The following is a 134,094-nucleotide window of genomic DNA, read 5'->3' as shown; positions in this document are numbered from 1 at the left end:
TGGGGGGGGGGGGGGCCGAGCGCCGAGGCTGGCTGGGCCGGGCGCGCCGAGCGCCGGGGACCAGCGGGGCCGAGCGCCGGGGACACCGAGCGCCGGCGAGGCCGGGGGCGCCGGGGGGGGTGATCAGCCGGGGGGTGCTGAGCGGGCCGGGGGGCCGGCGGGGCTGCGGGGTGCTGAGCAGGCTGGGGGGTGCTCTGCCGGGGATCCGGGGGGTGCTGAGCAGGCCAGGGGTGTTCGTCCGGGGGCCGGGGGGTGCTCGGCCGGGAGCCGGGCCGGGGACCAGCAGTGCTGGGCGGGCCAGGGGCCGGCACCCCGGGGCCTGAGCCAACCCAGGCTGGAAACGCCGGGGGGGCCAGCCTGGGCCGCGCCTCCTCCCCCCACACCCTCCCTTACCTGCTTCAGGCTTCCCGCGAATCAAATGTTCGCGGGAAGCAGGGGAGGGGGCGGAGTTGGGGCGGGGACTTTGTGGAAGGGGCGGAGTTGGGGCGGGGGCGGGGCCGGTGCCGGGGCCCGGTGGAGTGTCCTCCTTTTGGAGGCTCAAAATATGGCAACCCTATTTAATGTGTTAAAAAACAAACAAACCTGACAGTGGTTTTATCAGTCCAGTGCTGACTATATTTTAAATAGCCACACCTGAAGTGGAAATCAATAAGAGTGATTAAACACTCAGTATATCCTATATGGTGCCTGCAGTGCTGTCTCCACACAAGATCATCTGTGAACAATTATTAACAGACTTCCATGCCAGTCTTTCCCAGTAGGTATCATGATGCTCCTTAGAAACATTGGTGCAAATCAGTTCCTTGTAGGTTATCCAGTTAAGTAGCCTTGAGCAATCTGATTCCTGCTGTGCTCAGGGAAAAGTTACTCAGAGGTGAAAGTAAGCCGGTACGCCCCAGTATGGCATACAGACAAGAGCTGGTGCGCCATACCGGGGTGGCCAGGCTTCCTAAGGCAGCAATTTAAAGGGCCTGGGGCTCCCAGCAGCAGCTGGAGCACCAGGCCCTTTAAATTGCCACCAGAGCCCCACTGCTGGAGCCCTGGGGTAGTGCCCTGGAGCCCCGCTACCTCTACTGCCCTGGGCCCTTTAAATAGCTACCGGAGCCCCGTCGCCACTACCCCAGAGTTCTGGGAGCTATTTAAAGGGCCGGGACGGTAGAAGCAGGGGGGTCTGCCTTGGTCCCAGTGCCCTCCAATAATCAGAAAAGTAACTTATTTATAAGCAGTCTACATGCATTAAGGCCCACTGCGCCTGGACTTATCCTAGTGAAACAGGCTTCCTGTTCCCAAGAGTATCAACAAATATATTATATAAATAAAAGTAGTCATCCTAGAACCCAGAGTCGTTGTATGTCACAGGCCAACAGCCTTCATCCAGGCTTCTGTGCATGGCAGGTGACCATTTTGGATTTTGTTTCAAATGCAACTTTAAATAATCCAGATAAAATGTCTGCCCAACTACTAAGAACATACACAATATTAAGGCCAAATGGATAGACCTTAGCACATGGAGCGCAGACAGAGGCATGGAAGAAAATGTACTATCCACTCTCCATCCTGGACAGTGAAATGTTGAATTACTGTACGGAACATTAGACCATCAGGCCTTCTTAAAGAAGGATGTCAGGAGAAAGTCCACCTCTAATTGTGTTTTTCCTATTGGGCAATCGTGCCCAAACTTTTCCTGTCGCGTCCCCCCTTACTAGTAATGGAATCTGTCCAGGCCTCCACTCCATTAATGCACAGTTGGCTCAGGAAGGGGCTGGGGCTAGAGGGGGAGCTGGCCTGTAGGCAGAGAGGGAATGAGAGCAGAACTGGGCTGGAGGTGGAGCTGGGGCCAGAGCTGGGCTGTGTGGCGCCCCCTCCCCATTCCTCCGAATCCTCCCAGGGGAGTGCACACCACAGTTTGGGGGATTCACTGTGCTAGATTTTACATTTACATGGGAAGACATGGCTCTCGTACCATGCTTACAGCCTAAATTAAGACACATTTGTCACATTCACTTGTTACAATAGTAGAGAAAGAGGAGGAAGGCAGAGGCCAACAATGTGCACAGCTCCATGGTTCCAAAGCATGTAAGAGTTTGGTTTTGTTCAGAGAGGGGCAAATCTGTGTGTCTGTCTCAGTGGGGAGATCACCTTTAGCCTACCTATCCTTAGTATATATATATTTTTTTAAGGGGCAACAGCAATGTGGGACCCGATTCTTAAAGGACAACTCCCTTATAAGAAGTCAGACACAGAACTGTCCTAATACAGACAACCTGCCAGACCAACAGGATGAAAAGGTAGTCATGGTAATAGCTTACATGAGCATAGAACTAGATACAAAAAGGAAGAAAAAGCCTCATGCTCTCTCATTAGCATCAGAGAACACAGACCAAAGGAAAGCAGCACTCAGGGATATCAACAATGCGCTGGCACATTTGTACCCTGTAAAATCTGAGTTGGTATCACAGTGAGTGTGAGTTAGTTAGTTATTTAACAGAAAGGCAGCAAAAGCTTTCCAAAGTAGCTGGGAGAACTCTGTCTGTTCTGTCAGGATGGGGGCTGGGGCTACTGCTATCTGCATGAAAGATTAGAAATTCTTCCTTGAAAACATACGGAACAGAACCTTCTACACAAACTGCAATTTTCTGTCTTTTTACCATAGCTTTACTATACATACTGTGTGTGTGTGTGTGTGTGTGTGTGTGTATGTATATATATATATATATATATACACACATACACACACACACACACACACACCCCTACCTCTACCCCGATATAGCACTGTCCTCGGGAGCCAAAAAATCTCATCGCGTTATAGGTGAAACCGCGTTATATCGAACTTGCTTTGATCCACCAGCGCGCGCAGCCCCCCCGGAGCACTGCTTTACCGCGTTATATCCAAATTCGTATTATATCAGGTCGTGTTAGATTGGGGTAGAGGTGTATATAAAAAAAAAAAATACACGCCACTGCTGCTGCCCCTTTATGACTCAATTCTGCAAGATACTTAGCACTCTGGCCCCAATCCATCAAAGCATTTAATCACATGCTTAACTTCAAGCACAGGAGTAGCCCCACTGATTTAAAGAGTAAGTTGCACCATTGCAGTAGGTGTTTGCTCCAGTATAGCTACGCTGCGTATCTGCCTAAATGTAGACTAAAATACTTCCTGCACCTATGGAACATCCCACAGGAATGGGGAAGTGCCCAAAAAACTCAGCAATATTGAATTTGCTAAATTTTGAGGGATGGTGGGGGAGGGGAATAAAGTCTTTTGGACCTGGGTAGGGAATTCAGCCTTGAGACCTTCAGGCTCCAAAAGGAACTCGGGGCCCAAACCCATGTGCACCAGGGCCATTTGAGAAAAGGATGCAGATTAGAGGAGGCAATTCTGATCCAAACATGAAGAGGGAGCTCACAGAAGAATACTTTTCAATTCCCTGAAGTCCGGGGGACAAATATTTCCTAATCCAGTGCTACCAAAAATGGTTTTAAATGTGAGACATTCATGTAGTGGGGAGGACAGATAAGGGAATTGTGTTCTTTGTGGTGAGCAAAGAGACAGCTGGAACACTGGTGGGAAAATTCTTCCCAGACTTCAACAAAACCATTGATGTAGCAGCATTCTGAGTGTACTGTATATAGACTTTTGTTTATTAAAATGTTTTAACTTACTAATTGTCATTTTAAAAGTTTCTACCCTAAGGAAAACAAATCTGCTATAAATAGGGTGACCAGATGTCCTGATTTTATAGGGACAGTCCTGATTTTGGGATCTTTTTCTTATATAGGCTCCTATTACCTCCCACCCCGTCCCAATTTGTGACATTTGCTGTCTGGTCACCCTAACTATAAATAACACAGCATGTCGGGACACTCTTCCCAAGCCTCGAATTAAAAAGGACTGCCCAAAGGAACAGTATGAACCCAATATGCCTGACTTTCTTTAGACTCATAACCTAGTACTATCCTTTACCCAAATTTGCAAATCAGCAATGCATCAATTGCTATTGTGCCTAAGTATCAGGGGGTAGCCATGTTAGTCTGTATCTACAAAAACAACAAGGAGTCTGGTGGCACCTTAAAGACGAACAGATTTATTTGGGCATAAGCTTTCATGGTATGCATCTGAAGAAGTGAGGTTTTTACCCACGAAAGCTTATGCCCAAATAAATCTGTTCGTCTTTAAGGTGCCACCAGACTCCTTGTTGTTACTGTGCCTAATATATTCCTGGGGCAGACCCCGGGGCTGGACCAAGCCCAGCAGGGGTCATCAGAGCTGACCTTTCATTGGGCTGGTTTAGCTTCTTGCTTGCTGTCCTCTTTGGTCTGAAGTTTATTGCAAACCCAGAAATGAGAGCTAGCAGATTTACCTGGATAGTAAGCTTGTTGGAGACTCTCTTTTTGTGCGGTGTTTGCACAGCACTTAGCACAGTGGGTCCTACCACAATACAAATAATCAATAAGATAATTGTGCTTTCTGGAAGAAAACAAGATCTGCTAGGAGTGCACAGATCTATAGATCAACACTATTCACTAGGCTTGATCCCAGAGAGATAGCGTGCACTGCAAAATAGAAACAACATAAATGGAGGGGTGAACAATATAAATAAGGAGAACATAAGAACGGCCATCAGACCAAAGGTCCATCTAGCCCAGTATCCTGTCTTCTGAAGTGGCCAATGCCAGGTGCCCCAGGGGGAATGAATAGAACAGGCAATCATCAAGTGGTCCATCCCCTGTTACCCATTCCCAGTTTCTGGCAAACAGAGGCTAGAGACACCTAATAGCCATCGATGGACATATCCTGCACAAATGTATCTAGTTCTTTTTTAAACTCTGTTATAGTCTTGGCCTTCACAACATCCTCTGGCAAAGAGTTCCACAAGTTGAATGTGCGTTGTGTGAAAAAATACTTGCTTTTGTTTGCTTTAAACCTGCTTCCTATTAATTTCATTTGGTGACCCCTAGTTCTTGTGTTATGAGAAGGAGTAAATAACACTTCCTTATTTACTTTCTCCACACCAGCCATAATTTATAGGCCTCAATCATATCCCCCCTTAGTCATCTCTTTTCCAAGCTGAAAAGTCCCAGTCTTATTAATCTCTCCTCATATGGAAGTTGTTCCATATCCCTAATCATTTTTGTTGCCCTTTTCTGAACCTTTTCCAATTCCACTATATCTTTTTTGAGATGGAGCGACCACATCTGCACACAGTATTCCAGATGTGGGGGTACCATGGATTTATATAGGGGCAATATAATATTTTCTGTCTTATTATCTATCCCTTCCTTAATGATTCCCAACATTCTGTTAGCAGTTTTGACTGCTGCTGCACATTGAGTGGATGTTTTCAGAGAACTATCCACGATGACTTCAAGATCTCTTTCTTGAGTGGTAACAGTTAATTTAGACTAATTTTATATGTATAGTTGGGATTATGTTTTCCAATGTGCATTACTTTGCATTTATCAATATTTAATTTGAATTGAGCTTTTAAGTAATATAATACCTGATGTTGCCCTTTTAATATTTCTATTTTGTATGTAGAGGGGTTTGAGAGTTTGAAGCAAGCTACTTCAACAAATTTAAATAAACAACATATTGTGAGTTTTTGGACTCCACAGTATTAAGATGCAATCTATGCCAACATTTTATATTTTTCCCAAGGTACAAAAACTTTGAAAACAATATTATTTTTAACCAAGAACAGCAGGAACCTATTTATGATTACAATTGTCAACAGGATCCCTATTGTGGGATATTAAGGAACACAGGCTATTAACTTACATCTGCTACACTATATCTTGAAAATCAATGTGTTTCTATCATTCAACTGGTACACTGTCATTACTACACACATATTAAAACTAATTTCTCCCATCACATTTTTTTATACAGAACAGGAAGAAAATTTGTCATAAGAAAAGTTCAATATTGTCCAAATTTTTCAATTTTCTATCAGGAAAAAAAGAAACAAAAATATTTTATTTTGAGTCAAGTGGAACTGACTCGAAATAGTATCATGCCTTCATTCTCCTCTATGGGTTGTGCTGTGTAGAAGGCTTACATCTCCTAGGATGCACTAGGGTTTCCCCTTCTGAGCTGCTGCAGTGTATCATGGGAGATGTAGTCCAGCCACAGAGCCCAACAAAGAGGAAAATGGTTGCATGAGGCACAACAGTAGATCAGGAAGCAAAAATCAGAGAGGATGATCTAGCCCTAGCCAGAAGACAATTAATTGTTTTAAATGTTGAAAGAACCAGAAGATCTGAAATGATTTAAAGAAGAGTGACAGAACCTGAACCTGCAGTTCTTCTTAATCATATAGAACTCCCACTGAAGTTCATGGAAGCTTTGCCAGAAAAAGGATTGCAAGATAAGACCCAGAAGGAATAAAAGAAGATGCTAGAGGTATTTTTGTCCAGGTGAGAGAGACCTGCCTGCAGAATTTCCCTAAGGTACATAACAAGGTACAACGGCAGACTTCTAGGACTTGCACAGTTCAAGGGTGTGATTTTCAAAAGCATTCACCATTGGCCTAACACTGCTCCCACTGAAGTCAATGATAAAACTCCCATTGGATCCAAACAGAGACCAGTTAGGCCAATGCAGAGCACCTTTGAAAGTCCCACCCTGAATGGGTCTATAACTAGAGATAAAAGTATACATAAGGAGTTGAAACAAAATCTTGAAAGCAACAATGGATTGGGAAGCACTCCTTCATCTTAACCATTTGTCAAGAATTAGTTTTCTTTCTACTTCTGCCCTTTGTGTGTAATTTCACTAGAACAAAAACTCTTATCTCTGCCAAAGATTTGAGAATGTGTATACATCAGAAGAACTTTCATGAATTAGAGTAATTCATTTCAGATGACACTGCTTTGAAGTAAAGCAAACAAGACCTTTTTTATTTAAAATGCCAAGAGAGTAGTTAGTTGGAAAGCTAACCTTAAAACATGTAAACAGACTTTATTATTATTATTTGGAAACACAAATCAATATACAAAACCTGCTTGGAGCATGTTCCAGTGAAACGTGATTATCTCCAGGGCAGGAGGTAAAACACTCAAAGTAAAACAAATTGTCTCATAAAGAGATTTATTTTGCTCTGTGTTGGAAAAATCTAGGCTCCAATCAGTTCATTTATTTGAGGTGTTCTCACACAGAATCATTGCACATTTTTCCTAGCCTTACCTGTCAAATTATAATTTTCTAGTGAGAAATGCCACAATATTTAGAAAGGTGTCAAAGGGAACTGAATTACACATGTCACCTGCCATGTAAGAAATGAATTCAGGACAATGCCTTCTATAAATAGGCAGAATATATTTTTTGTTACTTGAAAAATTAAGAGGAGCTAGAAGGCTATGAGTAGAGATAATACATTATTAGGTTAGCTACATTGCTAGTTGAAAAATTTCTTAGGGAGTTATAACCACGCAGTGCATGTTCTTTGATGGCAATAGCTGCATCAACAGAATTTGTACCATCTTTAACCCACGCACAGACAGCTCTACTCAACAAGTATGCTGCAGTTGATGGAAACCTAAGTGAAACTTCCAGGAGCCTGGGAAAAGGCATTCCTAGTGGGGTACTCAGGATTATGGAACTAATAATCCCTAGAGGTCAGGATGAGCTTGATTTCACTGGACTTCAGGTTGCCCTGTCCTCTCAGCAAGTTCTTTCCTAAAGCTCTTGGCTCTGGGTTGGTTATCTAGGATTCATGGAATGCGGAGTCTTCCCTCTTCCCTCTCCTCTACAGATCACAAGCTCCCAAACAGCAGGACCTAAATGCAACCCTAGCTACTTCAAAATCTTGAGATGAGCTCAAATACAATGTCCCTCAGTTGGTCTTAAAGATGATCTGCAAATGAAAATAAATGGGGCTTCTGCCAATGGTTCCTGAAGCTTTACTGTCAAAGAAATGAAGGGGGCAGACCAGGTTGCAGGGCAGAGGCACAGAGAAAACTCCCATCAAGGACAACTCGGCCTTCTATTTATTATCTGATTGTAAGATATGGACAGCAGTTCTGCCCTCTAGACTGTGTGCCAGATCTTCAGCCCGTGTATAGCTCCACTGAAATAAATTTATACCAGCTGAGGATCTGCTGCCTGCATCTACAACAATTGGCATTGCATAGAAATCCTTTGTTGAAAATCTGGCAGGAGACCCATGCAAATTTGTATCAAATTCTGCACTATAAAAGACTTTTCATCTTGCTTCTCTGGCAAATTGATGAGAAGAATTTAACATCCTTTCTCGCTGATCTTCCTCAGTTTCTTCCTGCAGCATTTGTTCCCACTGTGTTTTAATTTTGGCCAGAGTGGCTTTTGGACAGATATTTACTAAATCAGCCCGTAAGGAAAAAAACAAAGTGTTTTGATTCTCTCAGGTTTCCAAGTAATAATGCATGAATTTTCCCTATGGCTACAGCAATAAATCCACCATCTCTAGAATGTGGATTCCTTATTACAAATGAGTATCTACATGTAATGCCAGAGGTGCACATTGCTCTTTACTCACTTTACCTTTTACTCAGGCTACATTGCATGAAGTATTAATGAAATACCAGAGGTATACAGTACTCATCAAAATAAGGGTACATATGTACTAACATATACTAGGAGAATACACAAATATTTTTATAATATTAAAAATTCAGAATTGTGATCAAGGTGATTTCACAGTTTATTTCATTTGATGAAAAAAGGTTTCACTTTATATTCAAAATCTCATTTCCCATTTTTACTCCCAGATGTACTTTGTTCCTTTATAAAAGAAAATGCCAAACTATGATTAATTGCCTGCAAACCCTGAAACAGAAAACAATCCACTGCAGTAATCTCCATTCTCCTCTCACTTATTAATTTCCATATTTACAAAGGAAAAACCCGCAATAATAAAGAGAAGACAGAAGAATACAATAAGTTGTTCCCATCACTTAGGACAGTATGAAGACTCCAATAGCCGAACACATGATGTCGGGGAGAAAGTGGGAAAAGAATCCTTGGGTCTGGTCATGTCTTACTACACCTCTACCTCGATATAATGCTGTCCTCGGGAGTCAAAAAATCTTACCGCATTATAGGTGAAACCATGTTATATCGAACTTGCTTTGATCCACCGGAGTGCACAGCCGCACTCCCCCCCGAGCACTGCTTTACCGTGTTATATCCAAATTCGTGTTATATCGGGTCACGTTATATCAGGGTAGAGGTATATTTATTTCTGTTGTGGTAATGCCCAAAGGATCCAGTCAGCCTCAGGACCCCACTCTACAAGACACCCGACTGTACAGACACAAGTAACCTTGCCTAATGACACAAGTTAAAAGACAAAAGCCATTTCAAATTCAAATGGCCAAACCTAAACTATTGTAAAAAGAAGGAGCTTATTACTAACAAAAAGAGGTAAACCCTCACTGTAGTCAGCATGGTGCATGAAGTTTTACACAAAACTCAGATTTCAGTGTTGCCAGCGCTTGTGATGTTTGGTATTTTTCTTAAATCCCCAACTCCTGGAGTGGAGCAATTACATGAGAATCTCAGCTTCTATTTAAAAGAAGTATATCTTTAACCCTCATTTGGAGAAAAACTTGAAAACATGAACTCATGGCAATGTAATGCCCAAAGGCTCAAAGAAAAGGGAAGGAAAAAAAAACCCAGAAGGCAAATAAGAACCCAAAATTTATAATTATTTTTAAATCTCATCATTCTGGCAGTCTGACTAATGATTTTTGAAAGCTGGTAACACAGCAGTTTTAATGAAAGTAGCACAGCTAAATCTTTCCCAGCTCCTATAATCTTAAAAAATGACTAGTGCATCTTTGTTGCTTTTTTGTTTTTCTTTTACACAGCAAAGGCAATTTTCATCAAATTTCTCTACATCAAGGATTATGGGCTATCTACAAGTCTTGACCCACATATAGATTTCAGAGGCCATTAACCTGATGCATATCTCCTCACTTTGCCTAAGCGGAGCACAGATGACAAGACAGCACCTTGTAGTGACAGCTCTGTCTGTCCGACAACGGGCCTAAGGAACAGCCAGAAAAGAGAGAGAGGGAGATTTTTGCCTGAACAATTTGGCAACAGTTTGTTTGCTCTAGGTTTGCTACAAAATAGTTCTGGACATTCAGTTACCACATCAACTTTCTGGATTTTGTTTATTATTTTTTAAACATTAGCTTTCTGAGAAATGTTTGTCAATTAGTGAAGCAACCTTAAATCTCACACCAGATCAACACATGCTTGAATTGTCAGTATCCTGCAATTGACACTGTCAGTATCCTGCAATGTGTCACTAAGCTAACATTGACTGCCTAGCCTTAGAGGTAATTGCACTAGTGCATCCCACAACAGAAAGCGGATATGACTCATTTGAACTAAATTGTTAACACTTGGCGTAAAGGCAGTTAATCTCTGCAAGACTAGCTTAAGCAGGCCTGATAAACAGGTATGTATTTGCTTTTCCCGTGGTATTGCCAAGTAGTCATTGACAGCAAAGATTTTAGTTTTCTTTAGTGTCAGTTGTATGGCCAAAAGCTATAGCAAAAAAAATAGGAAAGTATTTACTCGTTATTTACAGAGTAAAGAGTACATCGCAATCAACGCAAACATTCATATCACATCTTCAGAAACAAATAGCAGTACAGTATGCAGAAATTACAACCAAAAGCGGGTTTTAGCCCACGAAAGCTTATGCCCAAATAAATGTGTTAGTCTCTAAAGTGCCACAAGAACTCCTCGTTGCTTTTATCATAAAACTGCCTATCAATTAATTTAGAATCATTTTAGTAGTGTTTACAATAGTTTAATGCCTAACCATTCTATATGATATGATTGCTTTTGTGCATTGTTTCTCTACCTGTTTAACAGAAAGGACCATGTCCATTCACATTTAGCTTAACAGCACCGAAGATAAACCATATCCTACCCACATCCCATGATCAAGTGTGACCCAGTGAACAGGTCACTGAACTGAGATTCAGGAGACATAGGTTCTATTCCCAGGTATGCTAACAGTGAGAAAATCACTTTAAACCTTTCTGTGCCTCAGTTTCCCTATCTAAGGATCCCGATACTTGCCTCATTTACAAATAGCTCTGAAATCTATGGATGAAAAGTGCCAGAGCTAGTTTAACCCCAGAAATTGACAGTACTGCAGTCAGCCATTTTGTGTGTCCAGCCACTGCTAGCTGAAAAACAAATACCATATAGCTAGGAATAATCATAGGCTCTGAGAGACCAGGCCAAACAGCTACATGACTGCAGTTTCACTAATCAGAATGGGAGTATGGGACAGAGAGTTAATGTACCATGAGAATGGAAGAAATGTTTGGACAGCCGACCTTGGTTCAGTGCCCCTGACCTATAAGTTTTATTGTTATGACCAGAAATACTAGAAATGCATTGATGATAAGAGATAATGAGTAATTTGTTGGAATTAGGAGAATTGGTGACCCATTGGGGATTATTATGGTGACCCACCAGGAGTCACTATGAGTTATGTGCATTGTTTAAGTTAGTTATAAAAGATTAAGCAAAACTATACACTTTGGAGAAGTCTGAGGAAGGAGCTGACAAGGAGCGGTCCTTTGGGCAAGGAGCTGACACCTAAACTCCCCAGCAGCTGGACGGAAGGAGGGCCCCGGGAAGCCTGGTTGTTGATTACTTGAAACCATCTCAGACTTTGGGTAACTACAATGTTTGGGATGCTCTGAACCTACTGCTACAGCATGTGTGTATGTGTGATTGAGACCTAAAGAGTAGTTTTAGGTAAAAGCACTCTTGTTTGTACCAATCATTTATCATTTAGCTGTATCCCCATTGATTTATTCCTGACACCCCCTGGAAAGAAACAGTTAAGTTAGCACTGCTTTGGGTTCTGAAAAACCTGTAACACTAGGCATTATTATCGGTTATTTCACCTCTACATTTGGAACTGATGCAACCACTGCTGGAATACTGTGTTCAGATCTGGGGTTCAGTTCAAGAAGGATATTGATAAATTAGAGAGGGTTCAGAGAAGAGCCAAGAAAATTATTAAAAGATTAGAAAACATACCTTATAGTGATTGTGCTCTCTGAGTCCATCTATTTAGTTTATCAAAGAGAAGGTTAAGGGGTGACTTGATAACAGTCTGTAAGTATCTACATGGGGAACAAATATTTAATGATGGGCTCTTCAATCTAGCAGAGAAAGGTATAACACGATCCAATGGTTGGAAGCTGAAGCTAGACAAATTGAGACTGCAAATAAGGTGTAAAATTTTTAACAGTGAGAGTATTTAGCAATTGGAACAATTTACAGAAGAGTTGAAGAGGAGTCTCCATCACTGACAATTTTTAATCAAGACTAGATGTTTGTCTAAAAGGTATTCTCTAGAATAATTCTGGGGAAGTTCTGTGGTCTATGTTCTACAGGAGAGCAGACTAGATGATCACAGTGGTCCCTTCTGGCCTTGGAATCTATGAATTATCCCTCACTTGTGCATCTTCCCCCTAAGTAAGATAGAGCCAAATTCAGTGTCAGTGGAAGCAAGGCAACTCCTTTGGCTTGAAGGAGAGTTGCACAAAATTGCATCAATGCTGAATATTGCTCTGAAGCTTTAATCCACAGACAATTTATTCCCCAATCTAGCAATATCAGCTATCGGAATAATTTAACTGTCCAGGTAAAAATCTCTGCTACAGGGGTAACAGAACTATAAGTGTAAAAGTGTGGGAAGGCGGGGGGGTGAGGGGGAAAAGAACAGTTTAGGATTATGATATATCACACAAGGACTACACAGAGACACTTCACCACTACCTGCCCACAGTGTCTCCCATTCTGGGCAGCTTTTCATTTTTATAAGCAAGGAAATTTTTCCAAAATAAAAATATATAAACCCACACTTGAAACCACAGAAGCCGGGTTCTTTTTCGGCTATTTAACGTTTTATTGACAATAACTTGAGCCGAAATTAAGCCTCTAAAATGTTGTTCTTTTACAACATACCCACTTCCTTCATCTTCCACATTATGGTCTAATTATAAGACCTTCTGGTATAGCATTCTCACCACACAGGAACCCTGATAGACTGAAATTAAATAGCTGCTAAAAAATACCAAATCCTTTATGCGTATTGGAATGGACAGATATATACTTAGTTGTGTCTAGGGGAGTGCAGGTCAAGGATGATTTGTTTTTAAGATAATTTTTGCAAGATACTGAAAATTTAACTAATAATAATTGATTCTATTATTAGGGGGTCAGCATTTCCCCATGCAAAGTGAAGACTCAAGGAGAATGTACAGTCTATACCAGACATTACGAATTAATGGACAAATCCTGTACATTGCCATGCAGTCCAATTAACTGAACTCTACAATGGGGAGATTATGGGGGAAAGATTCCTCTTGCAAATCAGCAGCAGATTGTTTCATGATGACCACCAAGGCCGTAGATCTGCAGTTGCCTCTACTAACACTGTGGTCACTATGCTCAGACATGTCAGTGGTGGGGGCCAAAATAGCAACCTAGACAGACATACACAACCATCCAAGCCACGTAGTCACAGATTAACTCTCTGTAACCCCAAGTCCCACATCCATGGCAGCCAACAAGCAACCCCTATTGAACTGTGCTATGTGGCACACACAAGGTTTGTGCCCTCCTTCATCCCTGCATGCAAGCTCCCTCAATTCTACCTCCAATACAATGCAACACACACTAGTTTCAATGCATCATAATTAGGGCCCTACCAAATTCACAGTCCATTTTGGTTAATTTCACGGTCATAGAATTTTAAAAATCGTCAATTTCACGATTTCGGATATATAAATCTGAAATTTCACAGTGTTGTAATTGTAAGGGTCTTGACGGAAAAGTGAATTGTGGGAGGGTCACAAAATTAATGTAGGGGAGGTTGCGGTACTGCTACCCTTACTTCTGCAGTGCTGCTGGTGGTGAAGGTGCCTTCAAAGCTGGATGGCCAGAGAGCGGCAACTGCTGGCTGGGAACCCAGCTCTGAAGGCAGAGCCACCGTCAGCAGCAGCATAGAAGTAAGGATGGCATGGTCTGGTATTGCCACCCCTACTTCTGCGCTGCTGCACTGCTGCCTCGGTCAGCAGCCACCACCCTGCGGCCGCCCAGCTCTGAAGGCAGCCCAGAAGGGCGGCAATACTGCAACCCCCTAAAATAACTTTGTGACCCCCCTGCAACTCCCTTTTGGGTCAGGACCCTCAATTTGAGAAACGCTAGTCTCCTCCAAGAAATCTGTATAGTATAGGCTAAAAGCACATAAAAGACCAGATTTCATGGAGGGAGACCAGATTTCACAGTCCGTGATGTGTTTTTCATGGACATGAATTTGGTAGGGCCCTAATTATAATCATCTATCATTTGTTTGTGGTGGTTCCCAGATACATAAGAAGGCACAGTCCCTGTGCCAAAAAGCCCACACTGTAAGGATCCAGGGCCCTCAACTATTGGAAGGGAAAAGAGGAACAAAATTTGCCTCTAAGATTCAGTAAACTAATGCAAACTACAAAGAAATGTTAACATTAAAAGTAAACCTATCAGGATTACGATTGGCTGAAAAATGTATGTCAAAATTATTTTGATGGAAAATTAAGTTTTTAGGAAAGGTTTCTGCTTTCCACAGAAAGCTTCAATATCTTGTTGTCAAAATTAACACCTGAAAACCAAAATGCCACGATAGTGCCTCATGGGAGTTGTAATTTGGAAGTATAAGGCAGTCGTTAGTCTGGACTACATCTCCCATGAGGCACCATAGTCAGAGACTTCTATGATGCCTTCCTCCTGTCTCCAAATGGAGAGAATGTGGAGCATCATGGGAGATGTAGTCCAGCCAGAGAACCCAGCCCTGAAAGAATGGAAGCATAAGACACCCAAACTACAACTCGCATGAAGTATCATAGAGCCCTTTTGAATTGAAATATTTTGCATTTTCATATTTTGCCAAAAAGTTTAAATTTTCCATGTAAAAAACCCTATTTTCTGACCAGCTCTAATCAGAATCGGGTCAGTCTCCTCACCCTCATTGCCCAGTTTATCAGCCCACTTCATAATGCCACCAGTGTGGTCGACTTGTTCTCATCATACCATACCAGTTATTTTATACTTAACTTTTCTTTCAACTAGGCACTTCGTTCTTGTTATTTTTATAGAACAATGAAAACATTCCATGTAGTTCATAGCTCTGACCTTCTCTTTAGAATGCACTGAAAGATAGTATTTACCCATCATCCTATACCATTCCTTTTTTATATTGCTGTAATTTATTGCCTATTTGTTGTCACTACAAGTGTTTAACATGGTTTTCCTGCTGGAAGCTTTTTCCATCTAAGGCTGGCAATATAAATCAACACTTCTCTGAAAGTTCACAAGTCATATATTCATCAGAATCACTTCACTATTTAGGGTTGGGTGGGGAAAAATGAAATAGTGTCACAGTACTATAAAAGACAGCACTTCAAGGTCACAGTTTCATAGAGCAAGCTTTCAACATATTAAATACAGTTACATGGCTGCCTGTGTAAAAACCACCAGTCTTATGTTGCACACAACTCCCATGGAAAATAAATGGAAGACTTGCAGGATTCCACAAACTACAACAAACTTTCTTACTTCAATGGGGAGACTGAAGCAGAGTTTATTATAGCCAGAATTTAAAATATACCAGAATATGAACAGGAAATACACACATGATATAGATATAGATAAATATAAAATGTGTGCATATACTTAGGAAATTCTCGGATAGAGCTTAATGTATGGTGTGACAACAAATACTAAAACAGTTCATAAAAATATATACTTCTATAAACATACATACAGTGTTTATGTGTGTGTTTATACACACACACACACACACACACACACACACTATATTTCCCCCCCCCGTGGACTATTTTAGCATTTGTTTTCACATTTGTATATTAAGCTCCATTCAGAATTTGAGTACCTAGGAGTTTGCAGAGAGATATCAATTTAGTTTTATTTAATCTTCATATTAACAAAACTATTTCAAGATTAATCTGAGCTTTGCTGCTGTATCCTTTATAGTTATAAATCAGAGACAATCTGAGATAGTCATTAATAAGCCAATTCTCCCATCCCGTTACTAAGAGAATACAATTTATTCTTCTGCTACTCTGACAATGTTGTGAAAGCACCACATCGAGTTCTGCATCTCATGTAATTTGATTTTATAATCTACTTCTCCTGCTCATCACTGCAATTACAGATAAAAGCCTCAATACTACCTTAAACAAAAGGCTCTCACATCTGCTGAAGTTCTACTATATTTATTTGCTTGCATTTCAGATTTGTGCAGATTCAATAGTTAATATAAACTCTTTTCCCAGTTTTGTAAATCTAATGCAAGTAAATGCCATTTGATTTTCAGGTCTGTTGAAACCGGACACTGACTGATTAAGACAGAAAGAACTGTAGTTCTAAAAATTTCAACATATACACTCTTTCTTGTGATCTATTCATTTGAATCCTGACGATGGTCATAGAGAATTTTGCAACTAGTAATAACATATGATGGAGGCCAGCTAGCAGACAGCTATTCTTGAAGAAAAAGTTGAGAAACCAGACAAAGCATCAATTTATCAGCACACTGCTCATTCATACACAAACACAATAGGAGATAGAGCAAGACAGAAGTAATTAAACAAAAGAGACGGAAGTTTTCCCATTTACACATCCATCTAGCACAACCCATGACAGAGGAGCAGGAGAGCTCTTGCCTAGAATTTAGTATATTTTAAAAGCGCCACTACAGTATTTTGGCCCTACCGTAGGGTTGCTAGGTGTCCAGTTTTCAACCGAAACACCCAGTTGAAAAGGGACCCTGGTGGCTCCAGTCAGCACCACTGACAGGGCTGTTTAAAGTCCAATCAGCAGCGCAGCAGGGCTAAGGCAGGCTCCCTGACTGCCTTGGTTCCACGCGGCTCCCGGAAGCAGTGGCTCCTACACATGGGGGCAACCGGGGGCACTGCATGCTGCCCCCCACCCCAAGCGCCGGCTCTGCATCTCCCATTGGCCGGGAACCGCGGCCAATGGGAACTGCGGGGGCGGGGCCTGCAGACGGGGCAGCACACAGAGCTGCCTGGCCACACCTCCATGTAGGAGCAGGAGGGGAAACATGCCACTGCTTCCAGGAGCTGCTTCAGGTAAGCACCACCCAAAGCCTGCACCCTTGATCCTCTCCCGTGCCCCAACCCCCTGCCCCAGCCCTGATCCCCCTCCCACCCTCCAAACCCCTTGATCCCAGCCCAGAGGACCCTCCTGCATCCCAAACCTCTCATCCCCAGAGCCTGCACCTCCAGCCAGAACCCTCACCACCCCCCAAACCCCAAGCCCCTGCCCTAGCCCGGAGCCCCCTTCCAGACCCTGAATCCCTCATTTCTTGCCCCACCACAGAACCTCCGCCCACAGCCCAGAGCTCGTACCCCCTCCCACGCCCCAACCCTCTGCTTCAGTCCAGAGCCCCCTCCCATCCTTCAAACCCCTTGGCTCCACCCTCCACCCCAGAGCCCCCTCCTACACCCCAAATGCCTCATCCCTGCCCCTCCCAAGCCCACACACCCAGCCAGAGCCCTCACCCCCTCCCACACCTCAATCTCCTGAGCCAGCCTAGTGAAAATGAGTGAGTGAGTGAGGGTGGGGAGAGCGAGCGATAGGTGAGGGATGGAGTGAGCAGAGGGCGGGACCTCGGAGAATAGGTGGGATAGGGGCAGGGTCTAGGAGGAGGGGCAGGGCAGGGCAAGGGTGTTCAATTTTGTTTGAGTAGAAAGTTGGCAACCCTACCCTACTGAATCAGGTGTAAGTAGGGATGGGATAGACAGAATTTAGTAATATGAGGTCTTCACTTTCTTGATTCTCTGTGGAACTTTTCTGTAGTGCAGACCTTCAATGTTCTTTTTAGTAAGAAAGTGGCTCCTCCCTGTATTCTTTTGAATTAGGAGACACTGCAAAGCTTGAGTGGGGTTTTTTACCACGTTATATCACCTTGCACCTAAAGATCTCCCAGCACTTTACAATATTAAGCCTAAAAATACATCAGTTAAACAAGTAAACTTTATGGAATAGCTTTCTAGTTGTAAGGGTATCTTTGATGCTCTAGTTTATGCTGGGCTGTCATGCAGTCTTTCACATATTTTACTTTTGGGGGAATTCTGCGCCACTGTGCAGGTGTAGAATTAATTCCCCTTGCAGATTTCTTTGCTTCTCCACAGAATATGATGGGAAAGCAGAGGGAAGCCTCAAGAGCAGTCACGTGCCCCTCCTCAGCAGCATGGCCATGTTGTTTCAGGCGCCCAGAGCAGCTTGCAGAGATGTAAATCACTGCAGGAGGAGGGGGCGGGCAGGAGACACCCTGGCTGGTGGCTCCTACCCGATGCCAGGCTCACATAATGGTCCCAGCTAAGCTAGGGGTGGGCATGTGTCTAGGTGAAAACTAATCCAACATTAGATACATTTGCACAGTTCCTGTGTGTGTTGCTAGGACTTTTGGGGGCACAGTCCATAGCTCTGCAGGCTGAAGTAAGCTGAGCTGCTGCATGGTTCCATTCCATTGAATTGGGGGGATTTGTCTGTCCTTCTGGGCACACAGGAGGAATTATCAATGCTCAAATAATTTCTCCTGAGCCCTCACTGCAAAATGGGCAGATTGCCAGCCCAAGTGAATGTCTCACTCAGGCTTTAGCCTAACCCTGAGACGAGCCAGAAAGCCAATGCTGAAAGCACCACTCAACTTGTGTGCATGGGCTTTGTGTGTGTGGACAGGACCCAGGTTACGGGAAATGCCCCAATAAGCATCCGGTTAACTCTGCAGTGAAGAAATACCCAACTGCTCACTCAACCAAAACACATCATCTTCAAGAGCCATCAGCTAATTCAGTCCTAATAAGGTTCCAGAGTGACTCCAGAATGGGTTTGGGACCAGATTCTTTTTAAAGCTATTTAGGCACCAAAAGATACTGATAAAAATTGCACTAAGTGCCTAGCCGTATATTTTGGTGCCTAAATATCTTTTAAAAATGTGGCCATTGGTTTTTAAAGGGATGGTTTGAAGGGTGGGGAGGGCAGAAATTCAACCCTGGCACATAGCTCTGCATCTGCTAATAATAAGCAGCTTTTATTGACTTAAACAAGAGCTACACTTGCTTGTATCAGGGATAAACTTGTTTTTAGAAGTACTTGTTCTTTGTGCCCTTAATGTCTACAGAAGAACGAATGAAGATACTGTGATGTAACCAATGTTTATCTCTAGCCGCGCTTGGGCTGCAGTTCAACACAAATTATTATGGACTTGTGACAGGTGCTTCCTGATCTGTTGGCTCATGGAAGCATTCCCAGCCATGGAACTGAACTCCTTTATAGTCATCAGAAAACACACCTGGATGGTCCTCTGATTCTTTACAGTAAGAGGACACTTCACACTGTTGTTTCAATGGTGTAGACAGAAAGAACAAGTACTTCTAAAAACAAAGGAATTGTTCAGAGTGGTTGAAGGAATTACGGCCAAGAGAAATTAAATGAAACTAAGCAAATAAAATGAGCTCACACTGTAGGATAATATTCCATGAAAGTATACCATAGCTTTACTCTTTGAAACAGAACAGTTCACTGGAGAACTCATTGCAGAGAACAGTCATGCATTGGCTAAAAGATCTATTAGGTCTTTTCACTCTCTTATTTGCTCCTTTTAGATCTACATAGGAATACACTGCCCTCCTCTTCTAATAGAATTTTTGTATTCTGTTTTATTTTCATTTGTTACTGTAGTAGTTTTGGGCCACGGTTCGGCCCTCAGCGGGGCTGTGGGGTATCCCACCGCCTTGCTACAGTCAGAAAAGAGCCCCAAGCCCTCAATCAGGGTGGGGCAGTAATCACACAGTCAGGCAAATACCCAGGCCTTTAAGCAGGGTCTGGGTCAGTTTGTGGCAGCCCAGGCCCTAGGTCAGGGCGGGGCAGCAAATCAATAGTCAAGCAGGCACCCAGCCTCTCTAGGCCAGGGGAAAAAGGAGGAGTCTGCCACCCAAGGAGTGGGTGGCAGGGGGGACACAGGCCCTCCCACTCTACTGCGTCCTAGCCCGAGGCCCTAGCAGCGACGGACGTTCGCTGCTGTCAGTGGGGATCCTGGCCGCAACACACGGACATTGGCTCTGGCAGTGCAGCAGCCAGACTGGGGCGGCTGCCCCCAGGCTACTTCCACACTCCCCCTCGTATGGTACCTGGGCCGTCTTAGTGTCGTCGGTGCTCTCCACCAGCATCGGCTCCTCTGGGTAGGTAGCGCAGGGCAGGCTCAGCTCCTCCTCGGGGTAGCTGGCACAGGGCAGGCTCGGCCAGTCCTCCTCAGGGTACCTAGCGAGAGGTAGGCTCAACCAGCCCGGTGAGTCAGCAGGCCGTTCGCGGCCTGTGGCTGTTTCCCAAGCGGGAGCTCGGCCAGGGACGTCTGCTCACTCCGCTGGCCTGGGCTCCATTGAACTCTGCAGGCGGGCTTTTATACTTCTGGGTCGGGGCCGTGACCTCGGAGGGGCGGGCGCCGGACCCGGTGGCTCCGCCCACATTGGTAGTAGGGGAGGTTCGGCCCTCAGCAGGGCTGTGGGGTATCCCACAGCCTCGCTACAGTTACAGTTATTCAGGCTCCTTTTTTATTGTGCTTTTATATTTCATAAACATATTTAAACTTAAAATTAAAAAATAAAGTAAACATCTCAGTATGATTGTAGTAAGGTCAGGAGTCATTTCCATCTGCCACATACCCTTGTCAGTCACAGCTAGAGAAGTGGCAACAGCAGAACGTCAAAATCGTTGGGGGGCGGGGGGAGCAGGGTGGGAGAAGGGAGTGTGTTCATTTTATGTTACTCCTGAAAGTAAAAATTACTGTTGCAACTAGCTTTGCCCAGTTTTCTGGGAACTACATTTTAGGGACTCATGCTGATAATTTTATGGCTATACTGAAATTTAAGAGGCAGCAATAGTTCCATGGAGCAGCACTTCTCTTGGCATTTTAGTATGTAACAATGTATTAATAAAGGGGAGGAAAATATTTCATACATCATGCTCAAATGCCAATTCTATTATGCTATTGCACTTTGCATGCTCACTGAGATTTGGCCTTTTCTATCTCCAACTTCTATGATCCAATTAGAGTCTGAATCTATACATTTTACTCAAGGATCTCAGTTGTATCCACAGGAGATTTGATTGACTAAGGATTGCATGAACAGGCTTTACTGACTCATCTTTATGATTATTAGAATAGTGCCTGGAGACCCCAACCAAGATCAAAGTCCTTTTGTGCTAGCTGGTACAGTGCACACACATAGTAAGAAACAGTCCCTGAACTGAAAAGTTTACAATCTAAACAAAGGGATGGGGTGAGAGAAACAGAGGCATGAAGAGGCAAGTGACTTGCCCAAGATCACACAACAGGCTAGTGGCAAAGCAGGAACATTCTTCACTTGATTAGAACAATTAGAGCTGGTCAAACAATGGCAGATTTATTTGTGAATAACTAGTTAATTTCGGTATGCATCCGAAGAAGTGGGCTGTAGTCCACGAAAGCTTATGCTCTAATAAATTTGTTAGTCTCTAAGGTGCCACAAGTACTCCTGTTCTTCTTTTTTTAGTTAATTTCTGAAAATCCCAAATTTTGTAATATTCTTCACAAGTTACCTGACAAACTCTCACAGTAAGCAGGCAAATTAAACTGTGGGCCTACAGTATTTTTAGATCCATCTTTGAAACAGACTGAGCTAAACCCAAATAAGCACCCCTTTTTCAGAAGTATATGGCATTCTGTTCTGAAGCATTTGGACAATATCTGTATTTTATGCTTAAACTGTCCACAGACTGGTTTTAAGATTTAGGCTGGGATTTACAAAGGGGCCTAATGGAGTCTGGAGTTGGCCACCCAACTGCCTTAACCCTCTCTGGAAATCCCAGTCTAAAATGTTATCCATCTTCATCTCTCAGACTCACAGTTCAACACACAGTGGTTTAGTGACTTTTGCAACTGGGAGCTGATTTCTCCCAGAAATGATTCTTCAGACCTCCATTTCTCTTCTCTGGGCTCCATCCCACCTTAACCAGACCACTTAGTTAGGCAAGTAATCGGCCTGTACCCATGACACCTAGCAGCAGCAATAGTAATGTTTTGTGGAGATATGACCTGAGTCATCAGCTCTACTCTCCACAGCAATAGTGTTATTAGTTCTTTCAGTCACTCAGCATCTCTTGGTTCTAACCCCCTGCAGCAGCACAGTATGTTTTAGTGTGACCTGTCTCAACATGAGTCCCATTGATATTGAGGAGTGGGAAAGGGTTGGTGGTAGGGTAGCCAACCCTCCAGGATTGGCCTCAAGTCTCCAGGAATTAAAAATTATGTCATGTGATTAAATCTCCAGGAATACGTCCAACCAAAACTGGCAACCCTAAATGGGGGATGGTTTATGGCAGACCTTCTCAGTCCTGAAAATTAACAAAAACAATAATACTTCAGGATAGCTCTTTCTGTCACAGACCCTGTAATCAGAGCTGTTATTTTAGCATGGCCTGTCTCAGCATGGTTCCACAGAGCACTGGCAGTGGTTCAGCCCCCTCCCCCTTTTTCCATCTGCTTCAGAAAAGACCATGTTCAAATACTAAATATAGCAATGTAAACAAATGCTGCATAATCACAGGTGGAGAGTCAGCATTTCAAATGTCTGAAACTTTGCATCAGTAAAATAAAATCAGGAAGTAGAGAGAATTAAACGGTGAGAGGAGTAACTGCTAACTTCCATTCCATGCTGCCTCATTTTGAGAGCTGGTAGTAATTACAACTCGGGTGCTCTTTTACTGCTACTATAAATAGCCAATATTGTGGGAAGCATGTATTTTTATGCTGAGAAAAAAAACAGTAAGTCAACTGCTAGGAATTAAGAACATTAGTTCTTTGGATTTCAAGGACAGAAAGTGAGAGCTGGTGTGTCATTAAGTGACAAAATTCCAGGAAAGCTTAAACTCAGATACAAATCATTTATTGGCCAATTTTCTGGATAAGCTCTAGGGTCAGTAGTATGCCAAAGAAGGAATCACTGGAATTTAGTGTCTCCTAAGGTAAACAAAATACTATCAGAAAAGCAGCCCAGGAATTTAGATCAGCACTGATTTTCTTCACTCTGATGTCCTTGTAAAGACTTGCACTGTGCAATCATAGCAAGCTATGCAAGATATAGAGGAATGTTGCACAGATGTTGTTATACATCTTCCAAGCAAATTCAGCTTCACCACATGACTGTATTGAGTCTCTGAAGATTTGCTCCTTTATGCCAAATTTCCCCAAGTAAAGTACATTCCAGTACTGCTTTTAAGCCATGGAATTGACACCAAGTTTCCAGCCAAAATCTGTAAAAGCTACAAGACCACGCTACTAGACTAAGGCTTGGTCTACACTACCCCCCTAATTCGAACTAAGGTACGCAACTTCAGCTACGTGAATAACGTAGCTGAAGTTCGAAGTACCTTAGTTCGAATTAGTTCGAACTTACCTTGGTCCACACGCGGCAGGCAGGCTCCCCCGTCGACTCCGCGGTACTCCTCTCGGCGAGCTGGAGTACCGCAGTCGACGGCGAGCACTTCCGGGTTCGACTTATCACGTCCAGACTAGACGCGATAAGTCGAACCCAGAAGTTCGATTTCCAGCCGTCGAACTACCGGGTAAGTGTAGCCAAGGCCTAACTCAATTTTACTTTTCTAGCTGTTAGTGAACCCAACTTGCTTTATTCATTAGTTGCCATTATGGGGGAATTCCTTCCCTGACCCTCACTCAATACTGGTATGCAGGGCCGTCCCTACCTATGGTGGTGCTAGGGTTACCATACGTCCGTTTTTTCCCGGACATGTCCGGCTTTTTGGCAATCAACCCCCTGTCCGGGGGGAACTGCCAAAAAGCCGAACATGTCCGGGAAAAATACTGGCCGGGCACTTCCTCTCCTGCGGCTGCTCTGCTCCTCCCCTGACTCAGACTTTGGCTCTGTTTAAGAGCCAAGCTGCCCGAGCCAGCGCTACCGGCTTCGGGCAGCCCCCTTGCCTCCGGACCCTGCACTGCTGGAGCAGAGTAGCTGGAGCCCGGGAAGGGAAGTGCCCGGCCGGCGGCGCAGGGTCCGGAGGCAAGGGGGCTGCCCAAAGCCGGTAGTGCTGGCTCGGGCAGCTTGGCTCTTAAACAGAGCCGAAGTCTTAGTCAGGGGAGGAGCAGAGCAGCTGGAGCCGGGGAGGAGAAGTGCCCGGCTGGGGGCGCAGGGTTCGGAGGCATAGGGGCTGCCCGAAGCCCGAGCGCTACCGGCTTCATGGTTTGCCGGGCAGCCTCCAGACCCTGCGCCCCCGGATGGGTGCTTCTCCTCCCGGGCTCCAGCTGCGCTGTGGAAGCGCCGGCTGGGGGTGCAGGGTCTGGAGGCTGCCCGGCAAACCGTAAAGCCAGTAGCACTCGGGCAGCCCTTTTCACGTGGCTGGGAGGGAGGAGGGGGAGTTAGGGTGGGGACTTTGGGGAAGGGGTGGGGAATGGGCAGAGGTGGAGCGGGGCCGGGGTTGGGAAAGGGGCGGGGCCAGGGCCCGTGGAGTGTCCTCTTTTTTTATTTTTTAAATATGGTAACCCTAGGTGGTGCCCTATGTAGCCTGAGCACCTGCACCTCACCTGCAGAGGGAACAGCCGGTCCACGGGGTCGGGGCTAAGCTCAAGGCCTACAGGGCCATGGAGGCAGGAGCTGTGGGGGGCAGCAGCAAGGCAGGGAGGCCCAGGGCAGCGCAGGGGATTAGCGGGGGAGGGATGAGGGCGGAACGGGGCAGGAAGAGGTGGGGCGGGGCAGAGCAGGGGCAGGGGTCAAATGGGGGCGGAGCAGGGGGGCTGGCCGGGGGATGGGGCTGGCCACTGGAGCAAGCGCCGCATACGCAGCATGCAGCTGCCTAGGGCACCACGAAATTTGGTTCCTCAAATTACGTGGTGTCCTACGCAGCTGCGTATTCTGCGTATGCCTAAGGACAGCCCTGCTGGTATGTCTGATTAGATTAGCTTGCACTGGAAGTATCAATAATTTAATTAACATGTGAAACTCACTACTGCAGAATATTATTGAGCCATACAATTTATTAGGATTAAAAGGAGGACTAGAGACCCAAGAAGAATAGTATTTGCAGTTACATTAAAAGTTTCAAACATAAGCAGCTGAAGCCAGGAAAAAATTCCAGAGCAATACACTCACAAGGTCACAATGAGATACTTGCATGGTGCAAAATACACATCAGTCAAGTTGTTTAGTCTGTGGACTTTTTTAGAGTAAATGACTCTGTATAGATTGAATCCCCCTGAGTTAGTCACTATATAATTTATCTTCGTATTTTCCATCAATTTTTCTGCAACATTGGGCATAAAGAAGAAATCTAGATATTACATTTCCTATGTAAATAACATTACCATTCATTAAAAAATGTAAATATAAGTTAAATGTAGTCAGAAAACGTTGCAAGGCGAACAAGAAATAGGAACACAGGATTTGCCTTACTGCATTAGGCCAGTGGTCCAGCTAGCCTGATTCTGCAAGCAGCCAGTACCAATTCTTTCAGAGGAAGGTACAAGAAACCCCATCTCTCAGTGTAAGCGCAGTGTGCCCAGCCATTTGATAGCATCGTCGTCAGCCAGGTGAAGAGCTAGTAGCCCGCTGTCGAAGTAAGTCAGCGGGCACTTGTGAAAGATATGCAACATAGTCTGAAGTGGACCGCATCCACACTGCAGCTCGTTAGAGAAACCCCATCGTGGACCATAATGGAAAAACCTGTCCCTCAGGGAAGTTTCTTCCTAACCCCCTTCAGTTTGTTTTTGGCTTGTGCCAAAGCATAAGGACCTCTAAGATTTCTCACCATCTCAATCCAAGGAAAGTACATAGTACTTATCTTTAGAGTATAAAGTATTTTTATAAAAGCATTTTTGAAAGACCTTCCCTCCCGCCCCACTAATAACAAAACCAAATTGCTTTCAGCACATCGACCCAACTTATTTTGCGAATCAAGTAAATATTTAACCCTACTCTGCAGTGATTTTAAAATACAAACAAAAATTGTCCCATCAATGTAAAGGAAACTGCATTAGGCAAAGCACATTTCCTCACCTGCGTTTCTAATAATGGGCCTGATAGTGCAAGCACTCTGCACTCAGACCTCACCTCGCCTTTGAGGAACTTTCATTCACGGAGAGCATGCAGGGACAGGCCTGATACCTTAGATTATTGAATTTTATGTTTTTCTTTGTATGCTCTTTGTTTACATTTTGCTCTTCATTCAGCTAGACTGTGAGGTGTTTGTTCTTATGCAGCATGTGTAATAATAAGTGACTGTGTAAAGAGCTCCACAGCCAACAGTCAATCCTAATTTTCAGTCTTCTAAAATAAATAGGTAAGCAAGACTAAATGAGTCATTTACACGAGCTAGATATACGCCGTGGCTAGTCTACTCACTTATTGCCTGATTTTCAGAAATGCGCTGAGCACTCATATACCCCATTGTAGTCAACAGGATCTCTAGGTGCTGAGATCTGGCCATTATAATGCATAATTATTTCATTTTCTACAAATTTCCTTTTTAGTTTAAAAAGAATCATTTGGAACACCTTATGTTGGTATACTGCATTTTTGGTTATGTATTGATATTTCTCCATCTTATTGTTTGTTGATTTTACCCCCATTTGTATATGCCTTCATCTTTTAATTCATGAAGTACTTCTGCACTGCTTGGCAATTAAGCTGAATGAAGAGAATTTGGTATAACTCAACTACAGTAATGCAACACTGCTTTAATCTAGTTTGAATGTGGTCTTTCTAGACAACCTGAATCCATAATTCAGCTACTCACTCCCAGGTATTAGTTCAAATACACATCATAATATGTCTGTTTTGCAGAAGGTCAGACTAGATTATAATAATGTCCCTTCTGACTTCAAAATCTGATTGGGGGGGCGGGGCGGTGAGGAAAATGGTAACCTCAATACACGTACTGTTCCCAAATACTCATTATACAGCTATTAAGGCTGATTTGGCACTCATTACTTAAGCAAATAAAATAAAAAGGAACTTAGCCTGAGTAAGGAGGAATGCTGAAGCTGCTTGAATGCTCCAGGTATATGCAATTAAAACTCACTTGTTGGGTGTAGACAGTGCTAGCGTCCCAGCATTTACCAACTTCAGTGGAATGCTAGGCAAAGATGGCAGAACAAGACTATTGTACATGTAGTGCTGATGATTGGTGTTTACTTCTGACACTAGATGCTACTTAATATTCCTCCAGGTTCTCAATGGGGGTGATAAGAGAAAGTACAGAAGTGAAACTACATCAGAGATCACCTAAAATTCAAACTATTCTAAAAGGCCAAAGACAAACCATTAAGAAAAAGAAACAGTGTTACCCTAAATAAAATCTCCTGCTTAAAATTACAATTGATTTGTATGTAGCGCACTATTTGTGAGTATTACCCCCCAAAATTATTAGAGGCCTGATCTTCCAAATCTCTGCTCAGACAATTAGGCAAAAATCCTCAAAGGTATTCAGGTATTAACTCTCATTGGGAGTTAGGAACCTAAATACCTTTGCGGATCTGGATCTTAGTCCTTACTGACACAGGTGACTTCTTCTTTATTCACATAACTGGCCCATTGACTCCAATAGGTTGTTTTCTGTGCAGTCCTCTCTGTCAGATTGCACCGTTTTCATACATTATATATTTTAAAGGGACTCTCTCAAAATTAAAAATCATGATGTAAGCAAGTAAGTTTCTTTACCTACATTATATAACCAAACAAGGGGAACACAACCTAGATGGAGCTACTATAAGATGAGTGCATAAATGGTTGGAAAACAGTTCCCTGAGAGCACTTATCAGTGGTTTACAGTCAAGCTGGATAGGCATATCGAATGAGGTTCTGCAGGGATCAGTTGTGAGTCTGGTTCTGTTCAATATCTTCATCAGTGATTTAGATAATGGCATAAAGAGTACACATATAAAGTTTGCAGACGATACCAAGGTGGGAGGGGACGAAAGTGCTTTGGAGGATAGGATTAAAATTCAAAACTATCTGCACAAACTGGAGAAATGATCTGAAATAAATAGGGTGAAATTCAATACAGACAAATACAATTACTCCACTTAGGAAAGAACAATCAGTTGCACACATACAAAATGGGAAATGACTACCTAGGAAGGAGTACTGCAGAAAGGGTTCTGGGGCTCATAGTGGATCCCAAGCTAAATATGAGTCAACAGTGTAACACTGTTGCAAGAAAAGCAAACATCATTCTGGGATGCATCAGCAGAAGCATTTAAGCAAGACATGAGAAGTAATTCTTCCCTCTATTCCATGCTGATTAGGCTTCAACTGGAGTATTGTGTCCAGTTCTGGACGCCACATTTCAGGAAAGATGTGGACAAACTGGAGGAAGTCCAGAGAAGAGCAACAAAAATGATTAAAGGTCTAGAAAACATGACCTCTGAGGGAAGATTGAAAAAATTGGGTTTGTTTAGTCTGGAGAAGAGAAGATTGAGAGGAACATGATAACACAGAGGTAGGCAACCTATGGCATGCGTGCTGAAGGCGGCACGCAATCTGATTTTCAGTGGCACTCACACTGCCTGGGTCCTGACCACCGGTCCGGGAGGGTCTGCATTTTAATTTAATTTTAAATGAAGCTTCTTAAACATTTTAAAAATCTTATTTAATTTACATACAATAGTTTAGTTATATATTATAGACTTAAAGAGACCTTCTAAAAATGTTAAAATGTATTACTGGCATGCGAAACCATAAATTAGAGTGAATAAATGAAGACTCGGCACACCACTTCTGAAAGTTTGCTGACCCCTGTGATAACAGTTTTCAAGCAAATAAAAAATTGTTACGAGGAGGAGGGAGAAAAATTGTTCTCCTTAACCTTTAAGGATAGGACAAAAAGCAATGGGCTTAAATTGCAGCAAGGGCTGTTTAGGTTGGACATTAGGAAAAATTTCCTAACTGTCAGGGGAGTTAAGCACTGGAATAAGTTGCTTAGGGAGGTTGTGGAATCTCCATCATTGGAGATTTTTAAGAGCAGGTTAGACAAACACCTATCAGGGATGGTCTAGATAATACTTAGTCCTGCCATGAGTGCAGGGGATTGGATTAGATGACCTCCCACGGTCCCTTCCAGTCCTACAATTCTATGATTACAATAGCACCTTAGATTATGAAAAAGTGTGTGTGTGGGGGGGATGAATTGAAAACATCTTACTTGTCACGATGTATGTATGCTCTTTGCTCCTTTCTCAGCTTGGGCAATGAAAAAAAAATCAATTAAAACGGTTTCATTTTCAAATTCTTAGTGGTGCAAGGTGTAGGTTTCAAGCACTACTATATTTTAGGCCAAATTTAAGTTGATAGTATCCCTTTAAATACAAAGAACACAGTTCCATATGAAAATCACATCATTTTAAGTCTAATTCATTTTTGTCCTGAGTCGTCCTGCCTTTCATTCCCCCTATTTACATTGCTTCCTGCCATGTTTCTTTCTTTCAGACAATGAAGATAGTCTGATTATGTTTTCATGCACACCAGCTCAATGCTGCTGTCACTGGGTTTAACATAATGAAAGGGAATGTTTAATTCTCCATAATATATCATTTAAATTGGAAGCAGGAGAAGAATGAAAAAAACATTTGTATTTGAATAGGGCCAAATCCTAGCCCCACTGAAGTCAATAACAAAACTCCTGTTGACTTCAGTGAAACCAGGATTTGACCAACTATAATTAATAAAAAATCTTTTACACTAAACCTAAACTTCATGCCTGAATTGTTCAACCAACTTCCTTTCGTTACTTCTTCATTTTAATTCTGACAGAATTTTAGGCCCATTCANAACAATCAGTAGCTTTTGGGAAGGCTCTTGGGGTTTTTACTTTTCTCACTTAAAATCTCCTAGCTGCTGCCAAGGGAAGGAAATGTTTCTGCCATTGTATGCCTCCTTCAAAGCTTCTGGGTTACTGCCAAGGGAGGTGTCTTTATTTTTGTTTCAGAGTAACAGCCGTGTTAGTCTGTATCCGCAAAAAGAAGAACAGGAGTACTTGTGGCACCTTAGAGACTAACAAATTTATTAGAGCATAAGCTTTCGTGGACTACAGCCCACTTCCTCCACGAAAGCTTATGCTCTAATAAATTTGTTAGTCTCTAAGGTGCCACAAGTACTCCTGTTCTTCTTTTTGCGGATACAGACTAACACGGCTGTTACTCTGAAACAAAAATAAAGACACCTCCCTTGGCAGTAACCCAGAAGCTTTGAAGGAGGCATACAATGGCAGAAACATTTCCTTCCCTTGGCAGCAGCTAGGAGATTTTAAGTGAGAAAAGTAAAAACCCCAAGAGCCTTCCCAAAAGCTACTGATTGTTGCAGTTTCAAATTATCAGACCCCTTGTATCCAGAGGCTGATACAGAAGATGGTGTACTCCAGAAAAGTTCAGAGACCGCATTCCATAGGGATGGGCATCTGAGCAGAGCATTACCCAGGGCCTCATTTATGGGGTCTCCCATTCCTATCTTTCAGAAGTGCATCTAGATAGCAGACAACTACTAACTGAATTAGTTAGTAAACCTAAGATTTTTTGGGCTATTTTTTAAAAATAAATTAGGTTAGAGATGCATACCCCTATGGACAGTATTTGGCTTTTGCTGCCATATAGAGCAGGGGTGGGCAAACTTTTTGGGCCGAGGGCCACATCTGGGTGGGGAAATTGCATGCAGGGCCAGGGCGGGGGTTGGTGTGTGCGAGGGAGTGCAGGATGTGGGAGGGGGTGTGGTGTGCAGGAAAGGGCTCAGGGCAAAAGATTGGGTTAGAGGAGGGTTGTGGAATGTATGAGGGGGCTCAGGGAAGGGGTGCGGAGTGCAGGAGGGGGCTCAGGGCAGGGGTGCAGGAGGAGTGCAGACTGTGGGAGGGGGCTCAGGGCAGGGAGTTGGGGTGTGCAGGATGGGTGCAGCAGGGGGCTCAGGGCAGGGGGTTGGGGTGCAGGAGGGGTGCGAGGTGCAGGCAGGGGGCTTAGGGCAGGGAGTTGGGGGGCAGGGTGCAGGCGGGGTTCAGGCTCAGGCCTGGCGCCGCTTACCTAAAGGGGCTCCGGGGGGGCAGCGGCGCACACCGGGGCTAAGGCAGGCTCCCTGCATGCACTGCCCTTGCTGCGCCTCCAGGTACCTCCTCCGAAGGTCCCATTGGCCGCAGTTCCTCGTTCCCAGCCAATGGGAGCTCCGGGGGGCAGTGCTTGGAGGCAAGGGCAACGCACGGAGCCCTCTGTCCCCCAGCCCAGGGGGCGCAGTTGTGCTGGCCGCTTCTGAGAGCTGGATCCAGCCCAAGGGCCGTAGTTTGCCCACCCCTGATATAGAGGCAGAATGACATAGTATATTTCACAGTACTTTGATTAAATTCATATAAATTATGGCAAGGTTTTTACATTTATATAGCTTTTGTTCAAAAGCCATTGAAATAAGTAAGCCAAAGATGCATTACCTAAGTGTGCAATTATGCTATTATATGCCAGAGTTCCAACTGCCAGAACTAAAAGAGCTCACTTTCAAGTCTGATCTCTCATCACAAGTTTCTATCCTGAAATTCTGATGCCAAACCTAATATAATTAGAATTTGAAAACCTGATGCAGGCACATGAGGCTGAAGGGAAAGTGAATTTATCATTCTATAATCATAAATACTGGAATCTCTTGATAATCCTACAAGGGAATAAGCTGAGAAATTGAGTGGCAATTCCAAGGTTTTACCCACTCCAATATAGCAGGTTGTTTTGGTACCCAAACCCTGTAGTGCCCCTTTATCAGCACATGGAGACAAAAGGGGTCTACGTGGAACCTTTTTGCCTCTCTACTGCCATTTGACACCACAACTCCTCTGGCAGCCAACTGCCACCATCTCTGAGCTCCCATCAAGTCCAGGTTCCACAGGATGGAGTGGAGGCCACACAAGTTACTGCAGGCCCTGCCACCACGCATCAAAGCCTGTGTGGTGGGGCTTGCAAAGAAACGATGTGTGTGCATGTGCACGTACATGTATGTGTAAGGGAGCATGCAGTGGAAGTGGCACACCATCCAGTCAGGATATGCAGGTATCATCTTACCTCTACTTGCAGAAGCAGAGGGGATTACTGATACCTGCTGTTACTGCACTGGTTAAAAAAAAAAAAGAAGAAGAAGAAAAACATTATTGTAAACGTTTTAGCTAACATGTTACAGACACCTACAGATGTGGTCAAAACTTAGCTCCAAATTCTCTCGCAGTCAGACTGCTCCCTCCTTTTGTAAAATAAGAGGAAAAAAGCATTTAACATGATCATTCTGGTTCTATAAAGTCTTTATGACTCTGATAGGCCGTTGCTATTTCCCCCCATTTGCCTTACCCATTTGATAACGAGAAGCTCTGGATGGCCTTGTATATGCAAATCTTTTTTTGCCAGTGGAGCCAGACTGATTGTAGCCAGGGCTGGCTCCAGGCACCAGCTTAACAAGCAGGTGCCTGGGGCGGCCAAGGGAGAGGGGCGGCACCTGCGGCAATTCGGGGGCGGCAGGTCCCTCACTCCCTCTAGGAGCGAAGGACCTGCCGCTGAACTGCAGCTGCCAATTGCGTCTTTTTTTTTTTTTTTTTTTTTGCTTGGGGCGGCAGAAATGCTGGAGCCGGCCCTGATTGTAGCAGATAGTTTACTGTACACACTGCCAGCAAGTCAAATAGTTTCAAATTTGCTACTGCAACTGTAGGTAAATCATGGTAGAGCACGGAGTTCAGGGACTGTCTTGGCAACTGTTTTACTCTATATACATAGTTCTGTTTAATCCCATCTGTCATGAATGTTTTATGCAATTGATATATAATGTATACACTTCCATGCATACAAATATAAAGACTATCCCAAATTTTGGTTCAGCACAAAGGTATTGTTGAAATATTCACACTGGACCTAATTTTCAAAAGTTCTGAGCTCCAGCTGAAGTAAATGGGAACTGAAGGACCTCAGCACCTTTGAAAATCAGGCCCAGTGTGCCCTGGTACAGTAGCGGGGACAATAGTCAAAACACACTATATGGATATTTTAAATTGTGCTCTGTAAACAACCAGTGCTCCAAAGAGCACTGCCTGGTGGTTCGTCGAGAGCTGGCTTAATATTATTAGTTCCTCCTTCTTTTCCCCCCAAATCACATTAAAGGAAACTATTTAATGTGGTTTAGCTAATATTATTTTTTACCATGTAAACAATGTGGTGGCCTGAGGGATATTATTTAAGCACCAGCGAAAGAGATGGGGGTCCAAGAAATAAGGTCTCTGTCAAGACATGGAACAAACCACAAGCATGTCCAAGAATCTGTTTTAAACTGTACTGCCATGTGATAGTCAATAAAAGAATAAAAACACCAAGAAAGAAAAGCTTTGTAAAAATTAAAATACTACGTAAGGCCCTGATCATACAGTTACACCGGGTGGACCCTTATTCCCATCCAGAGCCCTATTGACTCCACCCTAGCGGAATATACAAAACTCAGGTAGGCACTCACCTAATACAGAATCAATGACTAGAGTAGAAAATTGGGGGGCACTGCCTAAAAGGAGAGGAGCCACTAACCAACTAATGTGGCAGAGAGAGACAGTGACACACTTTCTACTCCAATGTCCCAACTACCAGGAAGTGTGAGAAAGGTATTTCCTGAAACTGTCAGGAATAATAAAAAACATCTGATATGAAAAACTGGGCCTGACCCTGTGAGAAAAGGGAAGAGATGGCATGGTGCTACATAGCAAACTGCCACCAGTTCAGGAGTAGCCAGGGATGACGGATGGTCTAGGAAATGGAACCTCAAACACAGTGTGTAACCCCAGTCTGAGTGGGATGCACCTACCCCTATCAATCACTTGTGGGGAGTCTGTCTTTTGCTGACACTGTGGTAAGGTTTGTATAGCATGTCACCCCAATAAAGTGCTACTGAACTGAGTTGACTCCACTGAAGAAAATGTGAAATGAGTGCTAGAGGTAGTAACTGACACATTACACCAATTGGGTTAAACTTATGTCCTATGGACCTCATGTAGTATGTTAGCTAAAAACTCCAGGCAGCCCCAGGACAGGGGTGACACAGCCCCTCACTGGTCTGGATTGCACCCCAGAATGTCACACCCAGGAAAGCAGGTAATCAAGTAGGTGACAAAAACATCCCACCACTCTTTGAAAGAGCGAAGTAGAGCCCTGGCAGTGGCTCCCCGGGGGAGCTCTACACTGTGGGCTCCCCACAGGAAGCAGAGAACTAGGGCCCACGCCAGCCAGCGACACCGGGGCGCCGGCTGGGGCTGAGGGGCGAGAGCTGCGGCTCCCCGAGCGGGCTGCTGCCCAGAGGAAGGAGAGAAAGAGAAGGGGAAGCGAGGCAGGGGCAGGAAACAGGGCGAGAGGCGATGGGCAGGGGCCGGTCGCTCACCTGCGTTGTAGAAGCGGTCTAGCACCGTGGTCTCCCCGAAGTCCAGCTTGGCGAAGTGCAAGGTCTCCAGGGAGGCCCCGACTGCCTCGCACGCCTCCCGCAGGCTCTGCAGGGCCCCGCTCTCCGCCGCCACCAGGAGCCCCTGGCTCTCCTCGTTGATCACGTAGGACACCGTGGTTCTCCTGGTGCAGCCGCCCTTGGCTCGGGCTCCAGTCCCCGCCACGGGGCAGGCAGCGCCGCTGTCCTCATTCCAGTAGGTGCCGGCTGGCGGCGCGGCCGGGGCGGGGAGGAGGCTCCGGGCGCCCCCGTCGGCCCCCGGCGCTCTCCGGCTGACCCCGCCGAGCCCCTCCTCGTGCAGGCAGCCGCCGCCCGGCGGGCTGGGCACCGAGAAGCTGATCCCCTCGCTGCTGTCGCTCATCCCTGCGGAGCCCCGCGCCGCGTCCCCGGCTCTGCTGGTGCCGCTCGCCGGGGCTAAGCAGATGCCATGCTGCGCCGCCCGCCGGGCTCGCCCTGCCGCCCTATCCCTCGCCGCCGGAGGCTCCGAGTCCTGCAGCCCGCCGCTGGGCGGGGAAAGCGGAGACAGTCCCGGCTTAGCAGCTGCTGTGAGCTCGCAGAGCCGGGAGGGCAGCGCAGTCCCGCCGGGTGCCTGCCAAGGGCACCATTGCGCGCCCCTTCGCCCGCGCGCTGGGCTGGGCTGGCTTCACCTGCAGGGAAGTGACCACCTGGCGAGCGGCTCTGCTGGCAGCCGGGCACAGCCTCTCCCCGAAGTCACTGCACTTCTTCGCCCGCTCCTCCCCGGGCAGACGCTCCTCCTTCGCCTCTCGCCGCCAGCTCAGCTCCCTCCGGTGGACTGGCTGCCCCGATCAGCTCCTCCTGCAGCGGCAGCGCACAAACCACTTGTGGGATTGCTGCTGCTAGCTACTATGTATCGCCTCTTGAGCCAGCTATGGCTGCAACCGCAGAGCGAGCACCAACCGCACCGGAGGCAGCCCAGAGCTGCCCGGCTCCTCCCTTATTCCCTCCCCTTGCCCAGGATTATAAAGAGCCGCATTCCTGCGCTGAGCGCTCAGAGCCGCGCCAAACTTTAGGCAGGGTTTGGTACGCAACGTCGCAGGCTCTTTCTTGGGTTCCTACCAGGGGTTGATTCGCTTCTTCTCTGCACAGCGCTCTCTGCTGCTCCATTCTGTGCTTTCTCCTTTGGATTTGTTGGGGGGCAGGTGACACCCACACACACACAGAGCACTTCTTTTTTGGGTCATCTTTGAATTAGCTCACTCTGTCTCCTAAGACAGACATTTCCCTCCCTTTCACATATACCTTTGTATTTGTCTTAATCCTTTTCTTGTAAACTATCAGAAATGCTGAATTAGGAAAACAAGCTTTAATATATATTGATCTTTTAAAAGACTTGCTTAAAGAGGCAGATATATCTAGGCCTCACAGCTTTGGTGGTTAAAAAACATTTTACAAGAAGCTAATAGAACTACAGCTTCAATAAAAGAAAAATTCTTTGAGAAATACATATTTATTTGGAGATATGCATTTCCCTGCTGTGTTTGCAACTCCTAAACATTGAAGCATAGAGAGTCTAGTGCAAGAAAACCAGGCACTGGACCTGACTATGACAGAAAGTGAAACTAACTAATCTGCTTTCATTGCTCCCACTGAATGCACAACAAAAAGTGAACAACATGAACAGTGCCAATAACACTGGTCTACAATTTTTGAGAAGTCGTCTGCTTCAGAGATAAAATGTGCTATTTATTATGTATTTTGATGTGCTGAATTAAAATATGACAATTAAAACAACTGATTGGCTACTGTTTCTAAGATATTTAAGTTTTTACATTTTATGTCCATGTATATTGTGTAGATAGTAGAGTTTTAATCATAAATTGTAAACCTAGGTCTTTTCATGTGTTTATGGTTGCTTTGCATGATACTATTTCACCTGTCCTGTTTATGTAACACTTTAAAAATCAGCAAAAGGGTTATATAAATAAAATTTATTATGAAACAAAAGGCAAAAAATTCCTGACAAGGTCATTCAGTTCACCTTGTGTTATGAGGTGTGGTTCAGAGGAGGAGGATGGGAGAAAATGTGGGTCCTGTGACATTGATGGTTCAGGACCAGAAGTTTCATCCTCTTTCTCTTCCTCGTCTGACTCAAGTGAGAATGATTCTGGTGCATCGGGAACTGGCAGTCCTTCTCCGTGGGATACTGGGCGTATAGCTGATGGAATGTTTGGATAATGCACAGTCCACTTTTTCTTCTTTGACACACCTTTCCCAACTGGAGGCACCATGCAGAAGTAACAATTGCTGGTATGATCTGTTGGCTCTCTCCAAATCATTGGCACTGCAAAAGGCATAGATTTCCTTTTCCTGTTCAACCACTGCCGAAGATTTGTTGCAAAGTATTGCAGCATATGTGTGGGGCCCACTTCTTGTCCTGATCTCCAATTTTGCAGCCAAAATAAAGGTGATAGGCTTTCTTAACCATAGTGGTTATACTGTGCTTTTGTGATGAAAAAGTCACTTCACCACAAACATAGCAGAAGTTATCTGCACTGTTCACACAAGTACGAGGCATCTCTGCTCACTTTGGCTAAACAGAAATGTGTCCCTTTGCAAAATCAAACACTGACAAATAAGAGAGCACGACACTGTATGATTTCTAGAGCTGATATAGGGCAATTTGTTCAGCATCGTTATGATTGCATTATCCATGACTTCTAGGAATAACATGATGCAATTCATATCATGTATGACGCAATACCAGCTTCAGATTGCATCATTCATTGTTTTGCCTAAAAAGCAAGTACTGTCCAAACCCAGTCATAGATTTATTCATAGATCCAGTCAAAGATGTATTTTAGTCATTTCTGGTTTAAATTGAGATCCCTTCCCTTTATAACTCACTTATCCTCCGCCATTCCCAAGTCAAGGGTCGTATATACTGACCCAATAGCATATCTTGAAAACTAGAGCCAATCAACAATTTTAAGCATCATTTTCGTTCTCAGTGACCCAGAATTAATAAAGTTTGACTACATTTATTTCAGAAGCATTTTGGCTGTAGAGCAGTGTAATGATACTTTTTACTTATGGCAGTTTTTCATTGTTCATACAAAACAAGTGTATACAAGTAAAAATAAATTTCCTGTTAGATACTCTTGGGTTATTGGCCAAACATGCAAAAGCCTTACACTCCATTTGATGGCATTTCTCTGTGTGTAATGCAATAATTTCCAAACACTGCATCCGATCAATTCCAAATTCCAGGGAACATTCTCAGCATTAATGGGATGAACCCTGTTGATTCTGGAGAAGCCCTTGCCAGCTGTTAAGCACAGCCATACAGCCAGGGCCGGTGCAACCACTAGACAAACTAGGCGGCTGCCTAGGGCGCCAAGTGGTTAGGGGTAGACAAAAGTGCGGTCCGGGGTGGCGGTGGAGGTGAGCTAGGGCACGGGGGTGCGGGGAGGGCCGCCTGCAGGAAGTAAGGAGGAGGCGGCACACAGGGGACCCGCTCCGCACCCCAGCTCACCTCTGCTTTGCCTCCTCCCCTGAGCACGCCACCCTACTCTGCTTCTCTCCCTCCCAGGCTTGCAGCGCCAAACAGCTGATTGGCGCCGCAAGCCTGGGAGGCAGGAGAAGTGGAGCAGCGACAGCGTGCTCAGGGAGGGGGCGGAGCAGAGGTGAGCTGGGGTGGGGAGCTGCCGCACGGCTCCCTGGGCCAGGGGGGTGGGGAGCTGCCATGGGCATGGCACCTCAGGGCGGAGGGGGGTGTGGAGCTGCTGCAGGGCTCGGGAAGGGCACAAGGTGGAAGTTTTGCCTAGGGCGTGAAACATCCTTGCACCAGCCCTGCATACAGCCTCCAGCACCACCTCTGAAATTGTCTATAGATCAAAGCAGAGCTAGACAAAGAAATACCATAGAGTTGAGAGTAAGGCCTTCACAAACTAAGCCAATTATAGCCCCGGTCCTGCAAATACTTAAGCATGAGCTTACCTGTACCCATTTGGGACCTAATCCTGTACACTGAAGTCAATAGGTGCCTTGCTATTGACTTCTGTGGGCACAGGATCAGGCCGCTGACTACTCGTGTGAGTAAAGTTAAACATTTGCAGCATGGGATCTATCTATGTTAGTTGTACACATAATGACTAGATAATTTATACTGGTTTATAGTGGGTTTAAAAATAATGATATTTATTAGAAACCTCTTTTTACAGCCTGCAGGGCTGTAAAACATAACACAGACATAGAAACAGCCCAGAATGTTGAGATACTTTGGTAACCCTGTTTGCTCTTTGCGGGTCAACCCCTTTTTGACAAAGATTTGCATGGCAGATACTTTGATCAATAGCACAAGGGTAAAAGAAATGGGAAGAAAACAAAGTGGAGAGCAAATAAAGGAAAAAAGTTAATATCAGTTAATCTACAGTCTAAAAAATTTTAATGACTTGGGTGATAGTCAAAAATAAGTTATTTGTAAAAAGAACAAAGCAATGTTTCTACAAAATGCTGAGCTTTCATGCTCATGAGTGTTTCATCACAAGTGAAAACACGTTTGTCAAATATAAAGGGAAATCATTTACTAAAAGGAGGAAAATACATGTTTATTTCATTGGTCTATTTTATAGATCTGTGCCCACTATTTTAGTATTAATACCAAAATCCCAATCCAAATCCCACTGAATCAATGGGAACATGTCTATTGAATTTGGTTAGAGTGGGATCAGACCCTAAATTGATTGAAACAGTAATTAAAACACAGATTAATATCATGCAATAGGGACAAATCAGCTATATTTTCATGCCTTTCAATCTGTTAGAATTTCTTGAGGTGACTTCACTGATACTAATCATGTGTTTAAAGTTAATCATATGTTTAGGTGCTTTTCTGATCAGGACCTAGATTAGGGAATGGTATTTGTCAGAATTATTCTTCTTTACTTTATAAAAAAAAAAAAGGTACTCTATTTACTTTTTTCTAGTCTTTCAGCTGTTTGATTTTTCAAAAATAATTGTCAGTAGGACAATAAGCTTGCTAGTTAGCTCCCTAAATACCTTAACAATAATATAATCTGGACCAGGCAATTTGCATATGTTCACACTGGCCAAGTATGGGAATCCTCTGGCTGATTGAAGTCAATAGCAAAACTCTTATTGACTCTAATGGGAGCAGGACTGAGTGGTTAGATGTAAGATGTTCAGGGCAGGGACTCTATCTCTTTGTTCTGTTGTTTGTACAATGCCTGGCACAATGGGGCCCTGAATCTTGATTGTGGCCCTTGGGAGCTACTGTAATGCAAATAAATAACATTTCCAAATTATTCTCTGTATTCCTCTTGCGAATGACAGATTTTAAAAATAAGCACGGTATCTCGGCCAGCCCTTTAAGAGCCCACATTAATGTAATTTTCTTTACTTATAAAACCCAATACTACAATATAAAATAGCAAGTTTAAAAAAAAATCATCCTGAAAGGACTAGAATCTAAAATATTGGCATAACAGGCAGAATTGTTAAAAAAAATTTCAGCAAAAATTCTATAATGGAGTCCTAAACTTCCTGCATTTCCACTGAAAATTGATCCAACGAAGAATGATTCATATGTCTAAACCTCTATAACGTTAAAATCCAAAAAGTCATATGTCAGGGCAGATTTTATCAGTTCAGTAAAGAAGTGTAACTTGATGTATAACAAACAAAGTTTATGACAGAAACCACAGAGATGACTTATCCGTCAAAGCCAGTGGTAATCAGCTAGGAGTCAAATAAACAGTATTTCACACCCCTAACCAACATAGCTATGCCAGTAAAAGCACTAATATAGATACATTTATATCAGCAAAAAAGTCATTTTGCCAGTCAGCATAGTTTATTTTGTTGAGGGAACTGCTATAAGACATACCAGCAAAAACACTCTGGCCAGTACAAACTGCATCTCCACTAGAAGGGTTTGCTGGTATAGCTATACTAGCAAAACCTTTCTAGTGTAAATAAGGTTTTAGAACATGAGATGCCATAAGATTTTGTATAAATTTGGGATTAGAGTTTTTATTACAAAGTCTTCTCTCATAAAGCAGCAAAAAGGAGCATGCAAAAGTGGAGTCCAACTAAACAAAAATCAGGAATTTACAGATATGGAATTCAGGAAGACTGGGTGGTTTTGGAAGATGTACCCAAGGGACTTATCCAGTCTTACCTCAAGGAATTTTGGATCATGTCTCAAACAAGCAAAGGCAATTAATTAAACAAGAATAGTCAATTAGGTCATAAAAATGAAATATATTCATATTGTTCTAGACTAAAATCTACAATCAGTAGGTCCCAATGGAAAACTTGGAGTACCCTTTATTATTGGGATGGCAGAATTTGATTGTTATTGATTTATAATTTTGACAGGTATAATCAGATCAATATTTTTAACTTTTTTATTTTTATCAATTTAAATATTCAGTTTCAGGAAACTATCAGGGATCAGACAACAATAATTGTTTAATGATAATAGATATTGAGATTCAAAGAGATAAAGCTTTATAACTGAAAAAAACGAACAAGTTGTCAACATCACATGTCAAAATATACAAAGTAAGTATCTTTACATCAAATAAATTCTCAAGCAGCATTTTTCTTACTTTGCCTATCAGTACATTTCTATTATTATTGATGGCAATATATTTTTCATGGGTTTATGTGAATATGGTGAAATTCATGTTTACCATCATTCATTGATAATCTAATCATAGAATCATAGAATATCATCTAGTCCAACCCCCTACTCAAAGCAGGACCAATCCCCAACTAAATCATCCCAGCCAGGGCTTTGTCAAGCCTGACCTTAAAAACCTCTAAGGAAGGAGATTCCACCACCTCCCTAGGTAACTCATTCCAGTGCTTCACCACTCTCCTAGTGAAAACGTTTTTCCTAATATCCAGCCTAGACCTCCCCCACTGCAACTTGAGACCATTATTCCTTGTTCTGTCATCCGCTACCACTGAGAACAGTCTAAATCCATCCTCTTTGGATCCCCCTTTTAGGTAATTGAAAGCAGCTATCAAATCCCCCCCTCATTCTTTGCTTCTGCAGACTGAACAATCCCAGTTCCCTCAGCCTCTCCTCATAAGTCATGTGCTGCAGTCCCCTAATCATTTTTGTTGCCCTCCACTGGACTCTTTCCAATTTTTCCACATCCTTCTTGTAATGTGGGGCCCAAAACTGGACACAGCACTCCAGATGAGGCCTCACTAATTCCGAATAGAGCTGAATAATCATGTCCCTCGATCTGCTGGCAATGCCCCTACTTATACAGCCCAAAATGCCATTAGCCTTCTTGACAACAAGGGCACACTGTTGACTCATATCCAGCTTCTCATCCACTGTAACCCTTAGGTCCTTTTCTGCAGAACTGCTGCTTAGCCATTCGGTCCCTAGTCTGTAGCAGTGCATGGGATGCTTCCGTCCTAAGTGCAGGATTCTGCACTTGTCCTTGTTGAACCTCATCAGATTTCTTTTGGCCCAATCCTCTAATTTGTCTAGGTCCCTCTGCATCCTATCCCTACCCTACAGTGTATCTACCACTCCTCCCAGTTTAGTGTCATCTGCAAACTTGCTGAGGGTGCAGTCCACGCCATCCTCCAGATCATTAATGAAAATATTGAACAAAATCAACCTCAGGACCAATCCTTGGGGCACTCTGCTTGATACCGGCTGCCAACTAGTCATGAAGCCATTGATCACTACCCATTGAGCCCGACGATCTAGCCAGCTTTCTATCCACCTTATAGTCCATTCATCCAGCCCATACTTCTTTAACTTGCCGGCAAGAATACTGTGGGAAACCGCATCAAAAGCTTTGCTAAAGTCAAGGAATAACACATCGACTGCTTTCCCCTCATCCACAGACCCAGTTATCCCCTCATAGGAGGCAATTAGGTTAGTCAGGCATGTCTTGCCCTTGGTGAATCGATGCTGACTGTTCCTGATCACTTTCCTCTCCTTTAAGTGCATCAGAATTGATTCCTTGAGGACCTGCTCCATGATTTTTCCAGGGACTGAGGTGAGGCTGACTGGCCTGTAGTTCCCCAGATCCTCCTTCTTCCCTTTTTTAAAGATGGGCACTACATTAGCCTTTTTCCAGACCTCCCCCGATCGCCATGAGTTTTCAAAGATAATGGCCAATGGCTCTGCAATCACATCCGCTAACTCCTTTAGCAACCTCGGATGCAGCGCATCCGGCCCCATGGACTTGTGCTCGTCCAGCTTTTCTAAAGAGTCCTGAACCACTTGTTTCTCCACAGAGGGCTGATCGCCTCCTCCCTATGCTATGCTGCCCAGTGCAGTAGTCTTCCAACCCTACTTATAATCAATAAAGGAGAAGGAGTTATTTATGAGAATGTGCCAACAGTCATAGGGGATCCTGCATGTCAAGTGGGACTACCCCCACTGGCCCAATGCAGGGTTGATACACCCCGCCACACAATCATCAGGACTCCCTGCTGCATCAGGCAATTTCAATGAGGGGGACTCAGGACCCCTGTCAGGGCCCAGCAAATACTCAGTTTATGCCTCCCAAGCCTCTTGGCTGGGGCAAACAATAGCAGCTGGGGGCTCTAACCCTCTGGGCAGGGCAAAGCAAACAACCTATCTGTGGCTGTAGCCCCCAGTAGCCACACAGAGGTGGGGGCAGGGAGAAATAGGGGAACCCAGGCCCACTCTTATCCACTGGGTTCCAACCCACAGCCCTGTGAAGCCAGGAAATTCCCGGTTAAAGGTTCAGGCATTGGCTTCCAATACATTCCCTGGGTCACTTCCTAGCACAAGGCTCATCTCAGGCATCTCCCCAGCTAGCAGCAGCCAGTCAGTCTCCGCAGTTGGCTAGTGCTCTGCAGCATAGTCCAGGTCCACAGCTCAGAAATTCACAAGCACCTCTGCAAGAGCCTGCAGCACACATCCTTCCTCCTCCTCAACCAGCCCAGACTGAACTGGGCTTGGGCTGCTTCTTTTTTATCTGTCCCTCCACCTGCAGCATGCACAGCAGGGATGAGGGGGCATGGTTTCCAGGACCCACAGTGATTTGTCATGCCCTGTTGGCCCAGGGCGGGGTTGGTACACCCCATCACATCGACTCCCAAGCCTTGACACCAAAGGATTAGATCAAATACTCAAAACAGTGTTTAAGTATAGAACAAAGGTCAAAGAAAGACTGCCAATCATTTTAAGCTCTATAGGGATGCAGCTAAACCATTTAAGATTATGTAGACAATCAGCAACATGACAACTATGGGTACTGTGATATTATGGTATTTGGAAAACTAGCTCCTCAGACCTCAGTAGGGAGTTTAAATCTCTTCAGAGGAATACAAGATCACTTTTCTACCCAAATAACTCTTATAAACATATGATGGAGCCTTTGAAATCTTTAAATAATAAGATCTATATGAAAACATCAGCAATTCGTGCAACAGATGAGGAAATAATACCATTTTAGTTAAATATACATGACCAAATAAATAAAGTGATCTAAAATTCGTTGTAATTTATCAATAACTGGCCTGGCATCAATGGCTCTACTGTTAATGTTGTATTAATCATTAACCAGCATACTACATTAGACTGAGGAAATTGAATTAAAGAGTATGCACTAAATTGTATATACTTGCCCTCTGCTATTCATCTGTTTCTCTTTATACAGTAAGTCTCACACCCCTTCCCAGATTCCTCCCTCTTTTTTTCTACTCACAAGGAACCGTACCGTCTTCTCACATCTTTATGCACCTTTAATCCCCCCAGAAAAGTCTCTATCCTAATCCCTCACACTTTCCATTTGGTAGTTATCTTGCTTTCCCCCAGGACTTTTTGCTGCTGCCTACCTAGTTCCAGCTAGCTGCTATCCACTCCCACTCTCTACTGGTTGCTTCCAGACCCAGTGTTGCGAATTCTTGTGATTTTATCATAAGCTGTAAGATATGTGGTGTTTTGTTTAGAGTCTTATGATTACATGAGAACCTCAGCTTTAATTACAAAAAGGAAGTTTCTAAGTTTCTGCTAGCAAAGGAAACAGAGAAAAGATGGACAATGTGAATCCTAAAGGTTTAAAAACTAGAAGGCAAATAAAAGATCATCATAGTAGCTGAGTGCCTCACAATCTTTAACATACTTAGCCTCACAATGTGCCTGTGAGGTAGGGAAGTACTATTATCCCCATTTAACAGATGGAGACCCTAAGCCCAGAGAGATTAAATGTCTTGTCCAGGCTCAGAAAGGAAGTCTGTGGTGGAGCAGGGAACTGAACCCAGCAGCTAACCTCACCTTCCTTTCTGACCCCACTTGACATATTCCGCCAGCCAACCCATATCAGTTCTGAGCCAACTGTTGGGTCAAAAAACACTAGCAGGTCACACTGGGGGCTCTAGTTCAAAGAAGAGGAATCCAAAGTGTCCCCACTTTGGGGATTGGTCCTGCTTTGAGTAGGGGGTTGGACTAGATGACCTCCTGAAGACCCTTTCAATCCTGATATTCTATGATTCACTTCCCCTGCTGGTGGAAGTTCTCTCCTTGGCCTAGAGATCTCTACTTGCCATTCTTGCAATCAACCAGGCAGCTAGCCGGTTTTCTAAGGATTAAATGTTACAGAGTTGGGCAATAAACCTATAGAAGTGGGGTTGTGTTAAGTAGCATGGGGCATCATCAAGCTATTTACACATTTTAGTTTGTGAGCATGACGAAATCTTTCAATGTTGCTTAGGAGTTTTTCCTGGAAAAGTGGAATCTTAATTTTTAGATAGAACTTGTCTGCCACCTACTGATTATTTCTGAGAACATTTTTTTTTTGGTTGGCTGTTTTTACTGTTGAAACACTGTTGAATCTGTTTTAGATATTCCTACATAAAATGCAGTTGTCAATGGTTATGCTTCATGTTGAAAATGATCAATTAAGCGAACGTTTTTGTTGACTTTTAGATAGCTAAAGAACCAGTTCTTGATTTACATATCTTTTCAGAGATTGGGGAGGTAAAAGCAGTAGTGTTTCTTTACTAGTTTTGTTTGTATCTCCTCTTTCTGTTTAAAAGTACCTTTTGCTTTAGTTGTTGATGTTGAGTAATATGTGTCTCTGCAAAACTTTCTGCATCAGCTGCTTTGGCTTGCCAAATTATTTTGCTTGTTGCTGCCCTAGAGCCGGATCATGCTGCCTAGGTCTGCACACAGATCTTTTCAATTTCACAGGAAAATGGGGCTCAGGTACTCCTGTGACACCAAGTAGATTTTATGGAAACCATTTTGCATGATCTGGGTCTTAGACTGTGGTCAGGATGGAGACAGGGAGAGACATGGGCAGGCTAGGGGAGTCTGAACAGTGGCCTGATCCAAAACGTATTGAAGTCAATGAGTCTTTCCATAGACTCTAATTAGCTTTAAGTCAAGCCTATTGTTTTCCCTCCAGACCCAGAAAAATTAAGAACAAATGATAATATAGTCCCAGACTTCGTTATCTTTTCCACAGAGCCTTTTTCCTCTGTATTCAGTGGTTACTGTGACCAAAGGAACACCCTGCTAGCCATACTGCCAGGGAACCAGGGTCACTGAGAGTCAGATCCAATATGAAGGCATAGGGGTTTTACACAAGATGGCTTTGGCCTCCTACATGATCCTGGGATCTGTCAGGTTTGGAGGCAGGTCTCCTAACCTTTTGTGTATGCATGGGAGGAACCCATGGGATGATGTGTGTGATCTCAGCAAGGACCTTCAGAACCTCCTCTCACAGGTTTTTCTATGGGAGAAAAACATTTGAGCCTATGTTACAATGAGTGAGGTTCTTTTTCAGGATTCTCTTGTACCCCTCTAACTACCTCTTGATCTCGTGCCTATTAAATGTTCTCTTTGCAAGATTTTCCTGGAAATTTTGACCATTCTCTAGGTGTGATGTTTTCAGGATCACTCAGACTCATAAACAGTTCTGTCACTGCCTGCCCGTAACCTGGGGTGCCTTAATGCTGAGCTGCTATGGCTCGGAGCCCTGACACCAATAGCCTGTCCACAAGCACAAGGTCTCATCCAGGCTTCCATCAGTTACACTTTGTAGGGTGACACCAACAGCTCTTCTGGTCTCAAGTCTCCCCAAATCCATCCACCCCAAGTTCTTAACTACTAGATACTTGGATTTCCCCCCTCTGGTTTGTCACCCTCAAAGGCATGAAACTAGTCCCGCAAACATCAACCTGCTTTGCCACACATGCTCCACACAGTGTGCACTCCAGAGACCTACTTGGGGTAAAAATAAACTAAAATTTTATTTAATAGAAAAAACACAGATTCAAAGATGAAATAGTAAGGGAACGCGAACACATACAAGTTACACAGAAAATAAGTATAAAGACACAATCTCAAGACTTAAACTTTCAAATTAGATAAAAATCTCTTTTCTAATACAAGTTACCTAAAGCTTTTGAACAGTTTCCCAGAGTACCCCCTAACTATAGCGGGGAATCCAGCATTTCATAGAGAGCTTCCTGCCTAGATATTGTCCTTCAGTTTCTGAATAGATTTCACTTCAAACCCCATCTCTTTTAAAAGGATTTGTCATTTTTTTCCCCTTTCTCTCAGGCTATGATGTTTCATGGTTATTCAGAGCAGGGGCAATTCCCTCTCGACTTCATAGCCAGTATATCTCAATGTCTTGTCTTCTCATTCTGGTCCATCATTTGTCTTTTCCTGGGTTGTACAATGCTAGGTTCCTGGAGCTAATCTTGTCTCGTTGAGGAAGCAGCCCCTCCCTGCCTGACTGTCCACCACCCAGTTCAGAGATGGAGCTAAATCAGTGGTTCTCAAAGTTTTGTACTGGTGACAAGTTTTGTACAAGCCTCTGAGTGCGTCCCTCCTTATAAATTAAAAACACTTATTTATATATTTAACACCATTATAAATGCTGGAGGCAAAGCGGGGTTTGGGGTGAAGATTGATAGCTTGCAACCCTCCATGCAATAAGCTCGTGACCCCTTGAGGGCAGACCCCTATTCTTAACTCTCACTATTTTAGCCTCAGATCCTACCCCATTTACACTGATGTTTGCTATATTAGTCATGCAATGACTGCTAATCTTTTTGGTGAAAACTGAAACAAAAAAGGCGTTAACACTTTGGCCATTGCTGCGTTTTCTGTTATTGCTTTCCCTGGGGGCGGGGTTTAGCCCTGCCTGTTGCCTCTGACAACAGCCCCTCTTCGGCCCCTCCAGGAGCTAGGCAGCGTCTTGCCCAAACCAAAGATGGCGGCGCCGCGCCCTCAGTCCCGCCCCTTTGCTGGGCCGGGCGCTTCCCGAGCGGCCCCACGTGTGCGCGCGGTGGGGCTAGAGCGAGGGGGACTCGCTTCTCCCAGCCGGGGCACCCGGCTCCGCGGCCATGAGCGGGGCCGACGGGGGCGCTCGGCGCTCCCAGGCCTTCCGGCTGCCGGGGCGACACGGCTACGCGGTGGAGTTCTCGCCCTACGTGCCCGGGCGCCTGGCCTGCGCCGCCGCGCAGTACTACGGCATCGCCGGTGAGGGAGGGGCCGCGTTTCCCCCCGTGTTACCCTTCCTGGGGGCTTGTCCTCAGCCCCACCACGGGCTCTCCGCCTCTCCCACCCCTCGCTTATAGCGGGGCGGGGCTGCAGCCCCGGCCCCCTCCCGCGCCTCCCCGCCCAGGAAGCTGCAACAGGAGCCCTTGTGCCCCCCGCCTGCCGTGACACCCGCTGTAGCCCCGCGGGGCCCTGGTGCCTGAGCTAGGTCGGGGGAAATGTCAGTCCCGACCGAGCTCTGTGGCATCAGACTGTCTCCTCCTTCCCCCCCCCCAGCCCCTTTCCGTCTGTAACGCTCCCTGCTCGGCCTCCCCTAAAGTTTGCGATCTGCTCCGCGTTACACCTTGTATGGGCTGGCGCTGATCTTTGCAAACAGACCTACATCTGGATAACTTCCATGCGCATAAGTGTGTTTGGGGCCTGTGTTACTGTGCAGTGGTGTTTATCTCCGCCCCTTGCTTTGAGACCTTTGGCAACTTTGACTCCCGAGGAATCTTAACAGTTTCTTCCCCATCCTCGGTGCTGCTTCCAGAGACAGCGTTGCTGCTGCTGCCTCTGGAGTGCAACTACTGATTAGACCAGTCAGTTCTTAGTGTGCTTTGTGGTTTTTTTTTTCTCTCTTACTCCAGTGGAGAGAGAGGGGGTGGAATATGTGCACTAGGATCTTTTGACCTGTAAGATGCTGAGCTGAAGAGTTATTACACATTCTCACTTCAGTTTTGCTATGTTTGGAGGAAGCAAAAGTCTATGGTTACATAGACTACAAATATTTTATAAATACATATAAAATGTATTAGAGCATAAGCTTTCGTGGACTACAGCCCTCTTCTTCGGATGCATAAATTTGTTAGTCTCTAAGGTGCCACAAGTACTCCTGTTCTTCTTTTTGCGGATACAGACTAACACGGCTGCTACTCTGAAACCTATAAAATGTAGGCTGCTACTGATTTGGGGGTTTTCTAATTCTAGTTAAAGGGGTACTGTCATCTTTAAATTTGTGTATTGCAGACAAACACATTTATTCTGCTAATATGACGTTAGGTTATTGAAAGTCAATAACTTTGAAAGTCTGTCAGGGATGGTACTTGGTCCTGCTGTGAAGGCAGGGGACTGGACTTGATAACCTTTCAAGGCCTCTTCCAGCTCTATGAGAAAGGTATATCTCCATATAATAAAGTGAAGGGGTGTTTAAAAGCCAATTTATTACTTATGATTTTTGAAAGGATGTTAAGAAAAATTATAGTTTCACTTTAGTCCCAATCCTGCTAACTATATGAGTACACCTTTTAAAGTCAGTGGACTACTTTTGCATGTGAGTGACAGGACTTGTACGAGTATCTGCTGGCATTACCTTTTTCGACTTTTCAAACTTTGTTTATCAGTTAAATTACATTCAGAACTGTTCATCTACCTTAAGAATGTTATGGTGTTTACGGGCATTTGCAAGTTATCATTTGTAGGTAGCAATGTCTAATAAAAATGGGTACTTTGTAAATAGCGTTTTAAAACAACATGTAGTGTTTTCCTGTACAGCAAATACAGTACAGAAAAATAAACATCACTGTTAAAATATAATAAAAATAAAATGCTGCTTGTTTTCATTAACCTAACCCATAACGTCAATTAGATACAGAAGGAATGTGCTGTATCAACAGTAAGCCAGCCTAGAGGCCCCAATCCTGCAAATACTTAAGGATACACATACTTTTAGTCACATAATTGGGCCTACTTATGCATGGGTTAGTTATGCAGGTATTCCTTCGCAGGTATTCCTTCCTTGAGACTGATGGGCCCAGTCTTACTATCTTGAAGTCATTTGATGTTTTGCCATTTCACTTAAATTGAAGTAACATAACTGGGACTATTTTGTTTGCAGAAAAAAATAAGACTATTAGCTGAAGCCTCTGAGATGTAACTACGGCATAGCAGTGAAGGGAAGACCATCTCTATAATAGTTTAGTCTCACATGGTCTGTAACGGTTTGGTCTAATTTCAGTTGCTGGGTGCTTGGTGGTCAGGAGGTCAGACTTGGTAATCTGGTCTAACTCTTTCATTCTAAACTTCCTTGCTGGAATTAAATTTCTCTTCTGGGAGAGAAATGGTCTGCTTAAGAGAAAAGCAAAGCAAATCTTTTCCATTTAACCAGGCATAACAACATGAACCACTGGAAAAAAGTATAAACCCTGCATTGATGGGTGGAGATAGATGGCCCATTGATACGTCCAATAACATGCACAGAACTCAGAAAAAAACCTATTTAAAATAAAGTATGTTGTGGCAATTAGTGTTTAGCAAACCAGAGGAACTGCTTTTGAATAGAAAATAACTTACTAAAGTAGTAAAGGGGAGGCATTTATGTCAGCCTTGTGTAAGATTTTTGTTGTTGATTTGATGTCAAAAAAGGTGACAGAAGCCTTCTTGCACATTCATGTGTCTGCAGTTAACGCATTTGTACATGCAAATTGGGCATTATGTTGCTAACTAGGCATTTTGATGTTTAAGTACCTATTTGTATGTACCTACTTTGAAAACTTGGCCTTATCTGGCTGATTGAAGAACAGTTCTTAGGCAATCATTTTGTGTGTATGGATCCATGATGGGCCTTAGACATTGTAACACTTAGCATTATGGCACCTAACTTTTAGGCACCTAGAAAATCATAGGAACAACACTGTGATCCGCAAAGCAGAGTTAGACACCTAGGCTTCCTGTAGAATGAATGGGGAGAGAGAGACACTCCTAAGAATATGATCCACAAAACCAGCATGCTAGGCAGGGAAGTGCCTAAGATAGCTAATGGAAGATGCCAAGGAGAGGTGTGTGTGCTACGTCCCATTCCTCTTATGGTGATAGGTGCCTAAATCCAGTCTGAAGGGAGGTGCCTACTTTTGCTTGTGATCCATCAACAGGATCCTGCCACATGTAGTCAGACAGCTTAGGCACTCCTTGTAAAATGAGTTCGTTGTCTGCCTTGCTCCATTCAAAACAGTGCTTAGATCGCTGAGCTGTGGGCAATTCTGATGTGGGGCTCCCTCAATGTCTCTTGTTGAAACTGTTCCACTGTGGGTAGGGTGACGAGATGTCCCGATTTTATAGTGAGAAGTCTTGATATTTGAGGCTTTGTCTTTTATAGGCTCCTATAACCCCCTATCCGGTCCCAGTTTTTCACACTTGCTGTCTGGTCACCCTAACTGTAGGTAAATCATTAAATAGTCTTTGGGCTACAGGGGGAGAGAGTGTGAATGACTCCTTAGCCTGGTGATTAGGGCATCCATCTGGGAGCTTAGACATCCAGGGTCCAGTCCCATTGCTTCCAATCATTCTTCCATTATTTATCCACAGTGGAACAGCTTCAACAGGAGATATTGAGGTTATGGGCCAGGTTAATGAAAAAACAAGCCACTTTTTATTTCTAATTATTTTAAGTTGCACTTGTTTTTCTGTCTTTGTTGCACAGAAAAACAACGTTGTATAGAAACACTATGTACAAAGTACCCATATTTGTATATATTAGACACTGCAAGTTATTATTTGTAGGACCTTCTACGTGTAAACAGTAACAATACAATTCTTAAGGCAGATGAACAGTTTGGAATGTAATTTAATCACTAACCAAAGTAAAGTTTGGAAAACCCAAAATGTAATGCCAGCAGATACTTTTGCATGTGAATGACCTGACTCATACAAATAGCTGAACTGAGTTCAATAGGTGTACTTATGTACATAAAATTACTCATATGTCCTATCAGAATATCCCATAGCTCAGTGGTTAAAACACCCTTCTGAGTGGTCGGAGACCACTATTCAAATCTTTAACTTGGGTGTCTCACAACCCAGGTGAAGGCTTAACCACTGAGTTAAAAGTTATAACTAGGGCCCTACCAAATTCACGGCCATTAAAAATGCATCATGGACTGAAATCTGGTCTTTTGTGTGCTTTTACCCTATACTATACAGATTTCATGGGGGAGACCAGTGTTTCTCAAATTGGGGGCCTGACCCAAAAGGGAATTGCAGGGGGGTCACTGTATAGCCATTCTTTCTTTTGCGCTGCCTTCAGAGCTGGGTGACTGGATAGCAGTGGCTGTTGGCCAGGCGCCCAGCTCTGAAGGCAGCGTCCTGCCAGCAGCAGTGCAGAAGTAAGGGTGGCAATACCATCCCGTCCCACCCTTACTTCTGCGCTGTTGCCTTCAGAGCTGGGTGGCTGGAGAGTGGTGGCTGCTGACTGAGGGCCCAGCTCTGCAGGCAGCAGTGCAGAAGTAAATGTGCCCATACCATACCATGCCATCCTTCTTCTGCGCTGTTTCTGGCAGTGGCTCTGCTTTCAGAGCTGGGCTCTCAGACAGCAGCCACCGCTCTCCAGCTGCCCAGCTCTGAAGGCCGCGCCGCCAACAGCAGCAGCACAGAAGTAAGGGTAGCAGTACCACAAACCCCCTACAATAACCTTATGACCCTCCCGCCCCCACAACTCCTTTTTGGGTCAGTACCCCTAGAATTACGATGCCCTGAAATTTCAGATTTAAATGGCTGAAATCATGACATTTACGATTTTTTAAATCCTATGACTGAAATTGACAAAAATGGACCTTGAATTTGGTAGGGCCCTAGTTATAAGGTGAGCACCAGCAACATCACCACCTCCTTCCAGCCAGATTTTGAATGGGCTCCAATCTTGTAGGTGTGCTCAGAGGCCACCTGTCGGATCAGGCCCCATAGATGATACAGGCGGCCGAATGCGTGTTTTCCCTCAGTTTTTGGTTCACTGTGAAGCTTAGGCAGATAAGTGTCCAGATGCCTGGAGAGAGGCAGTAATGCATATGCTCAGAGGCAGAAACTTAGGCACATGGGAACTTTTTTACCTTGAAAACATAGGAGTCAAGTTAGTTTAGGAGCATACAGGGCTCAGTGGGAGTTTTGTGCATTGCAATGGAACCAAAACTGGGACTTAGGCACCTTAACCTGAGGCCTGGTCTACACTGGAGGGGGGGGGGGGGAGAGAGGAGGGATTGATCTAAGTTACACAACTTCAGCTATGTGAATAACATAGCTGAAGTTGACGTACTTAGATCGACTTACCGTGATGTCTTCACCGCGGTGAGTCGACTGCTGCCGCTCCCCCGTCAACTCTGCCTGCGCCTCTCGCCGAGCTGGAGTACCAGAGTCGACAGGAGAGCGCTCGGGGGTCGATTTACTGTGTCTAGATTTGACGCAATAAATTGACCCCCCGCCGATCCAGCGGGTAGTGAAGACATACCCTGAGACTTAAGTGTTTAAATACCTTTGTGAATCCCACCCATAATGTCTAATCTTCACAGTATGCAATGCATGGTATTCAAAATACTCTTTTGGCCTATAAGTGCAATACCTCCATTCTCCAGACTTTTTATTCATTTTTTTTTCTTAATGTAAGCCTTCAATTTATGAATACAGCACAGTTCTATTAGAGTTTAGTTTATCTTTGTTTTATTGTTTATAACACATATAATAAAGGGAAAAATGATATGCAGAGCGAATGTTAGGTGGTCTCATTGTAAACCTTATTAAACCAAAATAGCTCATATATTTTTATATCTTCAAAGGCTGTCCTGTTAGGAAGTTTTTGTTCTATCCAAATATATTGTTGGATTCATAAGTTGCTTACATACCGTCAACATATCCCAAAACATTTACTGATTTCCTCCATTTTTTGCTTCTGTTTCATACAAAGGCCATTTATATTGTTACTTTTTAATGAGATAGTGAGTTGCAGATTCTACATCTGCCCCAGACTCCCTGACAATTTTTCCGAGTCTCCTTCCCAACCAGATTGTCCTATATTTACAAAATATTTTCTCTCTCTCGGGAAAGACCCTCTCAAACAGAGGAAAACTGACTATACAGAGGCAAGAGTGAGTCTGACTAGAATTAAATAGCATAATATACAAAATAAACTGGATGAAAAAATTATAATACTCTTAGCAACTGCCTTCACAGGCACATCCTAGCACCCATGGGAAGCTTTGTTGAATTCCTGTGCTGCGCTTATTACAGGATTGTCGCCTTACATCTTTCTTGTAAGAACAGCATGTTTAATAATATTCAGATAGAAATGTGATACTTTTTTTTCCACTTTGATAGTATCCCTGTCATATAGGAGTGTTTTATCTGAATTCCATTTCCTTAGACTCAAATTCCCTACATTTCTTAGTTCATCCATAATAAGCTTAATTCTTATTACAGTTTTCTGTAGTATTATCCCTAGTATATTATAAAAGGATCTATATAATCCCATACTGATCTGTGTTTGCAACGTAAGGTTATTCAAAAGAAAATATAAAAATGTTTTATTTGCAGTGAGTTGTCCCTTTTTCCCATTTTACTGTTAGAAGTGTCGAAAACGGAGACACAGGAAGTAGCAGAAGGGCATAAATGGAGCCAAAGAAGCTATTTATAAGCACAGCTAATTGCGCGGGTCCCTCTATCAGATTCAGGTGCCTTCCACATTTGCACTGTAGTATAAACCATCACAGTGCATCATAGTTTCCAGTGGATTTAAAAAATTGGCTCTGTTGCACTGTGCTGTTCTTATTTTTTCAGGTTGTGGAACTTTGGCAGTGCTGGAACAAAATGAAGCTGGGATTTGTCTTTTCAGGAGGTAACAACTTTATACGTTTTTAATGGGAAGTATTTGTTATAGAACCTTTAGTGGATATTTTGGTATTTCTGTTAGTAATAAATAATGGCTGTATGATATATTCAATATACACCTCCATTACTTAGGTACAAAGATCTGGTTATATTATCTTAAAATATTAAATGGTATTTAATGGAAAGTTGACACCATTCTTAAAGTAAGTCATTTAGGGGCAGCAGAGTGGTGCAAGTTAAAAGCAGTGTCTCTGGCCTAGCTTATTGTTGCATGTTGAGTCTTGCTGCCCTTGCATTGCTGCTTGGACCCAAAACTTTTCACTGAATGGGTTTGAATGAAGCGGGAACCTGTGGAAACTAGACTTTGTAGGTATTTCCCTATTGATCTTTTCTGGGGAATGGTGATACCTCTGGTAGTTCTTTTTAGGCTATCTCCTCTCACAGCTCAGCAATGCCCCACCTAAAAACTTGTGGTGCTCTGACTGTAAGAGAATCGTTGACACAACTTGAAACATAAAGTTGACCATTTGGACTTATCTGAGATGAGAGTTTAAATAGAAATATAATAAATTACCTTACTCTTAGATACCAGCAGATATTTTTTCAATTGGTAATTAGATAGCAGGCTACTTATAGCAGTTAAATATTGTACTGCTACTGCTGGGTATAGTATTATAGTAATAAATGAATATTACTGGTTCAGTAATGAAAGTACTTTCTATCCCCTCATTGCTTGTAGTGGGAGGCCCTATGTTTCTTTGTTAAACCTTGGAGGACTGTTCCATGTTTACCACTCCCACCCTGGAGACTCTGAATTACAATCAGCATCCTTATGTATAAAAAGGACTGGATGGGACTCTTCTAATCACTTAACGATGTTTTGCTGTCAATCAGAGTGGTCACTGTAGATCAATGAGTGGCATGCCCTTCCTTCAGTGAAATAGAAGTAGAGATTGACTTGGATATTTTGTTATCTTTGTTAGTGATAAATAATAGCTCTATGATATATCCAAGTTGGCACTACCTCTGTAGCACTCCCATTTGCTCAGGAAGGTTAGGATGGAAATCAGACCTCAATCTCTATATGAAAGGTGATGGTCTCTGGCTCTCTTGTGCTGACCTGTTGTAACATAAATTTTTAAAAACTTTCAAGGTATCATCAGAATTTCTTCTAAAAAGATTCTTTAGAAAGTCAAACATACAAAAAATTAATATGTTCAGAATGTGGTAAATTAAAGAACATTTTGATTAATCTTTGAATATACCCAACCAGCTATACAGTCATTTCTCATAGATGAATATCTTGATTGCCTTGGTTTAGTTTTGACTGGAACGATGGCCTGTTTGATGTGACATGGAGTGAAAACAATGAACATGTGCTGGTGACTTCTAGTGGGGATGGATCTCTGCAGATCTGGGACACTGCTAACCCAACAGGTCCACTGCAAGTCTATAAAGAGCACACTCAGGAGGTAATAGAGGCAAACTTAAAAATGTTAATGACCTACTTTTTTTTACTGCTTGGATTATTAAAGGGCTCACTTGCAGAATCACTATTGGAAAGTGTTTTTTCTTTGCTTGGGGTAATAGCATGAATTTACAGCTTCAATACTGTTGAACATGAGGTAAATTACATATTGTGTTTATAAGAGATGACATTTGGTCACATAAAATTAATATTTTTTAGAAATATTTAAAAGACTTTATTCTCGATTCCTCCAAGATTAGGTTGGGGAACTCATTCAGTAGAATGTGGCATTGAACAGGCCAAGTCTCAACTAGAAGGATGGTGTCTGCAGCAATGGTACCATGAAGGGTGTAAAGTGAGACATTATGCAGATCCTCAGGACTCTCTTCATAGTCAGGGTGGGAAAAGGCAAGAGCCTTCAAATATCTGTGAGGCCTACTCTCAGAATACTATAGTTATTTGTGCCCATTAAGCATAAAAAGGAATCCTAAAACTATTAATATAACATGCCTAAGCTGAATTTGTTTGTGTGTGTACACATCTCAAGGTTATAAAGAAGGAGGAAGTAGCATCTATTTAAAGTTGGACACTTTCTCCCTCTTTACTTATCACTGAGAGTGAATATAAATGATTCCTGTCGTTTTTACAAACCATTAAAACTGAAATATCTCCTTCAACAGTATTTTACCTCATTGTGTTTTTAGGCTGACTGTTACTCTTTTAATTATTTGGTTCTCAAAATGGGGAATAGGTGGAATAACTGTAACCTCTATATTTTTGGCATGTCACAACCCTGAAGTAGAGGCACATGGGAAGGAAAAGTCATGTAACATTATGAACTCAGCCTGCAGAAAGGAGTGCTAGACTGCTACGGGGAACCCGTTCAAAGTGATATAATGTACTTTGGGTGGGAGAGGCAGATAATTGAAAATCTTTCTAAGGGACCTGCAAAAGAGGTGACCCACAATGGGTCCTGTTGTGTTAACTGGGCCTACAAATGTACCCTAATTGCAAGCTTATCTTTAAAAGTGACTGAAAATTCATAAGACCTATAACAAATGTGGATGGGGAAAAAGTGCAAAAGCGGGACACAGTGCACTAATTCAGTCTAACAAAAGGCCTGCTGATATAACTCAAGGATTGTGTTAAGATCATGCTTGGTAAACAAGAGAAGTGTGGAACTGGAAATCGGTGAACCAAAATTGCTGTATTGGAAATTAGGCCTGATTGATGAACAAAATAATGAAGGGATGGGCTATTCCACCATCACTCCCTTTTGGGTTCCTGAAAAAGGGACTTTGGGGGTAGGGGGAGCTAATAGACTGCAGTGCTGCCTGACTGAAAGATGAGAGATGGGGAAGGGGCAAGCTTCACCATCATGGCAGCCACTCCACTATTTCCTGGGATCCCAAAACTTTATTCTCATCCTGAAGGGTGTCCTGACAAGACTGGGCCAAGAGAGGCATCCAGATGACACTGCCACCTCTACTGGCTCCAGCTGAATCCCAAACACCACTTGAGATGTGAGACTTTTGTGCTTTTCCTTCCTTACCTTATTTCTTCTCTTTCCTATCTCTCTGGTTTTTTATTTCTCTCTAATAACACTCTTGCTTAGCCAGCCAGGACAGCATATTTTGCAACACTGCTGTAAGCCTGTGACCAGAAAGAGGCAACTTAAAGCAATCACCTAAACAGCCCAAGCCTTGTTCAAGTTTGCCAGGTCTTGAAGTGGCTGATAAGACCATGTGCTGTACCTGTGTTTTTTCCAGTAATGAGGTTGCAAGTGAAAACATCAGAGACAGAAGCTGCATTTTCTGTCTTTACTATTCTTTTCTCTCCCCTTTGTGTATGTGTGTTTTGTCATCTTATGAAACGGGATCAGACTTTAATAGCTCCAGCCATCTCAAGTAACTTCTTCTCTTTCCCTCCAAAATAGTTATTACCATCTTTGATACCATCTAAAATCCTGTCAATCAAGGGGTGTATTCCTTTGAAAAACTCTCTCCAGATAAAGTAAAAGGAACAAGGAATGTTGTTAAAATGAAAGCCTTATTTAATACATTTCATTTCAAATGCTTTAGCTTTTTCTTTCTTTTCTGTATCTCTGATAAAAGGTTAAAAGGATTTTTAATGATGTTTGCCATGGGATTAAGCAGGCTGAGGTCTCTGCGTGTGAAACTCCAAACCTTGTTTAAAACAGCTTAATGTTGGACAGTGACTGGGTTATGTTACATCTTTAACTCTTTGGGTCCATATATTCCATCTGAATTAATACAACAGGCCCGAATGCACAAGATTTTGGGCCCACTGTTTAGGTGGAAAAATTGTGACTAGCATGGATCTTTATATTGGTCTGACTAGCCGTACATTACGTCTATTGACAAAAATAAGACCGAACTGAATTTTTTTTAAGACTAACAGATTTATTTGGGCATAAGCTTTCGTGGGTAAAAAACCCACTTCTTCAGATGCATGACTCTGCATGCATGGAGAAGTGGGGTTTTTACCCATGAAAGCTTATACCCAAATAAATCTGTTCGTCTTTAAGGTGCCACTGGACTCCTCGTTGTTTTTGTGGATACAGACTAACACAGCTACCCCTCTGATAGTTGAATTTTCTTAAAGATAAAATACTACAATATCAGAATTTGTTTCATATTTAGTAACATAAATTGGTATATATTTATAAGTATTTATACCTGATGTAGCTATACTGGGGGGAATCTTTCTGAGGTGCAGAAATCATTAGCTTGTGTGGTTCACCTCTTTTTGCAAGGCTGAAACTCCTACGAATGAATGATTGCCTGTTAGCTCTCATAAAGATGAGGAATTATTTTCTTGCAGACCTGAAGCAATATGATGGTCAAAGAACGGCATTGGCTTTAAGTGGGTTTTGCTGACCAGTGACATTTTAAAAACTATCTGTCAGGGGTTACAGCCAATTTCATTGCAGTTGTCTTCTGCCAAGAATAGTATTGATCATTGTAATTTTCCTATACAGTGTAAAGAGCATAAACTAGTCATTACTGGCCAGGATTAGGAAGAAATTTTCCACTATGGGCAGATTATTTCATAATTGTATCGTATGCCACTTCAGAAACATCTGGTACCTACTGCTGTTGATCAGCTTGCAGATCAAGTTTAAGATGTGACTGACATGAATGATGGACAGTATTCAGCAGCCAGTAGCAATGTTGCATTTCACTTCACAGCAAGGAGAGCTAACATGTTTTTACATCCAGGAAATGGACATACCAATGTACATTTGCTGTCGATGTATGTTTTAAGTGTGATAGAGTATGTCCAGTATAAACTGAAGTAGAGGAGAGAGGGTCATAGCAGGAGGCAAGACAGTGTTTTGAACTGTCAGCATGGAATGACTCCCTGGGTAACGTCAATATTTGTTGCAATGGCAGGGTCAGGCTGAAAAAGCTGCAAGAGGGAACAATGTGTCAAGTCTCTTAAGTAATATAGGTTTAAATAATGATTTGAACGGCACTACCATGGATTAAAGCATGGAACTCTGTTGTCTTGCTTCTGGGAAATCCAGAATGTTGACGTATGTCCATCTCTGAATAAAAAAGTAATTGACTAAATGTGTTACCTTTCAGCACAATTTCTACAAATTGAGGAAATCTCCAGTTAAGCAACATTATCATCCACACCAACCACTGTGCACGGGCCTTACCATTCAAATGCACTCAGATTTCTAGCTTGACAATGAGCTCCCTTTCACTTTGAGCATACAGCCACCTACAATACGCATATCCAGTTACGCATTAATAAATAAACAACATTAACACCAAGATTAAATATAGATTACCCATATATTTTCTACTTTAACTAATCTGAGGATGGAGTTATGATTGTGCATGTGAGCAGAGGTGCCGACTTTCTAATGTCCATCATTGGAGATTTTAAAGAGCAGGTTAGACAAGCACCTGTCAGGAATGGTCTAGATAATTAGTCCTGCCATGAGTACAGGGGACTGGACTAGATGACCTCTTGAAGTCCATTCTAGTTCTATGATTCTATGTGCCGGGGAGGGCGGGGGTTTCCCACCCAGCCCAGGCCCCGCCGCCACCCCACCTCTTTCTGCCCCATTCCGGCCCCCTCCCCCTCAATGCCTCCTGCACACTGTGGAACAGCTGATTGTGGCAGGCAGGAGGCGCTAAGGGGAGGGAGAGGAGCTGATCGAGTGGGCTGCGGGTGGGTACTGGAGCACCCAAAGAGTCGGTGCCTATGCATGCAAGTGTGATTGAGGAACTGGATGTGTATATTGTGGATGGGTGTACAATGAAAGTGAAAGGGAATTTGTTGTGGTACTAAACCCAAAGAAATTTCAACTGTTTGCTGACTAGAGATGTAGTTTTACATAAGAACAGCCATTCTGGGTTAGACTAATGATCCATCTAGCCCAATATCCTGTCTTCTGATGGTGCTGGATGCTTCAGAGGGAATGAACAAAACTGGGCAATTATCAAGTGATCCATCCCTTGTTGTCCAGTCCCAGCTTCTGGCAGTTAGAGATTTAGGGACACCCGGAGTGTGGGGTTGCATCCCTGACCATCCTAGCTAATAGCCACTGATGGACCTATCCTCTATGAACCTAGATATGAACTTTAGATATGTTTATCTCTTTCTGGTATGAAACTTGGCTAATATCACATACTAACACCTCAATATAGGTTAGGCCTCAACTAGAGTATTGTGTCCAGTTCTGGGGACTGCATTTCAAGAAAGATGTGGAGAAATTGGAGAGGGGCCAGAGAAGAGCAACAAGAATGATTAAAGGTCTTGAGAACATGACCTATGAAGGAAGGCCGAAAGAATTGGGTTTGTTTAATTTGGAAAAGAGAAAACTGAGAGGGGACATGATAGCAGTTTTCAGGTATCTAAAAGGATGTCATAAGGAGGAGGGAGAAAACTTGTTCACCTTAGCCTCTAAGGATAGAACAAGAAGCAATGGGATAAACTGCAGCAACGGAGATGTAGGTTGGACATTAGGAAAACGTTTCTAACTTTCAGGGTGGTTAAACACTGGAATAAATTGCCTAGGGAGGTTGTGGAATCTCCATCTCTGGAGATATTTAAGAGTAGGTTAGATAAATATCTATCAGGGATGGTCTAGACAGTATTTGGTCCTGCCGCGGGCAGGGGACTGGACTCGATGACCTCTCGAGGTCCCTTCCAGTCCTAGAATCTATGAATCTATGAAAGTGGAATATTATGAGATTCAGCTATCAGATGTGGAAAGAAGTATCCTTATTTAGCGAAGGAAGAGGTGACTTGGGCTTAAATGTTGTCCTTGTAGTGGGCTATCTGCAGATCTCATCACTGGAGGAAATATTCTGTATAAAATATGACAATGAGAAATGTGGAAATAGGAACCTATCTATTTATGACTCTAGTGTATGGTATTTATTCACAAAATGGAGAATTAAAGAATCAGTGTTGTCCCAATAGGTCTGTTTTATTTGCCTCTCCCTGCCGCCTCCTCTTTTCCATCAGTATTCTTATAACATCCTTCTTGTTTTTTGTTTTAATTTTTTGAAAGCTGACAAATTGGGATGAGTTGTGGTTGAAGCACATAGGGATCAGTAGTATAATCACAGTCTATAGCCTTAACAGCCTCAGCAACATTAGTAAGTGCTCCTGGTTGATGAGAACATTTAAGTGTTCGTGAGTTCATAACTAAGGTTTTGTATAGTAATGTGAGGGGAATGGATGTGTTGTGTGTACTGTATTCCCATAGCTGTTGGAGGCAGAAAGATGTTCCTTGTGATGACGAGTCCATTATCAGTGGAAACATGCTGTGTGAGCATTAGAGTACAATTGAGAAGTGGGCTATAATTTGGGATTTTCTTGCTTTTTAGGGTTTTTGAGTGAATATTGCATGGAACCTATCCTACAAATTCTTGTTTGTGATGTGTGTTTAATTTTTGGAAAAAAATACCTCTCTATAGTGTAGTATCGTGTATGTTCTCACTTTTCAAAATCTAAGCAATCATAAGTAGAATCAAAATTAAGACAAAAATGTGGGCTCTCTGATTGCATCCATTTGCTTAGCAGATAGAGCCAGAATTTATTACATCAGTTCAGTTGAACAGATATTGTGGCTTAGAGCAGTGGTTTTCAAACTGCGGGTCACAACCCAGTTGTGGGTTGCGGAATGTAAGGCACTGAGTCGCGGTGGCTCTGGTTAGCACTGCCAACTGGGCCATTAAAAATCCCATCGGCGGTGCTGCCCGGCTAAGGCCGGCTAGTCCCTACCTGTTCTGACACCCGCTGCGTCCTGGAAGCGGCCAGCAGCAGGTCTGGCTCCTAGGTGCGGGAGGTCACGGGACTCTGCCCGTGCCCCGAGCAGTGGATCTGCACTCCCTTTGGCTGGTTCCCAGCCAATGGGAGGTGTGGGGGGGCGGGGTGGTGCCTGCGGGTGAGAGCCACGCGGAGCTTCTTGCGTACCTCTGCCTAGTAGCTGGACCTGCTGCTGGACACTTCCAGGGCGCAGTGCAGTCCACGGTGCCAGGACAGGCAGGTAACCCAAGGTAACCCCATGCCCCAACCCCCTGTCCCTCCCTTGAGCTCCGCCGAAACCCAGAGCCCGTTCCTGCACCCCAAACTCCTCATTCCTGGCCCCACCCCAGAGCCTGCACTCCCAGCCCAGAGCCCTGACCCTCTCCTGAACCCCAATCCACTGCCCCAGCCCTGAGCCCCCCCAAACCAGGAGCCCCCTCCTGCACCCTAAACCCCTCATCGCTGCAGCCCTCACCCTGCATCCCAACCCTCTGCCCCAGCCCTGAGCCCCTCCCACACCCCAAACCCCTCATCCCCCTGGGTCGTGGGCATCAATAATTTTCTTCAATGGGGTCGCCAGAAAATAATTTGAAAACCACTGGCTTGGGCCTTGGCTACACTTGCAGCTGTACAGTGCTGTGAGGTAAACCTGTCTTCGTACAGCTGAGTAGGGAAAAGCGCTGCAGTCTGTCCTCACTGACAGCTGCCAGCGCAGTGGCGTGGCCACACTTGCAACATTTGCAGCTGTGTTGGGAGCGGTGCATTATGGGCAGCTATCCCAGTATTCATGTGGCTGCAACGTGCTTTTCAAAATGGATGCGGTGGGGTGGGGGTGGAGAGAGTGTGCTTTTTGGGGCGTCAGCACTCTATTTTGCAAGTTCCGAACTCCCGGCCCCCTGCTCACTCACTCACTCACTCACTCACTCACTTTTTCTCTGTGGTACGAGCTTTGAAACCAGCACTTCCGCATTCCTGCAGCCGGTCACAACAATGGACAGGATTGGCCACTTGAGAAGATGATTGATTAGTACAGCGCTGCAAGTGTTTACACTCGCACCCGTTAGTCGTAGCTGCTCCGCTGTATCTCTTATGCTTCTCGGGGAGGTGGAGTACCTGCAGCGGTGTACCCAGGGAGATACAGCGCTGTAAGTGCCCTGCCAGTGTGGATGGGGAGTGAGTTACAGCGCTGGGGGAGGCTTTACAGTGCTGTAACTTGCAAGTCTAGCCAAGGCCTAATAGAGGAGTACTGACCATTCATTTTAATATGCTGCATTGTCCTTTATACCAAGGCTGATACAGTAATAACATGCTAGCCAATGATACTTTCAGATTAAGCAGCGATTCCTGGTAGACATGATTGATTGCAGCATTCACCTGCTTTGGTATTGAGGAAAATCTATAATTAGAAACAGGAAGAAAAATACAAAGTGTATTGTCATAGTTTTCCTTATACAATAAGGACTAAATCATGGTTCCCTAAGGTTACCATATTTCCACAATCAAAAGAGGACCCTGGGGTGGGGGGAGCCCCACCCCTGCCCCGCCCCCATCCACTGCCTCCCACTTCCCACCCCCTGACTGCCCCCCTCAGGACCTCCAACCCCCCCTGCTCCTTGTCCCCTGACTGCCCCCTCCTGGGACCCCTGCCACTAACTGCCCTCTAGGACCCTACCCCCTATCTAAGCCTCCCTGCTTCTTGTCCCCTGACTGCCCCCTCCTGAGAACCCCCCACCCTAACTGCCCCCCTAGGACCCTACCTGTCCCCTGACTGCCCAGACTCTTATCCACACCCCCACCCTATATTCACACCCCCGCCCCCAGACAGACCCCCGGGACTCCCATGCCCTATCCAACTGCTCCTGGCCCCCTGACAGGACCCCCAGAACTCCCGACCCATCCAACCCCCTCTGCTCCCTGCCTGCCTCGACCCCTCTCCACACTCCCGCCCCATATCCACACCCCCTCCCCCAGACCCCCGGGACTCCCACGCCCTATCCAACCACTCCCGCCCCCTGACAGGACCCCCAGAACACCCGACCCATCTAACCCCCCTGCTCCCTGTCCCTGACTGTCCCAACCTCACCCCTGCCCCCCTGACAGCCCCCCCCGAACTCCCGACCCATCCAACCCCCCCTCCCTGTCCCCTGACCAGGGCCGGCTTTAGCAAGAGCCCAGGAATCGGGCTGCGCTCCGGCCGGAGCTCCGGCTGGGGTCGTGGGGCTTGGGGCCAGGCTGGAGGTGCTCAGCCGGGGCCAGGCTGGAGGTGCTTGGCCAGAACCGGGGCCGCCGTCCTGGGGCCCGAGCTGGGCTGGAGCCACCAGGGCTGGTGCACTTGGCCAGACCCGGGGCTCTTGCCCTGGGGCCTGAGCCAAGCCAGGGCGGAGCCGCTGGGGATGGAGCCGGGGGTGCTCAGCCGGCACCCTCGGCCGGAACTGGGGCCGGTGCCCCGGGGCCCGAGCCGAGCCGGGCCAGAACCGCTGGGGCCGGAGCCGCTTGGCCAGGGCCGGAGGGAGCCGCTCGGCCAGGGCCGGACTGGGCCGCGCTGCACCTTCTTGGAGCCCTCCTCCTTGCATCCCCCCCGACCCCAGCTTACCTGTTGCTGCCCGCTTGCCCCTGCTTATTTTCAGACTTCCCGCGAACATCTGATTCGCGGGAAGCAGGGGAGGGGGAGGAGCAGAGGGGCGGAGCATTCAGGGGAGGGGAGGAGGGGGAAGTGAGCTGCGGGAGGGGTGGACAGCTGCGGGGCCGGGCGGCGTGCTAAGGCTGCAGGGGATGGGGGGAGCCGGGAAAGGGCTTTGGCTGCCGAGCGGTGCTTGGCCGCTGCTTTTTGGTCTATAAATGGCCGACCGGGGGGGAAATCCCAGACATTTTTAGATTTTTAGAAATCCCCCCCGAACGGCTATTTAAAGAATGAAAAGCCGGACATGTTCGGGGAAATCCGGATGTATGGTAGCCTTAGGTTCCCTGTGCAAAACTGAGTAAAATGTCTTTATGCAAGCGCTACAGGCTAGAGACATAATGGTATATTACTGTTAAGTTTTTCCTTTGGATCTGTTATTTAATTGATTAGCTGCTGTTAGCAATACTGCCTTGCATTGAATTCCATTTGAGGTCTGTCTCATTTCCTTTTTAATTTAATTATATTTTTTTAGAACTTAACGCACTCCACAGTCTTTAGTATGCTTATAACTTTTCTAAAAGGGCACGTTACATTTATCTGTTGTTTTTATATTACACAGTTGCTTATTTTCCAATGACTTTTCACTTATACCAACCACCCCATGAATCCTCTTTATGCCTCCCTAGCCACTCCCCCTGCACAACTAAACATTGCTTTTGTTACCATCAGCTCGATCCTTCTCTATTGTCTGAATTACTGTCAGATTAGCTAGATAAAAAGCATTATCCTCATTTGGTGAGCTGGTGGATGTGAGAGCAACAACACACAACTAGATATGGGATCCAGTTATGACAAGCCTCAGGAAGGGCCTAATGAGGCACAAAGCTGAAGTCCGAAACCACCTGAGACTTGTGGGTGTTCCAGTGTAACCTTGCTGCTTTGAATTTTATTGCTGCTTTAGTTTATTTAAAAAAAAACACTCTGCAGATAAAGAATTTGGATGCATGAATTTTTTGTTAGACAGTTCAGTTATGATTTTATTTATTTTATATTTATGATAGTGTCCATGGTTTCCAAACAGGAGTGGGGCTCTATTCTGTTGGTGGTTGTATAAACATGTAGGGAAGATGTGATCACTGCCCCTAAAATCTTGCTTCTCATTCTTCTCCTTTTCTCCATGCCATTTTATAATTGTAATTCTAGCCCTAGGATGATTATTAATTCTGCTGCACCATCTGTTTTTAAAACAAGAGTTTTTCAAGCAACTTCTTGGTTTAACAGGGAGAGCAGGGAGTCAGAGACAGTCAACCATGGGTTAGAAAGACGGTGCAGGACACATGGGCTGACTGTTTATTCTGAGAGATGGAAAAATTGGATCAGTTCTTATAAGTGGTGCACTAAGAGAGACCAGATCTTAATAGGAATATAATTAATATTTTCTGGTAAACATGGATAGACAATGCTTTTAAAGACGACTGACTGCCTTCTTAATCCGTTTCTGATACTTCTAAGGAATGCTGCCATTGAGTTTTATTATGTCTTAATGGTAAGATTGGCAGGAATCGACTTCATCTTCCAAATAAGATTCAGTCCTCCCACTTCAAGAAGTGTAAACAATTTTAATATAAATGCACATCTTTATTATCAGTGTTATTTTCCTTTCAGCCAATTACTGCACCTCATGAATAACCAGAACTAAATTAATTCACTGATTTACTCCAACAGGGTTGAAATCTCATTGGAATGCCTATTTGGTTAAGGTTTTACTTTCCTCTTCTCCTTAGCTGATATGTATCAACTATTACTGGACATACACAGATGAGAATTAAGATTGAAAACTGTTATCTGGAAATTCTGAAAGTTAGGGTTTCTGCTGCATTCTTAGTCCTTCCTCCATTGCTCAATCCAGTAACTTCTGAGGCAGCTGTAACTGTGTGTGTGTGTGTGTGTGTGTGTGTGTGTGGTGCGGGGGGGCGTGGCAGAGAGTTTGGATATAGAACTGATCTAGGCTTGGTGGTCGCTTCCCCCATCCCTGCTTTACCCACTACTTAGATCCCCCACATGGCCACAATGGCCTCTTGGGGGGCACCACATAGGACAGGAGCTCCCCAATTTATCCAGGGCAGAGTCACAACCTCCAGGAGGCAGGCAGACAGATGTGCTACTTCCAGCCACGGCAGTTGCCTATCTCCCTTTTGCAGAGGCTTAGGGCATGTCTACATGATATGACATGCACTAGAGGAGTATGATTTCTAAAGAGCTCCAGTGTGTTGGCACCTGTAGATCCTGTTGGTGTGAACAAAAATTTCTCAGTGTGTGTTAATGTAGTGTTTCCTGCACTATGTTAATGTGGACTAGGGAACTTTTTGTTGGATCCACGTGAGCCAGTTAGAGTGCAACACATAGATATGCTTTTGGAAATCACATGCCTCTTGTGCACATGACCACACAGTGTAGACAAGCTCTTGAGAACCAGTTTGGACAACTTTATAGCATTTCCTTTTTTTAAATTGTGAGTGGGTACATGCTCATTTCCTTTTGAGAAGGGGGATTTTTCTCTGCGGGGGGCGTGTTTGAAAGGAGGGCTCTTCAGGTCAGCCACTGTGGGGCAGGTTGGCTTGGACACATACAAAACATAGGGGGATACAGGAACAGTTTGGAGAAACTGGTAGGTATTTTTTGTTTTGTTTACTAAGTTTTGTGTCTTAACACTTTGTTCATATATCCTCTATTGATTTACTGTTTGACTGTCTTGTTAGTTAGATTGTAAGATCTTCAGGGCAGGAACATTGTGGTTTGTGAGGCATCTAGTGTATCTTTGGTTTTAGTAGGATTTGGTATGTGTACCATTGTCCGGTACACATAAAAGCATGAAGATTTTGCTGCAACTGGAGTTACCACTGGCAGTAATACACATATCTGGGTATCATCTTTGTATCCCTTTTCTACATAAGCAATAAACACCTTTGATAATCTATTTACAAGAAATCAACACCTAAATGAAGAACAGCTGGCTCAAACTGAAACCAGGATAGGTTGAAATGATACTGATTGGAAGGGGGAAATGCTTTTAACTTACTGGAATGCTGATCTCTCCTCCCATCAAAAGCATCTGTTCCTTGTTCATCAAAGTGGTGTGAAGGCTTAGGTCCCAATGGATCAATCGTTAACCTTTATAGTGACCATGGCAAAAAATTGCTTTCTTTCCACTTCAGCTAGCTAGGAACTTTCATTCCCTTCTTCTCAGATGAGATCCAGCAACAGCTATATAAATATTTGGCAACACTAGAACTGGATTATCAGAATTCACTATAAAATCTCATACACACTAGAGAATTGAATCAATTGTGTTGCACCAATTTAAGCACAGACTTCTTGTGCAACTACCCTAACACCGAATCATATTAAGAATACTTGTAGGTTTGTTCCACCTTCCCATTAGCACTAAACTGATTTACTTTCAGTGCTTTTTGGTATCTATCCCTTAGTTGGTGTCAGAACTCTCAAAAGTAGTTCCACAAACTGGTGGGTAGATGCTACCATTTGTGACTGGTGGGCTGTTGGACAATAGCCAGAACTAGCTGAACAGTTTCAGCTATCCACACTGTTGCTGAAATGATTCAGAATGCAATGGTTTTTGGTCTTGCTGTAGCATAGTCTGCTCCGAACAGCATATGGTATACTCATGAACTGTTTTGGGCGCTTTTGTGTGCGGATGTGAGGTGTATTACAATGGATGGAGGGAACAAACTGCTTGGTACCACAGTAAATGTACTATCGTAAATGTGTCTAGTGTAGACAAGGCTTAAGAGAAACTGAAGATGGAAGCAATGTAGACTCTCCAGTTTGTGTAGAGATCAGTGATCTCAGCAGGCCAAGCTACCATAAGAACATCACCACTGGCGTTATTAACAGTCCCCAAAATTAAAAATAGTTTGAATGTACCAGTAAATGTCCTCAGTGTAGACAAAACTAATGTGCTCTGCACTGGCTCATGGTTCATTTTCAATGTCTATTTAAGGCCTTACTCCTTATCTTCAGAACCATTAATGGGTTGAGATCCAGCTATCCAGTATATCTGTATTTACTTCTGTATCCATTACCTACCAGGACAGCTATGCTTTTCTGGGACAATAAAGTACTAACAAAACCTATCATGAAAGATTGGAGGTAAAGTATTTTCAATCTAAGGATCTCAACTGTGGAATAAGATACCAGAAGAGATTAGACCGTTTTTAGAATACACTGCAAACCCAATTTATGGTGATTGGCTCTCTTGGCCGACGTCTACACTACGAGCTAAGGGTGTGATTCCCAGCTTGCATACACATACTCGTGCTAGCTGTCATTGAGCTAGCGTGAGTATAAATAGTAGTTGTGTCTGCAGTACCATGGGCAGCAGCGGCATGGCTTAGTTGTGCTGAGTGCAAACCCACTGATTTCAGGTGGGTTGTACTTAGCGCAGGAACAAGGGGCTGAGCAGGACTTTCTTGAACAGAGGGATGGGAAAGACTGGGACTGCCTGAGCAAGGAGACTGTTATAAGGCATGTGCACAAGGCAGGCAAATTAAGATTGTGTGTTCAACTTTAATTGCAGCATTTCCTAGTTTTTTGGGTGCTTGACTTTGCAACTTGAACTTTCTTCTAATGTAGTTTTTTATATATTATATGAGAGAGAAGAGTTTCAGAGGTATCAAATTCTATGTAATGATTTCAGCTTTTAAATTTCTCTATTAAACATACCAAGATGTTTCCAAACAGGCCAACTATAAAGTTCTGTTTCACTTTGTGTATATAAAAAATGAGAGATTTTTGAATTCTTGAAGGGTACGTCTACACTGCAATTAAAAACCCATTGCTGGCCTGTGCCAACTGACTGGGGTTTGGGCTAAGGGGCTTTTAATTGTGGGGTACACGTTCTTGTTTGGGCTCCAGCTTGGGACCCTGTGAGGTGGGAGGATCCCAGAGACCAGGCTGGAGTCCAAGCTGGAACATCTCTTCCACAATTAAATAGCCCCTTAGCCCAAGCCCCGTGAGCCTGAGTCAGCTGGCCTGGGCCAGGTGTGGGGTTTTTAATTGCAGTGTAGAGATACGCTAAGAAGTGACTAATGAATCTTTCCACAACAAATAAATAACACAACTCAAACTTGTTTCCTCATTAGTCCTAGTTTTAAGAGGAATTGTTGCTGGGTACCTATGTACAACAAAAAGCAGAACTCATAAAGAAAAAACTGTTTGAAATGTTAAATTTAATTTTCTGCACAGTTAAGTGGCTTCATGACTGCTCTTTAGTTCCAGATGTGCACATTTCCAGCTGATTGTGATACAAACTAAAAATCCAGGTATGCTTTATGAAACTCTGGCTAGGCAGAGTATTAAAATTGGATGTTTATGCTGTTCTAAACTAACCTGTTGTAATATTTATAGGTTTACAGTGTTGACTGGAGCCAAACTAGAGGAGAACAGGTAGTGGTGTCTGGTTCATGGGATCAAACTGCCAAACTGGTATGTCTGTTTTTTTATAGAAGGTCAGCACTGTGATTTGTTTTGGAACTTGTAGTTCTTAATTTGTGTTGAGAAACGGTGTCCTCTCTTATGCAGTTTTCTGTCCCTTCTGCTTTCCTCTTTACTTAAACTGATGCTGTCATTTTTTTTTAAATTTGGCTTGCTGCATTGCCCTTCATATCTGTACACTTTCAAAACACATGAGTTCTTTCAATGATGTGTGTTAAAGGGAAGATCCTGCAGTCCAGCGTGACATAGAATTCCCAAAGAAATCCCTGGGAGATTTTGGGCTAAGCTATTTGTAAGATGGGGCCTTTAGACAGATACGTTTTTAACTTTTGTTTCTAATAATATAGAAGCATGCATGCCTGTTAGCCCCAAAATATCTAAATAGCAGAAAGACCAGACACATTTCAAAGGATAATTGAAATATTTTCAGTTTTGTTGGGTGCCCAGATATACTGTTTGATGGACACAGTAAAAAATATTATATTTATATCTATCTATAATATAAAAATATTGAGAGATTCTGGTCTCTTTGCATAAAATTTATTAGTTTCTTTGGGAATGCATATGTGAAAACCTCTTCTTTTTATTGTACAGAAACCCCAGTAGAATAAAAGTGTACATTTTAATAGCCGCCTTGGAAAGTTGTGTTTAGCCCAAAATAAATAATTGATTTAAATATTGCTATTCTCCACCTGCAGACTTTTGTTTTTCATTTTATTTAGTGGGACCCAACTGTGGGGCGGTCATTATGCACTTTTAAAGGCCACGAAGGCATCATTTACAGCACTATATGGTCTCCGCACATCCCAGGCTGTTTTGCATCTGCCTCAGGTAAATATTATAGTAAAATGGCATTCAAGTCGAAAGAGCCTGCATTGTATTGAATTATTTCTCACTTTGTCCAGCAGATGGTGGTGTGTATCACATTTTTAAAAATGGAGAAAGAAAAGAGAAATGTATAGCCATGGAATGGATTTGTAGGTTCTGTTGTGATCCTTAAATCACTTCTGTTGGTTTCTCAACTGGGATCAGCAGTTATCTAGCACTTACTTCACTTCAGTGATCCTGAGGCAGTTTTTCACACTATTGCATTTATACAACTCCCCTTCCCACTCATAATTTTTTGTTTTTGGCTGCTAAGATGTGCTTTATGCTTTCTTGTATATTCTGACATATCTTTAAAAGACTGTCTCCAAAACCATGGTAGCAGTAGACCATTTGCCCTAAAGTATGAGACCTCCGTTTAAGAATCATGGTATAATATACTACTATGTATTGCTGTGCCCTGTCCTCAGGAAAGAAAATCAGCAATTTTACTTTTTCTGCCTCCTGCCAGTTTTGTAGATCCTGCTGACTAATACAAAAAAAATGTGTTGAGTCTCTTTGGGGCCAAATGAAGGACTGCAAAGTGATAAAATTAAAAACCTGCAGCTGGACCAGGCCCGTGGGAGGGTCCCAGAGCTCGGGCCCAAGCCAGAACATCTACTTTGCAATTAAATAGCCCCTTAGCCCGAGCCCACTGACACAGGCCAACTGTGGGTTTTTAATTGCAGTGTAGACGTACCCAGAGTTGTCATATGAAAGAAACTGATGCACTCAGAATACTGTTAAATCTCCCTCTTTATATCCAAATAAAATATATGATGTTCTACTGAATAAATTAACTCCAGCAATGAACTTGAATAAAAAGGAGAGGTTTTATACGGAGAAGTATCCTTCAGTTTTTTATTATTTTAAATCTTTACAAAATGGCTTTACAATGGTAGACATATAATGGAGCTTTTCATGCCGTTAGTAATGACACATCCATTGCTATTCTGTCCAGTAAATGAACAACTCTGATGGTTTCTTGCTCTTAAGTCCAAATGGCATTTCCTAAAGCAACTCAGACAGTGCATTTTCAAGGTGATCACTTCACTTTTTGGGTGGTTAAAGGTATTTTGCCCTTACACTCAGGATAGAGGATGGTGTTGGAGCCAACTGACGTCTACTCACTAGGTCTTCTCCAGTTGTGGTGGTGGAGGAGAATAGGAGACAGGGATCCTCATTTTAGATTTTCAGGATCCTCAAACTTAATAACAGACATAAAAGGTCAATAAACTTTGTTTCACTAGGAACAAGTGCTGGCCTGAAAACTTGTCACACAGAAATTTTGACCAGAATAGGGATGGAAGGGAATACTTGAACTTCCTCCTCTGCCTGTTTTTTGGACCCCTTCTCTCTCCTCCCCTCCCCCCCGCCCCCCTTCAGGTTCATCCAGAAGCGTGCTGAAGTGCTTTAGATGAATCATTTGTGTGATGCACACTCACACACACCATGAAGTTTCAGAATTTTAAGCCAGAAATTAGTTTCGTGTCCCAACGTCTGTTGCTTTTTACCTGTTAGGAAAATGGTGATCTCTGGTTAACAATTTACTTATTCCACAATTTAAACAAAAGTTTAGTCCTGATACAAACTTAATTAACTTTGAAGTGTTTTGTTAAGCATTTGGCACTGCTATGGAAATAGATGGAGGACAACTATTGTACACTTCTTTTCCTCTGCATTTCAGTCCTCTTGGGGGGGAAAGTGAAAATAAGTTTGTTCTTATCTAGTCTCCTTTTGTGAATGCTGTGAGGGTGGAGAGAAAGGTTCACTACTCAAAAAAGGCCCTGGGCTGGACCAGTGAGTTTGTTTCAGGTCGATATTGAGACGGAGTCCTATATCAGCTGCCTGAGAAAGTTGGAACTATTCTATATTTGGCTCAAGCTGATATTGTTAGTTCCTTGGTTCTAGGGATGATAAATTCATTTTCAATGTATTATTTTTCTTTTAAGAAAATGGGGGAGGAGAAGGAAAGAAGGGGATCCCTTGCCATGCTGAAATGTAAGCCAAATGAAAAAAGGAATGAATGCTACCTGAGAAATATTTAGTTTGATTAAAAGTCCTCAAATTAAGTAAGTCATATCAGTGTGCAGCAAGATTCAACTGGTGTGGAGTGGACAGGAGAATGGAGTATGTCTGGCTGGTATTTCAATTACATTAACGTTTATTTAGTAGCTAATATACTTGCATTTCACATTTTGAAAGATGTGTGAGGCACTTCACAATGTTGCTATTATTGTGTGCAATGGTTTGTACTCGAGCTGGTTATTTGATTGCCTCTTAACTGTTGTTGTTTGAAAATATTAACAAATAGGAGCCGTTAATTCAGTGTATGTAAATAAATTCTATTCTGATGTCAATAGCAGTTTCTGAGATGATAAAATAAGCTGGGAGATCAGGTGGATGTGCTGCATCAGCTCAGGGGCCCAATAAATGTCTGGCTGACATCGAAAGACCAGTCATGTGGAAAATGTGATTAAAGACATGACATAAATAACAACGGCCTGATGGCTAAAAGGGTTTAATGACTCATTGTGTCGTTTGTCCAGAAGGTCTTTCTTTCTACCTGGAGACCAAAGTGATGACTAGCACATAAAGAAGGTGCCGAATGCTCACATCATTAGCTTATAGCCAAATGTAAATCAATGCAGCGCAATGATCCTCAACCACTGCAGAGCAATAGATTGTGCCTGGTTCTTTTAGTTCACTAAAAAGTTCATCCTTTATAGAGTCAACAAATTCTTATTGTCCTTTTAAATTTGCCAGCAAGAGGAACTAACAAGTATCTTTTTTTTCTAATTACATAACAGTGATGCTGTCCAATACTGCACAGCATTGGTAACTTGGAAATGAAGAGTCTGTTCTGTACTGGACAAAGCCCAGCAACGCTTAGCATAATAGCTAGTCTTTATCTTCTACGACTTCAATTTTAATGCTGCATTCATGTATATATAATTAATGCAGTCATTACATTTATTGGGTAGGGTAAGCACTGACTGTTTTCATTACAGTTTTAACAAGTCATGAGTGCAAGGGAAAGAAAAGATTGTCTCAAGTAGTATATGCTCTGCAAGATTCTCCCTCATTCATCCTGATTTTAGCTCCATTTATTGTAGTCTTTCCTCAAGGAGTCATTTTGCAAACGCAGGATGGAAAGTGCTCTGGTGCTGTGAGAAGGGTTTGGTCTTTACTGTGGAATTTGCATACATTGAGAGAAAAGGTTTGGAACTGCAGCTTTTCTGGTTTGAGTGAACAAACAAATTCAGTCTGCATACTTTGTAAACACCTGTGTTCAGCACACTTTATGTATGAGAGTGTGACAGCATTATTACCCTTGTATGGCATCTCTGCCTGCATTGTTCTTGTCACCAAAGAGTAAGGGTGGGGTGTCTGTGTTTGAGATTTACCTTTCTGAAAATGTTAACATCTCTTACTAGAGTCTTTGAAAACATTTTTTACTAACCAGATTATGTAACCCAGAGGTTCCTAAACTCTGGTTTCAGAAAGCAGGCTGGTTACATGGTGTAGGCTCTTCTTTTTCTCAGAATCTAAGCCAGGAGTGGGCAAACTTTTTGGCCCGAGGGTATAGAAATTGTATGGCAAGCCATGAATGCTCATGAAATTGGGGTTGGGGTGCGGCAGGGGTTGAGGGCTCTGGCTGGGGGTGCAGGCTCCAGGGTTTGGCTAGAAATGAGGAGTTCAGGGTGCGTGAGGGGGCTCTGGGCTGGGGCAGGGGAGCGGGGTGTGTGGGAGGGATGAAGGCTCTAGGGTGGGGCTGGGGATGAAGGGTTTGGGTGTAGGATGGTGCTCTGTGTTGGGACCGATGGGTTAGGAGGGCGGGTGAGGGGCTCAGGGTGCAGGCTTGGGGCAACGCTTACCTCAAGTGGCTCCCGGAAGCAGCGGCATGTCCCCCCTCCAGCTCCTACATGGAGGCACGGCCAGGCGGCTCTGCTGCACTCTGCCCTGTCCGCAGGTGCCGCCCCTGCAGCTCCCTTTGGCCACGGTTCCCAGCCAGTGGGAGCTGCGGGGACGGCGATTGGGGTGGGGACAGTGTGTGGAGTGGAGCCCCCTGGCCGCCCCTACACGTAGAAGCCGGGCGGGGGGACGTGCCACTGCCTCTGGGAGCTGCGGGGAGCGGCCCCAGACCTTGCTCCCCAGCGGGAGCTCAAGGGCCGGATTAAAACGGCTGGCGGGCTGGATGCGGCCCGCGGGCCATACTTTGCCCTCCCCAGTCTAAGCTTGCAATAAAAGTTAAAATATGTAAATACACTTCCATGCAAATAATTGTTGTAGTATGTTATGATTGCAAAAAGGGGATGTTAAAGTCCCAAGTGATCATGAATGAGAGGGGAGTGGTCTGCAAGATAATTTCTTTGTTAATATGTGGTTTACACCATGAATGTTTCTGGACCCAATTTTGGCTTGCCATCACATTCTCCAGTCTTCAGGTGTTTCTATCAAGAAAGAAGATGTAATAATCAGATTTTGCTTTATTTCTGCCCCAGAAGTGGCTCCCCAAGGCAAAACAACCCTTGGACAATGACATTTAAATTCCAGGATATTTGGGTTTACCCAATTTCCAACAAAACCAAAGTGTGACTCAAATACTTGTGGTGATGGGAAGTGAGGCAGACATAAGTTCCTGAATAGATATATATTGATACTCTTATATTTTATTGAAAAGGCTGCCTTTTGCTCATAAAATTAGTGCTCTTTTTCTTTACTTCTTAGAAGTGCCTTGTGCTTATTTATTTAATATGCTAAATATAAACACAAATATTGCCACAAAGTACCTTGAATGTTTGTATGGTATTTGGAGATTGAAAACTTTTAAGAGGGGGGAAAATAATACGCATTAATTAGCATGTGTATTTTCTGTACATAGCATGCCTTTAAAAAGCAAAATATATAATTTGGCAAATTCTAAGTGCAATACTGATTGCCACTTGTACTACAAGCTATTAAAAATACATAATTTGCTTGTTTGTGTCAAATCAAATGCATGTTAAAGTGAAGTGTGCATATTCATTTGAAATATTATCTAACTACATGTCAATTCATGTGTCTTGTGCTAAGTACGCTTGATTAAATGAATTTCTAATTTTGCAAGCTGTAGGGAAATATCATACCAAAAATGTGTGGCCCTTTATTTATAGTGTGTGCCAACCAGGATAAAGAATTATCTACAGCACTTAGTGGCTATAAAGTATTCTCAAGTAAAGTATTCTATGGTAGAGATTGTCAACAGGGAAAAGGGTGTTTAAAAGTACAGCAGGAAAATACATTTACTTTTTTTCAGAGAGGAACAATGTACAGTAAAATATTTGAGAAAGATCAAAACTACTTTGATTTACTGAGATTCTACCTGAAGAGCATTTTGTCTCAGACTGAAAAATCTAAATTGAAGACTATGGATTTCTTGCAGTCAGTTGTGTTTAATTACTTTCTAGTCTTTGCTATGTGAAAATGGGCCTCATGCATATATTATAGCCCTATTGAGTGACCTTAATTAAAGCTATATATATCCTAACATTTTTCATTAATACTTTGCTGGATCATCTGTTCAAATTTATTTCTTATGACTGAATAAAACCAATTGAATGATCATTTTAAAAGTCCCTAGAAGGATTGTTTTGAGAGTCAGAACACTTTGGGTTCTGCTTTTCGCTCTATCTTAGGGTTTTTGTGTGAGTTTGAGCAAGTATCGTACCCTCTCTGTGCCTCAGTTTCCTCATTTGTAAAAACAAGAATAATACTTACCACCCTTAAGCTGTGTTGTGACACTAAATTAATGTTAAGTAGTGATCTTTGGATGGACAATACCATAGTAAATGCTAAATTCTATTTGAGTTTTGCTGAGATACTGTACATGGATATTTGTGTTTAAGTTACCTCTTACTGGTAACTTCTTTCTTCAGTGGCTTAAAGCCACTTTTATCCAGTTTGTTCCTATGTAGTGACCAGTTATAGTAGGGTCAGATTCCTGACAGTAGTATTTATCAAACCAGTTTCATTATTTAAGTAAAAACCTTTCAGCTGAAAGTATTTGGTTCTTTGAAAACTAATTTGAAGCTGCATTAGCTGGACCCATCTTTGCCTTTAGGACAGTTATTTTTCATTAATCTCTTAAGTATCTAGCCTTGCTGAATTGTGACCGTTCTGTCTCAGCACAATCTGGCATTGATTGCGCTAACTGGTTCTTGTCTTGCTGGACTTTATGTACTGTGGGTTATAGGTTTGGGTGAAAAACACCATTTGACAAAAAGCCAGCATAAAGCCTGTGCACCATTTAAGTCTAACGTAAACTTTAGTTCCTTAGTGGGACTGATGTGATATATATGTATTGGCCAGCTCTATGCACGGGGGTGAAATTTACACTTGTGTTTGTGATCTCTTTTTAGGAATCTTTGGGTGAGTGCGTGGATGTTTAATTATCTTCATTTTTTATTTTAACAGGTTTATAAAATTTAAGGTGAATCAAGTAGTGTGACGGGTTGTCATAGAACCCCCCCTTGGGAGCTGCCACTTGATATGCCAAGACTATTTCTACCCCTGCCTTCCCTGCCAGCTCGGGACCCCAGCACCCTGTCTTGCTGAGCCAGACACTCCCATCTGCTCCAGCAAAGACCCAGGGTCTGAATTACTTGCCCCAAAGCTGCAGGTTTACCTGAAAGCAGCTAACAGAAGTGTTCCTGTCTTTAACACTCAGATGCCCAAATCCCAATGGGGTCTAAACCCAAATAAATCCATTTTACCCTGTATAAAGCTTATACAGGGTAAACTCATAAATTGTTCGCCCTCTATAACACTGATAGAGAGAGATGCATGGTTGTTTGCTCCCCCAGGTATTAATACATACTCTGAGTTAATTAATAAGTAAAAAGTGATTTTATTAAATACAGAAATTAGGATTTAAGTGGTTCCAAGTAGTAACAGACAGAACAGAGTAAGTCACCAAACTAAATAAAATAAAATGCACAAATCTATGTCTAATCAAACTGAATACAGATAATCTCACCCTCAGAGATGCTTCAGTAAGTTTTTTCCTCAGACTGGACACCTTCCAGACCTGGGCACAATTCTTTCCCCTGTTCCTACCTGAGGTGGTAGCTAGGGGATTCTTCATGATGGCTCCTTCCACTTTGTTCTGTTCCACCCATTTATATATCTTTTTCATAAGGCGGGAATCCTTTGTCCCTCTCTGGGTTCCCACCCCCTCCTTCTCAGACATCAGGTTAAAGATGGATTCCAGTTCAGGTGACATGATCACATCACTGCAAGACTTCATTGCCCACTTGCCAGCACACACGTATACAGGAAGACTTACAGGTAAAACACAGCCATCTGCAGTCAATTGTCCTGGTTAATGGGAGTCATCAAGATTCCAAACCACCATTAATGGCCCACACTTTGCATAATTACAATAGGCCCTCAGAGTTATATTTCATATTTCTAGTTTCAGATACAAGAGTGGTACATTTATACAAATAGGATGATCACACTCAGTACATTATAAGCTTTGTAATGATACCTTACAGGAGACCTTTTGCATGAAGCATATTCCAGTTACATTATATTCACTCATTAGCATATTTTTATAAAACCATATAGACTGCAACATCACAAGTAGAATACATAGACAAGTCTGTGTTCAGTAACCACCCAACAGACCAGCAAAAATATGTTGCCTAATAGCGGTGACTTGTTACTAAAAGTAGAATGAATGAATGAATAAATAAATAAATGCATTTTTATTGGAAACTTTTGGGAATCTTTGTGTTTGCTTATAATCGGAATGCTAATTAGCGATGACCCTTAATGAATACGATTGTACTTGGTATGCTTCAAACAGTCTTTAACCTTGTTCTGTCCTGTCCATTTTACAAATGTTTATCAGCTCAAGGTTTGTGTTTTATTTGTGAGTCCTTTTACCTGCAACTGAGCTGGGGAAATGGGGAGCCAGTTTTGGCTTTAGTGTTGACTCTTCCATTGGGCAAAGGGCTCAGTAGTAAGGTCGCATTATAATGTCCGGTATTATTTTTCCTTTCTGAAGTAGTGCCATGCATTGATAGTACTGTTTCTGGCAGGCACCAAATCTGTGTATGCTGCACTGTGTTACCTCCAGATTACTAGGTCAAAAATAATGGCTATTTCATATGGTCAGGTATAATTTTTTTTACCACTAGGGAGATTGCTTATAGTCTGCTGAAATTATTGTTGGCTCAATGGGCTAGTTTTCCAAATATCTTTGGCCCTCAAAATGCTTCTTTGATTAACTGTAAAGGTAATGGACCAAACTATACATGTATTTGTGTATTGATTCTCTTACAAAAATGTAAAGTGTCTTGTCAAGTAGTGTGGGTTGCAAAATGTAGGCTACCTCTTAAAATCTGTATTATCTGATGGAAAACATCTTTCAAAGATAAAATAGCTTTTTATATATATATAATTTTTTAAAAAGGCCCATTATTATATCACTGAGAAATTTAAAACCCAAAATGAAATGTGTCCCACTACAGCAAGTAAAATTAGTAGGGTGGGAGCTATTTGATCACATAATCTTCAGTGAATCCTGCCTTATGTAGTGAGAACCCTGTGTGTCACGTGTTCTCTGTAGACATACTCTTAAGTCCTTTTGAAATTTTTACCCCATATCCTTGTTACAAGACCTACTCAAATTGAGAAAGCAACAGAGGGTGCTAGTGATAAAACAAAGCTAGGTGTTAGGTTTGATTATCTTGTTAATTCAATGATAAAACCCTAATCATTTCCTGTGTCTCTCTCAATGAATCTTGTGTATAATTAGTCATTCTTGTTTGGACTGTAAGTGATTCATGCCAGGACCTATGTTTTGTAGAAGGCCGAGCAAATTATTGTCACTTCAAATCGACCAGTACAAAAAGTATTTCAGAGTTATAATGGGAAAACTCCCTGCAATTACCCTTGGGTCACCAATGATTCCTTTGTTTCAGGTGATCAGACTTTAAGAATTTGGGATGTGAAGACGCCAGGAGTCAAAGTAGTGATTCCAGGCCACCAGGCTGAGATCTTGAGCTGTGACTGGTGCAAATATGACGAGGTATAATGCGTTGTGCCAAACTACAGTCAACATCCCTAAATGAACCACTTTTCTTAAAGAGTAAAGGTCTTTTACTGCCACATCAATGTCTCTTCAGCTCTACTGATGTGCGAGTAACAATCATGTCTAGTGGCTGATTAGATTATTTTCAGTCACTAACATCCCAGAAGAGTCATTCCCAGGGATAAATAGCATAGGTAGGACTCAAGCTTTGGTTACACTGTTAGACAAACACTTGCATAGTTTACAAAATTGTTTCTTGTGTGTAAACATATTTGTAACTTACATTTCCATTTTCTTTTTAGATCTCGTAGACTGCATTTTAATCATTGCAGTTTAATAGTCATCCTGTTCTAATGTGTCTGCATGTGTGTTTGTTTTGTTTTAATAATCAGAATTTGCTGGTAACTGGCGCAGTTGACTGTAATTTGAAAGGTTGGGATTTGAGGAATGTCCGGCAGCCAGTATTCAACCTTGTTGGCCATACCTATGCTGTAAGGAGAGTAAAAGTAAGTTTAGTTCTTTGTCTTAGCCTGTCAATGGACTCCAATTTCTATTAAAGTGTCAGTGATGCAAACAGTATATATGTAACTAAGAACTAGAAATAAAGAAGCAAGTAAGCAGGTACCCAAGATTTTTGCTTGTTTAATAGTTCACAGACTAGTTATTCTCAGAGTCCTTCCTAATGGTCCACACATAACAACCTTTTGACATTCAAAATAAGTTTTTGGGGTGCTGTGAGAGAGAGTGGCTTCAAGAGATGATCTTTTCATTGTAGAGGGCTCCACAGAATGAAAAACATAAAGAAAGCCTGGTCAACTTAAATTCTTCATGTAGTTTCAGCTGAAACTACTATACTCCCTCATTCCTTTCTTAAATTGTGTTGTTGTATTGCTGTGTGCTGTTTAACAGCAGCTTCTTTCCACTCTAGAGATAGCAGCATTTGTGTAGAATAAGGCTTAGACCTTGCTGAGTGTACATTTGTGTGTGTATAGAAGGGCTTGAGGAGCCTTAGGGGTGAAAAGTATCAGAGGGGTAGCCATGTTAGTCTGGATCTGTAAAAAGCAATAGAGAGTCCTGTGGCACCTTTGAGACTAACAGAAGTATTGGAGCATAAGCTTTCGTGAGTGAATACCCACTTTGCATGCGTCTGACGAAGTGGGTATTCAGTCACGAAAGCTTATGCTCCAATACTTCTGTTAGTCTTAAAGGTGCCACAGGACTCTCTGTTGTGTTTTAGGGGTGAAAGGCACTAATAAGGAGCAACAAAGCCACCACAAAATTAAGCTTGCAAATGAGTTTCCATTATAAGCCCAGTTGTTCCTCCCTTTCTTGCCATTGGCCTCAAAATTGGTGGGTTAGCAGAGGTAGCAGAGGTAGAACCTTCCCCTATCTCCCAGTTTGAAGTGAATTAGCTCTGAACTGTGGCACCCTAAAAGTAGAGGGGTTCAGAATTTTCAAGTTTATTTTCCTTCCCACTTTGTGGCTGGAAAAAACTACCCAAGCTTACTAGACTCTCCTAGTTGATATCTAGAGCACAGCTCTCAAGATTTTTGACAGGTTCTTATGATATTAAATAGTAATAGCACTATGGCTCATCAACTCTGATGAGTTATTCTTGATGAATCAAGAGCTCCATGGAACATATGTGAAATCATGGGGACAACGAGCCCCCTCTTTTGTTGCCTTCAAGTCTCCTGCTCTTACTGTTCATGCTCCTGAGGCCCATGGGAAAGGAGCTTTCCTGCAGACTATAGGAAATTTGGGGGCGGGGATGGAGCGACGCAGGTGTCCTTGCCTTTTCTGTGACCCGACTGAGGTCTACAAGAGGGGAGACTCCCCAATGAGCCTTAAGAGTTTGTTGACCCACCTCACAGGTCGTAGGAGATTCATTGGGAGCCACCTCTAGGTCTCCGTGAACTTCAGTATGTGTTTGTCTTTGATGAGCCCTGTTTGGGCTTGTCAGGAGGCGGGCTATTTTGTCTTGTAGGAATTGGGGTTTGCATTGTTCCTCTTTCCCTCCCTCTGATTTGATTCTTAAGTCTCACAGTGGAGGAGATGGGGGGGGGAGGGAAGAAGCTCATGGGGCGGGAGTCTTCATGAGCTGGACACCCCTCTCTGGGGCTGCAGTACAGCAGAAAGCAAAGAGAGACCATCCTCTTTGCTGACCTTAAGCCTCCTGCCAGCTGCACATTCCAGCCCTTCTTGTGGATGGTAAGAGGAGAGCTCAAGTCCTGTGGACATGAGGAGGTTGATGTGGAGTCCCACCCCCATTCACCTCCTAGCCACTGCAGGAAGGGAGCCATGAGCTTGGATTCCCTCTCTAGGTTTTCCTTTGAGAATCAAGGGAGATCTGCTGCATCAGGATTACCCCTCCATGGTGGATGAGAAGGAAATGTGGTTAGCAGATCAAGGGAATGCTTTTGTCTCCTCTTCCAACACCATGACTACACCTCCACTCATTTTCCTCTCCTCCATCCCCACACCCCTCAATATACACCTGCAGGAGCAGGTCTCCTCTTTGGCAGATCTTGGGACCATTTAGAAAAGGAAATTCCACACATACAAATCTTTAAAGGTAAAGTAAATTACCAGGCACATCAGTGATTAGTATGTGTACTACCTTTCAGGGATTTGAGATTTTTGTTAGAAACCTAGGAAATTCCCTGTTAAGATGCCAGAGCTGAGATGGGCAATTTTTATCCTGTTTCTCTTCCCTCTTTGTTACAATTTTTTGGACGTACTCATCTCCACAGTCCATGGCAGAATTTAATCTATAATATGCCCTGGATTGTGGGGAAGTGTATTAGGCTATTTTGTGTAATGGCCAGTTTTCAAACTTCACTCCAATCTTCTTAATTAATAAAGGAATTTCCGGACAAAGTATGGCTTTGGTGCCAGTGAAATCTATCTTGAATGTCTTCTGAAGTGTGATACAAATTTGGGTATGTCTTGCTGTAACTGAGCTGGAAAAACCAAAATGGTCACACAGCTTTACTGAACCATTCTTTATAGCCTGAGAGGGCATTCAAAGTGTCAGCCCAAAGTAAAGTTTAATAGCCTGCTATGTGACTATCTCAAAGGAAATACCTAATGGAAACCCTGTCAGGTCCTTAATTTATAGTAGTGCAGCTGGCAACCACTACAATGAAATGGATTCCTACCAGTATAGTGTAGCTGATTACATATTGTTTAAAGCATAATTGCTAAAGCTCAGTGGTTAAAGCAAGCAGCCTGTTTTGTTACAGTGTGTTGTGGTATTTTCCTAAGCCGTCTTAATGAAGATAACTTAATTATTATTTATTTCTGGAAAGTTGATAAATATGTACCTCAGGTTTTTGCGTTAAGTACTTTTTCTTTTTTTCTTGCAGTTTTCACCATTTCATGCAACTTTATTGGCCTCCTGCTCCTATGATTTTACTGTGAGGTACAGTGTCTTTTATTACATGCGAGTAGGAAGAGAATCTGTTTTTGATTGTGTCTCATATATAAGAGATGGGGTATGTTTGTTATGCCAATAGAAAAATGTTCTAAACTGGGCACACTTAAGTGTTTGCTGTCAGGATTCAAGTATCAGAGGGGTAGCCATGTTAGTCTGAATCTGTAAAAAGCAACAGAGGGTCCTGTGGCACCTTTAAGACTAACAGAAGTATTGGGGGCATAAGCTGTGCCACAGGACCCTCTGTTGCTGTCAAGATTATTATTCATGCTTTCCATTTTCATGAGTTGGCTACAAATGCATGGATTCTTCTCTATTTAAAGGTTATCTCAGTGGCCCTTTATGAATTATATCTGCCCTAACAGATGCTGCTTGTGAACATTTTCCTACCATTATGCTGAACAGGATTTTGTCCATTTGTGATGTGGTTTTTTTATTAAGAAGGTAGCAGCAACCGCTTCATTGAATATATTTGGGTAACTTATCTTATCTTTTTGTGACCTATTTATATTTAAACCTGTTGTGAAGGAAAACTCCACCTCCTTTTTTTGAGAAAGCTCAGTCTTGCACGCTCTCTTTCAGTACATGCCTGAAAAACTTTGATACATCACAGGCCTTTGGACTTTCATGATATTTTTAGCTTTAAACCTATTGAATTGTACAGTAGAACTTCAGTAACAATAACTTGGCTACATCAATAAAACTGATAGTGCTAGTAAGGATTTTATAAGAGCACTTAATTTTATTAAGACATCACTCTCTACAAGCTATATTAATTTATGATCCTATACTATGAAGTACCCCACTAAATACTTACATTTACCACTCAAGGGTGTGTTTTGAGGTGTAATTAATTTTTATCCTGTAAAGCAGATTGAAGATGTTATGTTTAATTACTAGGGCTAAATTTCTTCCCCTCCTCCTTCACACTACCCCCAAATAATGTGGTAGAAAACTCTACTAATTTTCCAAATTCCAAATTTTCCAAAATCATTCAAAATTTAAGTGATGCTTTAATTTAGATTGCAGGCTCTTTGGGTTATCTATTTTCATTATAGACTAGCATGAGGGCTCCCAGTTACTGATAGGAGACCTTCCAAAAACAACCACAATACAGATAATAAAAAATTATATGTTCTATACATCCTGGTGTTGTTTTTCTAAATAATAGTATTAGCCATAGTCAGCTCACTCCACTCGACTCCATTTCTGAACAACCATTCTTAGCTATAATGGTATTGATGCAGCATTGAGACACAATATTGTGAAAAGTTGCATCATGAGGCTGCATTGTTCCAGGTACCATGAAAATCCAGTATATATTGAAACAACTTTACGGCAAGACCATTCTGCTGTACTGGAAATGCTGCAGTTTCATGTAGAGTTCTTATATTTTTAATACTGTTTAGGTCTTTAAGCTATTACCTTATTTCTTCATAATATTTTTATTAAACATATGTGGTTTGTGAAATCAAAATATATAATAATTTACCAACTCATTCTGTCAGGACAGAAGAAGTTAAGGAGGATGGGAGCAGGGAGGAAAATATATACAGTCCAGAATAGCAGGGCAGTGTAATACAGTAAGCTTCTTAGCTGTTATATACACCTCTATCAGAATAGTCACAAGGTAGGGAGAGGAGAGAGAAGAGAGGATAAAGGAAAGTGTAGGGTGAAGTCGTCTTAAAATACTCAAAATAAAAACCAACATCACTTAATATATAGATACATTTAATCATCCCTCACAGAAGAAGAGAAAACCAAGATTCAGTACAGGAAGAGTGGGATATATGAGCTTGAAAAAGAAAAAGACTTGAAGATATGATGCCAAATTGGGTGAAAACTCCATGCTTTGACCTAGAAAACTAATAAGCAGTTTTATGAGTTAAGTTCTTTTTAACTAGGCTAACAGCAGGCTTCACTGGAGAGAACAGGCATTCACACCAAACTAACAACACTTCTACTTGTCTGGCAAGCATTTCTGAAGCAGAAGGAGAAAAGACTGAGATACAGAGTTCTTTTACCTCTTAGGTGGCTAGTTTGAATCCAGATCATGTTGACATTCATGAAAGATATTTACTGTCTGGTGGCTGAAGCAATTGATGGTCTCTATCCAGTTCTTAATGGACAGGTGCTCATTGCAACTAACTGGCTTGCTTGTTGGAAATATCAGCAGAAGGGAAAGGTGGTCCCTTAAAAAGTTGAGGGATACTAGCAGTTAGTGTAAGGAAGCTTAAACCTCTGGTGCCAGTACTGTATCTGTTCTCTGGTTAGGATTCCACACACTTGTATTGTCAATAAGAAATTTTTCACCAATTCCAAATTTCATTTTGAGCAAAAAACTTCACTATCACAATGGTGGAGTAAAAGAGTCTCTGTGAACTGGTATGGAAAATAATTTCCACATTTTACTTTATGTATGAAAATGGTCATCTAAAAGCTTCAGTGTTTTAGTCTGTATTTGTTTTGAACTAACAGCTATCTAAATGCACCTGGGACAGGAGGCTGAAAATTTGATAAACCTTAAAATTATGTACTAATCGGGGAGGGGAGAATTCTTCTAACTAGACTCTAGCACTCACAGTAGCAAATGCTATAATTTTGAAATAAAAGAAATCTAAAAATGTGCTTACCTTCAGGAGACCAATTTAGACTGAACTTACTCATATGATCAAAAAGTAATGTAACTATAGACACCAAAACCACAACATTGTTCAGAAACTAAAAACATTTCTATAGAAAAAATGTGTAGTTGCAAAACTCTGATACATTGGTTCACATTGAAAAGAACCATTGTTACAAAGAACAGTAAGAAATACAGTGTAGCCAAGCGTACAGACCTTTTGTTAAGGAGGTGCTAGTTGTCTGCATAGTTAAAGTTGAAATGAGTTTTGTACTTAAAGCAGGGATTTGACTTCTTTCTTACATAAGAAAAATACAGTACATCCTTTCCAAAATTGCAGCATTTACTCTGAGTATAGAATTAGAATTAGGTGAAGTTTGTTTTGGTGAATGGCTAATTCACCAAAATATGTAGTTTTGGTTGACCAGTTTGCAGAACAGTTTTGACAGAACTGAAAAATTGAAATGTTTTGGTAATGTCAATATGAAATGGTTGGTTTTGACATTACTGAAACACTTCAGTGTTTTAGGGTGAGGTCACAAAATGGGAGGAGCGGGAGGTGGTGGTGCTTTCCTTATCACTTTTAGCCCAATTATTGGGGCACTCATTGCTACGTAGGTATCCTGCGTTTATTGCTCCCCTTCGCCTGACGTGGAGAAAGGATTTGAACTTGGGGTCTACCCAGGTTGCAGGAACGTGCCCTAACCACTAAGCTATGGATTAGTCTGGGGAAGTCTAGAAAATCATTCACACTCTTTCCTTGGCCCAGTGAGTATCCGTTGTCATTATGAATTACTATGGATAGTCTTTGGCCCAGAGAAAGAGTGTGAAAATGATTCTCTGGACTGATGTTTAGGGCAGTCATGTAGGATGTGGGAGACCCAAATCGGAGTCCCTGCTCCAATGACTATAAAAAGCAGAACTGTTTCAACTGGAGAGAGTGAGAGACTTGTCCTAGAATATCACATAGCCCAATGCAAGCTCCTGCAATGTGGAAGACAAGTTCAAATCCCTTCTCCATGTTAGGCAGAGGGAAGAACTGAACCTGTCTCTCCCACATCCCAGGTAAGAATCCTAACCACCGGGTTAAAACTTGTAAGATGGGGAGTGGCGGCGGCACCACCTTCTCCTCTAGGAATTTTATGAATCTAGTCCACCTTTGCTTTTGTTTAAAAACCCAGGTGCAAAAAGTGGAGTAAAACGAATCATTTCATTTGACCTGATTTACAGTGCTTTCCAATTTGTTCATTTTTCTGAGAAATTTGAAAAAAAATAATTTTTGGTTTGCCCCAAAACAAAAATTTTTCAGTATTTTTGTAATTGCCAGCAAATCAAAAACCCCATTGTTTGTCCAGTTCAGTATAGAACAAACTTTGAGACATTACAAGTAAATCTGATTGAGTTAAGACCATTTTCAAATGAAGAAATCCAGCACCCTATGACCTCTTTTGCCTCTAAATGATTTTTAAGAAAATCGTGTAGACTCCCGCATCTTCCCATTTAGCTAAAATCACAAATCTTATGAAGAGGTTATGGTTGAAGAAATTATTTTTAGGATTAACGGTAACTTTTTCATGTTACCCTCATAATTCAGCTTCTGATGATGAAGAAACTGTTATCTTCAAGCATTGCATGAATTACACTCTTTCAAAAAGTCTGCTATAGCCTATTGCTCTAGATGGGACTGAGGCCATGGGCTTCCCTTAGCAATATTGGCCATTGCCTCTATTCACCTGCTTCTCCCAGTGCGCTCTGGGCCTCCTGACAGCACAGAGGGCTATCATTTTCCCTCAGGGCATCTGGCTGCACTCCCATTGGGAACTGATAGGAGGCAGTGGTCATTATGAAAGAGGGCATCTTAACTGTGGCCTCAGGCCTGTTGAGAACAATGGGAGATGGTGGCCCTTGTCAAAGGGAATTGTTCTTTGAGGTTTTTTTGAAGGAAAAGATTTTATGCACTGGCCTCTGCTGACAGATAAATCTTCAGTTACAAAAAATAACAACCAAAAATGGAAATTAAACCTAAATATTTAAAATAAAACCCAAGCGCTTCTCAGTGGGGAGGGAGGGAGAAATGGGGTGTACATTCTTTAGCATTTCTGTGGCATGCAAAGCAATTGGAAACACAGCTTCCATGTCTTATGTTCTGGCTGCCCTCCACTACTTCACTGGTGGCATAAAATAGTCAAAGTATACTTGTGAAGCTGTTCCTAAAAATTAAAATAAATTATTATTGCCAATGCCACAAGTTTAAATCATTAGAAATATCACATGATAACATTCCCTTTTTTGTTTAGTGTTTATGTATGACATTTTTAATTAAAAGAAGGAAATTCCAAGGCAAAAAATTTGAGAGAGTACATATCAGGAATTTAGAATATTACAGGAATATTATAATTATCCCCAAAGTAAGCATTACAAACCAGGACATTCAGAATGAAGGTTAATCTTGAGAAGTCTAACACATTAAGATATGAAAATACACTTTTAGGGCACCCAAACAACTTTGACTTACCCTGTAGTGACACCATGAGTGGGCAAAAGGTGTCTTAAAAATCAGCTTAATCTGATTTGATGTAATCAAAACTTTGAGGGAATGTATTGATTTAGTCAAAATCTTCACCGGAAATTATCAAAATGTTTTGTTTGGATAAGATCAAAGTGTTTCCCTTTGACTTTGTCATTTTGACTATATTGTATTTCAAACACTTTGACTGTTATATTATATAATAGTCTAAATGAGATATTTTGATACGATTGAAACAAATTATGTTCAGAATATTTCCTTTGGTGGAAAAATTCTGAGACTAAATTTTCATCATAATTCAGGACATAACCTAATTTTAAAAACATAGAATTTCCAAAAGGACAGAATTCTGTCTTTTGACCAGCACTAATAATTAAGGGTGAAATATTACCAATGTTTTGGTTTTACATATGTGAATGTTATTGTTTACATGATTGCAGTTTAGAGATTATACTTGATGCCTGAATTAACTGTTGTAGCTTCTAAAGACTAAACTTTACCAAACTAATTTTTTTTTTATCTCTGCAACGGTGTGGGACCCACCTCTGACGACCGCCCCTTCTGGTTGGGTGTGTCTGCGATGTTTAAATAGTCCTGGCCCTGGTATCGGGCTGTATCCCACAGGGCTTCCTCCCTGTAGGCAATGGTTCCACCTAGGGCCATCCTTAGGATTTATGGGGCCCTAGGCAGTATTATTAAACTGGTGCCCCTCTGCCCAATGGCAGCCCAGACTCGCATGTGTATTTTAGATAAGGGTGCTCTTCTGAAGGATTTATTTAAAAACTATATGTCTGAAGATCCAAGCATTTAAGGCTAAAGATGAATACTCAGATTGTGCATCTAAAAATCTGTGCAAGGATTTTTTAGAGATGTGATTTTTATAATCTTCAGCAACACACTAATGAAATATTTTAAAGCAAATTTTAAACTAAGGTCCTGTAGACTAATATGGAGGTCATCTAGTCCAACCCCCTTCTCCAAGCAGGACCAACCCCAACTAAATCATCCCAGCCAGGGCTTTGTCAAGCTGGACCTTGAAAACCTCTAAGGATGGAGATTCCACTACCTCACTAGGTAACCCATTCCAGTGCTTCACCACCCTGCTAGTGAAATAATTTTTCCTAATACCCAACCTAGACCCCTACACACACTGAAATTTGAGACCACTGCTCCTTGTTCTGTCATCTGCCACCACTGAGAATAGCCTAGCTCCATCCTCTTTGGAACCCCCCTTCATGTAGTTGAAGGCTGCTATCACATCACCCACTTACTCTTCTCTTCAGACTAAATAAGCGTAGTTCCCTTACCCTCTCCTCATAAGTCATGTGCACCAGCCCCCTAATCATTTTCATTGCCCTCTGCTGGATTCTCACCAATTTGTCCACATCCTTTCTGTAGTGGGGGGCCCAAAACTGGATGCAGTACTCCAGATGTGGCCTCACCAGTGCCAAATAGAGGGGAATCACTCCCCTCGATCTGTTGGCAGTGCTCCTACTAATGCAGCCCAATATGCTGTTAGCCTTCTTGGCAACAAGGGCACACTGTTGACTCATATCCAGCTTCTCGTCCACTGTAGTCCCCAGGTCCTTTTCTGCAAAACTGCCACTTAGCTAGTCGGTTCCTGGTCTGTAGCAGTGCATGGAATTCTTCCGTCCTAAGTGCAGAACTCTGCACTTGTCCTTGTTGAACCTTATCAGATTTCTTTTGGCCCAATCCTCCAATTTTTCTAGGTCACTCCGGATCCTATCCCTACCCTCCAGCGTATCTACCTTTCCCCCTCAAGCTTAGTGTCATCCACGAACTTGCTGAGGGTGCAATCCATCCCATCATCCAGATCATTAATGAAGATGTTGAACAAAACTAGTCCCAGGACTGACCCCCCTGGGGCACTCCGCTTGATAGCAGCTGCCAACTAGACATCCAGCCATTGATCACTACCGGTGGAGCACAACGATCTAGCCAGCTTTCTATCCACCTTATAGTCCTTTCATCCAATCCATACTTTTTTAACTTTCTGGCAAGAGTACTGTGGGAGACTGTATCAAAAGCTTTGTTAATGTCAAGATATAGCACATCCACTGCTTTCCCCATATCCACAGAGCCAGTTATCTCATCATAGCAGGCAATCAGGTTGGTCAGACATGACTTGCCCTTGGTGAATCCATGTTGACTGTTCCTGATCACATTTCTCTCCACCAAGTGCTTCAAAATGGATTCCTTGAGGACCTGCTCCATGATATTTCCAGGGTCTGAGGTGAGGCTGACCAGTCTGTATTCTCCCCGGATGGGCACTATATTTGCCTTTTTCAAATTATCCGGGACCTCCCCTGATCGCCATGAGTTTTCAAAGATAATGGCCAATGGCTCTGCAGTCATATCAGCCAACTCCCTCAGCACCCTCAGATGAATTGCATCTGGCCCCATGGACTTGCGCATGTCCAGCTTTTCTAAATAGTCCTTAACCCATTCTTTCACCACTGAGGGCTGCTCACCTCCTCCCCATACTGTGCTGCCAAGTGCAGCAGTCTGGGAGCTGACCTTGTCTGTGAAGATCAAGGCAAAAAAAGCATTGAGTACTTCAGCTTTTTCCACATCATCTATCACTAGGTTGCCTCCCCCATTCAGTAAGGGTCCAACACTTTCCCTGACCACCTTCTTGTTGCTAACATACCTATAGAAACCCTTCTTGTTACCATTCACATCTCTTGCTAGCTGCAACTCCAGTTGTGCTTTGGCCTTCCTGATTACACCCCTGCATGCTTGAGCAATATTTTTATACTCCTGTCTAGTCATCTGTCCAAGTCTCCACTACTTCTAAGCTTTCTTTTTGTGTTTAAGCTCACCAAAGATTTCTCTGTTAAGCCAAGCTGGTTGCCTGCCATATTTGCTATTCTTTCTGCACATCGGGATGGTTTGTTCCTGTGCGCTCCATAAGGCTTCTTTGAAATACAGCCGGCTCTCCTGGACTCCTTTCCCCCTCATATTAGCCTCCAGGGGATCCTGCCCATCAGTTCCCCGAAGGAGTCAAAGTCTGCTTTTCTGAAGTCCAGGGTCCGTATTCGGCTGCTCTCCTTTTTTCCTTTTGTCAGGATCCTGAACTCTACCATCTCATGGTCAGTGCTGCCCAGGTTGCCACCCACTTCTACTTCCCTTACCAATTCTTCCCTGTTTGTGAGCAGCAGGTCAAGAGGAGCACGGCCCCTAGTTGGTTCCTCCAGCACTTGCACCAGGAAGTTGTCCCCAACACTCTCCAAAAACTTCCTGGATTGTCTTAGTGTGTTTGGACGGGTTACTGGATCTATGAAGGTAGGTGTGGTGATCCTTGGATTTCTTGTACTTATTTGTCTGTAGGGTTCCATTGTTGAAGTTGATGCTAATGTGTGTGTGTTCCAGATAGAAAGTTTAATGGGACGGGGGTGGTTGTTGAAGTTATGGTGAAAATCTACGAGGGAGTTAAGCCATCTATCCAGAGGATGAAAATATTATTGAGGTATATCATTGGTTTCATGGTGCATTTGTCCAGAAACTTTTCTTTAAGAAGAGGTTGGCATATTGGAGAGCCATGCTAGTGCTCCTGGCTGTTCCCATGTTTTAGACCAAATGTTTGTTGTTGTTGAATGTAAAATTCTTATGAGTGAGGATGAAATGGATGAGGTGGTGGTCACAATTTCTGAAGTTTTTACATTACTGTTGCCATATCTGTCAAAGTCTTCGATTACAGAACTAGTTTTGTCAAATCTCTTTAGGACCTGCCTCAAGTACTCAGCAGCCAATCTATTGAATATGTGGAATTTGCCTCCAGGCATCATGTGTATGCCAGCCATGATGTCTCTGATGTACAGTGTCATTTCTTTGTTGCATGCTCTTAGCTCATGGATTCTTTCACCTTGAGCTTCCAGCTGATGCCCTAATTCAGCTTTGTCTGTTCTTCTCATTGTACCATCAGCATGGAAGAGGGACATAGGCACAGGTCCTACTGGGTGACTAAGAACAGTTGCTGTTGAAACATCTTTATATCTTGATAAGGATAGGGCTCTGCAGAAAACAATTTCTGGATTGATAGCTGCTATGATTGTGGATCTCTTGCCAAAATTAGTTTTGAACTTCTTGGCCATGTCAGCAAGTGTTCTGGTGCCAGATTTCTTAACTGGGCTGAAGAAGCTATGTGTCCTATCAGAATCAAGTGCATCTCTCACAAATCTCTCCATTTGATCTTCACCAATATCTGCTGTTTTCAGTAGAGACTTTTGAACAACTGATGTTACACGCAGTCCAGTAGATATGTTGATAAAACCTCTGTATGTGATTCAGGGTCAAATTGGTTTGTCATATAGTTGATTGGTTGGTAAGAGTTGTAACGTATTCTTCATCCATCTTCAGTGCAGAGGCAAGGACTAGTTTGTGGACTTTATCTTCACTACATCTTGTTAAGCCACTTCTTTCTCTCATGGCTTTTGCATATTGACAATATGAAGCTGCGTATTGTCATCTCTAACACTGACCTATGCGTAAGTGTTGCTGAATTAAAAAGCTAGTTTCTCGAATATTTCAAAGGCTAGTACTACCTGCACAGGCAATTGCAAATTAAAACCTTCTATCAGGCAGACTAGATGCTACATTGTATGTACAAAAGATTACAAATGGAGAAGAATTACATTACAAATTCACATATATTTATATCCACACACTATGCAGTACAAACAATAGACATGCAATCTACTGCTACCAGTGTACAACCTTAAATGTAAGACTGATCTGGTCAGCAAATTTCAGTTGAAAATATATAAAACTATTATCACTTGTCAGATACTTTGATAATTAAAATATGCAATGTGAAAACATTTCATGTTAGTATATTGCCAAATATTGATATTCACCATTTTTGCCAAATACTAAACAACTTCATTTCTGGGGAGGGGGAAACTTGCCAATGCAAAACCATTAAAATATTTTTATTAGATTGTTTAGTAGCTTTGATCAATAAGCACCGCATTAAGGTGTTTAAATGAACTTAAACAATAACTGTAGTCATAGTCATGTTGCAGTGTTTCTGGAACTGCAAAAAGTGACATGTTCTTATTTTGGGTGCCATTGTTTCACGTTGCCTATAGGCTTATGGCACCACTTGACAACTCCACATCATACCTCATCTAAAAACACATAAATAAGCTTTCAAATGATATAGGATGTGTGTGTATGTAGGTTGGGTACATTAAACTCCAAAAATATGGCCCTTTTTGGAGAATTGCCGCATGCATTTTTTAAAATCTAGAAACTGGAGGACATATTGAAACCTGGTATGGGGTGGTTCAAGTCCATTTAAATGGAATACAATTCCGTTCCTGTACATCAGATAAAAAATTGTCCTTGAGAGTTGCCAAGGCTTTGGATGTGGAGAATATCACCCTTAACAAAATTATTTGTTTGTGTTTGTCTGAATGTTATATCAGAAACATAGATACAAAAGTTTATTTCCAAACAGAGCTTTAGTATAGTGATTAATTCCACAGCTCATGAAGTAACAGTGATACAGGTACCTACCTTGTTGGTCTGGTGTGAGGTTTTTATTTTGTATTTTTTGAAGGAAGGGGAATGTATCTACCTGCCTACCTTGTATTTCTGAATTTATAATAATGTGTCAAGCAAAAGTTGTTCATTGTTAAATGTTTCTGTCTCAGAACAATTCTCAATCTTTTTCTGTGAAGAATTGTCAACTTCAGCGACACTAATATTTTGTATTGAGAAGTTAGCCATTTTAAAGAGTGTAGTAAAACTAAATCTGCCATGACTGGTAGTTTTCATATGTCTTTCAAAATATCTTCTGTAGAAGGGGGAGAGATTACAAATTAAGGATGAATAACCCTCTAATGAGTTGGGGTAAAGGTATCATTAAGTACTAATTTTCATAATAACTTTGTGCTTAACTTAAAATATATACAGTATTTTGATATAATATATAAATGGACAAGAGAGGTTGTGATTTCAGAGCAGTGATTTTTCCTAATTACATTCTTGAGTTTTGCTGAGTCCAGTCACCACTCAGAATTTGAGCCTCCTCATTTAACGGACAATATCTCTTATAACAATTGGGGAAATCCTCATTTTGAAAAAAGATATTCCTGGTGAACTCTGTTTTACTAATAATAGGGTGATCGTATTTCCATAAGTTCCCTGTGAAAAGGGGACACTTTCCTAAGCAGCCAATGAGCTCGACTCTATGATGCTGGGGGTGGGAGTAGAGCTGCACCACACTCAATGCCTGTTCCCACGAGTGCCCAAGAAGAGGCAGAGCCAGGCCTTACCTGCCCGGCTGCCTCACTGCACATCTGGGCTGCTGCTCCTGGCAGCTCCTCCCGAGTGGCTCCCCTGGCCAGGAGAGTGGCGGGGCACTGCAGCAGTTCTGGCAGGGCTCCTTGCTGCCCGCCCGCACCTCACCACAGCCCCGCCCACTCAACTCCCAGTCACGCCAGACCTGCATTCCAGATCATGAGCTGCGGAGGGAGCTAATCCCAACACAGCTGCCAGGCCCTTTGGGGCTGGAGGATCCGCTCACTCCTTGGGAATGGGGCTGGATGCCACCTGCACGGGGCAGAGTGAGGACGCTCCGTGCAACCTCCCCTCTAGCCCTGTACTGGCACTGCCCTATAGCCTCCTGCTACCCCTCCACCCCACTGATTTACCCACTGGCACTGCACAAATGTCTAGTTTTGCCAAAAAAGTCAGGCTATCTGGGACAGAGCTTAAAAAGGGGACTGCCCTAGCCAAAACAGGATGTGTGCTCCCCCTAACAAATAAGTGCCTAGTTATGGTGTTGGCTTTTTATTCATTATTAAGCACTAGCACACAGAGCACAGAATTGTCTTCAGGTGTTAGTGTGCTAGATATAAAGTGATACAGCACAGTTCATTGTTTGTTTTAAAAGTGACCTATAGAATATCATAACTTGAGTATTCTATTCTGACTGCCCAAAAAAACAGAGTGAGAGTGATTTTTAACAACATCATTAATAACTTTAAACTATTCTCTGTGAGAGACCTGCGATAATTTACTCACTCCCATCAACTTATGAGAGCCCATCAGGCAGTCTGCTAGTCATAGACTTGCATCTGAAGAAGTGAGGTTCTTACCCACGAAAGCTTATGCTCCAATACTTCTGTTAGTCTCAAAGGTGCCACAGGACCCTCTGTTGCTTTTTACAGATTCAGACTAACACGGCTACCCCTCTGATACTCTGCTAGTCATGTCACCCTCATCATTAAAGGGAGCATACACGGGAAAGCAAGTCTCTATTTTCTCTAATATTCCACACCTTTCTACATTCGAAGTCTTTTACATCCTAAGGGATATTAAATAAGTTTGATAAATCTTTAGGGAGCTAGGCCCCATAGGAGAACCTAGGGATTTACCATCACCCATATAGGCTGTCTGCTGTTTCCTTAGGCACCCTGTACCTATTAACATGGTTTTCCTCAAATATACTTCATAGAGGACAATTCACCAAAAAAAAATCTGATCTGCTCAGAGCCAAAAATTCATAAGACGTGGGGAGCACAAATGGAAATCTGAGCAGGATGATTGCAGTAGACTGGGAATAACTGCTTATATTTAGGACTTATTTCCTTGTGTGCCTGTCACTGTGTGGTACAAGTTCAAAAATAGTTTAAACATTAATCACTTTTTTACATTTGAACACATCTTTCATCTTAGCTCTTTGAACCATTTTTAAATCTTTTCAAACTCTTTCAAACCTTCAGATCAAAATTAATCTGAATATTTCAAATCAGGAAGGTTCACACATTATTTTTATGTTTTACTGTATATGGGCAAGCCACTAAAATCGACTACATACACTGTTGCTAATGTTTCTTTCAACTGAATTTGTGCTCTATTGATGACCCAAAGTTTGGGTGATGTAGAGAAGGCTTTCTAATCCGCATTGGTTTCCTTTATATTTCTAGATGCAAATGAAAGTGTTGATTGTAATTTGTAGATCCTCTAGTTACCGTAAAATAGCCAGGTCCTAATTATGTCTACACTGCAATTAGACACCTGTGGCAAGCCCATGCGAGCTGATTCAGACTCGCGGGGCTTGGGCTAAGGTGTTGTATAATTGCAGCATAGGTGTTTGGTCTCGAGTACCCAAGCCTGAAAGTCTACACTACAATTATACAGCCTATTAGCCTGAGCCCCACAAGCCCGAGTCAGCTGGCATGGGCCAGCTGTGGGTTTTTAATTGCAGCGTAGACATATGCTTGGCGATTGATTCTCCCTTGTGGTACTGCAGTAGTTGTGGTCAACCAAGACATCCAGACTGACAAGACTGCATTCTTCAGGGGCTTCCTTTTCACTTGGGCCTCAGAAGGGGATGATCCGTGGGTCAATGGAGAAACTTTTTAGTGGATTAGGCATCTCTTGTAAAAAAAAAAAAAAAAAAAAAAAAAGGACGGGGGAATGAATTTTAGACTCATCTATCCATAGACTTTAAGGCCAGAAGGGACCATCATGATCATCTAGTCTGACCTGTTGCACATTGCAGGCCACAGAACCTTGCCTACCCACTCCTGTAATCAGGGCCGTCCCTAGCTATTTTGGTGCCCTATGCAGCCCCCCCATGGGGGGGCTGTGTGGGGCCCCAGGCCTCCGCGGGGAGGGGGGACTGGCTCCAGGCCTCTGTGGGGGGAGGGGGGGCTGTGGGGGGCCCCACACCAGGCCTCCGCAGGGTTCGGGGGGAAGGGGGGCTGGCCACTTCGGGAAGTGGAGTAACCCAGCCCCAACCTACTCTGCTCCCCTAGCTCCCAGGCTTGGGGGGAGGGGGGAACCGAGTGAAGGCCCGACCGCTTCTGGAGTCCTCAGGGAAGTGGGGGCGGGGCTGGGGCGGAGCAGGGGTAGGGGCCCTAGGGAAGAGCCAGAGCAGGGGCTGGAGCAGCACCCAGCTGCGCAGGGCACTAGGAAATTTGGGGCACCACATTTCCTGGTGCCCTACACAGCTGCGTACTTTGCGTATGGGTAAGGATGGCCCTGCCTGTAATGGATCCATAGCTGGTATTGGGCCAGCTTTAAGAGTGTATTTATGGATGTATGCCTCTGCTGCAAAGGATTAAATATATCCAACTGAAAGCCCTTTTATTGCGAACATCATCTCTGGCTGAGTTACTGAGGTCCTCAAATCAAGATTGAAAGACTTCAGGTGACAGATAATCCACTATTTACACTAGTTTAAACCTACAAATGACCCGTACTCCGTGCTGCAGAGGAAGGCAAAAAAAAAACCACCCAGGGTCTCTGCCAGTCTCACCTGGGAGGGGAAATTCCTTCTCAACCCCAAATATGGCGGTCAGTTGGACCCTGAGCATTTCAGCATGACATAGTAGCCAGACACCAGTAAAGAATTCTCTGTTGTAACTCAAAGCCCTCCCTATCTAGTGTCTCGTTACCGGACTTCAGGGATATTTGCTACTAGCAATTGCAGATCAGCTATATACCATTATAGGCAGTATCATCAGACCATCCCTTCCATAAATGTATCAAGTTCAATCTTGGAGCCAGTTAGGTTTTTTTTGCCCCCACTGCTCCCCTTGGAAGACTGTTCCAGAATGTAAAGCACTTTAAGATAGTCATGCAATACATTTAAATAAATGAAATGAAACCTGTTAATGATCTCCTCTTAAAGTCAATCAATGCAGAAGTTCTCAATACTTCTTCAGTTAAAATTTCTAATGTGCTCAAAGCCACTAAACTTGTAGTACTATTGGCTTACCTTGAAACACTGTGCAGAGATGATGTTCGCAATAAAAGGGCTTTCAATTGGATATATTTAATCCTTTGCAGCAGAGGCATACATCCATAAATACACTCTTAAAGCTGGCCCAATACCAGCTTAATACCTTTTTTAAATGTATCAAGCCTCCGGTTAGGTGCTGGTGTGCAGTGTCTGTGCCTAATGTGTTATTGTGAAATGATGCCAAAAAAAACATAGAATACTGATTTCAGTTAAAGCTACAACTGACATTTTAAAGATGAATTTTGATGAAATGACCGTTTATACTCATCTCAATGAGTCCTGGAAAATTTCATATCGGGCGATGTGTGATTTCTGGTATTTTAAAGACTCAGAATGTGATAAAACTCCTCTTTAATTAATGCTGAATTTTTCTGACATCTCTCAGAAAGAAGCTATGGGACCAGAAGACAGTTGAGTTTTGATGTAACATGTTAGAGATGGGCAAGAATCAAACCGCTACAGCCAAATACTCAGAACACTGATGAAGCTCAGATCTCAGTCTGAACTTTGTAGCTGGCCTTTGTTTATCTAACAGCCTAATCTGAAGTCTTGATCCAAATCTGAATTTTGTGGCTTAAATTTAGTGTTGTGTATGATTTACACAGAAAAATAGGAGGTGGTAAGTACAGTAATAGTAGTAGTTACAGTTTATATTTTGATTTCTCGTGTCACCTACATGTATTTAGCAGAATATTGTGTGCACACACAAATACATATGGATACACTGTTCTGCCCAGTACATGTAGGTGTCATGAGAAATCTTAAATTACTAGTACACTTCCCACCTCCTATTTTTGTCTGTCTAGATTGGCAATGGGGTTGGTGGATGGCTGTCTATCTGTTGATTATAATACGCATATTCTCTATTCCTTTCTAATGGTTTATCTATGTTATGAGCATGCACAGTCATTTTGGTGATATTAGCAAGTGATGCTGCTGCAAACGCTACAGACTTACTAAAAAGTTAGCACACATCTGTTTGTGCACAATATTTTAGATCTTTCATTTGTCTCTACATGGACTCGAAACAAATATTTTAGTATGGAAGTAAACATTTTGGCACACACACTCACATGTAACATTTGCTTAACTGATGTAAATACCATGGACATCTTCCTGCCTATACATGATGCTATTCTTTGAGGTAAAGTTTGTTACAGTGACTGAGGTGGAATCTCTTTAAAACTTGGAAAATGTTGGCTGTAGACAGTCCTCATAATATAGTTCAGTAATTCAGCCTCATAAGTAGATAGGGGATCGTCAGCCATCTGTGAAAATGAAATTTCAGTGAATGGCCACTATAATAATATAGAAAAATACAATCCAGAATGCTTGTATTTTCTATATTCTTCTGTTTCCTTAAATATTTTTAATTATTAATAGCCAGCTAAAAACTGACAAGTGGAGAAGATTTTATAAGTGAGGTTATTTCTGAACTATACCAACATCTGAAATAACCTTTCTTTTGGCAAGTGTATCAAACTTGCTTGTACAAACAAAAAAATTAGGGGGTTTTGTTTTTGTAGCTGTTACATCTGTATTTGTGATACAGATAAATTTAAACCTTTCACTTAGGCTTTGTCTGCATTAGGAAAATGATTTTGTTTCAATTAAGGGTAGAGCAGGCTTTCTGTAATGTGTATTTGAAGAAATTGGGAGTGTTAACAGGCATAGGCTACAGTGTTTTCTGTAGGCCAGAGAGACCCAGCTCTACATTTCTGTTTTACTTGACTTAATCAATTCAGCTGAACATATTGCTCATTTTTTTTGAGTAAAGAATGGCGCATAAACCACCCACCCCTGCTGAGCCTCAAGCAACTTCACCTGGACCTCCCTGCAGAGCCCCATTTCCCCTGCACCCAGAACCCCCCAACAAGCCCCTGTGCATCCAGATCCCCTACTGAACCACCTGTACCCAGATTGCCCCACAGAGAACACTCTCACCGCACATCTGGATCCCTCCACACTAAGCCCCTCAACACTTGGATCCTCCTGGGCTGAGCCTGACCACCCACACCTGGTACGCCTGGTGCAGAATGACAGGCCCAACCTTATGCTGGGGCAGGGGCAGCCTCACTGCCAAGTCCTTGTCTGGGGGAGGGGGAGAGTGGCCTGCAGGCTGATCTCCCACCTCCATGCAAACAGTGGCATGTGCTCCCCACTGCCATGCTAGAGCTTCCACATATATATAATGACAAAATTTGCAGAACTTTAAAATACTGTGCACAGAATTTTTATTTTTTTGGAACAGAATTCCCTCAGTAATAGCAGGAAGCCCTCTATAGGAAGGTGATGGTCTGCCAAATGGAAGCATTTCTCACTGTGTTGCCAGAAGCATTGTTTGCTTCTGTAGAAGGCTGGGATTTTTTGTATTACAGACTGTCCATCAGTTGGCGGAGTACATTTAGCAACAATTAATGCCTTCCCTCATCTGGTGGAGAACTGCTCGGTTTTCCTCAGTACTACAATAGGCATGGTTTTAAAAGGCATCATCAGAATGTTTCTGCCAATATCAAAATCTATGCCAGTTTGGGACCTAAACCTGGTGCTGTTCATGCTCATGAACCCACTATTTGAGCCCTTGACCACCTACTCCCTCTGCAGTTATCGATGAAGGTAGCCTTCCTCATGGCTATATCCTCTGCCAGGGGAGTAGATGAACTTGGGGCCCTTATGGTGGACCGGCCTTATTCAATCTTTTACAGGGACAAAGTATCCCAGAGATTGAACCCCAAGTTTATCCCCAAGGTTCCCTGTGACTTTAACTTGAACCAGACAGTTCACCTACCTGTCTTTTTACCTGAAACCTCACAAGAATAGGGAAGTCAAGAAACCCCACTTACTGGCTGTATGCAGAGCTTTAGCTTTTTCCCTAGGCAGGGCAAGGCCCTTTAGAATGTCTCCAAGGTTATTTGTCTCCACAGCAGAGAGGATGAAAGGAAAACTATGTCTTCCCAAGGACTCTGAAAATGGCTTTCCAGTTGCATCCTCCTCTGCTATGTCAGGATTCATTCTACCAGAGCTCAGGCTGCCTCGGTGCCTTGCAAGGAATCAGACTTCTGCAGATTTGTAGAACTGCACCTTAGGGCTCCATTCACATGTTTACCAGGCAATATTCCCTCATTCAAGTCTCAGAGAAGGATACTTCCTTTGGCTCAGAGATCCTGAAAACTGTGGTACAAAGATCTTCCTCACACCCACCTCATTGATGAACGTTTCTTGGGACCAGCCCTCCAAGAAGAAAGGAAGGCTACTTGCTTTAGAGTAACTGTAATTCTTTGGCATGTGTGGTCCCTGTAAGTATTCATGACCCGCCATCCTTCCCCACTGCTTTGGATATTTATTTGATTCATGGTAGAGTGGAACTGGAGATGCAGATGGTCAGCCCTGCCCCTTATGCCCTCAGTTTGGAGCATGAGGTGTAGGGTATAGGCATGGACCAGCAGACACTGCTATTGAAGAATTTCCGGTGCCATGCACACCAGAACACATGCACACCCATGGTGAATACCCATGGTGACCATGCATCTCAAAGAACTCCTGTCACTATATGTACGGTAAATGACTTTTCTTTTCCAGGGACAATGGAGGATGCACTGTAACCCTTCCCTCACCTCTGCCCCAGCTGTGGTGTCTTCATGCTGCTCCAACAGCTGCATGTTTGTGCTGGTGATGATCCTTGAAAAATGAGTGTGTGTGTGTAATGTTGCATGTGTCGAGTTGTCTACAGCACCCCTGAAATTGTGGTCTGTTAAGAGACAGGTTTTACAAACTATAAGAGCAGGAGAAAAGTTTTCATTACTAATTGTGTGTGAATACTCATAAAAACCCTTTAAAAATAGTCTGCTTGCCGTGTTTGCAACCTATATACTGAAATGTGTTAATGCATGAGACATAGATGTAACTGATGAACTATTAGAAAAAGTGACACTGAGTGGGTTATACTTATTGTCTAAGAATAGGAAGGCGCAGAAAGTAATCAAACTGCACAAATACTGAAAAGTGAATAGTGTCTTAAAATTCTTTCAATTTTAATAATTGAAGGTGCTGTCACTACTGTGTAAGAAAATGTAACAATTTTAACTTGTGTTCCTTAACTTTATTTAGCTTCTAAATATTGTTGAGGCTTCATCTTTTCTCAGATATTCAAGGTCAGAATGTGACTTGGTTAAATGTTATCTCAATAAAAATAGCACAACATGCTTTAAACCTTCAAAGCATGAATTAATTCTGTGAGATAGGTATTATTAGTATTATGATTATTATTATCACCATTTTTACAATTGGGGAAAGCTGAGCTGCAGAGTTCATCATCATCATTATGTTCCTATTACGCCTCTGGGTTTAGGGCAGTGACAAAGCTCCTCCACTCCTGTCTGTTTCTGGCAAGTCTTTCAATGGTTCCCCAGCTGTGCCCAAGGTTTTTCAGGTTGGCTTCCACAGCTCTTCGCCATATTGTTTTCGGGCGGCCTCATTTTCGCTTGCCCTCAGGTGTCCATCTTATTGCTACTCTGGTGATGGAATCAGTTTCCATCCGAAGCACATGACCGATCCATCTCCAACACCTCCTGGCAGTGATGGTGCTCATATCCTTTTGGCTGCACTGTGTCAATAGATCTTGGTTTGAGATTGTTCTGGGCCAAAAGATACGGAGGATTTTTCTGAGGCAGGTTGTGTGGAATGAAGATAGTCTGGACATGTCATACTTTCTCATTCCCCAGCATTATGCACTATAAAGTAGTGTTGAAAGTACATGATGATTTCAAGACTGTATTTACGCTCTTGAAGGTGTTCCTGGCTTTATTGATTTTGTTCTGGATGTCCTGGCTTGTTCCACCATCCTGGTTGATGGTGCTGCCCAAGAATGTAAATGTTTCTACATTGGTGAGAACATAATCCTCTATCCGGACTGGTGATGGTGAGGCAATATTAAAGGTCATGATATCTGTCTTATTGCAATTGATTTTCAGTCCAATTTGCTGGCTGAATGCATTGATGAATCGAGTTGTTTTTTCTTGTATGTGGTGTTGGATATGTGATAGGAGAGCAACATCATTTGCGAAGTCCAGGTCTTCAAGGGAGGAGAAGAGTGTCCATTTAATGCCTCTTGGCATGTCTTCTGTTGTACACCGCATTACCCAGTCGATGGCAATGTTGAAGAGGATTGCAGACATGACACAGCCCTAACATACTCCGGTTTTGACTTCAAAACTGAGCTCACTGTGATCAACACTGCATGTAAAGTTGAAATAAAAGCTTTTGATGACGTTGATTATACAGAAAGGAATTCCATATGCCTGCAGAATGCACCATAGGCTGGTCCTGTGAATGCTATCAAAAGCCTTCTCAAAGTCTATGAAATGTATGTGGAATTGTCGTTGCCATTCTAAGCACTGTTCTATTATGTTTCGTAGAGTGAAGATCTGGTCTGTGCATCCATGCCCTTTCCGAAAACCAGCTTGTTCTTTTCTGAGAACGCTATTAACTGCTTCTGATATATGCTGGACTATGATCTTACACAGTACTTTGCTTGTCACAGATAAAAGTGTGATACCACACCAGTTATTACAATCACGGAGAGTTCCTGTCTTTGGTTTCTTCACTATAAACCCATTGGTCCACTCATCTGGCACTTTTTCCCTTTCCCAGACTGATGTAAATAGAGGGGATAGATGCTGCTAATTTAGGATTTACCTTGAACAATTCTGCATTCAAGTTATCCTTGCCAGGAGCTTTCTCATTTTTTTAAGGATTTGATGGGTTGAATGATCTCTTCCTTAGTTGGGGTGTCTGTGTTGATATCAAGTTCTTCTTCTGCCTCGTGGATGATTGCTTCCTCTTTAGGTGGCTCCCTGTTCAGCAATTCTTTGAAATGCTCTGTCCAGCGCATTTCTTGTTGTTAGTAGGTGTCCTTGTTTGTTCCTGATGAGTGTTTGTTGGTGTCTGCCGTTTACCACTGATAAGCCATGTCATTTTGTAGACGGTTCCTTGTTCACCACAAACAGCTGCATCCTCTGCTTGTGTTGCCAGATTATCAATATAATGCCATTTGTCCGCTTTCACAAGGCATTTGACCTCCCGGTGTGCCTTGCTATACTGCTCGTGGTATTCATTCTTCAGGTTCTGGGATTTTGTGTCTAAAACTTTTTTCTTCAGGGCTCATCTGGTTTCTTTGGCATTCCCTGTGCTGGGTGTAATCCACTCCTTCCTTCTCTTCTGCCTGTGGCCTAGACAGGCTTCACTGCTCTGTTTATAAATTGTTGTTACTTTGTCCCACTTCTTGTTGATCTACTCATCTGCATTCCCTCCTCTTCATCAAGGTCTGCAAGTGCTTGAAACCTTTTCTTTAACTGCAGAATGAAGGCTTTCTGTATTTCAAGGGACTTCAGCTTGTCAATATCATAACGTCTATGTCCCTTGTTTGGTGGACCCACACTTCTCAGTTTTAGCTTGATGGAGGCTGCCACAAGGTGGTGGTCGCTGCCAACATCTGCACCTCTTCTCACTTTCACATCTGTCAGTGAGTGTCACCATTTGCCATTGATCATGATATGGTCAATCTGGTTCTTATTTCTGCCATTTGGAGAACACCATGTCAGGTTGTGAATTTCATGATATTCAAATAGGGTTCCGCCGATGACTGGGTCATTCATATTGCAGAAGTCAACAAGCCTTTCTCAGTTTTCATTCATTGTGCCACACTGATGTCTTCCCATTGCTCTGTCGTTGTTTGTGTTGTTCTTACCGACCTTGGCATTCAGGTCTCATGACAAAAGTTAGGTCGTAGCGTGGTACTCTAACTCTGCCTGAAGTGTAAGGTAGAATTTGTCCTTTCCTTCTTCATCACTGTCATTTGTCGGAGCATAGCACTGAATCAGGGTGATATTATTATGTTTCCCTTTCAGTCTGGGTCTCATAAGTCTGCTGCTGATGAATTTCCATTCAAGCAGGGAATGCTCCACTCTCTTCTTCAAAAGGATGGCAACACCCTCATAGTGTTGTCCATCATCCCGTCCAGAAAACAGCAAAGTTTCTCCCGAGGCTGTTGTTAATCTTCCTGATCCCATCCATCTTCTCTTGCTGACACCCAGGATGTGTAAGCTGTAGCGTCTCATCTCTGCTGTGACCTGAGCTAACGTCCCTGTTTCGTACATTGTCCATACGTTCCAAAAAACAAGTTTGGTTTTTGTCTTGGTGTTGAGCACTTCAGTTTTCATGCCAGTGTCTTCCTTTCGGCTTTCACCACTGGCATTCATACAGGTCATTGACTCCTGAAGACCATCGCACACAGTAATGGTCGATTTCTCCGTCACGGTTTCCGTAACGTATTTTGCTTTTTACAGGACAGGTTGTTAGCCCTGTGCCTAACCCCCAACCTGGAGGACCCGGGTATCTGTTTTGTCCGGCCCCTCCCCCACAGACCAATCTGGCATGTTTGAACCTCCCAGGAGCAAAAGCCCCCACCGACACAGACTCTGGGGATCGTTAGAGCACGCAAGCTGCCCCGCCACGACAAAGCATGGACACCAGAGGACAAGAGCTGCAGAGTTATTTGCCATTTATCATCCAGTAAATTGCTACCAGCCAAGGTTAACTCAGGAGGTCATGGCTCTAAGTCCTATACTCAGGCACCTAAAGTTCATGAGTAATCCTGTGTTTAGGATATATTTATATTCAAGTAGGTCTGTTCAGAATATCTTCCTTAATTTCTATGAAACTTGCACTGGATTGTAAGGCTCTGAAATTGTATGTTATATGTGATCTTTTGCTGACATAATTTTGTTATGTCAGCAAAAGATTAATACTAACTAGACTGTCCTATTATTCTTTAAAAAGCTTTTAGCTCAGGTTTTGTTTTAATTTCTTTCCACATAAAATCTACAGCTCCCTCTGAATCTTAAATTTGAACTAAATTTAAAGAGAATGCAAAATGAACACCAGGAAGGCCACCACTAATTCTTAGAAGCTACAAGATTTGCTTCCTTATCTGTTTGAACAGACAAATTTAACAGTGAAATTGTTCGTTCTGTGCTTAGACGTTCTTTTGCTTCCATTTCCCTGTAAAATGAGCTGTTTATATTGCCTCTCTGGTACTAGGAAGATGTAAAGAGGGTTGTTGCTATGGCTTAGCCATTGTGTCGATACCACTCTGCTCATTTATTAAGGAAATAACACAGACAGGTTAAACAAACTAATTCTGTTAGCTCCACTGTTTGCTGTTTACCTGAATAGATCTGCTGAACCTACAGTCCTTTCTGTGTAACTAGCCCTGATGATTATTTATCTCATTCATTATTATCAGGTCCACTCGGAAAAAAAAACCAGGGGTGTGGCATGCCTATTATAGAAAAAAATAAGAATATCTCTGACTGCTGTGGGAAACTGTAATGTGTATAGAGACTGGCACTAGGTGCCAAACCACAATAGCCCAGGAAACCCTGCAGCCCCTGGGTTTTGCGGCACATTTTTCCCCTGTAGACAATACCGCAGAATCAAAGAAGTTTGACACTTTTTATTATTTTTCTGTCCTCATTATAATTTAGAGTCCCTCTCAATTTAGTCATCTGAAAATTTTATTAACATACTGAATGCATTTTTCCAGCTCACAGGTAGCAATCTTTATGGTAACCCATTAGACACTGCTTCCTATATTTTGCCTATTATTACTAATTTTTACTGCTTATATTATACCCAGTATGGTTCATACCGTGTTTTGGGGAGTGACTGGGGTTAAAACCGTAGAAATAGAAGAGTTTAGAATTACTTTTTTCCCAAAAGTTTTAGATGAGTGAATTATCAGTGAAATTAAAATTAAGTCAAATCATTTCCTTTACTGTATAATTCAATTAGAAAAATGCAATGGCATATTGTGTTTTATAGAAGTCTGCTCCCAAATAAACCTGAGGTCAGGAGCGATCAATATTTATAACCCATTTGTAATTTTCAGTAAACAGACAGCCCCACATCAGACAATGCAGGGAAAAAAAATTGAGTTGCCCTGAAGTGTGTGTCATAGATATAACTTGGCAGATATTAAGAGGAATTGGATCTTAATAAAGAAGGCCAGCCTACCATTTTTTACAGATTATCTGTAGGGCAGATCATTGGTGCCAGCTCTGTTATCTCAGTTTCCATAATGGGATAAAGAACATGGTTTTCCTTAATGAAGTCCTTATTTATGTAGATCAGGAGAGGATTTTGCAGAAATGGGATTAATTATATTCCTTAAGTGGGTGGGTTTGGTTTTTAAAAGGTTCTGGCAGCATCAGGCATATCAGTATCCTGCATTATATTTTTTAAATGCCCTTTCAGTTACCATCAATGTTTGGTTTTTTGTTTCTTTCTGTAGATTCTGGGATTTTTCCAAGCCTAACCCCTTGCTGGAGACTGTGGAGCATCATACAGAGTTTACATGTGGACTAGATTTAAGCCTTCACAACCATGGTCAGGTAACAGATTAGATGATTTTATGTTTCACTTGTCTATTACAGCCAATACAATCACAGCTGAATTGCAGACTCCATCATGAGCAGCAGCCATCGGTTTGTAGAATGCCTCAGGCAAAGGATCTGGCTGAATGCAGGTTAAAATAAAACACATGTAGTTCCATTTTTATTTGAGAAATGATTACTTGTCTGTGATTGGGGGCCTGGGAAGAAGTTGCAAAAGCAGACAGAGTTGAAATCCATATTGATTGCAGGTGGAAGCAAAAATTACTTTGATTTGGTAACGAGAGTACTTGAGAAGGTGCCAAGTTCAGATCTAGGGTTCAGATCTGCTTAGAGATGGGCCAATCATTAAATATTAGAATACTAGAACTAAACTTCTCCAAAGTTCAAGAATGCTTGGATGTTGCCTTTTGCTTTAAGCCCATCTCTAGAGGAGACCAAATACATTATTTTAATTATAGAAATCCCAAACTTTAATGTCCTGGGGGATGAGATTTAGTAAATCAAGGCTAATCATTTGAGTATTGATTGTCCTCGGATTACTTGAGTCTACATCTGTGTAATAGTTTAGCAGCTAGAGTAAAGCCAAGTAAATTCACCCTTTGGCAGTGGATAATATATACATACGGATGGCATTACATTTAACTGCTCCTGAGTTTGTGCAACAGAAAAAGGGAAATGATGGCTTATAGGTGACTCATATGCTTTGTATGTATTTGGTTTTAATCTATCGTGTGACATCCAGCTGTCATAGCAGTGAGTGCTGAAATAAAGAAATATGTATAATGAAGTCAAAATATGACTAAGAAGTAATTGAAATAAATCTTTGAAATGCACATGCAGAGAATCTCAGTGGCTTCCAGTTTGACTATCTATTGCCTCTCTCTAGCTTCCACTTTGAGCCTTTTCTTAATAATCTAAAGATTTGGAATGTGTATCTAAGAGCAATACTATTAGTACAGTTGTAGTTGTTTAAGCCAAGAGAGTGGGTGAGCTGTAGTGCAAATTGTATGAATCAGTTTGCTTTGTCAGGAACATTAAGGATACAGGGTTTATTTAACCAGACATGATTGGATTTTTTTACCCCCAGGTTGTATTTAGATCTCTCAGTGCTGAAATAATTGAAACCTGATTCTGTTTACTGTACAGCTGAGGCAGGTACAGCATGTTGCCTACCGTGCACAAATCAAATCAAAATGGTATTCTGATATATAATAAACATTATTTCTCCCAATATCCAAAATATGCTAGACCAAACAGTGAGCTGTTATTACCCTGTACAGATGTCTAGGTCATCTAACTTCAAATAACATTTTTAGATCATAGTAGGGGAAGGCTCATGGTAATTGAGAGAAATATGCAAGATGAACAAATAGAATTCCCCCTTAGGCTCAGACTACACCAGGTTTTTACTTTTTGTTTACAAACTGTGTTTAAACATCCCTCCAACTAAAACAGCTTCTGACATGGTGTGGGCAGCTAGTGTCAGGGTAGGTCTACACTCAAGAAACTGCGCCGCTGCAGCATTTTCCGGCGGCGTAGTTAATCCACCTCTGCGAGAGGTGGTAGCTATATTGATGGGAGAAGCCCTTCCATGGACAATGATGTTGTGATATCTATGTATGTTTGTAGCATAGACCTGGCCTCAGTGAGGCCAAATGGTTTTAAATGTTTAAAAACCCATGAAAAGATTGGGTAGGGACTTTTATTATAGGGCCTCTTTCCCATACAATACTGTCCTTCCCTAGTTTTTTTTCTGCTCATAGTCCTAGGGCTCTTTTGAGGCTCACCTGGGTATATATTTAGACACCACTTAAAGGAAAGTGTCCTTTAGACTTGAATTCAGACTACAGCGTGGAATCACCTATGGCTGTTCCAAAACTCAACAAAAACATAGTAGCAAATTGAGTGGCTGTGTCGTTTGTCTATACAGAGTTCAATGGGTCTGGCTTCAGAGGAGGCCTTCTGGCATATTCTATTCTAGAGTGGGACTTCATTGTTGAATACCCGTGCACGGGGTGAATTTCACCTATAATGAATAGTAGTACTATACATAATGGAAATAAGGCACATCCTCCAACCATATCATGTTCCAACTCATATCATATGGTCCCTCTCTTCTTCTTTGGTTGATTTTTGTATTGTGATAGCTCTTAGGAGCTCTTGTGTTGAACCACGATCCCATTGTGCAAGGTGCTATACAAAAACAGACCGAAAAGACAGTGGTGAGCCCATCTGAACTAGCTAAGGGATGTGCCAAATGTCATTTTGTTGGGGTAGATTGTGCCAAGGCAGTTGAACAGTTGAGCTTGGAGCAGGTTATATCAACTAACAGGGGAGGTTCACACTATGTAAGCCTTTCAAAGAAGTAGCTGTTGCCACCAGGGAAGTAATCTTAAAACTTGTTATGGGGGCAGCTTGATTGAAAATCAACAAAATTTTGTGTTTTGCAATTTGAGCGGGACGCTGCGATCATGAATTAGTGTTTAATCAGCTCTTATTTGTGTAACTCAGAAAATAGCCACAAATAGCAAAATTTAAAAATACAGCTACATTGAACATCCAATTCATCTTGTCATGACACTGAAATTATTTCTACAGGAGTATGAAGAAATAAGAGGAATATTACTTTGCATATCATAAATTGCATGAAATTGTGGACTTTTGTTGTTCTAAAGCTGCCTAATGCTCAAGGCAAACATGAGAAAAATGAAAGCCCTGGATTTGTTTGAAAGCCTTTCTTCATTTCTGTGCCTACTTATCAGGTCCGCTCTGCACACCACAGAGAGCACCCGGTGCTGTGTGTAAATGAATGCTTTCTATTGAGCAGGTTCTTTCTTTGGCGGCTGTCTGAGAACAGGATGAGGATTTTAAAAGAGTTTTGGAGGGAATCCCTTCAGCTTCTCTTTACTGGATCTGTGAACTATGAGCTGCAATTAGTTTCCAAAATTGCAGTCCTGTGTGATTTTTAAAAGAACAATGGTGGTAACCATTTTCAAGCACTGATTACAGGAAGAATGTGTTAAACATATTTGACAGCAACATATCAAATCAGAACAGGCCGTTTACAATGTACAGTGCTGAAAAGTACAACCTGGGGTTTAAAAATGAATATGAAGAGGAATAAAAACACAATACTCCAGTTTGATTTGTCATCTAAATGCAGGATCAGGCCTGGAATTTAAAATAGCTTGCATGCAACAGGGCACACCGTGTATATGCTTGATTTGCATACTTGTTTATTATGGTGGCATGAATAATCATTGCAATTCTGTATACAAAAGGATAGATGTCAAGTGGCTACTTGTACTGACAATTATGCATTTGTGCAATTCTAAGAGGTGTGGGAGCCAGATTCTCTTGTTTACTCCAGACCTTTTGTGCTGTTGCTGCTGCATTTCCACAGTTGTGGATTTCCCCGACACAGGTCAGGTGACACAGATCTGGTTCCTCTTCCACCCACTCAGTACCTGACATAAGGAGTATATCAAGATTGAGAGATACATGGTCAGAGTGCTGCTGTGCTCCAGCTAGAATGTGGCTGCTTAAAAGCCGTAGCTAGCCTATGCTGATTATGCTTAGAGGTCTGGCGAAGAATCTGGGCTTGGGTCTGAAAACCTTTCAGCTGAATGGGGACACTGTTGATCATGTGACACAGAGTAGCGGTTTTTCCTGGTGTTCATTTTCTTTCCTTCATCCCTCAGGCTGTTGTGCACTATACTACACACCAGCTGGCTGCATAGGTGCCGCCCTCCTCTCCAGAAAAGGGCTTGCATTTCAGTGGGATTGTTTGCTTATAATTTGTGAAGTGCTCTGGGCTCCTGCATAAAGGGCACTATACAAATAATATTTTGCATTGTTCTGTAAATGTCTTCTAAATTGTGGGACTTGAGGTGCAATATTTAATGAAAAAAAAGCAGAACAAATTAGAACATTTGTGGAAGTGACATTGTCAGGTTAAAACAAGCAGGCCCAAGTCATGATGGCGAAAAGGCATGTGACAGCAGGGTGCAAAGGGAGCAGCAAGGTCAGAGGAATGGGCATATGAAATGGGAAGCAGGTAGATATGAGAACTGGAGATATAGAATAGTATTTTTTTAAGCATTTATGAAAATGTTACCCATATTCATGTGGTGAATTGTGGGTGCTTCTAGGAGGTTGAATTTCATATGGAAAGAGAGTCAATGAAGGGGTCAGAGAGGAACTGGCATGGTCAGAGTGGCACAGAGAAGTTCTGATCCATTTTAAAAGGAGTCTTCGAAGAAAAAGAGAACCCTCCCTATCCCCTGTGCAAATACTCCCTTTGTCATCTCTATCAGATGGAGGAAGGCTCAGCCACCACCAAGTTTCTCCCCTTTGCCAATGAAAGAATGGATGGAAAAGCCCTCTGCCAAATATAGCTATCTATAATACACAATCCAGGGTATCTTTGGCTCTGTGTGTGTTGTTATATGTGTCTTACTCTAATCTCTCTTCTCCAAAGAATGATTGGTTGTTGAGGCAGGCTACAAAATTACTCCCTTTGCACTGGCCTATATGTAAGGTGGGCTCCATTATAGCTAGAGAGTGAATATCCAGCCTGAGCTTTGTAATAGTTTCTGTAGAAGGTGGGGTCCATGTAGCTTGTTAGGATTGCCACGCTGTTTTTTGTTTTTAAACTCCTGCAACTTTCTGTGGATGCGCATGCAGCTTGATGGTCAATTCCTCACTATGAAAAGACACCTGCTTATTTTGTTCTGTCTTTCACTGGAGCGATATCTGAATGATGCTTACTGTCGGGCATAAGGCAGTTTAATGTATGTGATGGTGATAGTTATTTGCTGTCTTAGATGGCACTGACTCTCTGCAATAAGAGCATATAATAGTTTCCCTCAAACATTGCCCCGTATCTGTATAGTTATAAGGATTTCAAGGTCCCTGTAAATTCCACCATAAATGTAGTTTTATTGATAACTTCACTGAGGAACAACCCCAAAATGTAGGTCAGTACCCCGCACTGGCAACGAATAAAGGCCATTGGAGGCTGTAAGTCTCACCTTTTTGCTCACTGTGTCATGGATGACATAGAGTAGAGGTTTTCCCTGGTGTCCATTTCCTTTCCTCCATCCCCCAGACTGTTGTGTAGGTACAAGTTGTCTGAATGGGTTACTCCCTCCACTCCAAAGCGTATTTCAGTGGGATTGTTTGCAAGTGGCCTCCCTACCAGCCACTCAGAATGGTTCAAGCCACTCAGCCACGTTCAAGTGTTTCAGTACTTATGGATGGCTGAATAATGGCTCTTTTGTAGAAAGAAGGTCATTTTTTTAGGACCAAATATGAATTTAAATGGTGTCTTCAGTGGAGATGCTGTATTAGGTGTTCTGTTTGTATTTACACGAATCCTACTCTAGTCAGAGGCATTAACTAACTGTTGTAAAGTTGGAATTGTGTATTGTGGAAATTTTACTGGAAGATGCATAAACTTCCTTTGCTCCTTTTTTTTCGTTTGGTTGGTTTTGGGGTATTTTTGTGTCTTGTTTGTTCTTTCTTTGTACACATAAGTTATGGAATTTAGATGTTCCACATGACTGTTGAAGCTATCATGCCCCTAGAACAGGGGTGGGCAAACTTTGTGGCCCGAGGGCCACATCTGGGTATGGAAATTATATGGCGGGCCACGAATGCTCATGAAATTGGGGGTTGGGGTGGGGGGGTGAGGGCTGCAGCTGGCATGGTGGGCTCTGGGGTGCAGGAGGGTGGGACTGGGGGGTTCAGAGGGCGGGAGGGGGATCAGGGCAGGGGCTTGGGGCACTGGAGGGGGTCGGGGCGCAGGCTCTGGACGGTGCTTACCTCAAGCAGCTCCTGGAAGCAGTGGCATGTCCCTCCTCCAGCTCCTATGCGGAGGCGCGGCCAGGCAGCTCTGCGCACCGCCCCGTCGGCAGGCTCCACTCCTGCAGCTCTCATCGGCCTTGGTTCCCGGCCAATGGGAGCTGCAGGGATGGCGCTTGGTGCTGGGGCAGCGTGCGGAGCCCCCTGGCTGCCCCTACACATAGGAGCTGGAGGTGGGACATGCTGCTGCTGCTTCCAGGAGCTGTGCAGAGCAGGGCAAGCCCTAGATCCTGCTCCCCGGCAGGAGCTAGAGGGCTGGAATAAACGTCTGAAGGGCCAGATGCGGGCCCTGGGCTGTAGTTTGCCCACCCCTGGCCTAGAAACATTTCACTGACTATAGCTTTCCTCCCTCTTATGGCCGTTCTCAGCCACTTCTTTATACCTCTCAAGGCATTCCAGGTAAAGTTTTACAGTTTGAAATTCCTTGAGAGAAAAAGATCCCATTTTTTGTTTTAATTTGTGCATGGATTTCTTGGCTGGCTTTCTTAGTTGTTATGAATGTTATTGATGAATCCCTTTGTAGGCCTTTGCAAACATCCCTTTTGTTTGGGTAAAATTCATCCTTGTGCATAAGGAACCAGTGCAAGCCAAGACCTTATGTGCAACTTGCCCCCCCACCTACACACCAGGCTGCAAAAATGAGACTTAAGTGGTACATAGGCCTTGAGCTGGCCCTCTGACAAGGGTAAATTTCACCCTTTGTCATTTCCTATTTTTAAAAATTCTTGGTACACCGCTACCTCGATATAACACGAATTCAGGTATAACGCGGTAATGTAGTGCTCCGGGGGGGGAGGAGCTGCGCACTCCGGTGCATCAAAGCAAGTTCAATATAACACGGTTTCACCTATAGCAGGGTAAGATTTTTTGGCTCCCGAGGACAGCATTATATCGAGGTAGAGGTGTATTTTTAAACTGTCCCAGTATAGGTAGTCTTTCACCTGTGAAGTGGAAGGGTTAATATCAGCACATTAGACCTGAGTTTTGTGAAAACTATAGTTGCTACAGCCATAATAAAGTTCTGTGAAAGCTATAATGTCACTATACTGGAACGGACTATCATATCAGCAGTCAAATATTTTCATCTCTTTGATTTTAAAGTGTTGTGAAAAGTGACTTCACGGATCACCTTCTTCTTCAACAGATTTTTCACCTTGTATGTGTGTTCAGAGTCATCTGATTTAGTGACTTAAAAGCGCTGACTGCTTTTTACTTTGGTTAACCATGCTGAGCCAACACAGCAGAGAGTAAACTGGCTTCTGATTCTTTAGCAAAACTGTTTGCTTAGTGCCAGTGAGTTATACCTGTGCAACTCGATGGAAGACAAACAGGGTTTCATGAAGAGAATATTTGGCCTGTATCACTGTTAATTACTGGTAATTATTTTAAAAAAAAAATGAAACCTTACTTGACTCTTAGATACAAAGATTGAGATTGCAGGGCTGGTGTTTAGGAAGCTTGTTGTTTTGCTTGTAAACTGAATATATTTCATATGGAGTCACTGAGAAACAATAAACACGGAATCCCCACAGTGCCACTTTTAGAGTGTCATATGTCAGCATAGAATGGCAAATTAAAGTTTGGATTAAACCTTTCCACAACACTGCATTGATTTTTATCAGCAACTAAAGGATGGACGTGGTGTTCTTTAAAATAGCTCTTTAAAGATTCCTTTCTTTAAGCTATCTAACTTTGCAAGAGTGCATCCATTGCTGAAAATAGTTTTGAAAGCCCTCTGCACTTCACTGCCAGACTTGTCTTTCAGACCTGCAACTCAGGCAAATTTAGACAGCATATCCTTCACTAGTAAGATGTAATAACTGTTGTGCTTAGAGGATTGTTTCAAGTCTACAAAATCAGCTCCCTGTTACATATTCCATATCAGATCAACAAAACAACAGCCTTCTATCTTTTGAAATGGATCCTAGCCAGTTTGTATAATGTTCCAGAGACTTGATCATGAAGCTAGTCAGTTTCTGTTTTCAGCTCAGTGCTTTGTGACACTTTTTAATGGTCTGATAAACAGGAGCAATGCCCCCTCCAAATCTCTTCCCTTCTTGGGAGAGTAATACATTTCTTTAGCAATGTCTGGGACATTGCTATTTCTGGTCAATATATATAATTTGAATCCAGATCTATGTAAGAACTTCTGGCCAGTTTTTAATTCCGTATTCATCACAAATGATTATACAAATTAGAAACAATGTGTAGTTTGAAAAATACCACACACAAATTCGAATGCTTGCAAATGAATTTTTTTTATTTTTATTTTTTTACAAAATTACAATATGCACCTCTCAATTTATGCATGAGGGTAGGGCTCAGTTACAGTTCATCTCTGATGCCTCTTGACCAAGAGTAGGGTCACAGTAATGCTTGGGGCTTTCTAATCCAAGATGGAACCCCTTGTTATTTTAAACCAACAGATCCATACCTCAAACCCAGCAGGTTAAGAGCATGGGGGAGAGGGTTAGTGCCACATGGCAAGGAACTCCCTGGTACGTAGCAGTGACTTTCAGTTTGCCTTACCAGCCCAGTGTACTCCAACTCACTGTTATCATAACCTGCATCTCAAATGGGTCATGTGAAGTATTGTATGTGAACTGGTGGCACACAGTGAAATTTGTTTTAATGTTGTGTGAGGAATTATGGATACTCACTAATATTGTGCTTTAAAGTCTGACCAAAGAAAGGGAGAAAAACCGGTTTTCTCTCAAACAGGAGGGAAGACAGCTATCTACCTGTCTCCAGTGCAAATTAAGTCTGGTGGAATCAAAACAATGGAAGTCATACAAATCAGCAAGGGGATAGGAAGTCAAGGGGATGAGAAGAACAGCATGAGGTCTTCCTATGTCTGGGGACAAAACAACAAGTTTAGGAAGATATAAGAAGAGAGAAGAAGCTATCTCTGCATCCATCATTGGACAGACACTAGGGGCCAAAGCTCTTGCAAACTGAGAAAGATGGTGCCTTTCATTCAAGGGGGTTGAAGTCTCTCAGAATTGAATGTAAGTAAAAACTCAGCTTAGACAAAGATCTTTCACCTAGGAAGACCAGGGAAACCAGTATTTTGTACTTCTGTGGAAGGGCCTGACTGGGAGAATGTTAGCCATATCTGGAAAAAAAAATTGGTAAGAAATCTACCTTGGTCCAAGGCTGTGGCTTGCTGAGTTATGTCTTAGCCACTAGAAAGTGTATTTTACTTTTATTTGCTTGTAACCTTTTGCCTTTATCCATTGTTCTTAAACTCACTTAACCCCTTTTTTTTGTTAATAACTTGTTTTACTTTTAATCTAAACCTGCCTAGTGCTATTGAAGTGACTGCTAGCTCCGGTTAAAGTAATAAGCTGTGCTTTTGTCTCTTTAAAGGAGCAATGAACCTTATTACTTCTCTGAGTGTTCCAGGAGAGGGCTGGACACTTCAGGGCAGACAGTTGGGGGGAAATTTGGGACTTAAGAGTATGTTGGGAGTCACCCTGTGTAACAATGTGGTTCTGGTGGGACCCAACTGAGAGTGCCAATTCAGGACAAATTGCTTAGAGTAGGGCAGTTACAGCCCAAGGTTGGGGTTTTTCCACCTCTAAGGCAAACCAAACCAACCAGACAGAGAGGACTTTGATTTTACCCCACTGGCTAACCACAAGTCACACAAGAAATTGCTTTAGACACTCCAGTTTCCCAGTATCACCACCAGTGCCACTCGTTATGGGGACTAATGGTTATGAAAACCAATGCCCCAGTAAAAGAAAAAAAGGTTCTTTCGATCCCAAAGGACCAACCCCCAGACCAAATCAGATCTTACCCACAAATCATGCTGTTGCCAATCCTTTAGAATCTAAAATCTAACGGTTTATTCATAAAAGGAAAAAGATATAGAATAGAGCTAGAATTGATTAAATGGAATCAATTCCATATAGTAATGGCAAAGTTCTTGGTTCAGGCTTGTAGCAGTGATAGAATAAACTGCAGGTTCAAATCAAGTCTCTGGAGTACATCCCCAGCTGGGATGGGTCATTCAGTCCTTGGTTCAAAGCTTCAGTGTAGCAAAGTCCCTCCAGAGGTATGAAGCAGGATTGAAGACAAGATGGAGGAGCTGCAGCAGCCTTTTATAGTCTCTTGTCATGTGGCCTCTCTTTCTTTGTTCCAAAGACAAGCAATTCGGGCACATGGCAAGAAAAAACCTTACAGTTCTGTCCGTAGGCATGTTCCTACGTACCTTGCTGAGTCACAAGGTGTATCTGCCTTCTTTCAGTGGGTCAGTTGTATAGCTGATGGTCCTTAATGGGCCATCAAGCAGGCTATGCAATGCTGATGCCAAATTGTCCAGGGTGTCACCCAGAAGCATAGCATAAGTTTGAAATACAGACAGTACAGAGCCAATATTCATAACTTTAAATACAAAAATGATACATGCACCCAGATATCATAATCATAACCAGCACATCACAACCTTGTCTTAGACACCTTACCAGACCCCCTTTATACAAGATCTGGTGCCACTACAGGACCTTGGCTGCAACAATGATCCATATGGTCCCAGTTCATAGGGAGAAGGTGACCAACCCTCTGTGAAGAAAGAAGTGGTTCCGGACTATTTAGAAAAACTGGACGTGCACAAGTCCATGGGGCCAGATGCGCTGCATCCGAGGGTGCTAAAGGAGTTTGCGGATGAGATTGCAGAGCCATTAGCCATTATTTTTGAAAACTCATGGCAATTGGGGGAGGTCCCGGATGACTGGAAAAAGGCTAATGTAGTGCCCATCTTTAAAAAAGGGAAGAAGGAGGATCTGGGGAACTACAGGCCAGTCAGCCTCACCTCAGTCCCTGGAAAAATCATGGAGCAGGTCCTCAAGGAATCAATTATGAAACACTTAGAGGAGAGGAAAGTGATCAGGAACAGTCAGCATGGATTCACCAAGGGGAAGTCGTGCCTGACTAACCTAATTGCCTTCTATGATGAGATAACTGGCTCTGTGGATGAGGGGAAAGCAGTGGATGTGTTATTACTTGACTTTAGCAAAGCTTTTGATACGGTCTCCCACAGTATTCTTGCCGCCAAGTTAAAGAAGTATGGGCTGGATGAATGGACTGTAAGGTGGATAGAAAGCTGGCTAGATCGTCGGGCTCGACGGGTAGTGATCAATGGCTCCATGTCTAGTTGGCAGCCGGTTTCAAGCGGAGTGCCCCAAGGGTCGGTCCTGGGGCCGGTTTTGTTTAATATCTTTATTAATGCTCTGGAGGATGGTGTGGACTGCACTCTCAGCAAGTTTGCAGATGACACTAAACTGGGAGGCGTGGTAGATACGCTAGAGGGTAGGGATCGGATACAGAGGGACCTAGACAAATTAGAGGATTGGGCCAAAAAAAACTTGATGAGGTTCAACAAGGACAAGTGCAGAGTCCTGCACTTAGGATGGAAGAATCCTATGCACTGCTACAGACTAGGGACCGATGGCTAGGTAGCAGTTTTGCAGAAAAGGAGCTGGGGTCACAGTGGACGAGAAGCTGGATGAGAGTCAACAGTGTGCTCTTGTTGCCAAGAAGGCTAATGGCATTTTGGGCTGTATAAGTAGGGGCATTGCCAGCAGATCGAGGAACGTGATCATTCCCCTTTATTCGACATTGGTGAGGCCTCATCTGGAGTACTGTGTCCAGTTTTGGGCCCCACACTACAAGGAGGATGTGGAAAAATTGGAAAGAGTCCAGCGGAGGGCAACAAAAATGATTAGGGGTCTGGAGCACATGACTTATGAGGAGAGGCTGAGGGAACTGAGATTGTTTAGTCTCCAGAAGAGAAGAATGAGGGGGGATTTGATAGCTGCTTTCAACTACCTGAGGGGGGTTCCAAAGAGGATGGAGCTAGGCTGGTCTCAGTGGTGGCAGATGACAGAACAAGGAGCAATGGTCTCAAGTTGCAGTGGGGTAGGGCTAGCTTGGATATTAGGAAACACTATTTCACTAGGAGGGTGGTGAAGCACTGGAATGCGTTACTTAGGGAGGTGGTGGAGTCTCCTTCCTTGGAGGTTTTTAAGGCCCGGCTTGACAAAGCCCTGGTTGAGATGATTTAGTTGGGAATTGGTCCTGCTTTGAGCAGGGGGTTGGACTAGATGACCTCCTGAGGTCCCTTCCAACCCTGATATTCTATGATTCTGTGATTGTAAGAGATGGAATGGGGGTGGGGAGAATCAAGGGCAAAACTTCCTTTCCATTCTTGTCCAATTATGGGCTAGAAGAAATGGTCACCTGTCAAAATAAGTAGCAGGACTAATAACCATCTTTATTAGCTTCACCAAACTTCCATCCCCTGTGTACGCAAGAGTGCTCAGGACCCTTTACGGATTTTTCATCATAGTATAAATAGCCCAAAGAATTAAGCACAAAAAGACAGAAGAAATGGTACCTAGAGAAGAGGATGAAGGAAAAGTATTGCAAATAGGAGTGAAAATGTAGCTACAATAACTTTTTTTAAAACCTGTTGTAAAAGAAGAAGTGATATATTTCTTCTTGAAACTCAGCAGGGCAGAGACAAATGTTTAGAGCTATTTTCATCCTTGAGTGGTCACCATGTAAGAGACAATTGCCTGTCAGCCTAAGATTTTACTGGAAACCCTGGAAGGGTATCTAGTGATAATCACTTCTGCCCTCCTGACTGTTGTTCAAAAACTTATTCAACAGTGGCATCTCAACATTTCTTGCCAGTGTAAAGAAAGTAATTGTATCTGGAGCCTAATGAAAATACAGTGTCATTATCTAGATACATGCATATCTTGCTGAGTTTCAGTAAGAGCTTTATGGTTTTGCAGTTTTTAGTTATTTTCTGAAAAATAGTACTTGGTTATTGGGCTTGGGCGTTTAGTGCCACCTTAGAGTACAGCAAAAATCAACCACTATCTTGAAGGATTTTTCCTCTTTTCTTGATCCTAAACAGTAAAGAGACAGTATGTCATCTAGGTAATTACACTAAGCTGAATGGATTGCCCTAGGGTTCTGGAAAAGGTCTCCGTCTATTGTAAAGCAAGGCTGTAGTGATGAATAGAAGACAGAGGACCTGAAATAGATCAGCTAGAGGGACAACTGAAATGGCTGTGATAAATAAGAATATTGGTATTAAATGAGTTGGTGGAAAACAGCATTACTATCAGACATTAGGATAGACGCTTTAAAGTGAAACAGTCATCCCGTGTTTTAGTAGTCAAACTATGAATTTCCAGTGAAGAATTAGTTTTCTGAGACTGTATCTGCACAATTCATATTTTTGGCTTTATATTGAAGGGGAATAAAGCAATGTCCAGTTCGATTTATCTGCTGCAAATATATTTGCCTATTCCAGAAAATTACCTGGCATGATATTTATACTGCAGCAATAATAAAAGTACAGTACACTCACTTATGCACTGGTGTTGCAACTTCACTGCTGAAACGAGAGGACTAGAGGCCATTGTGACAGGGTCCCCAGGGTGCAACCTGGACTGTGGGACAGCTGAGTCCTCCAAACCCACCAGCCTGAGCTGTCTCATGCTATGAGCTAAGATCAAGCTACAAGCCTCTGACGGGCACTGCACTTACATAGCCATCCACAGGCAGGGACACACCCGGCTGAGTTACATAAACGATCTCCCAGCCACTCATGAGCTTCAGCCAGTTCCCCCCACTCCAGCCCTACACCCCAGAACTGCACCATCTTGCACTGGTCAGAAGCCTGACCAGTGTAAACTCTTTACTTAGTTGGCCACTTCTTCATAGGAAAATGGACATGCACTTCAACCAAAAACAAACTGTTTTAGGTAAAATATAAAACATATTTATTAAATACAGAAAGATTTTAAGTGATTATAAGTAGCAGGCATAGAGATCAAAGTTGGTTACTTAAGAAATAGAATTTAGACTGCATTTCTATTTTTAACTTTAACATACTAAGCAAGATTTGAATCAAGAAGTTTCTCATCCTAAGATCAGATATTACAGGCAGATTACAGTTCCTCAATACTCAGACTGGTCCCAGGCTGGAAGGAAGTGCAGTCTCCCTAGTTCCAAGTCTTTGTCTTCCAGGTGTTGAGATGGGGGAGAGGACAAGTGATGTTACTGACTCTTTATACCTTCTTTCAGCTGCTAGAAAGATACTTGCTGTGACATGGGGATCAGGCAGTTCCCATTGGTCAAGCAGTCTCCATTGTGTTACATCCCTTATCTAAAGAGCCTCTGGGATAGTGGATTCTTTGTGATCAACACCATCAACGCCTGTCTGACCCTCCTTTATTGCAACTGAAAGGCTGGCTGTGGGCATCTCCCAACCTCACAGCATGTTTCAGTAGCACATATAGCAATACTTCATAACTTCACATACACCGATAGCATATACAATCCAACAGGATATTCATGTTCAGCAGATCAAGACTTTCAAAATGACACCTCACAAGTTATATTTTGTACAAAACATATCATCATTATATGACAGTGGTGAATATGGGGGTTCCAGGGTGCTACTTTGAGGTACAGAGTGCCACAGACATTAACAAATGCATCCATTTTGTTAGATTGTGTTTGCATCGTGTAGTTGTAACAGTAATGGCTAACAGATGGGAACATTGCCACTTTTGGGGGGAGCTGTCTTTTTCAGCTGCATCCTTCCCTGAGCAATCAGCATTCAGTGGAATATTGTTATTTTACAATTAACCTTTAATTATTCCATTTCTCTCTACGATTTGTGATGGCAAAAAAATTGATACAAGAGAACTGTATATTCCAACACATAAGCAATAGTGGTGTATTTGTCAGGTGTTCTGCAGCATATCTGTACAATGTTAATGAAAGTGTAGTGAAAATAGCTGCCCAAAGCTAATTATTTGTTTTTTTAAAACGGTCGGAAGAATAAAAAAACCCTGCCGTTATACAGTAGCTTTCACCAAAAGATCAGAGCATTCTGCAGACTCTACCTACTGATATGCAAACTTGATCCAGGTCTGTTGGATTGAAGGCAAAGCTATTTCAGCAACATTGTACAGTAGCTTTGGGCTGAAAATGAATAATACTTTATATTTAAGCTTCTTGTGAACGGTCTGCAGTTTTGAACAGTGGCTCAAATAATCTCTTCATATACAATAAGATTACGTTCTATGGAATATCCTATTGAATACTGTTCTAAGTAAGAATTAGATAAACCTGTATAAAAAATATCAGTAAGTTGGTGGTGGTGGTGGGAGGGGGGTTTAAATACTAAAAGAAAAACTTGGAGCACTTCCAAAATTATTGGGATATCTCCAACTGTGTACTAGGTACTTGCACAGTCACCAAATCTGATAGAGCTCATATTCGGAGTTATTCCTGTTCAGTTAGCACAAACACACAAATTGTGGTTAAAGTTGCATTAAAAGCTTGATCAAAATTATTGTTAAATCAATTGTGACAAAATATTTTAGATTGTGTTGGCTTTCCCTCCCACTTAGGTTATAAGGCCATTGGCTTTATACAAACAGATTCAATAACCAAGGGTTGTATATTCACATTCTCACCAGATATTATAGTACTATTAATAAAGCAAAACACTTCACACAGTTACTCACTAGGGCCTTCAGTGGGACTGTTCATGTGCTTAAGTATTCAGATGCTCAAGTACCTTGCTGAACTGGGGCTACAAGAGCCATCACATCCTCTTTCAAACTACAGTAGCTTTTATGGCAGCCATTTTAAGAGTGTAGTTTGTGTACCAAAAACCTAATGAAAGTCACCCCGCTATTTTGGAACATAGGTAATCCCATCAAACATAGGATTCCTTGGATGACTGGGATGCCATCCATACATTGTTGTTCATTGTAAACCTACTGAGATATTAAATAAGAATGTCTTAGTTTAACTGTCTCTTGGTTTTTCTGACTTGAATTTACCGAAGCAAAGTATAATTACTACTTTGACTTCATAAGGTTCTTCCTCTTTTGATTCACTAAACGGTAGAGCCTTGGAAAACTTTACATAAAATGTGGGTTGTTACAAACACAGAAACCCATTTAATTGGCATATTTATATTGAATAATCCAGTCAGATCACTCCACTCTTGAAATTAATCTCTATAGTCATGTCCACCAGCACAATATAGAAATAATTTAGTTCGGTTCCCAGGTCTTACTTTCCATCATCCATTTTCGACTGTAGCACTTTATCATATTTAATTTGAGATGACAGAATGGCATTTTGTCAAACATATGTTCTGGGTTGTTAACTCAAAACTTACCATTTTGAATCTTGCTCAGAAGGTTCGCCCGTACATTGCTGATGGCAGATAAACACTCTTGGACTGAATTGAGACTTTTATTAAACTAGTTATATTTTAGGAGTTAGCAGATTTGAAATTCTACATAAGAACAGCCAGACTGGGTCAGACCAAAGGTCCATCTAGCCCAGTGGCCACTGCCAGGTGCCCAGAGGGAATGAACAGAACAGGTAATCATCAAGTGATCCATCCCGTCACCCATTCCCAGCTTCTGGCAAACAGAGACTAGGAACACCATACCTGCCCATCCTGGCTAATAGCCATTGATGGACCTGTCCTTCATGAACTTAGCTAGTTCTTTTTTGAACCCTAAATTCTTTTTTGAACCCTAAGATGATGGAAAGTAAGATACAAAAATTCTGCAGCATGGTATCCTGTCTTGAATTAGCTTTAGACCTCTAGCTTGCCTCTGAGATGTGTAACTTTAATAAACCTTTTCTTTGTGGAAAATTTGTTCTTTTTGCATTTCTGTGTACATATTTGTACTGTACTCATCATAGTATGACACACATTGTGAGTAAAAATTTTAATAATCATCTAGTAAATAAGAAATGCATCAGTCAGCATTTTCTAACATAATTAAAATGTAAAAATAGACTCTGAATAAATGGATGAAGCTAAAATTGCTTAACTGTATAAATTTACTGTGTCCTCATAGTTAGCAAAAAGAAGCACCAAAGTTAGTTAAAGGCTATATTTAATTGCTAATCAGCATTTCAACCATTACCAGTGAGTGAGAATCAACCTTTCTTGAGGAAAATAACTGAAAAGTACAAATGCAAACCAGAATTCAAATTAGGGATTTTAATCAAGGGGTTTTGCTTGCTGATTTAAATCAATGATTTTAAGTCACTTTGATTTAAATCAGTCATCCCCGCTCTTTGCATAGAATTTGTTCATCACCATTTCCAACATGAGTTTTAAGTATGGACGTCACACTGCACAGGCAGATATGACCCAGAGTTATTTGCTGTAGGTTTATTTTCTTTTCCTAACTAGCTACATTTATGTACTATCAGAGAATCTGAGCAAGTTGGGCAAAAATACCCAAGTGGTCCTAGTCAAACTGCCTTTTGTGTAGTCTCTATTTATTCTTACTATCACTAGATTAAATGGTTCTGTAACTATATTTATTCAGAGCTTGCTGCGAGATACTAATTAAGTTGATCATAGGTGGGGATTCCCCAGGGATTTTTCAGGTGCCATTCCATGTCTTGTTTCCTCTTGAAAGAAAGTATTGCAAATGTAGTACCAACCCATACCTATGGGAAGGATAAAAACCACTTACTGTGTATTTTATACAATTGCCATTCTCTGCACACCCTTCCTGGGAGAAATCAGATTTTTTGTGAGTGTGAAATTGTGGATGAACTGCAATACAGCAAAATGTTATATCACACAAGGCTCTGTTATGTCAAGTGAACAGACATAATGTCATGAGATTTTGTTCCGTTCTGTTTTAGGGTGTAAAGTACCTCAAATAACTAAGCAGTTGCAACCAATTAAGGAAATGCCACAAATGAGCAGTAACCATGGAATGGGACAACTACAGTGTGTATCATACAAAATTAAGTTTGATTTCCAACTTCCTAGTGTGCACCTGTTCATTCTAGTTTTATATTGAAGAACGTGAATTAGTTTTATAGCAAAATGGTCTCCCATTGACATCCCTGAGAGAACACGGCACTTTGAAGATACTTTTCAAATGTTGTTTTCACCCTCGTTTAGTGGCTTGTATTCATAGGCCTTGTCAACTTTATTCCTCTTCAGATCTCATCTTATCTCTTACCTTTGCCTTCATTTCTTTGTCCCTCCACTGCTCTGTAACAAACTACGTATCATACGTCATTCTGTTACATAGTTGTTGATCTAGTATCTGGTATTGTTAGAGCATCTTTAATTGCATTAGCAAATCTAAAGCATTTTGTAATCTGGTTTTATGAAAGGTTTTTTCCCTGTCTGTTAATACTGATTTTATCCAGTGCTGTAGATTCATACCAGCCTTCATATTGTGATACTGCAAATCTGCACCAAAAAGGGATTTTAGGGGTTTGTTTAGAAAAATTCAGATCAGTTAGATTCTTCTGCTATATTGCTAAAGTTGGGTCAGTTTAGATTATATCACAGTCCCATCAGGTTCACGTGGAGCTCTCCTTGGAAAGGATGGATGATCGAATGGTCAGGGCTCTAGCTCAGGTCCTTGGGAGACCAGAGACCTTCTATTTGCCGTTCTGCAGCAGACTTGTGTGTGAAGAACTCATGCAAATTGCTTTAGTGTCTCTGCCTCCGTTCCCCATCTGTAAAATGGGGATAATAGCACTTCCCTATCTTACAGTGGTGTGAGGATAAATACATTTAAGATTTTGAGGCATTGAGATAGCACAGTAATATTGGCCATACCTGAGAGAGAGAGCCACCAGCTCCTTGTGGGGAGCGGGAGTGGCTGTGGATCCAAGCCTTCATGGATCTCCTGTTTCCTCTCCTGCCCATCCCCTACCAACATCAGAGCCAGGCTATTTATGCTGAAGTTACTCTGCCACCTCCATAGACTAAGTGGTATATAGGAAAAATATGACCTTGCAAACTCCTGCCCACATCCATGCATTTCATCCAACAGAAATGAAACCAGAATTAGTGTGACACTTTCCGGGGTACCCAGGGTTGTGACGCACCTCACTACCACCTGCTCTTAGCGTGGGGAAGCCTTGTCTGAGCCTGCCATATGTCAGCTCTCTGACTCTGTGGGACACAGGCAAAACAAATAGAGCTCTTTAGGACTACACAGACTCTTCTGTCCCTCTGCAGGTTCGCAATAGGTACCCTTCAATCCCCAGTTCCTCCAAGCATCTCCCTGGAGTGTCCAGGCCATGGTACTTGACACACGTGCATTATTTGCAGACTCACTGCTCCCAAAGGAACAGTGCACCCCGCTTACCAGTTATACCTCAATCACCACTCCTCTTTACGCACAACACTTATATTGGCTTATAATGCAAACAAGCAAAAGTTGATTTGACAGACTACAAATTCTAATGAAAGCAAGTAGAAGTATCGGAAACATGTAAAATATTACATTATATTATATTACACATAAAATAAAAACCTAGCGTGCATTCCAGAATCTAGTGTACTTAGCTAGTTATTGTCATGTCTTTTAGAGCAAAAACTCACCTGCAGTCTTGCTAGCACAGAACAGACAGGCTTAGCTGTTATCTTCCCATTCATGAGCCATGCTGTCCTTTTTCCTCCTTGGTGGAAAGATGTAGGAGGGTACCTCTGCCCGCCACCCCACATGTATGCCAATAATCTATTGTCTTTACTTGTAAACGGTACTCCCCTCCTGCTCTTTTTTTATTTCCTGTAAATTTCCTCTCCAAGATTTCACAGTCTCTTGATTAGCATTTTGGTTCTGTATGCGAATAGACCTATATTGTGAAGGGGACAACACACAATGCCCAGCCAGGGAGACAAGTGCCTATTACCCCTTTGCCTAGAAGGAACTGGTCTGAAGCACGTTGCCTCCTGTTTTACCTGCTTTAACTTCAAGGGTTTGAGAATGTAATTTCCTGTAAAGATACATAATGCCTTAAATATTATCCATACACACATTTAGAAATGATTATGATGACCACTGGGATACTGGCTCTTGGTCCTGTCCCCACATGCCACCTTTTAGTGAATTATTCTGCATAACCAGACCCAGGGGATCCCCGTGCATCCTTTGGTGTTCTCTGCCAATTGGCACACATCCTGGGTCACAATTAGTTTTACAATTCATTAGACAAGGTGGGTGAGGTAAAATCTTTTATTGGACCAACTTCTGTTGGTGAAAGATAAGCTTTTGAGCTACACAGAGCTGTTTTTCAAGTCTGGGAAAGGTACTAAGAGTGTCACAGTTAAATCCAAGATTGAGCAGACCATTTAGCATAAGTAGTTAGCACATATTCTAATCTAAGGGACCATTCAAGATTAATGTATCCCTTATTTAGCTGTGACACTCTTAGTACTTTTCCCAGACCTGAAGAAGGGCCCTGTGTAAGCTTTAACGCTTGTCTCTGTCACCAATGGAAGTTGGTCCAATAAAAGATATTTCCTCATCCACCGTCTCTCTAATACCTGGAATTAACATGGCTACAACAACACTGCATTTTACAATTCATGTCAGAAATTAAGGAATTATTAAAAACAAGCACCAATCTGAACCCAAAGACCAGGCATCGTTTTCTGTACTTTTGATCACAAAAATCAGAAGGATCAAACTACTTTTCCAGTAACTCTAACATGGACTATGTTTTCTTTGTAGGTGGCAGACTGCGCTTGGGATGAATTAGTGAAGATCTATACCCCATCATGTCTGGCAGCTCCTGTGTAGCTCCCCACTTTGCTCAGTGAAGAAAGAGAGCTGACTTGGCGGGAAGCTTTCTCTGCTCCCAAGAAACTAAACTCATACTAGATGTGTTGATAATATGGCTTTAATCCTCATGTCTCTTTTTAAATACGATTTGTAGTTTTAACTGAAGATGTTATGCATTTGAAGATACATTTTCAGTGCAGCATGTGGGGACCCGTATTAAGGCTGGTTCAACTGTACAAACAGTGCTTAAGGCAGCAAAATAATGCCTGGGTGATCAAAGGCTGGCAGGGGCAGACATTTTGCTGGGGGCAGTGCCAGCCAGGTTGGTCTGTGGGGGGTTACATGAGTAAACAACTTGACAGTGGGAGATGTGAATCAGATTTCCGAATCCTGATAAAGAATAAAGACAAATGGCAATTTATTTTGAGATACTGGCGCTATTTTAAAAAAAGAGGGGAGGCGTATTTACTGTAAAATAATGCAGCATCAACTTGAGGCTTGTGTCACTCAGTTGATTTGATATTGATACGTTTTGCTCCAAATTCATGTCGCATTATTTTCTTGTGTAATATGATGAATGCTGTTGATAGACCGTTAATGTCACACTATAACAAGCTGCTTCCTTTGACCTTTTTGTTCACTGTTTCATGATGGCAGAAAAGATTATTTCCATTTAGTCTTTTTATTCCCCATAGGTTTTCAGATAAAAAGCTTGATGGAGGGTCATGCCAAAAGAAATTCTGTTTTAGATTATGCTCAGAGATCACAAAATAGAGACACATTGTGATGGGAAATCCTCAAAAGAATTAGGCATTCTTTTTTTTAATGCTTATCCAAACTTCTTTGCGACTGTCACACAGACATTGTAATAATCCTCACCTGTGTCAGACCCCTTTACCTTCAGAGACTCCTTCGCAGGGCCCAGCACTTTCGGCAGCCTCTTTGCAGTGCCCTAACTACTACTGAACTCAAATGTTGTATGCTCCCAGGTAGCGTATCCCAGAGTTGGTGAGATTTGCATTAAGCCTTGGCCAAATGTCTGAGGGTGCCCAATCTGCTGGAGCATTTGAAGATACAGGGTGGGGAGAGAGCATTCAGAGATAAGGAACTGGATCTTATTTCAGAGTTACAAGTAAAGGAGGAGTGTGTCCTATTTTAGAGATAGGAACCAGGGGAGACTGGATAGCCATGCACAGACAGCTGTGCCTAGATTAGGAGGCAGGGTGAAATATGAAATTCTTTTCCACTTCTGAGATGTTTGGATTCTGCATGCTTCTTATTTTTTAAAAATCAGGTGATCTGTTCCTGCATACCAAGCCCAGTAGCTGAATTAGAAACAAAAGTTTTGATTGTGCAGTGTTATAAAATATGACACAGATTTTAAAATCATGATGCTTTTTCATTTTAGGTGCTAAGAAATGAGACAACCATAAAGCTATGCCGCTTATAGCTTTTACTAGTACCATGGGCCATAAAACCCATGCCTATGCATTAAAATTGATTATTTTTAACTTTAACAGTCCTTTCCTTTCATCTCCCTTTTCTGCTTAATATTCAAGCAACATGTCCGAGTGGGTGGAGGTCATGGAATATCTGTATATATTGTGTGTAAGTATGGAGGATATTTTTAATCAGATAAGATATACTGTTATAGTACATCCATTTGAAAGCTAAACATGGAAATGCCAGTATGAGGCTACAAACAATCTCAGCCTTTCATCTGAGTCGTCATTAGCAGGATGAAAAGATGCTTTCAGTATGTAACCAGTACATCCAACAAATGGATTAAACTTTCACCTTAGCTACCTCCTTCCCCCCTTGTGCACTGTCTAACTTTCATTTAAGAGCTGCTGAGTCAAGATTTTACTCTCTTGAAAAATGGGTGAACCCAAAAGCTCAGTGTGGCTTTTAGCCTTACCTTATAATCTCTAACTGGGAAGAATGTGCTGTTATAAACATTTTTGCAGTGCAGTGAAAAATGTTTCTTTGTCAGTAGTGTAACTAATTTGTAATTTTCAGGGTATGCTTGCTACATATGTTCATTTTAAGAAATTGCTTTTAAGGATGACAGCGCTATCTTCTAATTCTTCACTAGTTATATTCAAAATAGACCTTTAAGTACAAATGTCATGAACATTTAATCCATTCTTTCCATTTTTAAGGACACTTTTTAATTGTTAGTACACAGGCTTTTTCTTGAATCAAGCAACATTGTTAATTTAAAAATAAAAGTGTATTTATTGCTCTAGTATGCTTAAATTAATGGCACACTGTGGTAAATAGTAAGTTGTTAGTATCCTTGGAAAGACTATTATACTTATTTTACCAATAACATCCTAGCAGTAGTGATTAGAAAGGCAAATACAGTAAAAGTGTGCTTAGGGAGACCTTGTAATACTCATAATGAGTAGTGTCTTTTAGGTGAATGGCAGAGATCATATTTTCCTCAACATTGTTGGAGACCCTCTTATCTTTTATGTAACTTTTTCTAATTGTATGTGTGATGGGTTCCCCCCGGGGTGCCACCTGGAACTGGGGTACCACTGAGCCCCCTGACCCACCAGCCTGGGCTCCCTCTCACACTGTATTGCTGTGACAAGCTGCGGCGCCCTCCAGCCTGCACTTTCACCAGCATTAACACAGGTAGGGACACACTTGCTACAGATACACACAGGCTCTCTTAACCACCAGCTTCCGAGCCTGGGACTATCCTGCCCTGGTCAAATCTGGCCAGTATATGGGTTTAATACCCGGTCTGCCTCTCCCTCAATGTGAAGAGAACAATGCACACTTCTGGTAACCAAGCAGAGATTTTCCCCAAGCAGTCCAGTCAAAGCTCACTGGTTTAGATTAAAATAAAAACAAGTTTATTAACTACAAGGGAGAGATTTTAAGTGATAGCAAACAGATCAAAGCAGATTATTTAGCAAATAAACAAAAAACACATTAAGCTTAATATACTAAATAGATTGGATATGAATTAGCAGATTCTCACCCTGAGACATGATACAAGCAGGTTGCAGATCCTTAAGGGGATCTTGCTTTATGGCTTGGAATCCCCAGTTGTTTCATACATAGGTGGGAACCATTTGTTTCAAAACTTGACCAGTCCGGTTTGTGGAAAAATACTGACATCCCAAAATGGAGTCCAGAATCATGTGGCCTGGTCACATGTCCTTGCAGTGTTATAGCAGCCATTGCTTACAGGCTGGCCAAAACACCTACAGGAAGGTTAAGCTATTCCACAGTCCATTGTCTTTGCTAATGGGCCCATTTGAAATACAGCTCCCTAGTCAATATTCATAACTTCAGATACAGAAATGATACATGCATACAAATAGGATAATCAGGTTCAGCAAATCATAACTTTTCCAATGATATCCAACATGACTCATCTTGCATAATATGCATAATTATGCTATCATCATATAATATCACTATGAAGAATATGGGGTGTAGTTTCACAGTATGTGACTTTGTTTTGATAAAGTAGTGCTATTTAAATCTGTTCTGCTTGTGCAATCATGTGCCAAGAGTGCAAGTGTCCTCACTGTTCACTACTATAGACTGGCCTTCAGTTCTGGTGTTCCCCTACATGTTCCCTTCACAGTGAGGGAATATGATAAAATGAGGTTTCCTTCTGTAGTAGTAAGAAGGTTCTTGAATTCTACCACTCTCAAGGCTAATTTTCAGCTTTACTTTTTTTTTGGGGGGGAACAGTTTCTACCATTTTCATTGCAGAAATAACACACATTGCTGTGTCCACACACACACACTTCACTCATTTGTGTGTGGTATTAAAACTTTTGGGGGCACATCCCATGATACTTAATAGTGCAGTAACCTGAGCCACGCTGATTTTTTCCCCAGTGAGTTACATGTGTTCCCCATGGCATATGGGTGGAATTACGGGGAAGCATGGGAGGACTAGCAGCACTCTAATGACACTAGACCTGTGTCCACATTGCAAAGTGGTCATGTTAGCTGACAAGTTGTGCTCTCCTGAGCTGTAACTGGTCAGCCACCTTGTGTTAAAAACAACACTGCACTCGGTATTTTGTGTGTGGATACAGGTAGAGTTAGGGGCAACACCTGAGTTATAACTTCAAGTTAACTTTGCAGTGAAGACAAGCCCTGAGAGGCAGCACATGCTATTGTGGATTAAACATGGGACTGAGAGTTCCTGTGTTCTGAAACCTTGAGCAAGCCACTCTACACCCCTGACTTGCAGTTTGTTAGTCTGAGGCACCAAGAAGCATCCTCATCTGATATTGACGCCCCTGGCTGAGCCATTTGTTACACACACCAGCAATTTAGGTACATTAAATCCTGGGTTACTCCCATAAGCCCTAGAAGTGGCTGTGGCAAAAGTGCTTTTTTCAACTGCACCTGGTGAGAAGAGTGGGACCAATGCAGACTTTGTCACAATTATCCACACATTTGCCACCTCAAGATTAGATTTCTGCAGTGTGCTCTACATGGGTTTACATCATGAGACCATTAGAAACTGAAGCTGGTGCAATATGCCATGGTCTACTTATTTAGTGGAATTTTCATGCCAAGAGCACATAAACCAGGGCTCTGGGATCTGCAGTGGCTTCTAGTAAGTTTCTGAATGAAATCCAGTATGTTAACCTATATATAGATCCTTACCCATCTTGGCCTGTTTAACTTTGTGAGTTTGTGCCTCTCTTTATACTGGGCTGCTGACATTGAGCAGTGAAGGCATTTGAGCTGGAGCACCTTTGCTATAACAGGGAAGGAGCTGCTGCTGCTGACAGGACATTTTGTCTGAAAGCTCTTAGGTTTTGACCAGGGCCGGCTCTAGGTTTCTTGCTGCCCCAAGCAAAAAAATTTTTGGCTGCCTCCCACCCCAGCGCTGGGCTCTCCCCTCCCCCCCACCCCCTGCTGCCCCAACCCTGGGCTCCCCACCCTCACCCCCTGTCGCCCCAACCCTGGGCTCCCCACCCTCACCCCCTGTCGCCCCAACCCTGGGCTCCCCACCCTCACCCCCTGTCGCCCCAACCCTGGGCTCCCCACCCTCACCCCCTGTCGCCCCAACCCTGGGCTCTCCACCCCACCCGCACCCCCTGCCGCCCCAACTCTGGGCTCTCCCCCCCGCACCCTCACCCCCTGCTGCCCCAACCCTGGGTTCTCCCCTTCACCCCACCTCACCGCACCCCCTGCCGCCTCAACCCTGGACTCTCCCCCCCCCACCCTAACCACACCCCC

At 42.6% G+C, this 134,094-nt stretch overlaps 2 protein-coding genes across 4 annotated transcripts in view; one reads left to right on the top strand and one right to left on the bottom strand.

The window, feature by feature from the left end:
* The window catches only part of MAP3K5 (mitogen-activated protein kinase kinase kinase 5), a 150,549-nt gene extending 115,033 nt beyond the window's left edge, over window positions 1-35,516 (bottom strand). Inside the window, exon 1 of one of the 3 annotated variants that reach the window (XM_034765574.1) lies at window positions 34,528-35,516. In XM_034765574.1, the coding sequence (XP_034621465.1) occupies window positions 34,528-34,945 (418 nt within the window). In that variant the 5' untranslated portion in view covers window positions 34,946-35,516. The remainder of the gene's footprint in view (window positions 1-34,527) is intronic. The other 2 variants (XM_034765573.1, XM_034765572.1) reach the window with 2 other exon arrangements.
* A 12,329-nt stretch (window positions 35,517-47,845) lies between these two features.
* PEX7 (peroxisomal biogenesis factor 7) lies at window positions 47,846-130,672 on the top strand. Its single transcript, XM_034765571.1, has 10 exons — window positions 47,846-48,070; window positions 54,665-54,722; window positions 56,037-56,187; window positions 70,528-70,605; window positions 71,337-71,445; window positions 80,451-80,557; window positions 80,953-81,066; window positions 83,929-83,984; window positions 108,277-108,376; window positions 128,812-130,672. Exons 1-10 carry the CDS (start codon window positions 47,935-47,937, stop codon window positions 128,878-128,880), a joined length of 978 nt encoding a protein of 325 aa, XP_034621462.1. The 5' UTR covers window positions 47,846-47,934; the 3' UTR covers window positions 128,881-130,672.
* The last annotated feature ends 3,422 nt before the right edge of the window (window positions 130,673-134,094 follow it).

This window comes from Trachemys scripta, chromosome 3, assembly GCF_013100865.1.
Source record: "Trachemys scripta elegans isolate TJP31775 chromosome 3, CAS_Tse_1.0, whole genome shotgun sequence".
NCBI classification, from domain to species: Eukaryota; Metazoa; Chordata; order Testudines; family Emydidae; genus Trachemys; species Trachemys scripta.
This window is presented reverse-complemented; position numbering and strand designations above follow the sequence as displayed.

Coding starts and splice junctions, on each gene's coding strand:
- PEX7 (XM_034765571.1), top strand. CDS start 47,935: ATGAGCGGGGCCGACGGGGGCGCTCGGCGCTCCCAGGCCTTCCGGCTG. Junction 71,446..80,450: donor CTGTTTTGCATCTGCCTCAG/GTAAATATTATA, acceptor CCTTTGTTTCAG/GTGATCAGACTTTAAGAATT. Junction 108,377..128,811: donor GCCTTCACAACCATGGTCAG/GTAACAGATTAG, acceptor TTTTCTTTGTAG/GTGGCAGACTGCGCTTGGGA.